Source organism: Delphinapterus leucas, chromosome 15 (genome assembly GCF_059928025.1).
Source record: "Delphinapterus leucas isolate spDelLeu-1000000601 "Yukka" chromosome 15, BTC_Dleu_Yukka2, whole genome shotgun sequence".
In the NCBI taxonomy this organism is placed as follows: domain Eukaryota; kingdom Metazoa; phylum Chordata; class Mammalia; order Artiodactyla; family Monodontidae; genus Delphinapterus; species Delphinapterus leucas.
The window spans coordinates 69,379,804-69,523,982 of NC_143143.1; the positions used below are offsets into that span (position 1 = coordinate 69,379,804).

The following is a 144,179-nucleotide window of genomic DNA, read 5'->3' on the forward strand; positions in this document are numbered from 1 at the left end:
GATCCACTCAGGCTAAGGGCTGTGGGAAGCTGAGAGCATCATATTTATGCAGGTGTGGGCATAAACCATCATGGCCCTTGTGCCCTGCACAGGCCAAAGCACAAGGTGGGCACTAATAATTAAGGGTCCCACAGTTGGTCTTGGACTGACCTCTGCCAGGATACAGTTCCCACAGATCAGTTATTTTGGTTACTTTTCTATCTCTTCCATCAGCATGAGCTCCTCATCTCAGGATCTTTCCTGCAGTTCCTTAATACTCTGAACAATGCTATATGGTAGATATGATTCTACCCATTTTACAGATGTGGAAACTGAGGTTCAGAATTTTTTTTTTACCCAAAACCATATAGATAGTAAATGCCATCATCATGATGAGACTTAGTTTCTTTGGCCCTAAGTTTCATACTTTTCTTATAATCCCCCAGTTAATCTATCATCCAGTCCATTTGACTAATTCAGACTCCCAAACCAGTGCTCTGGGGAGTCAAGGCCACATCCCTAGAGTATAGAGCAAAAAGGAGAATTGGAAAATACCCATCTCAGACATCCAAACCAGAATGTTTTGTGGGGGGAGGAGAATTCTTATTATCATCATGATTTACCCACACAAAATTAATAACTAGATTGTGCCAGATTTCTTCATTACCCTGAAGACATTTAGCTGTATCTGTACATAAGTGAAATTACAGCAAGTCTTAGCCAATCATCTTGTCTATAAGGATGAAGCAACTGTAACTTGTCCATGATCTATACCTCATTTTCATTCGTCAGATATTTATTGGGTACCAGTGATGTACCAAACCCTGTGCTAGACGTCAGGATGACATGGATGACTGAGACAGGCCCCACCCTTGGGAAATTCCTGGTCCAGAGAAGCCATGACATGCAGCTCCCAGGAGGAGGACACTGGGACAGGTGGAGGAAGGCGGGGAAACCATACAAGTCCAGGCAGACCAGTCATGACTGCAGTGAGGATGAAGGTAGCTACTTACTCTGAGGCTACCAAACAGAATAAAGGGAACTTCAAGGGCTTAGATGTCTCTTTTCTCTCCTCAGGGTCTGGGGTGACCACCAGTAAAATCTTCCCATAATAAGTAGCAATCCTCATGGGTGGGAGGCTAACCAAGATACTGGTCTTAACGGTGCATCATTTTGGCATCACTCCTCTGCTCCTTGCCAGAGACGGCACTTCTTCTATTTATCCCCCTATGATGATGTTCTCCCTGGGTTGGAATGACCCCATTCCCACCAAGGGTACACATTGGGCAACTCATCAAACAGGAGTCATTCCCCACTTAAGGCAAAGTCTTACAGCATCCTGCCTGGGGTCCTGGGGACTTGGGCAAAGGTTATTCTGAGGCTAGATTGGCTGACAGCCAAATGTCATCTCCTATTAACACTCCTCCTGGGCATCTGGAAGCTCACCTACCTCAGGATGAGTCCATTAATTTATTTAATCTACAAAAACCCAAATTAAAAAAATCGACCACAGATCTGATGTCCATATCCGAGAATCTTAGTGCTGGTGCACTGGAGTCTTTCCTTGCCCATTGGTCTCAGAAGGCACATTAGGGTCTCATGCAAATTAGGGTCCTTGCAGCTACCCTGGTGATGCCAGAAAGCTTCATATAGGCACACAGATGAGCACATCATCAAAACCTCTCAGGGGATTAATTGCTTTGACATCCAATAACTCCCTGAATGTTGAGCCATGGAGACACTGAGGAAATATGGTTGAGATGAAGTGAGCAGTGGAGATATTACCCTGATCCTTTAAGAGCTACACCCTTGTTAATTGGTTTACAGTGTATGATTAGCCATCACCACTCTGCTGCAATGGCAATTCAGAGGATTAGAACTCAACACCTACTTTTATTGCAGGACTCCATTGGTATAGATGGAAGAACAGAGTAATTGAAAGCTGTCAGCCCTACTAACCATTAGCTGGGCCTTGAGAGAGACAATAAATCCCCAAATAAGTGAGCTCTTGACAACAACCGCTGGTGTCAATAATTGGTGTCAATAATGGGGGGCCCTGAGCTGGGCCTTGGGAAGCAGATACGTCACATCAAGCTGGGGGAGACTGCAGCCACACTAGCAGGTCATCATAGTAAAGGGGCATGAAAAATGCAGGGAACCAAGAACTAGGAAAACACAAAAGAGAGGGCTGCAAGTTCTATGAAATCCGAAAGGCTTCAGAGAGGAGGTGACTTTTGAGGTGGGCTTTGAAGCATAAGTAGAAGATCATTGGATAAATGAGAAGAGAACCTTCAAAAAGGCAGCATGATGTAATGCCCACAGTCATGGACTGTGAAGTCAGACTTTGTGAGATTGTACATTAAGCCAGTTATTACCTTGGTGACTGAAAGATTCCTCTAACCTCTCTATGTCTCAGTTTCCCCATCTGCAAAATAGGATTGTTCTCATTGTTGAATTAGGCAGTGCGTGGCAAAGCACTTGACAGTGTCTGGGAACTGGCAGGTGTCCAAGAAACGTCAGCTATTGTAGTTATGTGCAGAAGGAGAAGCAAGTTGATGTGGCTTAGGGCTTTGGTACAAAATGAAGGATGGTAACTGCCCAGTTTAGGATTTGGGTGTTTATGCCATAATTGATGGGGAGAATCAAGTGTGGATTATATCACACTGGAATGGATTGGAGACCATGGGCTTGGATGCCAGCATACCAGAAAGGAGCCATTGGCTTGTAAACGAGGATGGAGAGAGGTAGGTGAGGGTAATTCTGAAGATCTGGTTTTGGTGACTGTGATGGTCAGTTTTATATGTCAGCTTGGCTAGGCTACAGTCCTCAGTTATTTAATCACACACTAATCTAGGAGTTGCTGTGAAGGCATTTTGTAGATGTGATTAAAGTCCATAATCAGTGGACTTTAAGGAGATTTTCCTGTATAACTGGGTGGGCCTGATTCAATCAGCTGAAGGACCTCAACAGCAGAGCTACGGTTTCCCTGAAGAAGAAATTCTGCTTGTGGACAAAAGCAATAGCTCATGCTCAAGAGTTCCAGCCTGCCCTGTGGATTTCGGACTTCCCAAGCCAGCCCTCACTGTCTCATCAGCCAACTCCTTATGATAAATCTTAATACGTATCTCCTACTAGTTCTGTTTCCCCAGTTAAAGCCTGACCTATATAGTAACTGTTTAAAAGTAGGGGGAAGGGGCTTCCCTGGTGGCACAGTGGTTGAGAGTCCGCCTGCCGATGCAGGGGACACGGGTTCGTGCCCCGGTCCGGGAGGATCCCACATGCCGCGGAACGGCTGAGCCCGTGAGCCATGGCCGCTGAGCCTGCGCGTCCGGAGCCTGTGCTCCGCAACGGGAGAGGCCACAACAGTGAGAGGCCTGCGTACCGCAAAAAAAAAAAGTAGGGGGAAAAGAAACCACATCAGTCCTAGAGATTCCTCACAAAGCCTTGGGCATACAGTTCCTGCCTCATCCTTGGGCCGAAGTCCATAAAAAATCTCCCTTTCATGGGGCTGCCTTTTCTGGACAAGGCGACATTCCTGCCTTAGCTGGCGACTCTATAGAGCAGAGACCACTGAAGTTCAGACTTATCAACTCTGACATATGGATTGTGCTCCCGGGTTGGGTTTTTTTGTTTTGTTCTGTTCCTACCATATATAGTTTTATACAGTTTCTTTTATGTTGGGCTGGCTCTTTGATCTCCCCAGGAAAAATTTCTCCCCCTTGGAGTTTCTTTTAATCTACAAAAATCACTGACCATTGCTGCGGACCAGAAAGTGTTCTCCAAAAAGACAGGCTAAGCAGAGTGAGTAAGTGTGGACACAGAGAGATAACAGAGGACAACAGTGCATTTCTCTGAGGCCCCTGCAATATGCGTAGGGAGCTTTCCGCAGGCCCTCCGAACCCTGTGTTCCAGGATGTGTGGTTAACGAACGGGGATGGGAGATACAGGCTCTGGTCCCCTGTGCCAGGCTTATCTCAGATACCTGCCGCTCTAAATCCTGGCAACAGCCTGGCCAGGTAAAGACCCTGATCTCTATTTAGCAACTGAGGAAACTGAGGCTCAGAGGGTGCCTAAGGTTGGGTTCCCTGAAATCAGAGTCTGAGACAAAGGTTCCTTTTATTCTGAGGCAATTGCAAACTTAAAGAAAAGTTGCAATAACAGTATAAGAAGCTCCTATATATCCTCCATCCAGACTTGCCAATTGTTACATGTTGCCCCCCCCTTCTCTCTCTTTCTCTTATGAATCATTCAAAAGTTACTTGGAGACATCATGCACCTTTACCACTACATACTTTGGTGTTTAAGTCCTAAGAACTAAGGCTTTCTTTTATATAATTATAGTACAGTTCTCAAAGTCATGGAACTGAATACTGTTACAATACTATGGCCTGCACGGTCCATATTCAAATCTGATCAGTTGTCTCAATAATGTCTTTTATAAGCTATTTAGTTTTCCTAGTTCAAGATCCCCTCTAGAATCATACATTGCACTGAATTATCATGTCTCTTTCGTTTCCTTTGAGTGGAAATCTTCTCAGTCTTTCTTTGTCTTTCTCAACCTTGACTTTTTTGAAGAGTATTGGCCAGGCATTTTGCAGAATATCCATCCATTTGGGTTTGTCTGAGGCAAAGATGGTTGAATATGTTCCCAGGAAGGAGTGGTGGGGCAGCGAGAAACAGAACAGGTTGGAGAAGAATCAGTAGGAATGTACTATTAGGCAAAGACCCCCAGAGGGTAACTCTGGCTCAATCCCACAGGGAAGCTCTGCAGACAGTATTGGGTAACACCTCAGAGCTGTGTCGACCGGGGAGCAAGCTACAGAATATATACCCCCTGCAACCAGCAGACAGTTTCAGCACCAGCTCTTCATGCACACAGGCTGAGAGAGGGGGTTCCTGCAGCCAGAGGGCACATGTGCTAGCTGTTGACTGGTGGGTACAAAAAACAGTAAAGGGATCTGAGGGAATAAATTTTGGTGTCCTGACAGTGTATGCTACAAAGGGCTTAACTTACCCAGAATCACACAGCTTATAAGGGACAGAGCTAGAATTCCAGCAAGTTCCATGCCATTGACCCAAGGTCAGTCCCTCCTCTGCAGAATTAAATCAACCAGGAGCCTTGGATAATCTTATGGCCCAAAGAAACAACAGGTCAAGCAACATTATTTTGCTGGAGAAATGCGATTTTTTTTTTTTTTTTAATTTTAAGCAGAGTCACACTGTCTCTGCATTTTGGATTGTATGTGGTTGGCTTTTATTTTCTTACCTTTTTTCCATTAAAGTATAGAAGGCGTGTGTGATAACTGATAAGAGAAATGACCAAGGTGCAGAACACTCATATTCCCACGAGATTTTCAGGTGACTGGATAGCACAGTGTCTGAGAGCTTAGGCCCTGGTGCCAGACTACTTGGGTCCAAGCCCTGACTATGCCAGTCACCAGTGGTGTATCACCTCTCAAAGTATCTGTTCAGCATCTGTAAGGGATAATAACAGTGCCAGTCCAGGAGGTTGGTTGAGAATTAGATGAGACAAAGTTTATAAAGCTCTTAACATAGTACCAACACGTGGTGAGTCCCCTATAAATGTTAACTGCTTTATTAATACCCTCGATTTACCCATAGGGTGTGGCAGTTCTGCCCTACCCTCATCTACTTCACCTTTATTCCCACGCCCCCCCCCCCAACATCAATCCCTGTTGAGCAGGGACTTGCTTCACACACAGTGGTTGCCTACGAAATGTTCTGGGAGGGGGTTGGTGAGAATGGTGAGAATATCCAATGACAGGTCAGCTGAAACAAAATTGGGGTCAGAGGGCTAAAACCCAGAAGACAAAGTTCTAAGGATTTAGAGAGGAGGGCTGGCCATACCCAAGACACCACCTCTTGCTCAGTCTTCATTCTCTTGATGGAAGGTCTACCAAGACATGCAAGGCCATGTGAAAAAGCACCAAAAGCCCCATGCAGATCATTTCTCCACATGTCACTCCACTTCTGAACACCTCTCAGTGCCCCCCATTGTCCTAGGACTAAAGAAGAAATTGCATGAAGGGTTTTCAAGTTTTTTCATGGGCTAATACCCACCTTCCTTTCCAATGTCATCTGCTGTCACCTCCATGTGCAATCACCAACCAACACATTCTCCTGTGAACTGTCCCTCCTGAGACACTTGCCTTTTCCTAAACATACCACACGTGTTCACACCTCGTGCCTTTGACCATGTTCACACCTCGTGCCTTTGACCGTGTTCCTTCTTTCCATAAGAAACTTCTCCACTGTGGTAGGCAGATTCTAAGATGACTCCCAATGGTCCCTTCTTCTGATATCCTTGCCCTTGTGTAATTTCCCTTTAAGTATGGACTGGACCAAGTGGCTTGCTTCTCCTGGTAAAAGCAATGGGATGACACCTCTGAGATTAGGTTACAGAAGACTCTGGCTTCTGTCTTATTCATCCCTTCTTACTCGCTTGTTCTGATGGAAGCCACCTTCCACATTTGGGAGAGGCCCATGTGGCAGGACTGATGGAGGCCTCCAGTCAACAGCCAGTGAGCCAGCCCAATGGTCCATGAGAACCTGAATCACACCAACATCCACATGAGTGAACTTGGAAAGGGATCCTTCCCTAGTTGAACCTTCAGATGAAACCTAAGAACCAGCCTTGTGAGAGATGCTGAACCAGAGACTCAGTTAATTTATGCACTGATTCCTGACCCACAGAAACCATTTCTGTGGGTCAGGCTGGTGACCCACACTGGTGACTGACATAGTCAGGGCTTGGACCCAGGTATCCTGGCACCAGGGCCCAAGCTCTCAGACACTGTGCTATCCAGTCACCTGAATATCTGGTGGATATATGAGTGTTCTGCACCTTGGTCATTTCTCTTATCAATTATCACACACTCCTTGTATACTTTAAAATAATGGCCATTCATGTATTAAGCATATACTGTGAGATAATAAATGTTTGGGGTTTTTTCCATATTGCATGAATATTCTCTGCTCCCCAGCTTTTTTTTTTTTTTTTTTTTTTTTTGGCGGTACGCGGGCCTCTCACTGTTGTGGCGTCTCCCGTTGCAGAGCACAGGCTCCGGACACGCAGGCTCAGCGGCCATGGCTCATGGGCCCAGCCACTCTGCGGCATGTGGGATCTTCCTGGACCAGGGCACGAACCCGTGTCCTCTGCATCGGCAGGCGGAATCTCAACCACTGCGCCACCAGGGAAGCCCTCCAGCTTTTAAAAAAAAAAAAAAAAACTTATTGGAGTGTAGTTGATTTACAATGTTGCATTAGTTTCAGAATGTACAGCAAAGTGAATCAGCTATACATGGATGGACCTAGAGTTGTCATACTGAGTGAAGCAAGTCAGACAGAAAAAGACAAATATCATATAATATCACTTATATGTGGAATCTTAAAAAAATGGTACAAATGAACTTATTTATGGAACAGAAATGTTTGGATTTTAAGACTCTAAGTTTGGAGGGTAATTTGTTACACAGCAATAGAACTAATGCATATAGTTCTATTAACCCTTTAACTTTAACTTTAACCCTTTAACCCTTTAACTTTAGTCATACTGAAGTATTACTTTTCCTAAAAGGTCTTCTGTGGCTTCCTGTCCTTAACCTTGGCTGGCCTAGGTGGCCATCCTGAGTGGTCCCACCGTGCCCTGTTTCCCCTATCACAGCTCCAAACACATTGCACTATAATTGCCCGGCAATTATTCAGCCTCTCCCTCTACAATGTGGGTCCTTTGGAGCCATGGACTGTGACATATTCACCTCCATAATCACAAAAATAAGCCCAGTGATTGACACCCAAAATCATCATCATCTTAATGTTTATTGAGCACTTACTGTATGCCAAGCTAATTCTGCTTTTCAAACTTTATCTCACTAAAGCCTCCAACTAAGCACCATTGATCCCATTTTACTGATGAAAAAACAGAGGTTCGGAAAGTTTACCCAAAAGTTAATATGTGGCAGAGTTGGAACTTGAACCCAAGCAGTATAGATCCCAAATTTTGGCTCTGTGTATAAAGTGCTTGTTGACTGAATGACCCACTGAAGATCTGCTGTGTGGTCATAGGATTGACACTGACCACAGACCCAATATGAATGGCCATTCATGTGTCTGCCACACAGAGGAGCGAGAGCCCCACAAAGTTTCAGAGATCAGTTAGAAGAAGCAAAGTCAAGACTGACAACAGCTGGGTTTGGATTTCCTGGAAAGCCTGGGCCAGAGGCCAAGACCAAATCCAGGGAGGAAAGCTGAGTGTCCAGGTTAGGGGCCAATAAGCCCAAGATGAGCTGCCCAGGGGTCACTGTCTCTGAACCAGGCAAGGCCATAGCAGGGGACCCAGGATGGAGGACAGCCATCTGAGAGATCCAGATTTCTGAAAGCTTGTGAGTATTTTTTCTTCCAATCAATTCCACTGATATTTATTGATATTTATTTGTGTGTCAGAGACTGTCTAGGGTGGGGCATACAGCAATAAATGCATAAGACAAAAATCCTTGTCTGGGTGGAGTTTACATTCTAGTGGGCATGGAGAGACAGACAGACAATTAGAAAAATGTATATTATAAAGAAGAAGGTTTGGGGCTTCCCTGGTGGCTCAGTGGTTAAGAATCGCCTGCCAGTGCAGGGGACAAGGGTTCGAGCCCTGGTCTGGAAAGATACCACATGCCGCAGAGCAACTAAGCCCTTGCACCACAACTACTGAAGCCCACGCGCCTAGCGCCCGTGCTCCACAACAAGAGAAGCTGCCACAGTTAGAAGCCTGCGCACAGCAACGAAAAGTAGCCCCCGCTCGCCGCAACTAGAGAAAGCCCGCGCACACAACGCAGCCAAAAATAAATATATAAAATAAATTTTTTTAAAAAACAAGAAGAAGGTTTTAAGTGCTAGGCAGAAGTAAAGCAAGAAAGGTGGGGAACATGGGGTGAGCGGAGATGTGGATGCATCTACTGGGAGAATTATTACATGTGGAAAATGTAAAGAGCTTGGCCTGAGGCATAGTAGCCATACAGTTAAGGTCAGTGTTATGATTCCCACTGTGAGAAAAGGGGGAAGTCTTAATTTGTCCTAACATTAGTTCAGCAACCTTTTAGGAGAGTTCTCTATCTTTGGCGTCAGGAGTCAATAAATCAAACTCATGGGTATTAACCCAGTTGGTTCCAGTTAAAACAGATTTCTAAGCAACCTGGGAGACTCTGGTGGGATCTGGGCAGTGACAAAAATCCAAGCAGGGCTTTGTCTCTGTGGGTATAAAGACCAGGAAGCAGGTGGATAGAAAGTTTAGAGTTCCACCTGACTAAGTCAGCAGGACACAAGCTGACAGCTGGGACTCTATGTGATGGCAGATCCAGACCCCAGGCTCTAATCCCATCAGGCAGGAGGTGTGTTGGTCAAGGGAGCAGAGACAGAAGCTGAGACATGAAGATGGTCAAACAGGTTGAGGCAGAGAATGTCAAGGGCTACCCATGGCCCCTCTGGGTGCCCATCAGCAACACAAGTGACTCCAGCCCATGTGCAGGCTCAGCTGAGACCTCTGACAGCTGCTGCCCTGGTCAGGGCAGATAGCAGCCTGCAGCTGGAGTTGCCAGTCCAGCTCCTGAATTCTTCCAACCATTCTGCAACATGCATCATTGGGTACTCTTAGCCTGAGGCTTTGCGTCATGGTCAAGTCTAGAGCCTAACCTCATCTTTCTCCAGCCTGGATCCATCCAACCATCAGGCCAACTCTATTGAACTCCACTTTGACCCTCTTTGATATGGTTTCAGAGGCACCTACGGGATGCCAGGTGTGTCTCAGAAGCACAGATTGGCTTTTCCCTACGCTGTCCCTTTCTTGTCCCCAGCAGTCTCCTGGGCTGACTTCTTTATGGGCACCTCCTAAGTGCCAGGCACTGTGATCATATAGCCCTAGAACACCTCTGCAAAGGACTGACATTATCAATTTTACAGATGAGGAAACTGGAGCTCCAAAACAATAATACTCATGAAGGAAGCATGCACTGAGGCTTGCAACCCATGCTCCCTCCATAAGCTCATGCAGCCTCCAGCCCATGTTTCTCAGCTGTAAAATGGATTCAGTAATGCTGATCTCATACAGTTGCCGTGAGATTTCAATGAGAATCCAAAAAGCCCTCAGCGCAGAACCTGGACACTGTAGTAGATGCTAGCTGGTGGTAGTAAGAGAAGTGGCATCATCTCTTAGCCCTCCTAAGAAATTCTGCTCATTGCCTTAAGGAGAAAAACAGGGCAGAAAGGAAATGGGTGTTGAGTACCCTTGGGAATGCTCAGTTTCTTCTCCTTAAGAGGGAAGCCGCTCTCCAGCTCCTGAGCCCTCGTGGCTCTGATCAGACAGGGGCTCATGGGTGAGAATCAAGGCTGCACACAAGCCCGGATCATTTGTTCGAGAATTAAAATCAGCCCATGTGGCCCTGCTATTAAATTCCCTGTGAGTGAACTGGTTAATGTGAGGTCTCGTGTGATAAGCCATTAATCTCTGTGTGTAATGCAAGTGCCGTACAACTTACTTCAACCCTAATCCCCCATGAGTTACAGCCTCTTCTATGATTCAAAAAACAAATCCATCACACCTCCCAGGCTCTCATCTATTTATTACTGCTTTTTAAATGCTGAGAGAGGGATAACCTGGAGGACGTTATTCATCCTTTCCCCAGCCCAGCTAACCTACACGGGCTGCAGGAAAATGGACTCTATCTACACCCTTCCTCGGGTCACAGACCAAGGTCAGTTGAATTCTGAGGATTAAAAGGAGCTGACAGTTTTGCATCCGTCCAGTAGGAAGGACCTTCCCTATTGCTAACCATAGGGGCTGAAAGCATAGTCCTGACAGAGTGGCAGGCCTGGACATCACTGACTTAAGTCTGGAAGGCTTGTCAGTGTGTCAGATTTAAATCAGAGCCACAAATTCTTTGACACTCTTCCCATTGAGAGGTAGGGCCTGGTTCCCTCTCCTTGGATCTGAGTGGGCTTGTGACTGTTTCAATCGATAGGGTATGGCGGACAAAAGGCAATGTGACTTCCAAAGCTTGTCATAAAAGACCATTCCATTTCCATCTCATTCTCTGGAACTCTGCGCTACCACGTAAGACATCATGCCAGAGTGGAAATGTGCCGCCCCAGCTGAGTCCAGCTTCCAGCCACCCCTGCCAAGGCACCAGATCCATGAATGAAGCCGGTCGTGGAATCCGACTCCCCAGTTTCCTGCCAGCCAAGTCCTCCAGCCCTTTGAGTCCTCCCTGTTGACCCAAATCCTACAAGGTGTATGCTACTGACACCACTTCACAGAAGAGCAAATGATGGTTCTGAAAGGCAAGACCACACAGCAAAGCAGGTGTCCACCCAGGGAATTGATTCCAAACCCCACGCGTGTTCCTCTGCTCACACTGACTGCTAAACAGCTTTACCTGAGTTCTGTGAGTCTTGCAATCACTTTGCCTGAACTTTTCCAGGTAGTTTAGGTATTTGGCTTTAACTGCCCGAGCATTTCAGCTATTTTGCCTGGCTTTCTTGGTATTTTAGCAGTTTTTACCTAAATCATCTGTTGAGATTTGCCCCTTGGCAGTGGGTACGGTCAGACCGTAAGGGCTGTAGCTTCTTGCCCAGAAGTTCAGGAGCTAGATGGGGGATGGACACTCCACGGGCCATGCCCACTGGAGAACGTCCTTAGGAGCCACCTGAGGCCAGGTGGGACCCCCCACAAGGTGGTCCAACGAGCCCTGGAGAGCTTAGCTCCTGCCTCCCCACTTCCCCACTTCTTGACTCCCAGACCCAAGCGATGGTCTACCGGGTTTCACTTCCTCAAACTCCCACAGGGAAATTTCTCAAATATGGGTTTTTGCAAAAACTAGTGGCTCTACAGTGTACAATTCCCACAAATAGAGGCCCTAGGAGGGGAAGTTGAGTAGGCAGCAACCTTCAAAGTGGAAGGGGAGACGGCGAGGCAGGAGCGTGGAAAGGTGGGGTGAAGATGGCGTGAACGCCAGCCATTAGATGGTACCGGCAGCCCGATTTAGACACGCCTCTCCCCTGATTAAAATTCTCTAATAGTGTTTTCCCATGCTGGGGGTAAAATTCCAAACTTCTTCCCCTTAGTTTAGCAGAGATTCTCAAGATGGATCCCCTGCAGGGTCCCACCCCTAGAGCTTCTGATTTAGTAGATCTGGGCTTTGGCTCGAGAGTGTGCATTTCTAACAAGTCTCCAGATGATGCTGCTGCTGCCAATGCAGGGGCCATACCTTGAGAACCACTGGGCTACAGTATCCAGTAGATTTTGTCTTATGCTCACCTTTTCTGACTCTGGTTAGAAACACCAATCTAACTCTGGTTCTCCGTACTCAAGCCACAAAGACCCCCACTGGGATCTGTAAGCCCACCAGGTGGTTTCTGGCTTTCAGAGTCATATCGCTCAGGATGTCCCTTTACCTGGTCCATCTCCACCAACATGGACCCCTTCTCATCCTCCAGGTCTGGCTAGTACCATCTCCTAAAACACCTCTTACTCAACACCCTCACTCCCAAGGATGCTCTCACTGTGTTGCCTTCTATCACTGTTTCCCATCTGTTTGCTTCTTAGCATCATCCAACATGCAGTGGGAATTTATGGCTCTGTTTATTTGTTGGACTATCTCTGTGAATGTGTGTGAGAGTTTTCTATCTCCACCTTTAGACTGCAGGCTCCTTCCAACCAGTCTCTGTCTTGATCACCCTGTAACCCTAGCACACAGCTCAGTGCTTGTCACATAGCAGGTGCTCAGAAAGTGTGTGTTAAACGGGTGCCTTGCCTGAAGTCACTCTTATGACAACCCTGTGAGAAAGGAAGTACTGAACCCATTTTACAGATGGTGAAACAGAGGCCCTAAGAGGTGAAGTCGCAGGTCCAACGTCAAACAGTTAGGTATTGAACCCAAGTCTGTGGACTCCCAAAGTCTTAACCAACACTGTCTGCATATCTTGGTGAGGGGAGAGGAGAAGAGGGCTACAGAAGGGAGATGGTCTGGCTGTGAGGTACTGAAGAACAAGAAGAGGCAGGCTGCAGGGGGCAGCTAGGGAGGCAGGCAGGAAGGTCAGCTGGGAGACCTGCCCTCCCTGTGGAGTTCAGGAAGCACTGCCCTAGAGCGCTGTGGGGTCGTTGTTGCAATTCTACCTCCAGACATGAAGGCAATCCCACCCCCACCCCCCATCAGACTCTCCTCTTCTAGTCTCTCATTGGTCTGGGCAGTAGGTGGAGCCGGCCAGGGACACTGGGAAGGGGCAGGGTTCAGGGCAAAGACCAGTTCAGGGCACAAATGGGGGATGGGTGGAGCAGAGGCAGGCTGGGAACAGGGACAGAAGAGGACATCACCACTGTCTCAATCTGTTCCCAAAAGGTTCCATGGTCAAAGGTCTTCAGCTCCGTGGCATGGGTTTCATTACTGGTTATGCAATGACCACCCCAAGTTTGCTACAGAGGGCTGGGGTACAGGGGTCAGGCCCCCTTTGGGACCGCAACCTGGCCTCATGCCCTCAGCTGTGTGTTGTCTGGGCAGCAGTTGTAAAATGCCAGGTAGTCTCCTGGAGACCCTGGAAGGAGGGAGGGAGGGAAGCATGGCCTCAGCCACTGGCCTCCCAGTCTGAGCAGCAGCCCACATGGGGGCAGGAATGGGAAAAATAGAGCCCCAGGGCGTGAACTTCAGGGAAAAGGAGGCCTCCCAGAGGGGAGAGACAGATGCACAGATAATCCCCAGAGCGCCCCCAGGAGGGTACGTGCTCCCAGAAAGCAATGCATCTCTCAGAAGCAGCATCCCCTCCACTCTTCCCTCTTGAGACCATTTGAGAAGCCAGGCCTGCTAACAAGGGCCCAGGGTCTGTGGCCTACAGGCAAAGAGGAGATTTGAAAAGACACCGCTCATCTTGTGCGTGCGCATGTGCGTGTGCATGTGCGCATGCTCACACGTGCACAGGTGTGCCTGTGTACAAGTACACATTCACAGAACAGGAGGAGGAGGAAGTGGAAGGTGGAGGATGGGACAAAAGTGCCACCCAGCTCAGGTTCAAGTAGACACCAACAGTGGCCAGTAAGGAGCAAAGACCAGTCCAAGTCTATCAGGAATCAACCCATTGATATTTATTGAACGTTACGTCGTGCCAAGTATTGTCTTGAGACCGCGGGACACAGTGGGAAACGGCACAGAGGTGAGGCTCTGCCTTCATGGAGCTTAAGGTGCGGGGGGGAATAGGTGATAAATGCATGTACGGATGAGTGTGATAAGGCGGATAAAGGGAAGGAACAGGGCACTGTGGGAATGTATTCCAGAGGATTCTTCCAATCTGGGGCATCAGGGTGACCTCCCTGAGAAAGTGCGATTTAAGAAGCCAGCTAAAGGATGAGTAGGAGGTGACTAGGAAAGCGGCAGGGATGCAGGGAAGAAGGGCTAAAGATTCTCAGATGGAGAGCAAAGAGCAAGAAAGAACAGGAGATGGCCCGAGACGGAGCCACGAGAAATTAGAAAGTCTCAGAGAAATCAGAGTAGTCATTCCGATGCGAAAGTGCACACTCAACCTACTTTAACAAAATGTTGCCTTAATTATATCTACCTTAATGGACAGATAAAAACAGTTTATGAGTAGTTCTGTAACTGCTTGTGTGAAAAGAGATGCTCCTTCGAGTTCTAAAACATGTTGTCCTGTAGACAATTGATGAGAAAGGAGATGGTTCTTCAAGTACTAAAACATGTCGTCCTAAAGAGCCGTCGCACTGTGGTGCCTTGTATTCATCATTCCTCATGGCTCCTGCAGAGGTGGACTTCACCCTCATTGTCCTGGATTGGAGACCAAAAAACTAGAAAGAGCTTTCACTCTGGATGTGAGTGAATCTACCATATAGTATAGAAACAGACAAAACTGGGTTCAAATCCCACTCCTGTCCCTCACAAGGTCTGCGACCTGGGGTGATTTCCTTACCCTCTCTAAGACTTAATCTTTAAAAGGGGGGGTTGATAATAGTGCCCACTTCACAGAGTTGTTACGAAAAAAGAAAGCTCAGATATGCAAGTACGTAGCACAGTGCCCGGCACATAGAAAACATTCAATACATGCTGAATGCCACGTGGACCCATCCATGTTGTGCTAATTTGCTACGACTGGCATAGCCAATTACCATGAACTTTGTGGCCTAAACAATACATATTTATTATCCTGTAGTTGTGGAGGTTAGAAGTCTGACAACGGGCTATAGTCAAGGTGTCTGCAGGGCTGTGTTCTTTCCTATGGAATCAAGGGGAGAATCCATTTTCCTGATTTTTCCAGCTTCTAGAAGCCACCCATATTCTTTGAATCATGGCCCTACTTTCATCTTCAAAGCCAGCAATGTTGCCTCTCTCTGATCATTCTTCCCTGGTCACATCTACCTCTGACGATAGCCACAAAAGTTTCTCCAATTTCAAGGACTCATGTGATGGCCTTTGGGCCCACTTGGATAATTCAGGATAATCTCCCCATCTCAAGGTCATTAACCTTAATCACATCTGCAAAGTCCCTTTTGTCTTGTAAGGTAACATATTCACAGGTTCCAAGGGTTAGGACACAGACCTCTTTAGAGGGTCATTTTTCTGCCTACCACGCATATATATGTTACCTGAATTTTTTTTTTGGTAAAAAATGAATGAGATGTTATTCCTCATAACCCGATACATCGACCCTTTTACTCTTCTTCTCTTCCTGTGTCCTTTCCCACCTTCTTGTACACTTTTACAAACGAGTTTCCCACAGTCTCAAGTATAAATCAATTGTACAGCTATTTGAGAGGCTTGGGAGCCCCCAGTCCCTCTGACTTTTGGAGGCTCCCTCATCCAACATCATGAAACCACATTAAAATATATCCATATCCTATACTGAGTACAATTTTTATATAACTATAGGAGTTGAGTTGGATTGAACTGGTTTCCATAATGATATGTTTTATATACATTTAATTAAACACTCATACTTTGCAATCCTCGTTACTTATTCAGATATGAGCTATTTTCATAGATTCCTTGAAAGTTGATAAACACTGTTCCTTAAAGACTCAGTGAATCAAAGGGCCCAAAAAGGAATGGATATTCCTCTAAGGCACAATAGTGGGGGAGTGAAGAAAAGAAGGAGAAATGGGAAGAAGGAAAGAGAAAGAAAGAAAAGGAAGATGGGAGGGAGGGAAGGGAAGGAAGGAAGGAAGGGAGGGAGGGAAGGAGGGAGGAAACTTGACTCCTTCTTGTATGAAAACACAATGACCCACTTTCTTTTCCAGTGTCAGGACCCATGGATCAACCATGAGTACAAGAACTTCTTATTCCTGTCAAGTAATTCCATTAAGAGTCATTTGTTTAATATTACTCAGCCATGAAAAAGAATGAAATTTTGCCATTTTTAACAACATCGATGGACCTGGAGGGTATTATGCTTAGTGAAATAAGTCAGACAGAGAAAGACAAATACTGTATGTTTTCACTTATATGTGAAATCTAAAAAATAAAACAAGTGAATGAATATAACAAAACAGAAACAAACGTAGATAGGAGAACACACTAGTGGTTATCAGTGGGGAGAGGTGTGGGGAAGACAGTGAAGCAGATTAGGAGGTACAGGCTACTAGGTATATAACTACTAGTTATATAAAATAAATAAGGTACGAGAATGTAACGTGCAGCACAGGGAATGGGGCCACTATTTTATAATAACTTTATCTGGAGTATAGTCTATAAAAATATCAAATCACTCTGTTGTACACCTGAAACTAATATAATGTTGTAAGTCAACTATACTTCAATAAGTAAAATCATATATTATAAATAAACAATATGTATTTATAGATGTATAAATATATAAAGAGTCATTTGTTTATTCATTTATTCAAAAAAATATTTGCTTTGCACCTGTTAAGGCCCATCCCCACACCAGGCCCTGGGAACACTATGTTGATAAAACTTGTCTCCCCCTCAAAGAACCCCTTGTCCCGCTGGGAGTAATCATGAACATGAGCTGGCATGTGTCACCTTTGCTTGAAAAAGCAGGACCAGACCCATTGTCCGGGAACCTATTGTCACAAAGAATGACTAGAGGTGTAGCAAGTCTTTAAGAGCCTCCAGAATGGTTCCTTTTGCACTTTTTGGTATAATTTATATCAGTGAAATGCATAGATTTTTAAGTAGACCAGTCTTTCCATTTTAACAGAAACCTGTAGAACTTTCCCATGACCCCAGAAAGCTCCCCTATGCCCTTTCCCAATAAATCCATCTTCTCCCAGAAGCTACCACAACTCTGATTTCTTTCCCCGTAAGTTAGTTTTGCGTGTTCTAGAGCTTCACGTCAATAGAATCACGCAGACGGACACTTTCGTGTCTGGCTTCTTTCCCTCAGCATGATTTTTTTGAGATTCACAGGCATTGTTGTGTGTATCACTGATCTATTTATTTTTATCACTGAGTTGTATTCCATTGTACAAATAAACCATAGCTTTTTTTCTATTCTCCTGTTGATGAAATATGTTGGGCTATTTCCAGTTTTAGGCTATTGTGATTAAAGCTGTTACAAACATTTTTTTTAATGTTTTACATTTTTTAACATTTCTCAAAAAATGAAATTACTAGGTCACTTAGTAGATGCACATTTAATTCTTTAATGTCAAACTATTTTCCAAATAGCTCTACCACTAATAATCTCACCTGTGATGTGTTGGTTGTTCTACATACTTACCAACATTTGGTCTTGCCTTCCCCATCCTTTTTTGCTCTAGACATTTAGGAAACCCAGCTCAGGACTCTATTTTTTTATCTTCAGTGGAAATGCTTGATCTAGAGAGCAAAGGATGTTTCAGGGAGCCTCTATACACCTCCAATTGTATTTAAAAGTATGTGTGTATTTTGGGATGTCCATGCTTCTGAGGGAAGAAAGCACAACTTTCTAAAGCCAAAGAAGCACTCCTCTAAGAAGAAGATTGACATTTGCAAAACAATTCTTAAGAAGCACTGGGGCTCAGATTCTAAGATGGGAACCAGACCTAGGATGCAATCCACAACCTGCCCCTCCAGGGTGGTGGAGGGGTGGTCACATCCTCCTAGCAGGGGCCCCTTTAGGGCCAGTCTGAAGTTTGTTCCATTAGGATTAAGGCTTGTTGAGACTGCAGGCAGACGACACACCTTCTCCCTCTCTGAAAGTCAGAAAGAGCCCCTCCCCAGTCACACCCATGGATATTCTTCCTCATGGTCCGACTGCCCTACAAAGGTGAACTATGACAAAACCGTCCTTTCCTCCAAGGATCTACATCCGCCAAATAGCATCCCCAGAAAATTTTAGTATCACACCCGGGCAATGACGTTGAAATTCACAAACACACTTTCATCCTCAAGGACCCCAAATACCCCCACAAAATAGACCCGCTAAGATCTTGGAAGCCCTATCTGGATAAAATCCCTCTCCCCTTTCCTGAAAGGGCCTACTTCTGCTCTAATACAGATGCCACTAGCTACGTGTGGCCATGGAGAACTTGAAATGTGGCTGGTCCAAACCAAGATGTGCTGAAAGTATGAAATACAAACTCTGGATTTTGAACACTTAAAATGAAAAAACAAATAAAATTAAATATCTCAATAATTTTTATTCTGATTACATGTTAAAATGATAATGTTTTGGATGATTGGTTTAAGTAGAATATAGTATTAAATTTAATTTCACCTGTTTCATTTCCAACATAACTACTAAAAAATTGAAAGTTGCACATATGGCTTATGTTATATTTCTATTGTATACTCAGGTCTAGTTTATTCTGCTCTGTATAAGTGTATCCCCCCAAATCCAGGCCATCTCTACGTGGCTACCATCACAACCTAGTAATGCAGACTCTTTGAGGTCCCCACAGCTGTAGGAACCCCTGCAGAACTTCCCACTGTCTTTAACACTGGGTTTGAAAGGAGTAACACCATTCCCTTTGGTCTGGCCAGATTCACAGGCCTGAGCTGACTGCTGTCTGTCCCCAGCCCCAAACTAACCCTGAGCCACAAAGAAGATGACAGGTTTGTACCCAAAATGATGACAAACTGGCCAGGATTCAGTGATGTAGCATCCACTGCTGAAACTAGTCACTTAAGAGCAAGAGTTGCCCAGCCAGTGTGGACAACTCTCCCTGTTTGCCCAGGAATGAGGGTCTTTCAGTTTTATAGACAAGACAGTCTCAGACAAACCAGAATGAGTCAGTGACCCTGGACCAACATATGCATGTGAGACTTGATTCTCAGGCTGACCTTCCCACCCACCAGCCAAGCCCCAGGATGTCTGAGGATGTGCAGCACAGATAGAAAAATTCCAGCAGCTGTAGGACTCACCTGCCACTGCCTCTTCTGAATCAGATGAAACCTGAAATTCTCAAACCACACTCTGGGGCAGCAGGAGAGAGTAGGGGAAGCCCTTTGGCTGTATTTGGGGATCAGCCTGCTTCCCTGCACTCCTGGGGGGCTGGGTCAGGGGTGGAGTCGCCCTGGCTCACTGCCTGTGCCTGGGGACTTGCCCACTCCCTCTCTTCAGCTGGGTCACCAGCCACCGGCTGTGCCCCCAGAGGGTACATCGTGGGTGGGTTTCCTTGGCTGGGGTCGAGGAAGGGGCTTTCTATCTGGAGTTCTGTTCATCAATCCCTCAGTCTCTTTTCAACACACATCAGTGTCTTCAACACTAAGTCATTCAGGAAGAGGAAGGGACAGAAACTCACACGCTTCTCTGCTTCCTTATGGATCTGGAGACTAGCAAGGCAGACATCCAGGTGAGGAGAACAGGCAGAGTTTTATTCATCCGTTCAGATATTCACTATGCAACTATGACACATCAGGCACTGAGAAAAGTCCTGGAAGTACAACGATGAACAAAGCCCCTGTCCTCATGATGCTTATAATCTAGTCAGGGAAACAAATGATAAAGGAGTCATTACAAAAAAAAAAAAAAAAAAAAACCTGATGAGTTATGGAAGGAGAAGTAGATCTGGATGCTATAAGAACATATATCCAGGACCTATCCCAGTCTGGGCAATCATGGTGGACTTCCCTGAGGAAGTGACCTTTACATCGAGATGCAAAAATGGGCAAGAGTTAACTTACACTTCACTCTATTTCTTGGACCCTCAAGGATGGGGACTCAGTGAGCAGACACAGCTAGGCTTCTGGAGGGGTCCCATGCTGGGTTTGATTTACTTCTTTCAACACACTCAGGCCTCAGAGCAGGGACTAGGCTGTCCTCAGTCAGGACTGACCTAATAGGAGACCCAGTCAGGATTGATCTAGGACTTGGGGGTGGGAATCCCTGTAGGAGGAACCCAGGGGCCCCAGGCATGGGTGAAGTAACCTTAGGAAGTAGCCTCAGGAAAGAACACAGATCTCAGGTTAACATTTGGGGCTGTAGAATCCAATCAACCTGAATTTGAATTTCCAGACCACCACTCACTATTCTTATATCACATCTCTGAGTATCAGTTTCTTTATCTGTAAAACGGGGGTAAAATAGCACAGATTTCATAGAGTTGTGTGAGAACCGTAAAGAGCAATACATGTGGAGAGCTTAGCGTGGTGTCTGGCACATATAGTAAGTAGTAGATAAAAAGTGAAATTTGTAGTTTTAAATTATTAGCGCTGCAGTTAAAAAAAAAAAAAAAAAGATACAAAGTGCCGTGAGAACCCAGTACCTCCTATCATTTATCATACGGTAACAATGATTTAAAAGAAACTCCAAAACTGGCAAAATGCCATACTGTGTCTCAAGGAAGAAATATTGGAGCCGAGCCTTGAAGGGTGGGTATCTGACTTGCAAAGATCAAGGAGAGGATTCCAGGCAGAGAAGGAGTATGAAGAAAGGCATGAAGACCGGGATGGGTGGGGTGCTTGTAGGAGCAGCCCCAGAGCACTGGAGGGGAGAGGAGCGGGCCCCAGGCTTGGGGGCTGGGCAGGGTGGCGTGGGAGGACCTGCAAGGCCATGCTAAGAAGTTTTAACTGCATCCTGCAGGCAATGGTCAGGCTAGTGGAGATCTTGGAGCTGGTCAATGATTTGTTGGGATTTGTGCAGGCAGAATGGAGGTTGCCTGGGAAAGAAAAACACAAGTCAAGGGACCAAAGAGGAGGGTGATGTCAGTGTCCAGAGTAAGAGTCGGCAAATTTTCTCTAAAAGGCCACCCCAAACACCCCCATCACCAGCACACCCAGTGCTATTTCTTGGCCCCATACCTTGGTATATGCTATTCCGTCTGCCTGGAATTTCAACAAACTTACCCTCCAAAATTAACCAAGTTATTCATTCATTTAACTTAAATTAAGCATTTACTCTGTGTGAAGTGCATAATCTCCACGCTCATGAAATTGACAACCTAATGCAAGAGTCGGCAAAACTTTTTCTTTAACGGGCTGGAACTAAATATTTTAGGCTCTGTGGGTCATAGGTTCTCAGTCACAAATACTCAACTTTGCCATGATAGAGCAAAATCACCCTAAAACACTATGTAAATGAATAAGCCTGGTGATGTTTCAATAAAACTTTATTTATAAAAGTAAGCAGGGGACCAGATTTGGCCCCAGGGTTGGTCAACCCCAACAGAAATATAATTCAAGCCACAAACATGAGCCATTACTTATTTAAATTACATACATAATTTAACATTTTCTACACATTTTGAAAAGTGAAAAGAAATGGGTGGGATTCATTTTGATATGTTTTATTTAGTCCAACCTATCAAAATATTACCATTTCCACATGCAATCAATATTAAAAAATATGCATGAGCTATTTCTCATTTTTTATACTAATCAATAGAATATTTTTTATACTAGAGCTTTGAAATCCGGTGTGCATTTTACACTTACAGCACCTTTTAATTCGAATCAGTCACATTTCTAGAGCTCAATAGTCACATGTAGCTGCTGGCCACCGTACTGCACAGCTCAGGCTTAGCAGAAGCAGAGGAAGGAAGGAAGAGAAGACAGGGAATATCTGACATCAAGTGAGGGCACGAATTCATTACAACCCCAATCCGGCTTGGCCGCCTGCTTGCTGGGTAATTTTGAATGTGGTTCTTTATCAATCTTGGTCTCTCTCAAGCTCAAAGTATCTGTCCCTAGGTTCCTGCCAGTTCGTTACATGGATGTTCTGGGATTCGGGGTTTGGTGGAAGGGGTCATCAATTTGGACTTTCTTTGCTAAAAAGCACCTTCAACAATACAACCATCTTGTGAAGGTCGGGATGACGCTCTTTGTGGCTACCCCACCACTCACCCCTCCTGGCATCTTGGAGGATGCTTGTCGGCTCTTGAGGGATATAAGGAGGGGAAGGAATAGGAAAGCCATCTCCCTAGCTCCCTGGGGTGGGGAGGTGTGTGCTCCCACCACACACACATGCACACACACAAGCACATACAGGAATCCAGCTGTTCCCTCCCCAACACTGAACCAGGGGTGAGAGCTGTGATCTCCAGCCTGTCAGGGATGAGAACGTGGGAACAGAAAGAGACAACCTGAGTCAGAGGATGAGTCAGAATGTTCTGGAGAGCTTCAGAAGGGAAGAGCAGGAGGGGTAGATGGTGGGGAAGGAAGCCAGGCCCCCAAGGCAGAGGGAGCATGGGCTGGTTTCCCAGTTATGGAGCCAGGGAAGAATGTCCTAGAAGGAGTGAGGTCTACTGCCTTGGCTGACCTGTGTCCTGAGGGAAGGCCGGGGCTGGGACGTGCAAAGTGGACGTGCATTAGGAGAAGGAAGTGGCCTTTTGGGGAGCCATGCAGGGAAGGATTCAAACAGGGGTGTATGGAGGCTTCTCTGAGCACACAAGATGCCTACAACGACTGTGCCCTGTGAAGGCTCAGTCCCAGACCCTCTCACTTGAGAAGCGTTTCCTGATGCCTGCCTTGCTAAGTGGGTGAGATGCTGCTAGTAACCCTTGCTGAACTGGGAAAACTGAGGAAGACGTGATGCTGGGTTTCCTATTTGACCCAGGCTGGGCCAATAGGGCAGGACCAGCTCCCCCATGGTGGAGCATAAGTCCCCTGCAGAGTGTACATCCACATGGCCCAGCTTAATTCAGGCACGTGATCAGTGCCGGGGACCAGTCATGCTACCACGTGGGGACACTCAGAGAGCTCGTCAAACCGTCAGATCCAGGCTGCAGACTTTTTAGAACCAGGTGGGAGGATGGGATGAGGATGCCCTTGGGAAGAGACAAGGTCAGAGGTGAGGGGCCAGCCTAGAATGATCCGCATCTGGAGCCCAAGCCCAGGTCACCACAGGGGCCTCTGGAGTGTCCCCACAGCATGACACTGGGTTTGACTTACCTCCTGGTTACACTCAGGCCTCAGCATAGGGACCAGCCTGGCCCTAACCAGGACTAATTCCAGGACTTGGGATGGGGGTCCTGAAGGAGAAACCGAGGGCCCAGGCATGGGTAGAGGGAGCCAAGTAGACACAAGTGGCTTCTCCAACCCATTCCCAATCTGCCCGTTCTCTGCTCACATCCCCCCATATAACTGATGCCTTCAATTTTTAATTTTTATTTCATATAAGTTATGTCATTGTACACTTACTTAATTTTTCATAATGGCTGTGTTAAACAACCAGCACACAAAACTGTCACTTCTTTTTTTTTTTTTTTTCTTGCGGTACGCGGGCCTCTCACTGTTGTGGCCTCTCCCATTGCGGAGCACAGGCTCCAGATGCGCAGGCTCAGCGGCCATGGCTCACGGGCCCAGCCACTCCGCCACATGTGGGATCCTCCCGGACTGGGGCACGAACCCGTGTCCCCTGCATCGGCAGGCGGACTCTCAACCACTGCGCCACCAGGGAAGCCCAACTCTCACATTTTTAACAGTCATCTCTCACAAGCTGTTATGAGTCAGCTCCAAAATCGCTGAAATACCTATGTTCTTTCCCTCCATACACCTTTCAAGATGTTCAATTACTTTTTCTCCTTGCTTGACTCTCTTTATGCTTGCCCTCTGGAACGTGGGTTCCGTGAGAGTGGAGGCTGTGACAGATTTATTTTCAGTTGTAACCTCAGAGCCCAGCTCCATGCCTAGCCCACGACAGAAATGCAATAAATATTTGTTGAATGAACGTATCCATGCATAAATGAATGGGCAAATGAGGTCAATGGATGTCACGGGGTTGGGCATCTCTGCTGTGGACTGAAGAGGGAACACTCAGCGACCCACGACAAATCCCACAAGGCTTATTGGGGTGCTCCTGACAGGGTGTGAGGAGAAGAACAGGCCCAGAGTTTCCAGATAGAAGCCAAGCTGTGGTAGCAGAGGTGAATCTGGAATCATTGCCGAAGGTTCTTGGGGTCTTGCAGGGATGGCCTCTGCTAGGGCTTTCCCCCCTCCCTCCAGCTCAGCTGGCCCAAAGGTGGGCGGGGCTTTCAGGTGCATGAGGAGATAGCAGTTGACCATCACAGCCGTGCCCGTGGAACTTTGCGTGGGGAGCTGAGTAGACCCATCTCATCCAGTGTCTCTGGAATCCCAGCTGTTCTTGACCTCCATGCAGGCAGCACCCTCCACCTAGGGAAGAGCAAGCACCCCAGGGGGAACAGTAGATTCAGCAAGCCTGGGCTCATAGGCTCTCCAGTGTGTGTCCCACCTCCTGTCAACCCCTCCAGCCTGGAAGCCTGCTGCCCTAACACACAGAAGACACTCGACTTCACAAGCCTGTCTGTAGAACCTGCACAGGGGGAGATGGCAGAAGATGCTTGCAGCATGAATAAGCCAATGAGTAAGGCGGCTTTCCAGCCGAGCAGTTGTGAATCAGAGGCATTTCCCACTCAGACCAGTGCCAGGCCTAGTACTGGGAAGGAGCACAGAGATGCCAGGCCAGCTCTACCCATAACTGCCATCCAGGGTAGGAGTTCAGAACTCAGCCCTAAAGGCAGCCAGCCTGGGGTCACAGCTCTGCCACTCTCTAGCTTGAGCTTACATTTCGTCATCTGTAAAATGGGAATAAATCATTAGAGCACCTACCTCTTAAGATGGCTGGGGGATTAAATGAAGTGATACAAATAAAGGGCTTGCAAATTTCCTGGACCAGCAAAAGAGCTCAACAGATTGATCTGCAATTTGTAAAACACTTCCCTAGCATTTTCCTTGTGCCAGGAATTGTCCTAAGCACCTTATAAATATTAACTCATTTAATATCATGCTTGCATTGAGGTCTTAACATTGTGCTATACTGCCTCCCACTGTGTTTTTTATTTTGTTTGATGGGTAGGTTTGGTTTGGTTTCGTTTTGGTTTTTGACATTGTTATTGTTACAAAATAAGTTTCTTCCTTTCTCTGGGCCTCGATATCTGTAACAGGACATTGGATTAAATGACCTCTAATCCAATGTTGCCATTTTTATCTATCTCTGATTTTCCATCTCTTGGTTGGCACCAGCAATTCAGACGTTTCTAAGTCCCAAGTGCATAATGGACTCTCAGTGCAGGGATCTGACAGGAGACCAGCCTCTGTTGCCAAGAGAATATGGGCATAGTGGCCACTTGGCTCAACTGCAGGGGTTGAGCCATTCTCAATCCCACCCACAGTGTGGATGGTGTCAACTCAGCTCTCACCTTCCTACATGAGTGAGTCCCAGGAGATCAGCATTTTGAGATGGAAATCCAACACCACCAACCCCATTCATCCTTCAGTCGGCAAGTATTCATTGAGTCCTGACTGTTCACCAAGGGCTGTACAATGGCTTTAGGAACAAGGCAGGGAACGAGACAGGAAGGTGGCTACCTTCATTGAGTTCAGTCTCCTGGAGGAAACAGAAAGTAAACGAGTCAACAAATAAATAAACCAGCTAATTTCACAAGGAAGCATCAAGGGCTAGGAAGAGTGTAAATTAAGCTAATAAGACAGACGGTGGCTGGGCGGGTTGGGAGGGTAGGCTCGTCTCTATAGGGGTGACTTAGGAACGGTGATGGGAGCCAACCATGGGATGAGCTGAGGGACGGTGGGATGGCCTATTAACGAAACAAATGTGTGGGGTTTTTTTTAATTGCACTATTGTGTAGCTGCTAGTAAATCATCTATTGTTAGGAAGCATGCACATCTTAGGCTTTTTTTAAACTTTTTTCCCCCCCAAAATAAATTCTGGTATGTTTTCTTATAAGGTAGGCATACCTCTATGGAACTGAAATAGTAATCTGTTATATTAACATATTCAGACATTTTTGTCAGAAAAAAAGGGAAAATGAACCACTTGGTGTATTTTCTTCCATTTTTAAGGAAAACTCAAGATCAATGTTCCTCTAGGGAGAAGCTCGAGTGGAGAGAAGAAATGGCTGAAGTAGGATTCTAGACGTTGACCCCAATTTAGGTCAATACCAACCTATGCAATCTGGGGTATTTCCTGTTTCTCTGTAAATAGGGTGTTGACCTCAATAAGCTTTATGAAAATGTTTTACTTCTAAAAAATTAATGCTAAACTAAATATAAATATTTTTTTTGCTCAAAAAAAATAAAAAGAAACAGGCCGGGGTGCCTGGAGTTCAGGAAGCAAGGTGGAGCATGGGTGCGGAGCTCAGCAAAGCAGCAGGGGCAGATCAGGTAACACCTGGCAAGTCCGCATAAGGAGCTTGGATTTTCTTCTAAGCATATTTGCCTGTACACAAGACCTGCTACCTAATTTGTGGGACCCAGTGCAAAATGCAAATAAAAGACCCTTGTTCGAAAACCACCAAGAGTTTCAAGATGGCAAGAACAGAGCATTGAACCAAGCATGGGGCCTTGCCCGTGGAGCCAGCCCTGTCTCTACGAAACTCTGTTGGCATTAACAAAGCTTTCTTTAATTTGACAAATATGTACTGAGGACCTCAAACAAACCAAGCACTGTGCCAGGCACTGGGAGTACAAGAAAGTGAATGATCTAAAGAAGAAAGCCACTTTGACCTTAATTTTTCCATTAGATTTTCTCCACACACATACAAAGCCAGAAGACTGCCCTATCTTCACATATTTGATGGTGCTGAGACCCACAAAGGTTCACACCATCCGTTGAATGGATTTGCCTTGATCCCTTAGTAATAATGGGGACAATTATTGCATAGCTGCCATGTGCCTGTGTGCAGACATCATTCCACTTAATCCCCCACCACTCACCACCTATTAACAGGAACCTTGCGAAGAAAGCAAGAGATGAGAAATCAGGCTCAAAGAAGAGAATTAACTTTTCCAGGTTCACACAGCTTACCGCTAAGTGAGGAAGCTGGGATTTGAACCAGTTCTGGTTGGATCCAGAGCCTTCCCTCTCTAGGTACACAATCCTTACTCACATACACTGTGTTCAGGTGATTGTTCAAACTAAAGATTCAGGTGCAACCTTCAATAACCTTGAGAGTACCTAATGTCTATTGACGGCTTACTGTGTGCCAAGCCCTACCCTAGCTCACCACGTAGATTTCCTCATTTTTTTTCTATAGACAATCCACTTGTGCATAGAGCACAATTTCCCCATTTTCCTGGTGGGGAGACTGAGATTCAGAAAGGTTAAGTAACTTGTCCGAGGTCTCCCAGCCACTGTGCTGTAAAACCGGGGGGTCTAGTCAAGCTGTGTGTCCCAGCGTCTGGGTCCCCGGCTCTGTTCTGCTGCTCTCCCTCCCTGCTAAGACCAAGACACAGTTCTTGCAGCTGTGGGACCCCTGGCCCTTGGTCAATTTCTTTTTGGAAAGTCAGAGTTCAGAAGTCCAAGGAGCCAAGCCCCAAGAGAAGGTCTGGGGGTTTGACCTGGTGTCAACATCAGGACTGAAGATTGCTTCATGCCCGGCCCAAGAGAAACAGGGAAGTCTGACTTCTCCCCTAACCATGGGAAAGAGCTCCTATTCTAAAAAAGGCAAAGCCAGAACCATGAGTGTGACATGTCAGGGTCCTTTCTCCACAGCCTCTCCCTTTGTCTTGGTCTTTTGGCCAATGGCGGGGGCTATCTTGAAAAGAGGAAGACTTGGTCACTCTTGGTTTTCTGACCAAGGATCTGAGGGACTTCCCTAAAGAAAAGTGCCAGGCAGGAAGAGTCTGGGGCCGGGCATGGCCTGGGGAGGCTTAGCCCCTGCTCTGTAGGGCAACCTTGCAGGGACCTTCAAGTCAGGACTGGCAGCCTCAATCTGGTATTACCCAGAAGCAAGCACTGGAAAGAGAGCAGGAGCCTATAGGGAGGCCTCTTGGGAGAGCCCCTTGCTCCCAAACCAACCACAGGAAATCCAGGCAGCCAGGGAAGTAGAGATCCAGGGGTCTGTATCAGGCCCAATTCTGCTCTGGTGTGGTAGACTCCAGTGTCAGGCAGACGTGTCTGGGAGAACTCAGCTGGAATCTTACAATACCACTCACTTGTGGGACCCGGGCAAGTCCACTAACCGCTTTGGGTCTACTAATCCCCATTTTCCTGAATTAAATAATATAACCTGTATTAAAGGACAGATACAGATAATAGGGAGATATAGTTCTTGGTCTCAGTGAAGTTGCAGAAGGAGAAAGGCAGATGAGAGAAGTAATGAGGGTTAAACCCAAGAGCAGAAGTGTAATACCACATCCTCCTGGATTTCCGAATCTGGGGTGTAAGTTTCAAAAAGAAAGAATTGCATGTCCTGTTATGCCACAATTCCCCATTCCAACATTCTTAATGTTGATTTGTCTAACATCTCTAGTGTGAGTCTATTTTGAGTCTTTGGATCACTAAAAATGTCTACCTATGCCCTTTACTAGGAAGCCTTCAAAATTCCTTAAGTTCCAGTCTTCTTTCTCCAAAACCCTGTAAGTCTCTTCCATTTTGGAGGGCAAAGGAAAAGACAGCCAATTTTCATGTTCTTTGTATGGAGTCTTTCTTCTCTTCCTTGATGCTGAGAGTCTAAAAGTAAATTATCCTTATAATTGAATATTTTGTATTTAAAACAGTGAGAACCCTTTTTATTTTTCCTTGGAATGTGAGTCCTTCCGTTTTGCATATTCAGTAAAGTTTTCTGAACATATTTTTTTAAAGCTATCACTTATTGAACATTTAGGGCCCCATTTAAAAAATTAACTTATATAATCCTTACAAAACCCTTATCAGAAAGTGATTAACGATTGTCATGGCTAAGAGTATTGGATGTGAAGTCAAGCTGTCTGGATTTCCATCCAGTCTCAGAGCCTTTCCAGCCGTGTGACCTTGGACATGGGACCCAGGCACTCGGAGCCTCAGTTTCTTCATCTGTAACATGGGGGCGGTAGGGGTACTCACCTCATTGTGGCTGAGAAGATTAGATGAGGTGAAACAAAACACTCACACTGCACCTGGCACATGCAGGGGCTCTACAAAGGTGACCTTTAGTGTGAATCTCCTTTTCCTTTAAAGGAAAATGGGACTTCAAGGAGTTGAGTAACTTGCCCCAAATCAAACAGCAAGAAGTGATAGAGAGGGGATTCCATCCACCTTTGTAAACCCAGAGTTTACACCTATAACCGTCAGAGTATAGAGCCTGTGCCCAGCATCTGCCTGGCATGGAGGAAGCTCTGAATCAGGAGAAATTCCTCTCATCAACCATCTAGCACAGGAAATAGAACAGATGCTAAAGGATGGCTTTAAGCATCTTTCCCTTCCAGGCCTTGGGATCAGCAAACTTAGCCTCTGTGCATTGACAAGGCTTAGTGGTCCAGAAGCCATACTAGCCGACAGGCTGACCCATACATGCCTGTCTACACGTTACCCTTTATCACTAATGTCATGTTCTTGAGATTTCTGCTCCCTCTGGTAAACAGAAAAAAAGTATATATATATATATATATATATATATACATACATACATACATATTTTATATATATATTTATATTTATATATAAAGTAATAGGTAGTCGATATATCTGAATATAATATGAATCCAGCTGGACACTTCTTCAGGCAGTGGTCTGGCAGCAACATCAGACAGAAAAGGATTGTAAAATTCAATCTAATTCTGAACCCCGGCAGTCCAAAAAGAAATCAGATACATATAATCATTGAAGTATTTTTCTTCTGAGCTCACAAGTACAGGATACTATAGAAGCACAGAGGAAGAAGTGAATAAACCACACAGACTGAAAGTAATCAGGGAAGGCTTCCTGGAGGAGTTAACATGGGTGCTGGATCTTGAAGGATGAATAGGAGTTGCCACATTAAAAAGAAAAAAATGAGACCCACGTCAACAGAGACAGAGGGGTCGAATGGGCATGGTGGAATGTAGTTAAGGGAGATACCAGCATTTACATCCTTACTTCTTCATTTGGTCAAGGAAATTAAAGAACGCCAACTAGAAGCCAGATCCTGTGCTGGCTGAGAAAGTAAAGCTTAATCTAACCTCCAGTAGCTCCCAATACAACCCGCGAGCAGATCATAACACACAGTGTGGGAGGAGTGACATGGCTGCTTCTGATGTGTGTAAGGAGAAGGGATTAAAACTGCAATGCAAATGCAAAAAAAGAGGAGGGATTTTTGAGCTCCATTTTTGAAGACAGAAAATGCAGGATCCTGTAACTCATTATATTTCAGGGACAAGGGAAAGGCAGAAATCTGAGAGATTGTCGGATTTCCAGCACAGAAGATCAAGAGGAAGGAATAAAAGACGAGAAGTATGCTTGAGAAGTTTAAAAAAAAACTCAGCTTTCGAATCAGCTTTCTAAATTTGTGAATCTAGGAAGCCTTTAGTCTAGAAACTCCTTGAGAGCCAGAATTAAGATTGCAGCATATAGAAGGCCCTGCATCTCCACTTAGAGGACCTAACACCATTCTGGGTATAACTAAGTGCTCAATGAGTTCTTGGTGACTTGACCTGTCCTACCCACGCTGTACTTGGATCCAACCTTTCTCTTCAACCCTGCAGAGCCGTCCAGAGTGTGGAAGGCCGGGTTTGCAAGCTGCCTTCTGCCAACCCCACCTGAGCTGTGACTCCGGGGTACCAGTACCAGAAGCTTCCATGCATCACGGAATGACAAAACCAATTCCCTTTACAAAAACCGAAACGCCCCAAGATTGAACGTGCAAATGCTTGTGCAGCTATAATCTCTGCAAACATCTGCTACCTTTGTGTGGCAAACGCAGCCCCTTTAAAACAGTGTCTTTGATTTCAAGGAAAGACAAATCAGGCCGCATGTTTTTGTTCTGAATGCATCTCATCATAGGAGGAAATTTTCGGCAGCTTGGAATTCTGAATGTATGAAAAATGCATTCTTTTTTTTAACAAGGAGTTCATGATGGAGAATCAACAAGATTCCTGAAAGAGATGCAGCCCGTTCTCTGTTCCTGTCCCTTTCCCATCCACTGCTTCATCTTTTCCTGGATTCTCCAAGGTCTGGCTCTGGAACAGGGTCTCATCTGTATCTCCATTTTCAGATCTGAGGTGGCAGCTTTTCTGGCCTAGCTGGGTTGGGTCAGGGCTGGCAGCAGCCTGAGTCACCTCTCTACTCAGAGTGAGCTACGGAATAAGGGCAGGGCTCTTCTCTCCTGGCATCCGACTTCACAGGGTGTGTTTGTAAATAATCAAACTGGAGACCTGTTTGCAGTGCAGAGTGTGTCTAAGACGTAGCCCTCACCTTCACGGCCCAGTCAGAAGGGGCTGCTGTCACTGTCCCCAAAGCAGCAGGTGTGGAGAAATAGACTCAGCGGTCCTGTGTTCAACTCCTCTCTTTACTGCCTTCTGGCTGGGTGATCCTGAGTGGATGTTTCAGACTTGCTGGATCTTAAGTTCACTGTCTATCAAAGGGACAATGGTAAAACCAACCTGCTGTCAGAAGCCAGTGAGTGAGACTGTGCACAGCTGACTTACAAACAGCAAAGGAACACTTAGATGGAGGGTGACCGACTGTCCCAATTTGTCTGGGACTGAAAGGTTTCCCAGGTTGTGGGATTTTCAGTGCTAAACCCAGAGGAGTACCAGAGTACAGAACAAACCAGGACCATTGATCACTCTATGTGTCTTCAAACACAGCACAACCCCAATGTGACAGGAATAAGGACCAAGGTCAGCAAAGAAGTGAAATGAATTTTCTGGAAAAGTGTACACTGATCACTGACTGATTCCTTAAAATATTCTGAGAGCTTTATGACAACGTTAAACAAAAGGCTTTCTTATTGTAATTTAGTCCCCCATCAACAGAGGGGAACTAAGAGAAATAAGCTTAGAGAAATGAGACTTACAGATTGCTTAATGGAAAGAAATACTCCAGTCACCCTTCTTAGTTTTGGAAAATACCCATGGTGGTTGCTATGGTGAACAACGGATGACAGATTAATTAGAGTCCCTCTGGGCATGGGACATTTGTCATCCATATAAGCACACAGAAGAAAGGCTTGAGAACCGTTGACCACCACCACCATCCTGGTCCAGGTCTCAGTACCTTTTCCTGTGGACGACTGCAACACACTCCTCTTCAGATCCCTTACTCTTACTCTTCTTGGCCTTCCAACAATCCATTTCCGACACAGCAACCAGAGTGATCTTTTTAGGTGACAAATCAAGGCAGATCATTCCCCTGCTTCAAATCCTTCAGTGCCTTCCCAATGAGCTCAGAACAAAATCTATCACAGGCTGCGTGACCCAGCCCCTGTGGCCCCCACAGTCTCATCTCCTATCACTCTCCCCTTGGCTCACTGAGCTGGCACCCTGGCCTCCTTTCTATTCCTGAAATATGCATCCTCAGGATATATGTGTGGATGCTTTCCCAGCTGCCTCCAAATTGCTACCCAGACTTTTGCATGGCTGGTTCATCCATCAGTCTCCCCTCAAATATCACTCTTCAGGTATGCCTTCCCTCATATGACTGACAATTACTTTGTTTGCATGTGTGTTTCCTTGATTTTTGCCTGTCTCCCCACCTGGAGGGCAATCTCCTTGAGACTCCCTCTGTCTTATTCTCCGTAGCTAAAACAGTAGACTCAATAAAAGTTGGTTAAATGGATCAGATAACAGATGAATGACATTATTAAAAATTATAAAAGAAGGATGTGTATTTATTTGATCAGAGGAAAGGTAGATGCCACCTCGGACTCAGTAGAACCCCTTCTACCACCTTCAGGTAGGTGAGGCAAACCTCTTCCAGCCCCAGGCTCAGAGGCTTCTCTCAAGGTCATATAGCCTCAGGATTTACCTGGAAGCCCTTTCAAGTTAGCACTTCATTTTATCTCCTTAACAGTAGTGACAAATAGAACCAGATTCACCTCTTATTAGGAGGACTATATTTTCTCATTCAAAAACCTTAATGTGAAAGACGAGAAACGCAAAAGCCTTGACTATGACCTGATCAAAACCTAGCAGCAACAGAGAAACTAAACTGAGTTTTAATTAGTTCCAGGATTGATTCTCTAGAGAACTTCAGAGTGAGAGGGGCACAAACATACATCTAACCACCCACTAGCATCCACACTCAGAGGTCCACAAGTTCTGAAGCTCATTGGGTCTAAGACCAGGTTCATTATCTGCCTCCATCCACCCACTCATCCTCACCCTCTGTCAGCATCCCTGGCCACCATGCTTCCAGTTGCCAAACCAGAAACCTGGAAATCTCCACTGACAACTCCCCTACCCTCAATCCCCGCATCCTACTGAGGCTACCTCCTAAGGATTCTGCTCTCCATCTCCACTACCCCATTGAGTCCAACCAACAATTACCTCCTGCTGGACAACCTCATTTTCTCCTCACTGGTCTCTCCACATCCACCCAGGCATCCTTCATCATCCCCATGGCAACCAGAACAATCTTTTCAGAAAATAAACCAAATTGTTCCCCACAGCTTCTGAAGTCCATTCTATGGCTTCCCACTTTGCTTAGAACAGAAGCCAAATCCTTAACTTAGCCTGCAAGGTCCCATGCTGTCAGCCACTACCAGCCTCTCCAGCCTGACTCATACCCCAAGGCCCTTCAACTTCCAAATTCTTACCCTATAGCCTTTGTTTAGTTCCGGCTCTCCGCAAAGACTTTGTACATGCTGTTCCCTTCGTCTGGAGCAACCACTGCCAACCACCTTCTATCCATCCTTCAGATCTCTACTCAGTTTTACTTCCTCAGGGAAATCTTTCTTGGTCATGCAATTTGGGTCAAGTCCTCAAAGAACTATCTTTTTCCTCCTGAGTACTTATGTAATTATGGATTCATAGATGTGACCATTAGGACTATCATCTCTACCTCTCATCAAACTGTAAACTCCAGATGGCAGGGACTTGTTTCTTTTTGTCCTGCATTGTGCCCTGGTGTTCAGTATAGTGCCTGGCTCAGAGCAGAAGCGCAAACCATTGAATGAATGAATGAATCAGGAATAGCTATCCTATGGATTTGGGCTTACCTTCCATGAGCTGGCCAAGGTCCCATGTTTAGCAATTCTCATGGGAGATGGGAGAACCGGATAAGCTACTTTACTAAAAGTAGAGGAAAAAAAACTGAGTCATCGAAAGATTCAGAACCCGATGCTGAAATCAGCCATCGTTTCCCTGTAACTTGCACGGATGCATTGTACTTTACATATTTCTGCACCAAGGAAGTGCATAACCCACTCCAAGTCTCTTCTAGATGGATGGCACATTTACTCTCTCTCTTTGGAAATCTTAGGTTGTATCTTGGGTTCCTTACAAATTAGTGGAAAGAGTGGGCAGCAAGGAGACGGAAAATAGGCTGTGTTTGCCATTGTCACTATGCCAAAGAAAAGAGACCTGCTAACATATAAAGGATGTCCCCAGCCACCCACTTTATTCATTATTCCTAAGAAAGAACACATACACATACACCCTCTCACTATGAGAAAGAAATGAAACCAACTTAACACCACTGGGTCAAATGGTCTTAAATTACCTATCAGTCAGCATATGTGCAATCAGCTTTTACCATGTGCCTGCTAGATACTGGGATCACAGCAGAGGACAATCCCTTAGACCCAGAGCCTGTCCTCATGCACTTACAGTGTGGGATTATGACTTTGAACAGGTACTCACACCGTGCTGCAACCAAAACTGAGAGGAAGGTATGGGGCCCGGGTGGCACAGGGAGGAGACACCTGACCTGGCCTTGGAGATGGGCAGAGACTCGCCAGAGGAACTGAGAGCAAAGCTGCACCACCATGACCCCTCTGAGCCTTGCCCTTCTCGTGCGTAAAATGGAGACAATAAGTCCCATCTCTCAGGGTGGTTTAGATTTAAAATAATAATAATGCTGGCTAACGTTTAGTGAGCACATATTCTGGTCCAGTCACTGGGCTAGGCCCATCTTATGCATTAGCTCATTAAATCTTCATCACAACTCTAGAAAGTGGACACTAATATTTTCCCAATTTTACCAATGGGTAAACTGAGGTTTAGGGAGGTTAGAACACCTACCTGTGCTCTGGTGACCCAGGTCTGCTTGGCGCCATACTTTGAGGCAGGGCACTCTGCCACCTCCCCAATATGACCATGAAAAGCGCTCAACCCAAAATAAACGATCAACGAATTTTGGTTCCCTTCCTCTACTTGTCCCCTCCTCCTCTTTCCTCCACAGAGGAAAAAACAACAACAACAATCCCAGAATTATGTGCATTTAGCTGGTTTCTCTGGATTCCACGAAACCAGTTTATAAATATAGTCTTTGAAAAGGCCTGGAAAGGGGAAACCAGAATATTGAGAGTTATTCCTACCTCAAGAACAATAAACTAAATTCCTGAGTCCATCTGTGGCCTCAACCCTCACCCAGGGGAGATCCTGGGGGAAAAAGCTCCAGGCTTTGCTGTCCTTGGGGTGGGAGGTTACTGAGTTCCTGGTTGCCAAAACATTCCAACGATGCAGTCCAAAAATTAGTCAGGCCCCCAAGGTGCTTGGAGCCAAACTTCACCGTGGTCTCCTGTGGCTTGCATTCTAGAAGATGTAGCTTCAGCTGCTGCTCTGCTGGTCCCTCTGGAGGACTTGGCACTATCCCATTCACCCATGCATCATCCCCATTGGCCTGGCTGCCCTCCCCTCTTTGACCTATGCCGTGTATTACAAGGTTAGACCTAATAGAAAATATATTTATTCACCCATTGGGCTTATTCATTCACTCATTATTGGGAGCCTGCTATGTGCTAGACCTGTGTTCATGCATTTGTCAACTTCCCATTGTACTGATATTCTAAGTATTTTTACAGATAAAGTCAGGAGAAGACCTGATTTCTGGCCAGTTGCCACATCTCTCACTTGGCTGTGAGCAAGTATATCCAGCTGTCAGCCAGCCTCCTCCCTGCACTTTATCCCAGAGCTGCAGAGGTCAGTATGGTGGGCCTGAGATGCTGAAGTTACTGGGATGGTGGCCGTAGCTTCCCTAGTCAGCTCAGCTGAGAACAATCAAAGTCAGCTCCCCAAGTCAATCCAAGGAACCATGGGAGACCCTGATGCCAGCAGGTAGGAGCTGAGCTTGCTTGTTCTCTTGCAATGGCAGCAAAACTTGGTGGTTGCTGGGCCTTAGAGAGCCCTGGGCTCCTCAGACACCTCTGAGAATTGGTCCCCAAGCCATAATCTTTGTCCTGACCTACATGTTCAGTTGGCCCAAGCTTTTGGTTTCCAACAAAGTAATCAAGTTCACAGGCTTTGGAGTCAGGCAAACTTGGGATCATAGCTTAGCTCTGTCACTTTGTAGTTTGGTGAATTGCTTTGTGCATCTATTCCATAGTTTCTCCATCTATAAAAGGGCAATGGTAATAATAGTAGTACCTTCTCATAGGGTTGGTTTGATGACTAAATGAGATAATGCATGTAGAGTGTTTAACCTAAAGTTTCTCAGCCTCAGCACTAGTGACATTTCAGGCTAGATTTATTTGTTGTGGGATATCCTGTGCATTGTAGGATATTTAGCAGAATTCCTAGCCTCCACCCACTAGATACCAGTAACACAACCCCTCTTTGGTTGTGACAGCTATCAGTAAGTATCCCTTTAGACATTGCCAAAAGCCCCTTGACATCATCCTTGTTGAGAACCATTGGTTTAACACAGTGCTTGGAAAATATACTTAATTAATATTTGCCATTATTATTACTGGCCACTGGAACCCAGTCTGCTTAGATGGTCTGTGGCCCTTGTCCGGATCTAGCCAGCCCCACAACCTGAGAGTTATTCCTAATCCCAGTTTTCTATGTACTAGCAGGACCCTGATTCAAGATATCTGGAATCATGGTGCTGTCAACAGCTGGACAATGCCTAGAAATGTGTCTGCTATGCCATACTGAATAGATAAGACCTATCCCTCTGAAAATATCACAAACAAAAGGAACTTGTGGGAAGTATAGAACTGAGAGAGGAGTTACACGAAGCAATTTGAGGCTAGAAAGGGAATGGAGATCAATGTTGAGAGGGCTCAAGAGCACTAGGATGATGATACCATTCAGCTATTGCAATAAGACATGAAAAGATATAGAGATGATGATACACTGTTAATTCTATCAACATGGGGCTTACAAACCCTTGATGGTAGACCTGTTCTAAGACAAAATGTGTTTATGGGTATAAAAATGCCTAGACCACTAGCCCACGACCTGTCACATTGTAGGCCCTCAATAAAGGTTGTCTAAAGCTGTCATTCAGTTTGACCTATTTTTTGGTCAGGGAGGATGATGGGTCAGACTGAATTGGCTCAGCATCCTAGAATGTCAGAGTTGGGAGGGATCATTGAGACAACCTGACCCAGCTCCTTAATTTTATGGAGAGAGGGGAAGAAGAGTGTACAAAGTCACACAGTGTGTAAATGACAAAAATTCGAAATGGAACTAGGTTTTCCAGACTCTACAGGTGAGTGCAATGCATATTGACATGCGTCTACTGACTTGCCCTGAGCCTAGCATTTAGTTTACCTGGTGTCAGACTCAGCTGCTGGAAGAGAAGTGATCGGGTGCGTTGGGATACATAGTCTTAGACCATCCCCTACCCTCTGGTCTTGGCACCCCTCAAACTGCCTCCTCTTGACTCTGTTCTCCTGTGCTCCTGGGCTTGCCTCCATTTTTATGCCTCTCTCTTCCCCTAACCTCCTCCCTGCAAAGCCTGGTCAAGCTTTATGAGTACCATCTAATCCCATGAGAGTACACAGGCATAATCTGACTCCTCATTATTTGACTGTCTCCTTCCTGGCAACAACTAACAACGAACTTGAGCACTTACTGTGTGATAAGAACCTTATATGCAACACCTGCCTGTACAATAATATTCATTACTACTATCTCCATTTTACAGATAAAGCAACAAAGGTTCAGAAAGTTTCAGGTGTGGGAAAGGAGAACTAGGGTGTTAACAAAAGAGCTAAAAGACTAACCAATTAAAGCACTAGTTGTGGGGAACACAACTGTCCTAGAGTAAAAAATAGAGATGGTTGAATTCCTGGATAGTGAACTAGTTAATCTGAAGGTCATAGGGAGATGGTGGCTGGTGAATGCTTCCTGAGAGCTAATCTAGAATAGTCTTTTTTATCCTTCATGTCTGGAAAATACAGATAAATTGAGGAATGGGTTGGCAGTGATGCTGGCGCTCCTGGTTAGTGGGAATCACAGCCAGGCAGCATCTCTCTGCTCTCTCAGCCCTCCTGAAGTTCATATCCCATTCTGAGGTCAGGCCTGTGCCATGGCCAGGCTCTTATTTTTCCTCACCAGGTCGCCAAATCACAGGCAGGGTAGGGATTACAGGACTCCGCTTGTCTTGACACTGGACCTCCAGGTCCTGACCCATTTCTGACTAACCCATCTATGGAGTCGTCCAAGTCTATGACTCACTTCCCACAGGGCTCTTACCCAGACAAGCCTCCCTGTGGACTTTCTCTGTGCTCTGGAGTTCCTGCAGCCTGCAGGCACCAGCACTGCCTGTTCTGGACAGCTCCACCCAGCCCAGCCCTCACCTGGGTGTTGTCCTGGACTCCACACTCTCCTTTCCTTTCTCACCCGAAGTCTTCCTGCCCTATCTGCTCTGGCCCACAAATGTGTCTCTCTCGCTTAGGCCTTTTTAATGGGTGTTCTCCCTGGCCCAATTTCTCCCCCTCTGATATACTCACTTCTCAAAAACGCACATTTGTTCATATCAGGTTGCCACTTAAACACCTGCTATGGATTCCCTTTTCCTCTAGGATAAAACCCAAGCCCTGCGGGTTGGGAGTCCCACCCTGCAGCTGAATCTATCGGTCTAGAATTTTTTCTGCCAGATGAGTCTAGAGAAGATGGAGTTACTTAAGCTAAACAACTAAGACTCCCCAGCATTTGGTCCCACACACAATAACACTTAGATCTTAGAATCTTCCATTTTAAAGGGACCTTAAATCAACTTCCCACTACCACAAACTCAATCGTTTCTTGACTGCTACCAATGACAGGGAGCTTACAACATTGTGAGGCAGCCAGTATTATTGTGTAAAGAGCTTTTTTTATCATAAGGTCCTAGGTGAGTTACTGTGCCAACGCCCTCACTACGAGGCAAGCTGGGAAGTTGCGCATGTGCCATCTTTAGTTTTATGGTGGAAGACAGACTCCACATCTCACCAAGGTCCATAAAGGGAAGAATTCCCCCCAAATTAGTCCAGAAGTTGGAAAGATGAAAAACAACAACAACTATCTACCCCACCAATCTAGGCAGCTTATTTTCAAGAGAAATAATGATATTTTAGAATCACCAGTTCTCAGTGAACGTATGATGGCTCCAAACTGATTCTCACTTCCTTTTCTAAGTGCACATAACCCCTTCACCATTTAAATAACCCTTTCTAGTTCATTGCCAGAGACTGATGTTAAGCCCATAAACTCTAGAACCCAGGTTTTGAGAATCAAGACAAGACATGCCCATCCCCAGTCTTCTGGCATCTCTCTCCCTCCACAGTTCTTCAAATAAGACTGACAGGGATTCCACAAAGACGTCTGCAAGTCCTTTCAGGACCCTGAGCTATAATTCATGTAGGATTGAGATTTGAATAAATTAAGAACAGAGAAGTGTGCTTTTCACCTCTCTCCTATCTTGAGTTTCCATCTTTCCAGATTAAAGGCTTTTGCCTTGATAAATTGAGAAGTTCTCTCAATTCTCTCTGATAACTGTCAACATGGTACCATCACCATCATGCTCTGGACTCTCCTTCCTCCCTACCATCTGTCTCCAAACAACAAAATAGAAACCCTCATTTTTATTTTCAGTGGTGTTTCAAAGGTCTTAGCTCCTCTCCAGTTTAGGCTTTCAGATAGAGTTCTCACAAACGTGGGTCATTTCTCCAGGTGTTTGGCTATGTACCCTTTCTAAGTATTTGTGTTTTTAAAACCCAAGCCCACAGGAGATGACACTATGGAGCCAAGCTGCTTCCAGTTCACCCATATTGGGATTATACAATGGAAGGAACATGGATGCTGGGCTCAGAGTCACAGGGACTTGAACTCCATCTATATCTCTCCCTAGCAGTGTGAGCTTTATCTCTAAAATTAGGGTAATACGAGCTATTCACTCTCATAGAGCTATACCACTGGGTATTTGTGTGGCAGCCCTTTGTGGACATGATTTTAGTGAATTTCTCTTGGGCATTTTCCCTTTGGAGAACATAGAGATTTGTCTGTCTGAACTCCTGCTATCACATCACTTAAAAACAACAGAAACTAACACATTGTAAATCAACTATACTTCAATTAAAAAAAAAAAGATGCACAGATATCCACCAAATTTGGAGAGTTCTTTGAGCTAGTCCAACAAAAAATATAGGCTATGTGGCGTGCATAATGTTCCCTGTGGGGAGCCAGGAACATTTCAAAAACTATATAAAGTTATCCTCCAGGATACAGCTACCCCTAGGGTGTATGGGGCCCTGAGCACATTGTTTTTGTGGAGGCTTGTCAAATAACCAATTTAATTTTTAAAATATATTATAAAACACATGGGTCCATGCAAGGCATAGTGAATTATCAATGAAGACTTAGAATAATGGATAAAGAAGAGGTAATTACGTACTGGTTTATTGTCCAATATTGCACATGAAGATTTTTCATAGGGTCCAGGCACTATCTCTTCCTGTTCAGGTCCAAGAACCACTTCTTTGTTTTCTTTATTGTCAAATGCACCATTTCTGGCTAGTTTTATGTCTCTCACCATGAGAAGAAAAGAGGAAATGCTATATTTACTTCCAATGATATGGCATTTCATAACCTACTCATTTGGAAACAATATATTACACCCTGTGCCTATGCAGTTCCCTAATAACATTTTTTAATGTCAGTTACATCATTACTCAATGATATCTCATCCATCGTGCCACCTATGAATACTGGCTTCCAACGACTCAAAGGTTGTACTGAATTTCATTGGTGAAGACCACAAATGCAAGTCTTAAACCAGAATATGCAGGAAAATGTGAATGATAATCCATTTTCCAGTTATGTCAAATTTACCATGTGGAACATTAGAAGCTACACATGGCAAAACACATCTTCCAATCATATCTGGAACTCTTTAAGTCATAATCACTGCCTCCCTAAAATGTGACCTCTTTCAATGTTGATGACACGATTGCCTTCCACTCATAGGTGCCAGTGGGGGGCACAGATGAGGTGCCCAGGGGAAAAGCAAGAAGAATGGTCCCATTCATCCGTCCCTTGCTCACATGGCCTAAGGCCGACTTGGAGGAGCACATCACACATCCTCAAGATAGGGCATTGGCAAGAAGGGCTCACTGGCCATCTCAAAAGCCCTCAGAGTAGATAGACATGGCCACCTCCGGAAGCTGTTCAGGGGATGAGGAAACTACCCTGGGTGCCAGCAGTGAGGGTTGCACAAAGGTAAGGGGAGCATGATTAGGTATGAGGCTTGAGAGGTCAACAGAGATCAAAGGTCAGCAGGGTCAAGTAGAAAAGTACCGGAAGGATGGACAAACCACACAGCAGGATCAACGTAAAGGCACAGACCTTTGAAAAAAGAAGGTGCATCCAGAAAACATCTGATGATCTCTTGTGACTGAATTTGTATGTCAGGCTAGGAGATTTGAACTTTATTCTGTAAATCATGAAGACTTAGTGTAGCATCTCAGGCAGGAGAGACATGGCCAAACTGAGGTTTTAGGAAAATCACTGTAGCATCAGAAGGAAAGTCAAGCTGGAAGAGAAGAAGGTAGATGGGTGAGAAACCAAATAGGATAATTAAAATAGTTATTTTAATTATCCAGCAGGAGGCAAAGAGAGTCAGAACTGAACTTGGGTAAGGAGTCATTGGGAAGGAGAGAACAGAGTGTACGCAAGACAGGTTTCAGGAGCCAGGCAGGTGGGTGTGATGATTGACAAATGCAGGAGTGAGGGTCAGGGAGGAGCCCAGGGTGACTCCCAGGCTCTAGCCACGGTGACTGGGTGGAGAACGGTGTCTTTCCTGAAACAGGGAATAATGGAGGAGAAGCAAGTTGGGCAGGAAAGAGGATCAATTCAGGCTGGGAGTTTTCAAGTTAAAGGAATGCAGAATTAGAAGAAAAGGTTCCCAAAAGACAGGGAACACCTTCAAAAGTCAGGAGTGAAGTCTGGCCTGGAGAGGCTCTTGGTCGAGTTGGAGTCCATAGAGAGGATCCTTAGAATGAGATGAGAACTCAGAAGAGAATCTGGGAAACACTGAAATGTAAGAAATTTTAATGGAGTAAAAATCAAAAGTTAAAATTCAGGACACCCAGGGATAAAAGTCAATCCTCCAAGTATTGGAAGCCACACCCGGTTCCTTGGCTGAGTTTTCTTCATCAGTTATTCATATATACCCACCCCTCTTCCCTCTTTCTTTTCCATTGATGAGTAAAAACACAACCTGCACCTCATCACATTTACAAAATTCCTGTACAAAATTTCTCTAGAGCCTAAGCTGCATGCTGCCTTGAGTCAACAAATCTGAACACAGCCAGTGGGTTTGCAGAAGGTTGACTTCAAGAACATGGTAGGATAACGCAATGGATTGATCGTGACCATTGATCAGTCACAGTTACCAGCCCTGCGGGGGGTGAGCCAAGACCTTAGACCCTTCCCCCCCACTTAGACAAATAAGGAAGGAAGGCCCTTAGATTTACTTTTGTCTTTCCCATTTCCAGATGGAGAGACTGAGGCCAACACATTGGAAAGATTTTACTCAAGGTCAGTTGTGAAACCAGTTGACCACATCAGTGTGACTCAATCTTCTCAACTGATTAAGATGTCTTAATGGGTGAAACATTTCCAAAGTTCCTCTGCCAATGCAGCCAGGTGCCACAGGCCTCTTTCAGAAACTAATGAATCTGCACTTCCTTCAGCTCGTTCAGAAGCTCCTGGGATGAGACACAATCCAGGGTATTTCTGAAGCACTCTTTTGACAATGTCACTCTCTGGGTGGAGAAAAGGTGAAAGTTATCACCCTCCATAGACTGTGATTGTCACATATCCCTCCCTCCTTGAGGCCACTAGGATCTGCATTTGTCCTGGGCAGGGTCTTTGGGGCCACTTAATGATCCTGAGAAGGAGACTCAACGAGGAAATCCAAACCTGTTTTGCAAAAGTGACCTTTCTTGAAACTAGGTTGTGTGGGATACTCCTCCCTGAAAATAGCTGTCCTTGGGTGGGCATTTTCACAGCTTCCTGTCTGACACCCCTGCCTCTGGTCTTACCCTACTTCAGACCTTACTCCACACAGCTTCAAGAGGGATCTTTCTGGAGCACACTTTTGACAATGTCACTCTCTGCTTGAGAACTCCCAGGGCTCTCTCCCACCTACAAGCAGCCTGAGAAAGTATTCAAGACCCTGGTCCTAGTATAACCTTCAGCCTGTCCACCTATTACTTCTCCCAGGTTCCCCAGAGTTCTGCCCCTTTGGAAGTCTTGCAGTTCTTTAAATACACCAGGTATTTTTATGCCCCAGAGCCTTTGCACATGCTTCCTGGAATTCCATGTTTCTTGTTAACCATTTTAAAAATTCCTATTCTTATTAATTTAAATATTTTGTAACTACATTTTAAATTCCTCTAAAATGGTGACTGTTGTCTTACCTTGCTATCCCCAGCACATAATTCAGCATTTGTCAACATGGTGGAATGAATGTCTACGGGCTAATCAGACTACTTGCCAGAGTCAGAAAGAAGAGGAAGGCTGAGAGTAAATAATGCAGGATCAGCTTCCACATGAGTGTGGGAGAGGGGAACAGCTAAAAACCTGACCATGAAGTACCATAGTGGCCATGTTTCAACTCAAACCTTACTCAGGAAGTTACTCTCCCTACCAGAAAGGTAGCAGGCTAGAACCATCCCCTTCATTTCTTCCTCAAAACAACTCTAATCATGGCTGGACCACAGGGAGTTTAGAAGCCCTAGTTATGGATCATAGGTATAACTCTGGTCCATTTAATAAAAAGCCAGAGCAGGCATTTCTAGAGTATACAAGAGGTAGCAGAGCTCCTTAGGAATATTTAGGAATATCACTGATGGTCCACAGAGTAAACTTTAGGCAAGAACATAAGCAGAAGCTGAGAATTTTCTGCCAACAAATGGTAACATTGAGGTCAGACATGTGTGAGCAAGCACAATATACCTTCAGAAGGAATCGGAAGAAGTGTCTCTGTGAAGAACCAGACATAACCTGTTCTCTTGTCTGCTTCCAAGTTTTCACCAGGTGCCTAGTGAGAGTAGAATGGGAGCTTACATGGAACTCCATTGAACATCATGACCAGGTGATCCTACACTGGTGTCCTCAAGTTACCCATATAGGTTTTTCATTCTAGCATGTGCACTTAGTATTCTCTGCTAAAATTTTGGTTGTCTTCTTAAAGTTCTAACTCGCAGAGTCTCATTACTACTTAAGATAACCTGAGCTGGGTACCTCCAACTCAGGCAAGAAAGCATGGTTTGGATGCCCATACAGGGCATGCATTCACTTAACAAGTATTTATTGATCACCTACCTTGTGTCCGATACCAGAGGTATAATAATAAACAAGAGAGCCTATGCTCTTGGGGTTGATAGTCTAATGGGAGAGGGGATACTGACAGGCAACCAGGACTTGGAATGCAGTGCACTCTGTGTGGGATGGAGAAGCAGAGGAGGCCACAGAGACACAGAGAAGAGGCATCTGATTTGACCAGTGGGGTCAGGGAAGACCTCCTGGAGGAATGACACCTGTGTTGAGATGTCCCATTAGATGTCCCATTAGACAATAAAGGAGGGAAATGGAAAATGGAAACATCTTCCTGACAGAATGAGCTATGGAAAACTCATGTGCAAAGACCCAGAGGTGAGAGAGGAGGACATGTTCTCATGAGCGGAACATGAGGAGAGCAGGACAAGTCCAAGTGTGGGCACAGCCTGGTTCAACCTCTCTACGCCTGCTACCAAGGAAGAGACCAGCAAGTTAGGGGCAGAGCCTAAGGCTTCAGTTGCATCATTCTCGCTTCAGTTACAGGTTTGGAGATTCAGCTTCACCAAGGCTGGAGGGCCAAGGTGGCCCTTGAAGCCCCAAGCTCAGCAACTCAGAGCTCTTCCAGCCTTCATCACACAGGGAAGGAAGTCCAGCCCTGAGCAGAAACCTTTCCTGTCCCTCTCCTTTGCCCTCCTTACTTCTATCTAGCACAGTGGTCACCAGCAAGAGGGCTGCCATTTCAGAACTGGATCCTGGGGTAGGAGTAGGGGTAGGGGAGGAAGACCCAAACTCCTGCCCAATTCCGTGGGGAAGCTATTTGTCACCAGATGGCCCAAAGAAGAGACAACTGGCTGCATTTCAGTCACAGACTGTGGGCTCTGTAGACACAGTATAGGTCTGGGCAGGTGCTCAAGAGAGCTTTCTGAGAGAGATTACACCTCCCAACAGCTAAGAGTCCTCTCCTCAGGGAGGCGTGACATGTATACCCTGAGTTGGGAGGAGGGCAAAGCTGCTTAACAATATTTTATAGTTTACAAACGTTTTGATGTTCACCAAGCATTTATGCTCCAGGCTTCTGCCAGGTACCTTTTTTTTTTTTTTTTTTAGATTTTTACTTTATTTTATTCTTTGACAGTTTCAGTGTGCATTTTATAAATTGTTGGCTATATTCTCCATGTTGTACAATATTTATCATGAGGTTGGTTCTTCACAACAGCCCCACAGGTTAGGCAGTATATCCCCCATTTATCAGATGAGAATACTGAGGCCCAGGGAGGTGTAAGAAGCTTACTCAAAATCTCCTTCCTAAGTGACCAAAAGAAAATCTGAACCCTGGCCCTGTGCTTCCTCTCACTCTCATCCTCACATTAGCTCATGTAATCATCCCTGGAGCCCTGGTAAGATTGGCAAAATTAATAGGTTCGGCAGAAGAAAGTGAGGCTTGGATGGGTGGCAGAAGGTATCAAAAACATGTGTTTGGGACAGATAAGGTTAGAACAGTCAGCACATTTTCTGAGGCAGCTCCCCCCAACTGCACACTACCTCCCATAATCTCTTCCTGACGTTTTAATGAAAAATAAACGTCCCCCCACCTCTGCCCTGTTCACTAGGCCAGATCAGGCAATTATGCAGTATTTGTGCGGGAGGCTTGGTTCTGAGAGACTGGGTCAGCAGTGAGGAATAATAGCCGTGAGGAAACCCAGCTGGCCCATCGGGGCCTTCCCAGGCCCCCTCAGGCCCCTCTCCCACTGCCCTTTCCACTCTGAAGTCTGCTCACCGCACCCGGAACTGACTGTCCTATGCCTCCCCGGAAAAGGCAAAATCCACCAGCATGCCCTTGGCTCCAGCACTAAGAATTTTACATGCTTTCCAACCAAACTCTAACCCAAGGCCATACAGCATAATGGTTAAGGGCACAAGAACTGGAGAGACACTGACCTTCACCAACGCACTAACTCTGTGAGCTTGGACAAGTGACTCCATCTCTCAGAGCCCTGGTGTTGTGTTCTGTAAAATGGGATGACGGTAGCACCCAGCTGCCAGGGGTAAATGAGATAAACCATGTAAGGAGAGGGTACAAGGGCCAGGTACAGGATAAGAACTCGAAAGACAGTAGTTGTTTGACACTCTTTTTTGCTTTTTATTGAAGTGTGATGAACATATAAAAATGCATCTATCATAAGAGCATAAATCACTGGTTTTCACAAAACAAACACCTCCATGAAACCAGCATCCAAGTCCAGAAACAGAAGACACCCACCCTCATCCTTTCTGGTCACTATTGCTCCCCAAGAGTAACCCCAAATCCTACTTCTAACAGCCTGGATCAGTTTTGTTACTCTTATTCAATGTGTGCCAGGATCTGGGGTAAGTCTTTTAGATGTTAGCCTTCACAACAGTCCTCTGATGGAGGTATATTCACATTATCCCCATGTCCTCAATGAAGAAATGGAGAAGATTCTAAGGAATCTGCAAAAATGCTGGTAGGACTGAGTTTCACAAGGTCACAACATAAAAGATCAAAATAAAGAAATCAATTCCATTCCTATATACTAGCAACAAACAATTGGTAAGTGAAACTGAAAATACCATTTACAAAATACTGAGACATAGATTTTAAAATCTTGAAATACTTAGGGGTAACTCTAATAAAATATGTACAAGAACTGTACAGTCAGCATGGCAAAAAATTGCTGAGAGAAAATAAAGACAAGTAAATGAGAAGATACACTGTCTTCATGGATTAGAAGACTCAGCATTGTTAAGATGAAAATTTATAATCTGAAAGCAATCCCAATCAAAATCCCAGCAGACTTTTTTTTAAATTGACAAACTCATTCTAAAATTTATGTGAAAATGCAAAGGGCCTAAAAGAGCCAAAATAATTTTGCAGGGAACATTTTGGAGGACATACGTAACCTTATTTCAAGACTTACTATGAAGCTACCGTGATCCAGGCAGTGTGGTATCAGAATAAGGATAGAAATAGATCGATGAAACACAACGGAGAGTCCAGAAATAAACCTATGTGTATATATATGGTCACTTGATTTTTGACAGATATGCTCAGGTCATCCAATGAGAAAAGGATAATATTTTCCACAAATAATGCTGGTATAACTGGACATGCATAGTGAAAAAGAATAGATAAATAAATAAAAAGAAGAATCTTGGCCCCTGCCTTAAATCACACCTAAAATTAACTAAAAAAATTGATCACAAAGACAAATACTGTATGATATCACTTATATGTGGAATCTAAAAAATACAACAAGCTAGTGACTATAACAAAAACGAAGCAGACGCACAGATATAAAGAACAAACTAGTGGTTACCAGCTGGGAGAGGGAGGGGGGAGGGGTAATATAGGAAAAGAGGGATGGGAGGCACAGACTATTGGGTACAAGATAGACTCAAGGATATATTGTACAACACGGGGAATATAGTCAATATTTTGTAATAACTGTAAGTGGAAAATAAACTTTTAAAATTGTATAAAATTTTTTTAATTTAAAAAAAAATAAAAATTTTTAAAAAATGATCACAGACCTAACTGTAAAAGCTAAAACTATAACAGATCTATAAGAAACAAAAGAAAATCTTTGCAACATTGGGAAAGGCAAATATTTCTTACATAAGGCCTAAAAAACTTGACCCATTTTAAAAATGATAAATTGGATTTCATCAAAATTTAAGATATCTTCTCTTTGAAAGGCACCATTAAGATAACCAAAGAAACTACATGCTGGAAAAAAATATCCATAACACATATGTCTGAAATAGGATTTGCATCCAGATATTTAAAGAATTCTTACAACTCGATAGTAAGGAAACAGCCCCCAATTTTTTAAATGGGCAACACATTTCACGAGAGAAGATAAACAAATAACCAATGTGGACATGAAAAGATTATTAGTCTTCAGGGAATACAAGTTAACAGTAAAATGAGATAATATTAACCAAGTAGAAGTCTAAAGTTCAAAAGACTGACAACACCAAGTATTGACAAAGAGCTAGAGCAGCTGGAACTCCCCCACACTGCTAGTGAGAATGTAAAACAGTCCAGTCGCTTTGGAAAATTCTGGCAGTTTCTCAGAAAGTTAAACATACACTTACCATATAACCCAGCAATCTCACTTCTAGGTAATTACCCAGGAGAAATGACAACATACGTCCCTACAAACACCTGTGTATAAACATTCAGAGCAGCTATATTTATGTTGACCAAACACTAGAAACAGCTCAAATTCCAATCAATGGTGAACAGATACATGTGCTATGGGCTAGTCCATACCATGCCATCATACTCAGAAGTAAAAACGAACAAAATACTGATCATGCCACAGCATGGATAAATCTCAAAAACACTTGCTAAGAAAAATGACCCATAGGGCTTCCCTGGTGGTGCAGTGGTTGAGAATCTGCCTGCCGATGCAGGGGACACGGGTTAGAGCCCCGGTCCGGGAAGATCCCACATGCCGCGGAGCAACTAGGCCCGTGAGCCACAACTACTGAGCCTGCGCGTCTGGAGCCCGTGCTCCGCAACAAGAGAGGCCACGATAGTGACAGGCCCGCGCACCGCGATGAAGAGCGGCCCCCATTTGCCACAACTAGAGAAAGCCCTTGCACAGAAACGAAGACCCAACACAGCAAAATTAAATAAATTAATTAATAAACTCCTACCCCCAACATCTTCTTTAAAAAAAAAATAAAATATATAAAAAAGAAAAATGACCCAGAACAAAAAAGAATAAATACTGTATGATTTTATTTATAAATTCTAGAAAGGATAAATTTAATCTAAAGTGATAAAAAGCAGATCAGTGGCTCTCTGGAGCCAGAGGTGGGAGATCTGTGTGACTAGGAAGAGGTACAAGGAAACTTCTGGGGTTGATGAAAATGCTCTGGATGTTGGTAGTGGTGGTGGTCAACGGGTAGAGTGATTTCTCAGAACTCATTAGACTGGACACTTAAAATGGGTGCATTTTATGATAATTATATGTTAATTATCACTAACGTGATTTTTGTAAATAAGCAAAGGATGGAAGCTGTTGGTTTTATTATTATTACTCACTATGTCTTAAAAACTATGCCAAGCCCTTTATGTGTATCATCTCATTTAATCCTCTCAACAGCCATCTGATATATATACACTCACAGTGCGCCATTTCATAGAGGAGAAATCAGAGGCTCATGAAAGGACATGGAGTAACATGGCCAAAGGTTTCACTACTAATAAGTAATCCAGGATTAGACCTCGAGTAATTTCAGTCAGTGAGTGTACTGCCTCCAAAACACAGAGGAAGTCCGCTTTGTACACCTAAGTAATTCTCACTCAGTTAATGGTTGTAACGGTTCGGGTGCTGCCATTTGCAGAGGTGATAATTAAAGTCCACCCCTGGGAATGTCAGGGTCACAGGCATGTGAGCATGTGGAGCATCTCTAACTTGAAGGACAGCTCAAGAGTGTTGGGACCCCAGTCAGATGGGACAAATCTCAACACAGACCTCAGCAAAGAACTCAGAAGCTGAGTTGAAGAAAAGGCTCACACATAGATTAAAGCACTGAAGTCGTGAGCATCGCGGGACTCCCACAACAGGCCTGGAACCCCAAGTAACAAGAAAAACTCTAAGCAAACCCCACCCAGGGTGGGACTGAGGTTCCAAATGCACTTCCCGTACTGGTCAGCAAGAATCAAGGATTAGGCAGGACTTGGCAGGGCGGGATGAGATGTCCTAGTGAGCCTGGGCTGACCAGCGGGGCTGTCCCAACCCCAATCTGAGACAGGTCACTCCTGGCGGAATGGAAATTTCGCCTGTACATGGCTCCCTCTGACCTCAGACTCTCCTCTTGTTAACATCGGAAAGTTTATCTTTGGAAATTTCCCTGCTTCTCTGACCCTGCCATTGCGGAGGGTGAGATAACACCCTGTAATCGTGACTTTGGTCCTGAAACGATTATTCATCCTTTTCCACTTAAGGTTGGTGGCCCATGCTCACCGGTGACCAACTCTCCCCCTAATCCCTCTCCCCACACTTTTTCTCATGGTTCATTGCCTTCTGGCTTTTGTTGGATGCAATTGCATCAGGCTAGGGGGGAAGAGGGACAGGGGGAGGGCTTTGAGTATTGGGCCCCAGCTCAAGAATTAAGAACTGGATGAGAGGGAGGAGAAATGAAAAGACTTTTTTCTTCAAAGCCTTAGGAGCTTCATGAGAGGATCTTCTCAATAGATTACCGTTTGTATGGGCAGTACCCAGAGCTGCTGAATCCAGAGGTGTGGACGGCAGTGGTGAGATTTCTGGCACAGTGGAGGAGATATTTGAAAACCCTCACTTAAATTGTCCCTACATAAGCCACAGGTATGCCCCGTATGTACCCTCAGTCAACAGGCTCTTGCCTGCCCTCCTCTGGGACTCTAAGTTATGTTGGATCCACAGGAGGAGTTACCATACCATCCTCCCAACGTCACTGAGAAACTGTCATTCAATGGCTGTCATGGTTTCAGAGAATGAGGCTGAAGAAGTATACAAAGGACAGATCATCAAGGACCACACTGAGTAGCTGAAGTGCTAGGACAGTGAGGTGCCATAGAAGGACACTGACCAGACGGTGTCAGAACTATGCTTTAGAGGAAAATGCTCCAACAGCCAGAGTGAGGATTGACCAGGATGAGACGGGTATGAGATCATGAGGTGGGTCTGAGGCATCAGCGGGGATGGTAGAGGGCGCAAGACAGATTCCTATACTAAGAAGTTTGCAAATTTTTTTGTGTGGCTGTCCATCGCCTTTTTAACAGCCTCTGGCAATTGGGGGAAATACGACATAATAAGTTCCTGTCTCCAAGGTAGAAATCAGAACTCAAATCATTTCTAGACTCCCTCGTCACAATGCCACAAACACATGACCAGCCTTCAACAATCAGATATTCCAGTTGGGAAGTGGCCTGTGTGATGATGGACTCTGCTTGGAGCTCACTTGCAGTTTTGCCGGCATAGGAAACAGCAAAGGCACTCAGCTTTCAGGGCAGCATGGTTGCCCAGTCAAGCTGCCAGCCAGAAGCAACACCGGGGCTGGTAAGAGCAGTGGTTTGTAATAAAGCTGGATTTCTGGTATCTAGCATTCAGTGGCAGCTTCAATGGCGGCAGTCTCACCATTGAGCCAGATTGGCAATGTGGTTTTCGATGTTCTTAGAAGCTGGTCCTCAAGCCAGTTTCTCCATCTTGCCCACCATTTCTGGGAGCTTCTCAATATATTTTCTTCCTAGTTATGTATTCTGTCATTTGCAACTAAGAAGCAGAGACAATTCTTAGACATTTAGGAGTAATATTAGGAGGATTTAGTGAGCGAGTGGCTCAACAAATTGTACAGTGACTGACACATAGTAGACACTTAGTAAATACTTGAAGTTCTTATTGAGTAAATAGAGAAAAGGAAGGAAGGAAGGAAGGAAGGAAGGAAGGGAGGAAGGGAGGGAGGGAGGGAGGGAGGGAGGGAGGAGGGATAAACTGTGTATGTAGTACAAGAAATGAAAGAGTGTAGGATGACCCACAGATTTCTTTTTTTTTTAACATCTTTATTGGAGTATAATTGCTTTACATTGCTGTGTTAGTTTCTGCTGTATAACAAAGTGAATCAGCTATACGTACACATATATCTCCATATCTCCTCCCTCTTGCGTCTCCCTCTCACCCTCCCTATCCCATCCTTCTAGGTGGACACAAAACACCAAGCTGATCTCCCTGTGCTATGCGGCTGCTTCCCACTAGCTAGCTATTTTACATTTGGTAGTGTATATATGTCCGTGCCACTCTCTCACTTCGTCCCAGCTTACCCTTCCCCCTCCCTGTGTCCTCAAATCCATTCTCTTCGTCTGCATCTTTATTCTTGTCCTGCCCCTAGGTTCTTCAGAACCTTTTTTTTCTTTTTTAGATTCCAGATATATGTGTTAGCATACAGTATTTGTTTTTCTCTTTCTTACTTCACTCTATATGACAGTCTCTAGGTCAATCCACCTCACTACAAATAACTCAAATTCGTTTCTTTTTATGGCTGAGTAATATTCCATTGTATATATATGCCACATCTTCTTTATCTATTCATCTGTCATTGGACACTTAGGTTGCTTCCATGTCCTGGCTATTGTAAATAGAGCTGCAGTGGACATTTTGGTACATGACTTTTTGAATTATGGTTTTCTCAGGGTATATGCCCAGTAGTGGGATTGCTGGGTCATATGGTAGTTCTATTTTTAGTTTTTTAAGGAACTTCCATACTGTTCTCCATAGTGGCTGTATCAATTTACATTCCCACCAACAGTGCAAGAGGGTTCCCTTTTCTCCACACCATCTCCAGCATTTATTGTTTCTAGATTTTTTGATGATGGCCATTCTGACCAGTGTTAGGTGATACCTCACTGTAGTTTTGGTTTGCATTTCTCTAATAATTAGTGATGTTGAGCATACTTTCATGTGTTTGTTGGCAATCTGTATATCTTCTTTGGAGAAATGTCTATTTAGGTCTTCTGCCCATTTTTGGATTGGGTTGTTTGTTTTTCTGATATTGAGCTGCTTGTAAATTTTGGAGATTAATCCTCTGTCAGTTGCTTCCTTTGCAAATATTTTCTCCCATTCTGAGGGTTGACTTTTCGTCTTGGTTATGTTTTCCTTTGTTATGCAAAAGCTTTTAAGTTTCATTAGGTCCCATTTGTTTATTTTAGTTTTTATTTCCATTTCTCTAGGAGGTGGGTCAAAAAAGATCTTGCTGTGATTTATGTCATAGAGTGTTCTGCCTATGTTTTCCTCTAAGAGTTTTATAGTGTCTGGTCTTATATTTAGGTCTTTAAGCCATTTTGAGTTTATTTTTGTGTATGGTGTTAGGATCCACAGATTTCTGACTCAGACAGCTTTGTGGATAGCAGTGCCATCTTTGAGACATGGGAGAGAGAAGATGGTAGGGGTTTAAAGAGAAGACGGTAAGTCAAGTTTGGGAGTGTTGGGTTGAGTTTCCCCTGGTACAATCCAACTACAGATGTTCAGCAGCTCGTCGGATACTTAGGTCCAGAGTTCAAGAAGAAGCTCGGGGCAGCAGACGATGATTTGGGGATGATCAGGACAGAGTGACGAGTATTGCAAGTGGAAGAAACAACCTACTGAAAAGACGAAAGAGCAAAAGATGGAATCCTGAAGGATACCAGCATCTATAGATGACGTGAGGAAGAGTTGCTCACAAAAGAGACTGAGAAAAACCGCCAGAAGTTCAAAGAAAACCAGAACCTGCTCTTTAGAGCTGAGCCTTGTGGACCGAGATGCAATCAAAGACCAGCCAGCTGTGGAAAAACCCAGGCAAAAACAGGAAATCTTTCTGCTTTTGCTTCCACAGTGTTTGTGCCAAAACACCTTCCCAACCTCCTTGCTGTCAACAGTCATAGGCAATTGACCTATGGACCCACTCACTTCTGGCGTGGGCTAAACAATGTGCAAGGCCATTTACATTTGTTGTCTATTTTTGTGGGGGGTTTTTTGTGGTACGCGGGCTTCTCACTGTTGTGGTCTCTCCCTTTGCGGAGCACAGGCTCCGGACGCGCAGGCTCAGCGGCCATGGCTCACGGGCCCAGCCACTCTGCGGCATGTGGGATCTTCCCGGACCGGGGCACGAACCCGCGTCTCCTGCATCGGCAGGTGGACTCCCAACCACTGCGCCACCAGGGAAGCCCTGCTGTCTGTTTAATCCTCTCGGTTACGCTGTGAGTGAATTGTTATATTCACCCCATTCATCTGATGAAGAAACTGAGATTCAAAGAAATAATGTCATGTGCCCAACTTCCCACGGGACTGGTTATGAGAATTTGCTCAGCAAGAGATTGTGAGACTCTGAACAAGGGTGGAGAAAGGAAGCATGAAAAAGAGCAATCTCTTTGCTTTGTAAGAAACCGAGGCCTAGAGCTGTTACTTGCCTGAGGTCACATGGCTAGTGACTGGATCTAATCTCTGGTAGCTGCCTTCAGAAACCAATGGTGATAATGATGACGATGATGGTGATGATGACTGTATTAATAATAACAATAATTGCTGCTACATTTACAAGGCACCTATTATGTCCACAAACCAGGGTTTCATGCTTTATCTCACTTCATCTTCATGACAACCCGATGAGGTAGGGGTTATCATGAACCCCCTTTGACTGTGGGTGTAAAGGGGCTCAAAGTGCCACCATAAGCAGTGATAATCGTTCGACTAGGGCTTGGGGCTGGAAGTGAACATGCAGGATGGGACAGAGGGACAGGCTGCCGAGCACAGTGGATGCTGGTTCCTCAGACCCAGAAGCAGCCTCAGGGAACAGACAGGCCAACCCCAGTAAGGGAGACATTCTGTCCAGACAAACCGCAGAAGCGTCTGGGTCACTGCTGTCTCCTGCCCTCTGTGAGCTTGTAGCAGGTTGTGCAGACCTCGGGGATGAGATGAGCAAAGCTGAGCCCTCCTGTCCCGAATGCTGGCAGGGACACTGTCCTGTGTGCCATGGGGCTCATTGCTCCAGGTATGCCCAGACCCAAGACCTTGAAATGAGCTGGCCGTGAGTCTCCAGGTTGGGGCAATGGGCAGAAAAGGATCCCCAAATGGCAGACCCTGGAGGGAACTTCAACAACATCATAAGGGTTCTGTCCTTAGGCTTTTTTTAGTCTTTCTTCCAGAACTAGGACCACCTGGGCAGTTTATTATATCTGCAACAATATTTCAGTAATCCTAGCAAAGGTACTTGACTTGGTGAGGATCCTCAGTGCCTAGTAATATTGATTGATCGCTTACTATGTGATAAGCAAGGTGCCATGAACCTGACTTCATTATGTCCTTTAATGTTCACTACAACCCTATGAAACCAGCTCTGTTATTATCTCCATTTTACAGATGAGGAAACCGAGGCTCCAACAGGTGAAGGGACTTACTCAAGGTCACATAATTAAAATGTGGCAGAGCTAGGATTTGACTGGAATTCATGCTCATAACTTTCCCACTACAATGCCTTGTTGGACAAATGAGTGAATACATGTATGTGTTTTCATGTGTGTGTGTGTGTGTGTGTGTGTGTGTAAAGGTGACCTAATTTGGTGGAGACAATTGAGAATCTTGGGCTTTCAGCTTAATTTTGCTGTATGAAGGCTGTGTGACCTTGGTGAAGGAACTTCACATCTCTGAGCCTCAATTTTCTCATCACTTTTTCCAAATATCCAGTTATGGGAAGAGGAGGACAAAAAGTGACTCTGAAATAACAGATATGAATGCAATAAAAATACAACATGTGTGGGTGTATGTACAGACACGTATGTGTGTGTATATCTGTGAATGTGGCAGTTTCCTAGGCAGGGTTGTGAATGTGTGTGCACATGAGTCAGAACTCACATGTGCTTCCTCTCTGGCCCTGCTTATACACTAGGGGTACAGGAAAGGTATCCAGAGCTCACTCATCACACCTGTCTGCCTGCCACCCTTATAAACCTTTCTTTCCTAGAAGATGGCAGCTGCCTCCCAGCTGCTGAAGTCTGGGCTATGACATGAGCGGGAGCTAAAGGCTGCTTCCAAACTAAAACCACCACCTGCGTGTGTGCTCAGCCCCACGCCCTGCCCACTTGCCTCCCCTTAAGCCAAAGCTATTCCCTGGGAGATCTCCCTTAACCTGGGTAAGTGGGCCAGTTCTGACCCCCTAAAGAAAAGGGAACCTCAGACAATATGGAGGGGTTGGGGGAAGAGGGGACCTGCTCCAGGTCTCAATATCTGCTCTTATACTCCCAGTATCCTAAGTAAATGCACCCTCCACGAAGATGGGGACCTGGGCTCGTCCACATAGAGTTGATGCTCCATAAATATATGTTAAAGACCTCAACTAAGTTCATGTGAACCTCAAGAATTTTGACTTAGGCAAGTAGCAGCTTCTTTGTAATCATCAGTGATTCTATTTTAATAAAGTCCAGTGATCAGCAAAAAATTCTTTTTAAAAAGGGTCACTTTTGTAAGCCCCATTTTACACATAAGAGAACTGAAAAAGTTAAGTAACTTACACAAGGTCATACAACATGTAAGGAACCAAGACAACATTCTGACTCAGTCTATCCAACGCCAAAGCCTGTGCTTGTCCCACTGTGCCCAAAAAGGTATCAATCTTAAGGCACCAGGTCAAGTCAAAGGTGAGACAGCTGGAGTTTCCCAACCCACCCTGACAAGGAGCCTTAGCCAGGGAGACTGGGCAAGAGGGGCTGAGACCATGGCCAGGGAGGGCAACTACTCGGAGACGAGCTTAGCAGTACTCTGAGGGGCACAGTCCTGCCTGCATCCTCAGTTTTCTCATCTGTAAACTGGTCTAGCACACCACATCTCTCACAGCTGGCAGAGACTGGAGGAGTGTTCCAGGTGGAACACTACAAGATATAGCCAGAGTATGGGGTGTGTGTTAGGGGGTGGGGCGGTGTGACAAGGTTGGAGATGAAAGTCTGTTGAATAGCAGGTGGCAAAGCTGGATAGGAAGGTAGGACCAGATCCTGAGGGTCTGGGGAAGCCTTCTGTTTAGTTTCCCAAACTAGGTGGCTTAAAACAACAGAAATTTATTCTCTCCCAGTTCTAGAGGCCAGAAATCCAAAATCAGTTTCACTGGGCTAATACCAAGGTGTCAGCAGGGCTGCCCTTCCTGCAGGGGCTCCAGAGGAGAATCTGCCCCTTGCCTCTTCCAGCTTCTCATGGCTACTGGCATTCCTTGATTTCAGCCGCATCACTCCAATGTCTGCCTGCATGGTCACATTGCTTCTCCTCTTTCATCTGTGTCCTTTTCTTCTGTTTGTGTCTAAAATCTCCCTCTTATAAGAAAGATGTTTTAAAAAAGTAAATACATAAATAAAATGATATCATGGAGATAAGTAATTTTAAATAAAAGAACATATATGATGGTATATAGAGCCCATCAGGATAATCCAGGATAACCTCTCCATCTCAAGATCCTTGACTGAATCACATTTACAAAGACTCTTTTGAAAAAAAAAGTTGGCGGGGAGGTGACATTTACAGGTTTCAGGGACTAGGACTTGATATCTTTGGGAAACATTTAACTAAGTTTATATTTTATCATGGTGGCAATACGGGAAATTGGAAGCTTTCAGGTGGCAGAGTGCCATGACGAGATTTCATTGCAAACATAAATGTGGATTTCTCTCCTATATCCTGTGGGAAGTCCAACTCCATGCACAAGATTTCTGAAAAGTCCCAGAGGCTTACAATCTTTGGTCACTGCCGGCTCCCTAGTCCCCTGGATTCACTTTCTCAGTTGTATGATCCCCTACACTCCTACTCAAATGTGGAGTTAAATCTTTCTTCCTGATCTTCACACACACAGAAAACACTCGCTGATACAAGACAGTAGTGTGTGCTAATGACTTTACTGAAGATTTTCAGTGTCAGAGGGAGTTTATAACACACAATGCAAACAATTTTAAATTAAGTGTTAAATATTGGGTCGGCCAAAAAGTTCATTCGGGTTTTTCCATTAGATGTTACCCAAAAACCTGAACGAACCTTTTGGCCAACCCAGTACCTTGTTCTTATATGTCTTTAAGACACTCTGGCCACCAGGTCTCTTATTGGCCACCTTTTTCTCAGACCTTCTCTTTAACCTCCTGCCACGTGCCCAGTCCTGTATCTCTCCACTCTTTTTCTTATTACTTCTCTTTTCCCTACAACATCCCATCTCCAAATTTCTGTAACATCTAAGGCTGAACAGTTAAGATATGTCTTACCCACATATCCAGGTGAAGTATTATTTTTCTATGCAAGGGTAACTCCACCCACAAAAAGATCTCTAAAACCTGCAGTTAAAATAAGAATTTTTCATCCTACTGCTCATATGCATGAAAGCATATTATAGGTAAATATACTTAGAGGGACATCATATATGTAAATAGACACACACACACATGGTCCAAAAGTCACAGCTCAGTTCCAACTTGAAAGAAGGATGTTCTAATGTCATCACTACAACCAACTACCTGTCTGGTTTCAGCTGTGGTTGGCAGTAAGTAATTACCATTCACCAGGATGGCCACGCCAGTGCTTCACCATGGATCCCAACAGACTTCTTCAAAGCAGGAGCCTCAGCTTTGGTGTAATTACCTATGCCCTGCACACCAGTTGCCTGGGTGTGATGTCAGGCCCTCCACATTGTTTATTTTAATTAAAAGAGAAATTGCAGGTCTTAGGTGCTTGTAATTACAGCCTGTGTGCTAAATTGACTGAGGCCCCTAATTCACCTGAAATATGTCTACCTGGATGGAGATGTAAGTTTGGACTTGAATGGTACAAGGCTTTGCATTGATTCTGAAAAGAGAACAAGGGAAGAGCTGGCAGAGACTAAGATAGGGCAGTTCTCCTCCTAAAACAGCCACATGGTGGCCTGTACATGCTAGATCACATAGTGGGCTCAATTTCATTTCATTTCTAAAGAGATCTATTAGCACAGGACACAGTCAACAAAAGTGTATTGATTACACCTGAAAATCAATTAATGGAGTATACTGTATCAATAGAATAAAAAAAGAAAAAAACTCACACGATCACCTCAATAGATGCAGAAAAAACATTTGACAAAATTCAGCATGGTTTCCTCATAAAAACACTCAGCACACTAGGAATAGAAGGGAACTTCCTCAACCTGATAAGGGGCATCTATGAAAAACCCACAGCTAACATCATACTTAGTGATGAAAAACTGAATGCTTCCCCGCTAAGGTCAGGAACAAAGCAAGGATGTCCACTCTCACCACTTCTATTCAACATTGTACTGCAAGTTCCAGCCAGAGCAATTAGGAAAGAAAAAGAAATAAAAACATCTAGATTAGAAAGGAAAAAGTAAAACAACTTTCTTCTTTGGTGACATGATCCTAAGGAATCCACTTAAAAACTATTAGAATTAACAAATTAATTCAGCAAGGTGGCAGAATTTTAAAAGATCAATATACAAAAATCAATTGTATTTCTATACACTTACAATGAACAACCCAAAAATAAAACTAAGAATATTCAATTCACAATAACATCAAAAAGACTAAAACACTTAAGAATGAATTTAACAAAAAACATGCAAACTTATACTCTGAAAACTATAAAACATTGTTGAAAAAAATGAAAGAAGACCTATGAAATTGGAAAAACATCCCATGTTCATGGATTAAAAGACTTAATATTGTTAAGATGGCAATATTCCCCAATTTGATCCACAAATTCAAAGCAATTCCTATAGAATTCCAGTTGGCTTCTTTATAGAAACTGACAAACTGATTCTAAAGTCCATATGTAATTGCAACGTGCTCAGAATAGCCAAAAAAATTTTAAAGAAAATATTGGTGGACTCACATTTCCCAATTTCAAAACTTAACTACAAAGCAACAATAATCAAGGCAGTGTAGTACTAGCATAGGATAGACATACAAACCAATGAAATAGAATTCTAATTTTACTGAGAATCCAAAAACAAATCCATGTGTCTATGGTCAACTGATTTCTGACAAGGGTACCAAGACCATTCAATGAGGACAAATAGTCTTTTCAACAAGGGATGCTGAGAGAACTGCATAGTTACAAGCAAAAGAATGAAGTTGGACCCTTACTTCATAATGCAAACAAAAATTAACTCAAAATAAATCAAAGGCTTAAATATAAGTACTAACACTGATAAAAACCAGGAGAAAATATAGTGCTCTATATTCATTACCTTGGACTCGGCAATGGAATCTTAGAAATGACAACAAAAGCACAAGCAACAAAAGAAAAAATACATAAATTGGACTTCATGGAAATTAGAAAATTTTGTGCTTCAAAAGACACTGTCAAGAAAGTGGAAAGAGGGGGTTTCCCTGGTGGCACAGTTGTTAAGAATCTGCCTGCCAATGCAGGGGACACAGGCTCGAGCCCTGGTCCAGGAAGATCCCACATGCCACGGAGCAGCTAATCCCTAAGCCCATGTGCCACAACTACTGAAGCCCACGTGCCTAGATCCCATGCTCCATCAACAAGAGAAGCCACCACAATGAGAAGCCCATGCACCACAACAAAGACCCAATGCAGCCAAAACTAAATAAATAAATTTATTAAAAAAAAAAAAGTAAGTGGAAAAACAACCCACAGAATGGGAGCAAATATTTGCAAATCATATTATCTGATAAGGGACTTGTACTAGCACATAAAAGAACCCTTACAACCCAATAAAAAAATACAAATAACACAATTTAAAAATGAGCAGAATGATCTGTATAGGCCTTTCTCCAAAAAAGATACATAAATATGGCCAATAAGCGTATGAAAATGTGCTCAACATCATTAATCATCAGGGAAATGCAAAAAAAAACCGCAATGAGGTATCACTTCACGCCTACTAGAATAACCTAGATATCAACAAAAGTCAGAAAACAAACCATCAGTGTTAAAGCTGTGGAGAAACTGGGATTTAAATTGGAACTTTCATACTCTGCTGGTGTGAATGTAAAATGGTGCAATCACTTTGGAAAACAACTTAAAAGTTCTGCAAAAACTTAGACAGTTACCATATGACCCAGCAATTCAACACTTAGGTATATAAATCGAGAGAACTGAATACATATTCCCATGCAAAAACAAAAAAACTTTACACAAATATTTATAGCAGAATTATTCATAATAATCAAAAGGTGGCAACAACCCAAATATCCATCGATGAGTGATGGATAAACAAAATGTAGTATATCCATACAATGGAATATTATTCAGCGATAATAAAGAATGAAATACTGATATATGCTACAACATGAAGGCGCTTTGAAAACATTATGGTTAAGTGAAAGAAGCCAGTCACAAAAGACCATATATTATATCAGTCCGTTTATAGATAATAGTCAGGATAGGCAAATCTATAGAGACAGAAAGTAGATTAGTGGTTGTTCAGGATTGGGGGAGGTGGGGGATAAGTAAGTGACAGTTAAAGGGTGCAGGGTTCCTTTTTAAGGTGATAAAAATATTCTAAAATTGACTGTAATTGTGGCTGCACATATCTGTGAATATATCAATATTTTTTAAATTGCATGGTATGTGAATTATACCTCACAAAGTTTTTTTTTAAGTATATTGAATACCTACGATGTGCCAGGCTATACCAAGTGCCAAAATAAAAGCTAGTTCAAATCTGTGACCTGAGTGTCTCTTTTGTTTATTATTCTTCAATTTTTAGAAAATTAAGAAAAAAGCATAGGAAAAAAACCCAGAAATCATCCATAATCATACCATCTAGTGACAGCTAATATTTATATGTTCATACATTTTCTCTCTTTTACATGCAGAAATATTTTAATGTATTAAGTACCATTTCAACCATCTTAGAGATATTTACATAACAGACTCTAAAGCGCTTACCAACCAACTTAAGGAATAAACGTTTTGGTTTTTTTGGGTTTTTTGCAGTACGCGGGCCTCTCACTGTTGTGGCCTCTTCCTTTTCGGCGCACAGGCTCCGGACGCACAGGCTCGGCGGCCATGTCTCACGGGCCCAGCCGCTCCGCGGCATGTGGGATCTTCCTGGACCGGGGCACGAACCCGTGTCCCCTGCATCAGCAGGCAGACTCTCAACCACTGCGCCACCAGGGAAGCCCGGAATAAACGTTATTGATAAAACACCAACAACATGCATGCTCACCACAGAATCACCCTTAAGAGCAAAACAAGGAAAACAAATTTAACAAAATTATCTCAAAAAGCCTTTTCTATGTTTGTGAATGTAAAAAAAATTGTATCTTTCAGTTTTTATGCAAATTTTTCAGTAATAATGATATTTTTGCAACTATATTGTCTTTTTTAGAGAATTTTTATTTATAACAGACTATTTTTAGAGCAGTTTTAGATCACTGCAAAATTGAGCAGAATACTGTCTTTACTACCCTGACGACATTTAACATTGTCGGTCTTTTTAATTTAGACCTTCTGAAGGATGTATAGGGGTATCATATTGTGGTTTTCATTTGAATTTCCATGATGACTAATGATATTCAACACCTTGATATTCAGCACCTAATGGTATTCAGCACCTTCAACCACTTTAGCAAATTATTCGTGCAGATCTTACAATCATTTTTCTTTAGGTTTTTCCTTGTTTTCCCATATTGATTTGAAAGACTTTTGTATCTATTATGGATAGTAACACTTTCTCGCATATTTATTGCAAGTGTTTTTCCAATTTTGACATTTTTCTTTTTCTGTTGCTTATAATATTTTTGAAGACCTAGAAATTCTCTTTTTTAAATGGCCAAATACAGTTTTCTTATCCTTTGGATTTCCTCATTGCTCTTGGGCTAAGAATGTCTTTTGCCATCTGAAAATCACCATCTAAAAACATGATTCTAGTTTTAATACAGGCAATCCTAACTTTTCACAAAGCTGTGTTAAGTAAAATTTACATATTTTATAACCATCCAAAGCAAGAATTGCCTGCATTAAAAAAAATTCACTCTTTAATCCACCTACAATTTAATTTGAGAGATGATGTGAGCTAAAGTTCTAACTTGATTTCATTACAACATTTATTGAAAAATTCATCCCTCTCCAAATAATTAACAACATTTCTTTTATCTTCTGTTAAGCTCGCCGGTATCCTATTATGTAATTCAATACTATCCCTTCTATTTCATGGAATTATATTTTTGTTGTTGCATAATGCCATATTGTTTCAACTACTATACATATAAAATACGTTAATAATTAATGATATTATTACTTCTGTTTTCTTGCCAGGGGAGAGGGTGTTTGTTTTGCCTGATGTAATTCAGAATCACTTTGAAAATCAAAATTCCAAATGATGCTAAATGTATGAATTAATGGGAAGACTAACATCTTTGCAAAATAATCTTTCCAACTAGGTAGATGATTGTCTTCCATGTATTCTTTTATTTCATATTTCTCAGTTAAAATTTGCAGATTTGGATTTTAATTTTTTCCAACATTTTATAAAACATTTCAAGTACACAAAAAACTTGAAAGAACTTTATAGTGAGCACTTGTATAGTCTCTACCATTAACACTTTTCTTGCCTTATCACATCCCTGTCCATCTATCCATCCATCAATCCATTTTGATTGTTTTGATGCACTTTAAATTAAATTGCATACATCAGTACCTATCCCCCTAAGTATTTCAGAATGTATATCATAAACTAGAGTTCAATATTTGTTTACAGGGCTTTTTTATGGAGTAAAATTTATATATAATGAAAGGCACAAATCTTAACCATACATTTGCTGAGTTTTGACAAACACATACATCTATGTACTCAAACTTCTATCAAGATATTGACATTAGGGTTTCCCTGGTGGCGCAGTGGTTGAGAATCTGCCTGCCAATGCAGGGGACACGCGTTCGAGCCCTGGTCTGGGAAGATCTACATGCCGCGGAGCAACTAGGCCCGTGAGCCACAATTACTGAGCCTGCGAGTCTGGAGCCTGTGCTCCACAACAAGAGAGGCCACGATGGTGAGAGGCCTGCGCACCGTGATGAAGAGTGGCCCCCACTTGCCGCAACTAGAGAAAGCCCTTGCACAGAAATGAAGACCCAACACAGCCAAAAATAAATAAATAAAAAATAAAAATAAAGAAAGGAATTCCCTTAAAAAAAAAAAGATATTGACATTACATCATCCCAGAAAATTCCCGCGTGCCCTTCCCTGTCAATGCCCATCTCCCTGCAGAGTCAATCACTGTTATGATTTTTTTCCACCATAAATTAGCTTTGTCTTTTTTAGAATTACATACAAATGAAATCATACAGTATTTACTTGTGTATGGCTTCTTTCACAGGACAAATGATTTTGAGATACATCCACATTTGCCCCTCTTTATTGCTGAGTAGTATTCCATTAACTGAATATACCATAATTTGTTTATCCATTCTCCTACTGATGGAACCTTGGCTGTTTCCAATTTTTGACTATTTTTAATGATGCTGTTAGGGACATTCTTGTACAAAATTTTCATGGACATATATTCTCCATTTCCTTGGATAATTACCTGGGAGTATACTTGCTGGCTCACAGGGTATGTGAGGTCACAGGGCATATATGTGTTTAGATTTATGAAAAACTGTCAGGTTTTCCCAAACTCCCACCAAGAGTGTATGAGAATTCCAGTTGTTCCACATTCCTGACGACATTTAAGATTGTCGGTCTTTTTAATTTAGACCTTCTGAAGGATGTATAGGGGTATCATATTGTGGTTTTCATTTGAATTTCCCTGATGGCTAATGATATTCAGCACCTTGTCTATTTTCATTGCCATGTGTGTATCTTCTTTTGAGAAATGCCTACCCAATTGTTTTGTCCATTTTATTGGGTTTTATTCTTTTATTATTGAATTGTAGTTCTTTGAAATCTTGGATACCAGTTCTTTTTCTTTTCTTTTTATGTTTTCCTAATATTTTCCCTCAGCTTGCAGACTGCCTACTTGTTTTTTTTAACAGTGTCTGTTTATAAGCAGAAATTTTCAAACTTTGATAAAATCTAACTTATCAGTTTTTCTTTTATGAGTCTTAAGAAACTTTGCCTATCTCTAAGTCATGAAGATACTCTTCTATGTTTTCTACTGAAAGCTTTCTGGTTTTGTACATTATATGGAGTTGAAATTTAGTCCTTTTCTTTTCCATATGAATAACCAGCTATTCAGCATCATTAGTTGGAAGACTTTCCTTTCTGCACTGAATTGCCTTGGTGCCTCTGTGAAAATTAGTTGACCAGTTGAGTCTGCTTCTAAGCTCTGTGTTCTGTTCCACTGATCAATTTGTCCATCTTTATGCCAATACCACACTCTTGCTTACCATAGTTTAAAAATGAGTCTTGAAGTCAGATAATCGAAATCTTCCAGTTTTGCTCTTCTTTATCAAGGTAGCTTTTTATATTCTTGGTGTTTTGCATTTCTATATAAATATTAATTTCTGCAAAAGACTTTCTGGAATTTCTACTGTGATTGTGTTGAATCTGTTGGTCAATTTGGGAAGAATTAACGTCTTAACAACATTGACCCTTCCTATCCATAAATTCCCGCTAATTTTGTTTTTTTTTAATTACTCTCAGCAATGTTTTAGAGTTTTCAGTGTAGGTAAAGGTCTTGCACATGTTCTGTTAGATTTAATCCTCAGCAACTTTTTGTTTGTTTTTGATGCTCTGAAAAAAGATTTTTAAATTTCACCAAATATTTGTTGTTGGTATATCAATAATAAAATTGATTTTTGTATATTAACCTTGAATTCTGTGAGTTTGCTAAACTTGCTTATTAGTTCTAGTAGTTGTTTGGTAAATTTCCTAGGATTCTCCACATAGTCATGACACCTGAAAGTAGATATAATTTTATCTTCTTTTCATATCTGCCTGCAATTTAGGAATGGCAAGACAGGACATCCTTGCCTTATTCCCAGTCTTAGTGAGAAAGTGTTCAATATTTCACCTGTAAGTATGATTTTTGCTACAGTTTTTTTAATAAATAGCCTTTATCAGATTGAGAAATTTACCTTTTATTCCTAGATTGATCAATTTTTATCATGGATAGATTTCATCTTTGTCACATGCCTTTTCTCCTTGGTGTATTTTTCTTCTTAATTCTGTAAATGTGGTGGATTACACTGTTGGAATTTCAAATGTTAAACCAACTTTGCATTTCTGGAATAAACCCTACACGGTCCTGATGTGTTATCCTTTTTATACATTGCTAGATTTGATTTGCTAATATTTTGTTAAGGATTTTTAAACCTACGTTATGTGGATTTTAGTCAATAATTCTATTTTTCTCTCTCTCTTTTTAGAATGTCTGTCAGATTTTCATATGATGATTTCATAAATGACTATCACAAAAGGAATTTGGAAGCATTTCCTCCTCTATTTTCTAAAAGAGGTAATGTCAGATTAGTTTTATTCCATCCTTAAATACTGAAATAATTCACCAGTGAAAATATGTAAGCCTGGAATTTTCTTTGAGGGAAGTTTTTTTTAACTTCTTTAGCCCTATATTAATAGAGAATTTGGTATTTGTTTATTTGTGTGTTTGGGGAAGGGATTCATTTTAAAATCTGTTATTCATTTTTTTTTCCAGTCTTTTATCTAATAGAACTCTACTCTACTGAGGTGGAATCTTCTCCAACTTCCTCTGCTTTAATCTCTGACATTCAAAACCGACAGAATACAGAACACATGAAAATCTATAGTCTCCCACAGGCTCTGTAACTCAGTCTCTCTTTGTTTCTATCCTCATCCACATAACTTTGCCTATAGTGTCTATTCCTGCCAGTATCGGTGTACTATAGCCCAAACTTTTAGCCTATCATTTCATAAAAAACATAATCTCCAAAAAATTTAGGGAGGGTGGCAAGACTTGGCTGCCTTAAGCAATACTCACAGACTTGAGAGGTATTTGTGCAATGTTTTAATTGCTACAGATGTTGTGCCTCTGAGCCAGTGCAAAGAGGGGGATAGGGAAAGAGTGTCTCCACTTTTATGATGGTGGGGCTGTGCTGTTTCTATGTCTTCCTTAGAGAGATTAATTGGAAAGCAAGAGAGGCCGGGCCAGGGGCAGCTATAGCTAGCCAGGTACCATTTTGAGCTGGAAGTTATCCAGCTGATTTCTTTGAGAACCTGAAATGCTTTGCTCTACAGACACAGTGCTGCTGGTGCTGAGGAAGTGACTGGCATAGTTTATTTTTCCCTTCTTTCTGCTGACCCTCTACCCCAGTAATTGCCTAAGTATCTCCACCTGCCTTGATTGTTTTTTGGGAGAAAATGGTCGTGTCCACAATTCAAATGGAAACCAGATGAGCATGCCCCTCAACCACATCAGGAATGAGGGCTTCCCTTCAAGAATCAGAAAGGGTAGACAACTATGGCCTCATGGCTCCAAAGTGGTCCTTAACTCAGCTGAACTCTTGGTTACTCCAAAGTTTTTATGATATCTGGAAACACCAGGCCATCCGAACTCACGCAATTTTCTTTCGTTCATGTGTCCCAACTATCATCAAATTAAAACTGGGGTATGAGGTGTCTACGAGGAGAAGCATTTTCCCATAACCGCTACAAATAATATGCAAGTATCTGTGTACTTAGCTACTGACACAGTGGTTTAACAAGGGTGATTTCAAAAATCAAAAAGAACTGTACCCTAAGAAGGCCCAATCCTGAGGATCCTTGATAGTTAACAATGTTTCAGAATTCCCATTCAGTCAATAAGTCCATTCATTCATTCATTCAATGAATTAAGCACATATCCATTGAGTTAATGACTTCTATGTCCCAGGTTTTGCTCCAAGTTTCTAGTTATGTACCAAATCCACAAAAATGTGAGCTCCTCACCTAGAATGTAAGCTCCATGAGGACAGGGCTTTGCCTGTCTTGATCACTATGGTATCCTCAGCATACAGAACAAAGCCTTATACTTAGAAGATGCTCAATTAATATGGATTGGGTTCTTTGAATGAATGAATTGACTGGTTCAATTGAGCTCCCAAAACAGAGGTCATCTGCAGCCACTTATTGGAGTCACATCTGCTCTGATGGTGCAGATACACTGTTCAAAGAAAGTAAACACCAACTTGCCCAAAGGACCTTTTTCAGTCATAGCTATTGAAAACCTTAAGAATTCTGTCTGCTATTGGAATGTTTAGCTCTGACAAATGGAATTCCTTAAGAGGAGAGACTACTTGATTTAGTCCATTCTTGGCCCCAGAATCCAGATTGAATTAATTAGACCCAGCAAAGATAGGTATTCAAATACTGTTGACTCCCTCCAGTGTGTGTGTTTTTCCACACTACCAAGAAATTCTCCAACACCAGCTGGGTGTCCTATAATTCAACTCAATTCTGACACTGTTTGCCAGGAGATAGTGTCAGATCCCACAGGTTAAAGGCTCTGTCTTACAAGACTGCCCACACACACACACTTCAGATGTCAATTCCAAGTTCCGGTTGTCACCTGTGCTTCTGACCAACCAACTACAGATCAGAGGTTTCTATGCCCCCCTCCTTGGGTTCAATTAATTTGCTAAAGCAGCTCACAAAACTCAGAGGAACATTTTACTTACTATATTACTGGTTTATTATAAAAGGCTATAACTCAGGAATGGCCAGATAAAAGAGATGCATAACGCAAGGAATGGGGAAAGGGGCACAGAGCTTCCATGCCCTCTTCCCAGCAAGCCATTCTCCCAGCACTTTGACATGTTAACCAAGCAGGAAGCTCTCTGAACCCAATTCTTTTGGGTTTTTATGGAGGCTTTATTACATAGGCATGACTGATTAAATCATTGGTCATTGGCAAATAATTCAATCTCCAGCTCCTCTCCCCTCCCCAGAGGTCAGAGGGGTGGTAGTGAAAGTTCCAGCCCTCTAATCATACAGTTGGTTCCCCTGGCAACCAGCCCCCATCTTTAGGTGCTTTCCAAAAGTCACTTCATTAACATGAACTTAGGTGTGGTTGAAATGAGTTTGTTATAAATATCAAGACATTTTTATCACTCTTATCACTTAAGAATTCCAAGGGTCTTAGGAGATCTGTGCCAGAACCTGGGATGAAGACCAAATATATATTTCTTATTATAAATCACAATATCACACTCCCTTACCTCCTTTCCTGTCTCTTCTGGGTGAATGTGACTTTTTGGTGGATACCAAAAGGAGTAAGGAGATAAAGCAAAAGTGTGCCACAGTTGGTTGGGACTATAGCTAGTTTTCCAGAATCACCAAGAAAATGACCTCCACCTTCTTTAGGTCCAGTTTTTTTTTTTTTTTCTGAAATGGTGCTTTCAAGTAGGAAATGTGAGACAACAGTGGGGCCCTACAAATGCTTGGTTTATTTCCTCTTGTACAACCACATCAACAGAAGAAACTGGTGTAAGGTCTATGAGGATGAGCTCACTACTGTACCCCCAGTGCACTCAAAAAATTGGAGTGAATGAACAACAGTTATGAACAGTACCTAAGACACAGGCTCAATGGTCCCCTTATAAATCCACGGTTGAGCCGCTCTCCACAAGGTCTCAATTCTTGACGTGGAGTAAACTTTTCTAAGCCCCACTTTAGTTTTTCTCCCTCTCTTGTGGTCACCAGAGTCAAAACTACAGTTTTTTGCTCTTTACTAAGTCTGCATCTTCATGCACCTTGTCCACCAGGGTATGATCACTTTGCTCACCAAGTCGTGTCCATCTATTTCTTCCAACTAAATACAACTTTTTTTTAAAAAAAAGCGTGCTTGAACTATCTGCCTTTCCCTCTTGGTCACAGCTGATTGAAACAGAAGTCAACACCTGACTCAAAGCAGGCCAACCCCATCTGTCTCCCAGGACTGGGAATTGCAGCACACGCTAGACTGGTCACTGGAAGGGAAGACATCTTGAGGAGCTGGAGATCAGCCAATGTGTGGCCAGAGAAGCAGAAAATGCTGGCCTGCAGAAAGAAAAAGGGAAGAGGTACAGACCCTGAAGCAGAAGTGAGAGACGAACGAGAGGGCTCCCAGGTCCCAGAATGCTCCATATATGGTGGCAGTCCCTCCCTGAGGCCAGGCTGCAGCCTGTAAAACAGCCCTGGGCCCTCATAATCAATCATCCAATCTTGACAGCTTAAGCTCCTATAATTGGGTTTCTGTCATTGGCAACTTAAGAACACAAACATCAGTGGAACAGTCTTATGGTACAGAGCTGGACTGGCGTGCTTGGTCCTTTCCCGTCATTGGCTGAGAGCTTTCCGTATACTAGGTAATATGCTATGCACCCTATGGTATATAGAGCTATATAGTTGTAAACTATACCAGAACTATATTACAAAGCCGGAAAGAGTACACGCTATCGCTATTGCTCTTATTTTACAGATGAAGCCCAGAGAGTGAAAGTAGCATTCACAGTCATACAGTCAGCAACTGACAGAGCAGGATTAGAAAGCAGGCCTGTCTGATGCCCGACACCACACTCTCAACCACAGAGCCACAGCACGTTCATAGACACCCTTAGGGAAAGTGCTGGGGCAGCTGAGAGGTCTGAGGATAACTACCTGATGCCCTGAGTCTCTGCTTTTTGCAGCTGCTGAGTTCCCTCCATGAGATGAGTTCTCTGCTCCCAGCACAATGGAAAGTGTAGCAAGTCAACTTCAAGGGGCCTTGCAGAGGGGACGGCGTAGGTAGCATGGTGGGTCCCCCGCCCAGGGTAGCCCTTCAAGGTCACAGAAACGTTCACCTGTACAAGTTGGGAACAAGCGGTGGAGAACAGGCTGGGATGAACAGACCTGCACTGGGTCAGAGAGGCATTAGGTTCAAACTTGGCAGAGACAGTCATCCAAGAGACATATGAGATACAGCCTGTGGTCAAGGACTGGGGGATGAAGCCATATAGCAATGTATTGTGGTCTCTGGATTTCCAAGTGAGTTAGCAGAGGCATGTGGTTGAGGGGGTGACGGGCAGAAAAGCTTTCTCTGGAGGCACAGAAACATTCTGAATCTGATGCTTACCGTCTAATGCCAGGGGGGCAACTAACGGCCAAAATGCCCAAATAGCTTAGTCCTGTGAAGAACAACTAAACCAGCTATTAGAATTGTTAAAGTCGAGGCAAAGACAAAATTTCCAGGAATGATATTCCCAAGCAGACTTGCTGAATTTTTTTGAATTGTTTACAATGATCATGTATTATCAGGAAAAAAACACCTTTTTTTTTTAAAGAGTGATGTACAGAAAGGAAGGGATTATCTACCCCTGTGATGTCTAATATGGTAGCCACATGTGACTAATAAGTACTTGAAATGTAACAAATCCAAATTAATATGTGCTATAAATGTAATATGCACACCAAACTCCAAAAACTTCTATGAAAAAAAGGAATGTAATGTATTTTACTAATAATGTTTCATATAGATTTCATATTAAAATGATCAGATTTTAGATTAGATTTAGATTTTAGGTTAAATAAAATATATTCCTAAAATTAATTTTACCACTTTTTTAACTTTTTTAATGTTGCTACTAGAAAATTTAAAATTACGTATGTGATTCACAGTGTGTTTCTGTTTGACAGTTCTGCTCTAGACGATTAAAACGTGGCACAGAGGGGAAAGCTCTTAGGCATGTATATTAGTTTGCTAGGGCTGCATAACAAAGTATACACATGGGGTTAATTAAACAACAGAAACTTATTTTCTCACTGTTTTGGAGGCTAGTTGTCCAAGATCAAGGTGTTGGCAGGGTTGGTTCCTTCTGAAGCCTCTCTCTTTGGCTTGTAGATGGCTGTCTTCTTCCTGTATCCTCACATGGTCTTCCCTCTGTGTGTCTGTGTCGTAATCTCCTCTTCGTATAAAGACACCAGTCATATTGAATTAGGGCCTCCCCTAATGACCTCATTAATTACCTCTTTAAAGACCCTATCTCCGTTACATTCTGAGGTGCTAGGGGTTAGGGTTGCAACATACGAATTTGGGGGGTGGGTGCGGGGGACACAGTTCAGCCCACAACAGCATGACACTGTCCTGGGCTTGAAATTTGTGTTCAAGTTTCACTTGCTAGCTGTATGGTATTCATCAAGGATGCCCCACCTCTCTTTACCTGAGATTTCTTAGCTTTCAAAAAGGGATAATTCAGGGAATGCCCCGGTGGTCTTGTGGTTAGGACTTCACGCTTCCACTGCGGGGGGCACAGGTTCGATCCCTGGTCAGGGAATTAAGATCCTGCATGCTGCACAGCACAGCCAAAAAAAAAAGGGATGATTCATTCATTTCACAAATATTCTTTGAGTTCCTCCCATGTGATGAAGAGTGTTGGAAACTTGAATACAACACACTTGAACACAACACGAGTACACCAGACCTGGGGACTCTGGTGCGGGAAAAGTGACAGTTAAAGAGACAGTAACCCATGATGGCCCTGTGGTTGGAGAAAGCTGTGAGAACACCAAGGAGGTGTCTGACCCCAACGGAGCACTGAGGGAAGCCCCCAGGGGACAGGATATTTCAACTGAGATCTGAAAGATGAGGAGTTAGCCAGGTATAAATAGGATGGAAGTGTGAATTCCTTTGCAAAAACCCAGAGATGAGACACAGCTGACCCATCCATAGACAGTTAGGAGGGCAGCTTGAACCAGAACAAAAAGCTTCTGTTTAGGGATTTGGGCCTTATCCCAGGAACAATGGGGAGCCATTGAGGAGTCTAGGTAGAGGAGGGACACAGGCTCATTTATGAGCTCCCTCTGGGTACAGAATGGATTGGAGAAGTCATGTGTGAGCTAGGGGCCAGCTAGAGGCAGACAGCCAGGTGAGCAGTGGCAGAGGAATGGAGAAAAGTGGATGCCCTTAAGCACTATGCTTTCAATAAACATTTACTGAGAACCTTCCATTTACCATACAGTCTCTATGCCCCAGAGATTCTACAGAGAGCAAGGCAGACAAGGTCCCTACTTTAACAAGCTCACAGTTTAGTGGGGTCCACAGACATCATCCAAATAACCACCCAAAGAAATGTAAAGGGTGTTTCAGCCCGTTTAATAAGTAACCCTACCAGAATTACAGATCGAGTTAAGAGTGTGCTGAGATCCATAAAATGTAGGCATTGATTTTGCAGAAGTAGGCAAGGGAATAGCAAGTGTCAAGTCCTGCAGTTGAAGACTCCGTGGAGAGCTCTCAAAATGGAAAGGTCTGGGTGGCTAGAGTATAGGGTGTAATAGAGTATATATAGGGTGTATAGAGTATAGGGTTACAGAGGTAGGATTACAGAGGTAGGATCAGTGGGACCTGGGGCCTGATTAGAAGTGAGAGGAAGGAAGAGGAGTGGCCAAGGATCACGTCAGATTGCCAGCCTGGGCCACCAGGAACCTCGTGGTTCCATGTACTGGGAGTGAACACCCACAAAGAGGGGCAGGCTGGGAGGGTGAGAGAGCAGGTTGGGGTTAGTCGGGGATGAGTTGACTTGAGGTGACCGTTGAGACATCAGCTAGAGTCTAGTCACTAGACAGTTGTAAGAATTAATTAAATCTATGTGTAAGGCAACCAGCACATGGTGTGCACTCAATAAATGGTAGCAACAATTCTTTTTCTTCATATTATGAATCAGATATGGTAGATCACACTTTGCACTAAAACTCCAATGATAATGTAATTTGTTATCCAAACCAAGGTACTTTTGAGAGTCAAAGGAGACACTATTCATGATTACACTGAGACTGTTCCTGGGCAAACTGGGATATCTGGTCACTTCAAGCATAACTCAAGTGCTCCTAGGGAAAGGGTGCTCCAAAGCCTACAGAGGAACAACAGGGGCCCTGAGGGGCTCAGGCCAGACTCCAGGGAAGAAATAAAGACCAGTTCTTACTTGTCTTCCGGTTCCACCTGCTGGCCCTGCCCCTCCTACAGCGGCCGTGTGGAGGTAGAGTTTTCTTTGAATGATTAGCAAAGAGCAGACTTGGACCCAGGCGTGTTGTGAAGGCAGGGCTGTAGGGACCCGGCAACATCCTGAGCCTGGGCCAGTACCAACTCTGTCTGCCTGCAAGGGGGCAGAGGGACTGCTCTGTTCTTCCAGGATCTGCACTGCTCAGCGGGACCAAAGAGACACACAGGCACATTTGCTGTGTTTCGCATGAGACTTTTGTCTTTCCTGTTGAATCAAATGACAGCTGTACCGGCTGAAACTAGGATTCAGTTCCCTACCCACAAAATCCACACGCAAATGTTTCATACATATACACACACACACACACGCACACACATATGTATGTATTTTTTCCAATTCTAAGACCTTTTTGGAATACTGAGCACATGCGGTTTTATCTAGAGAGAAACTTAACCCCTAATAACAAAATCAAGAACTTTAGAACAACTTAAAATTCTTTTTTTAATTATTCAATGTATTTGAAAGAAAAATAAAAAGCAAAAACAGGTCACCCATTTCTCCCACCCCTAGTTATTTATTTGTTTATTTATTTATTTATTTGATGCTCCATGTAAGTGAGATCACATGGTATTTGTCTTTGTCTGACTTATTTCACTTAGCATAATGTGCTAGAGGTTCATCCATGTTGTTGTGAATGGCAGGATTTTATTCTTTTTTGTGGCTGAATAGTATTCCACTGTATACATATACCACAACATTTTTACCCATTCGTCTATTTACTGATGGACACTTAGGTTGTTTCCATGTTTTTGCTATTGTAAATAATGCTGCAATGAACATGGGGGTGCAGATATCTTTACAAGTTAGTGTTTTCATTTTCTTCAGATAAATACCCAGAGGTAGAATTGCTGGAGCATATGGTAGTTCAAAATTTTTTTAATTTTTAATTTCTTGAGGAAGCTCCATTCTGATTTCCATAGTGGCTGCACCGATTTACATGCCCACCAACAGTGCAAAGGGTCCCCTTTTCTCCACATCCTCACTAACACTTGTTATCACTAATTTTTTTGATAACAGTTGTTCTAAAAGGTGTGAGGTGATATATCATAAAGGTTTATTCACTGTTTCTCCTGATTAACAAAAAACTATCTGGTTGGGTTTTCTTTAAGAGTTTTCTCAAAAACAGATATGGACCAAAACAAAACAAACAAACAAACAGCTTTAATCTCAGCACTCAGAAATAACTACTAATAATGTTTCACTTTCAGTCTTTTTTCTATGCATAGTTTTAAGTAAATTGGGATCATACTGAACAATGGCTTGTATTGTACTTTTTCTGCTTAATATTTTATCATGAGCATTTGCTCAAGTTATTAGGTGTCTATAATCTCAAATTTTTTAAATAAATTTATTTATTTATTATTTATTTTTGGCTGTGTTGGGTCTTCGTTACGCGCAGGCTTTCTTTAGTTGCGGCGAGTGGGGACGACTCTTCGTTGTGGTGCGTGGGCTTCTCATTGCAGTGCCTTCTCTTGTTTTGGAGCACGGGCTCTAGGCGTGTTGGCTACAGTAGTTGTGGCTCTCAGGCTCAGTAGCTGTGGCTCGCGGGCTCTAGAGCGCAGGCTCAGTAGTTGTGGCGCACGGGCTTAGTTGCTCCGTGGCATGTGGGATCTTCCCTGACCAGGGCTTGAACTCATGTCCCCTGCATTGGCAGGCAGATTCTTAACCACTGCGCCACCAGGGAAGTCCTATAATCTCAATTTTAAGGGCTGCATTTTTCTATTTTTGTACCAGTATAGATTAACCAATCCACTTTCAAGATATATTGTTTCTAATTTCCCACTATTCATACAGTGCCATAATGAATAACCTTGAATATAAGTCTTTATATTATTTACCTCTCTGATATTTCCTTAGCATAAATTCTGAGACTTGGAATTAATTGGGCAAAGAATATGTACCTTTTAAGATGTTTCCTATCTGTTGACAAATTCAGGAAGTTTAGACTCCTACCAAGAGTATTAAAATTTCATTTTTTTTCCATATCCTGTAAGAACTAGGTACTACATTCTTTAATATTTGTCAATTTGATGGGTGAAAATGGTTTCTTCTTATTTAATTCAGATTGTTTCCACTATTTCAATAAGTATTTAAATTATTTCCCCCAAAAAAATTATTTATAAAAGAATAGGGTCCTTGCACCCTGCTGTCTGGATAGTTTGAAATGCTCGAAAAGCCCTTTGGAGTTTTGATTCTTCGCGACAAACTTGAGACTACAGTTCCATAGAGTTTTTCTATCACATCTCAGTTGGCTTATGTCACTTTCATATATGTAATCCTTTAAGTCTGGCAAATCTATATTAGTTTCCTAGGGCTGCCACACAACTTACCACTAACTTGGTGGCTTAAAAACAACAGAAATTTCTTCTCTCACAGTTTTGGAGGCCACAAGTCTGAAATCAAGATGCTCGCAGGACTGTGCTCCCCCCAGAGGCTCCAGCAGAGAATCTGTCCTTGGCTCTCCCAGCTCCTGGTTTCTTAGCTGGTGGCAGTATCACAATCTCTGCCTCTGTCTTCACACAGCCTTCTTTCCTGTGTCTCTCCATGTCTTCTTTTCTGTCTCTTATAAGGACATCTGTCATTGGATTGAGTGTTCATCCAAATCCAGGATGTTCTCACCTCAGAATCCCTACCTTAATTATATCTGAAAAGACCCTATTTCCAAATATGGTCATAGTCACAAGTTCTGGGGATTACGGCTTGGACATATCTTTTGGGGGGATATCTTTTGGGGGGACACCATTCCAGAGGAGGGCTCTAGCTCAGAGCCTCCTTTGAGGTTCCTCACATGACGGGTTCACTCTAGTCCTGTTGGGAGGACAGTGAGTGTCCCATCCCCGATAAATCTGGTGAGAAACCAAAGAGAAATGGCTACAGCAGAAGACGGAATTGTTTGTTTTGAAGAGATGAAGATGAGTTTCACTTTCACTTTTTTTTCCCCGCATTTTCATTCCACATTTGTTGCTCTGAAAAAGGCAACCTGCTGACTTAGGGTGAGTCCAGGCCAGAGAGGAGTGGGTGTCACATGTTGGTCAACACAGCTCCCACATCAAAATCTCTATCAGAAACCTCAGACTCTAGAGGGAGAGATGGACACAAATAAATCAATTCCAATATAAGACAATACGATGAGCATTCATGAGAAATATAAGCCAAATGCTTCCTAAGGCAGAGAAAGTTCTGGAAGACTCTACAAGGAAGGAGGCATTTGACCTGGAAAATGACAGATCAGCCAGAATCCTCCAAGTGAGTCAGGAGGGAAGGGCATTCCAGGCAGAGGGAACAGAGTGTTCAAGGCATGGACTCAGGCGTGTACATGGGATTTTTATTGTCCTGGAGGGGCCTTCTCCCATACCCAGAGGGTGGGTGCAGCAGCAGGGCTGGATCTGGTGTATCCAAATTGCGACATCTTATTTAAGATAAAAAAATACAAAATTGTGAATAACAGAAAATGACATGCAATGCTGAGCCATCTCACCCCAGTAAGAGGCAGATATCAAAGGGCACTTAGTGCATGAGTCCATTTATAGAAAGTTCTAGAACAATCAAAATCTAGAGTGATAATAAGAAGATTAATGGCTACCTGGGGCAGGAACATGCAGGGAAGTTGACATAATGAGGAGGAGGGAAAAGTTTAGGGGTGACAGAAATGTTCTATAGCTCGATGGTGGAGGCGGTGATTATAAGGGTGGGTACATTTGTCAAAACTGACAAACTATGCCCTTAGGTGTGTGCCTTTCATTGTGTATAAGTTATATCTCAATAAATATGATTTTTTAAATAAACAAATTAATTAAAATTTAGGCACAAAATTCATTTAGAAGAGAAATCACAACTAATTACAACTTTTAAAAAGCTGACAAATATCACAGACATTGCCACATCCAGAAAAACGGCCATATTGTGCATTAATTAACCACCTGACGTACATCTATAATACTTTTTCCCTATGCACTTTGGCTTCATTCTCTTTGCCTCTGCACGTGTCACTAATATCACAACAATTTTTTAATATCAATGGTTGATCAAATTTTTTTTATTATTGAGGGGACTTCTCTGGAGGTCCAGGGGTTAAGAGTTCGCCTTCTGGGCTTCCCTGGTAGTGCAGTGGTTGAGAGTCCGCCTGCCGATGCAGGGGACACAGGTTCGTGCCCCGGTCCGGGAAGATCCCACATGCTGTGGAGCAGCTAGGCCCGTGAGCCCTGGCCGCTGAGCCAGCACGTCCGGAGCCTGTGCTCAGCAACGGGAGAGGCCACAACAGTGAGAGGCCCGCGTACCACAGAAAAATAAATAAATAAAAGAGTTCGTCTTCCAATGCAGGGGATGCAGGTTTGATCCCTGGTTGGGGAGCTAAGATCCTACACGCTTCTCGGCCAAAAAACCAAAACATAAAACAGAAGCAATAATGTAACAAATTCAATAAAGGCTTTAAAAATGGTCCACATCAAAAAAAAATCTTTAAAAAAAAGTTTTCTATTATTGATAATTTAGAAAATGTCTCTCTGTTTCATAACTGTTAACATCCTCTCTGTTTTCAGGGTTGTTCCAAAACTTGGCAAGGTCTTTATCAAGTTTTTTCACATTTGAGTTCTGAGACTTGTGAGAATTTTCCACGGATTAGCTTCTGGCTCTGTATATTTCAAACTCGGTTTCTCCTCCATACTTTGGATGCCACAGGACACGTTCACGTCATGACACAACCTCTGGTCCCAAAGCTTCATGTCACAACACATCACATGTCATATGTGAATCGGCACAATAGGTGGTTCAAGTTTCCCTGGAGGAGATTTCCACACCGGAATGACTGGCCATTACTCAACTATACATAGAAGATACTGCAAGTCACATAACTATAAACTTCTAAGTGAATCCCCAGCTCACTCTTAGCCAGGTCCCCAGAGCTGCTCTTACAGTAAGAGATGGAGGGATAGTACAGAAGTCAGAGAGAAAAGAGAGTAGCCTTAACTTATTTTAGTTAAAATATCTTACTTTTGTAAATTTTATAGAAACATATGACCCTGGGAACAAATCACTAAGACCACCAAAACTCCAGGCTTACATCATTCCTACTTAGCAAACCCAGAGGAAAGAGAGAATATCTCTACATCAAAACTGAGGGAAGAGCTCGGGCTGGCTTGGCACATGTGGCCAGGGATGGTTGGATTCTGTCCCTGGCAACTCCACCACAACTCCAAGGAGGGAAGGACAGGTGATAGTCTCAAAAGAAGAGGTGAAAGCAGGCAAAACAGAGATGATAGACACCACTTCACAAGGGTTATCAAGGTGAAGACCAACCAATGGGTCTTCACCTCCCAACAACACAATTTCCATTTCAAGGCTCACGTCCCATCCACGAGATGCAGGTTTCCTGCAGGCCTCCGACCGTGAGAGTCTGTCACCCACCCACACTCCAAGGCAGACTGCCACCTGCCTCCTATGAGAGGCAACCTGGCTCCAAGGCCCAGGCTGCAGCTGCAGGCACCGAGTCAGGCACTGGGTGATCTTGGGCCTGGGAGGTTGCTGAGTCAAAGGGCCTCAGGCTGAGGCTTGGGCTATAAAGCCCTGTTCCTTTCACATGGGTAGTAGAGGAGGATTCGGAGGCGGGCAGGGCAGCTGTGGGCGTCCACTAATTGGAGATGATGAAAGAAAGTCCAGGGGAAATTCAGGTGCCAAATGCCTCTCCTAGAGGTGCGTTTAAAATGTCTGGTAATTGAGCAACCCCAATAGCAGGCATCCCTGTGGAGTTTCTCAACAGAGGCCGCCCTGGATTAAGTTCCCCCACCAGAGGGAAAATCCCAAGCCATCCACATCAGTGTCTGTCTCCACGGCTTCCAACCCACAGACTCAGGCAACTTTCTTTACCACTCTGAGCCTCAATTTTCTGATTCATAAAATAGAAATCATAAATTTTATCTGGAATAAGAAGATCCTGAATATAGGTCTATTTGGGTTTTTCTTTTCTTAAGTCGGATTTGGTAAATTAATTGTACCAAACTCTTTCAAAATGATTTCCAATATCTCAGTATAAAATTATTCACATATTATCTTGTTACGGGTGTTGTCTGTCTGCTGTATAGGTAGTCAGGCTCTTTTTTTCATTTCTTGCTTTTTCAGAGAGTCAGCTTTTGACAGGTTGATCTCCCTAATGTTTCCTATATTATTAACCTTTGCACTCATTTTGTTACTTCCTTCCTCTGTTACTAAACTTTTTTGGGTTTGATCTATTATTCTTTTCCTATCTTCTTAAGTTCATGCTAGCTAAGCATTCAAGGCTAGAAATGTCACTCCAAATATTGCTTTAGATACATTCTACAAGTTTTGATATGTAGAATTTTTATTACTATTCATTTATAAATCTTAATTATATTACATGCTTTATGGTTTCTCATTTGAGCCATGACTTATTTAGAAATGGGTTTTTAAATTTCAAATATATATATACTTTTTTTAAGCTACCCTACTCACCATTGTATTTTCATTGTTTACACAGCAGAATACCTAGCATATAATAAATGATCAAAGATTATTGGGAGGCAAAAAGGAAGAGAGAAAAGAAAGGAAGAAGAGAGGAAAAGAATGAAGGATGGGGGCTTCCCTGGTGGCGCAGTGGTTGAGAATCTGCCTGCTAATGCAGGGGACACGGGTTCAAGCCCTGGTCTGGGAGGATCCCACATGCCGCAGAGCAACTAGGCCCATGAGCCACAACTACTGAGCCTGCGCATCTGGAGCCCGTGCTCCGCAACAAGAGAGGCTGCGATAGTGAAAGGCCCACGAACCGCAATGAAGAGTAACCCCCGCTTGCCACAACTAGAGAAAGCCCTCGCACAGAAACGAAGACCCAACACCAACACAGCAAAAATAAATTAATTAATTAATAAACTCCTACCCCCAACATCTAAAAAAAAAAAAAAAATGAAGGATAGAGGGAGGGAGGTCATAGATTGACCCTAATCGGTTTGACCAAGAATTTACCAGGGACAGTTCTGCCATCAGGATGAATGTTCAGATGGTTAGATGTAAAAAGAGGAGAATAAATAGCACATGCCCCCAGTCCCAAGCCTGAACGTCTCAAAGGAATTTTGGGAATATCTGAGTCACAGAAGTCCCTCTGTGACTTCTCCTCCACATTTGCCAGCCAGGGTCCCATCACTAGCTGGAAGAATACAGGGCAGCCAGAACTTCCCAGCCATCCCCGGGACACTCACTCAGAGGCAGCAGCATGGAGAGTAAAGGAAGAGCCTGCGTGATTGGAGCAGAGTTTGGGAAGAAGTCCGCAGGTCAGGTCTATGGCAAGTTCCTTGCTGGCTGTGGAACTGACTGCCTTCCTTCTGTGTCTCTTTTAAACAGATTTCTTGTACCCTAAGAAGGCTCAACAGCCAAGGAACTGAACACAGTCTTTAACCTCCATTTCCTGGCAGTAGAATGAGACTGGTAGCCAGTAGTCAGCCAGGCTGATCACACACAGTGTGCCCCCCACCCGATGGCATGCTCTGTCCTACACCATCTTCAGTGCTCCCAACAACCCTCACCCCTGAGCTGGTCAACTGCCCATCTGGTCTCAGATGTACTTTGTACCCTTACCCTGCTCTGCTCTGGGAACTACCCTCCCCAGTGTCCCCCGTCCTCTGGTTTCCCATAGTTTCAACCAATGAGAAGCACCAGAGGAAGATTGGAGGAGAGAAACCAAGTATGTCTCTCCCTTTCTCTCTGCTCCCTGCAGCATCTCTGGCCGAGATTACATGTTCTCCATGGCAACCCCTCCCACTGGGCATAAATCTCCATGGTTTTAGCTTCTGCTGATGGCCTTGCTCTTGGGATCTAATAGCAATACCTTCTCCCATTGCTCCTCCAGCCCTAAGGGTGGTAACAGCTTCCTGCTCTTCCTTAAATCTGGAGTGTGTCTCAGCTTCTTCAGTCACCTGTGTGACCAATTCCCTTTATTAAATTCCCTCTGTTTTGAAAGACCTAGTGCAATCCTCACTTCCTGACTGGAAACGGACTAATACAAACTGACTTAATAGATGAACCCTGAGGTGACATTCAGAGACGTTAAGGAAGAAAGTATGAAAATTCCAGTACAGAAAACATCAGCACAGAGCCTGGGATCAGGTCTAACTCTGACAATTGCTTGCTCTGAGATCTTCTGAGCCTGTTTTCCCGTTTGCAAATGTGGGTGGTGAAAGATGGTTACAACAACTGTATAGAACTGTTGTGAAGATGAAATCAGGTAATATCTCTAATATTTCAACTAAGCAGAAAGACTGGCATGTGGTCACATGACTAAAAAGTGGCAGAACTGGGATCCAAATTTCCTGTTCTGTGCTCGCTGCCCTGTGCCAAGTAGCTTGAATCAAGTTGTTCGTGAATTGCATTCCCACAAAAGGGCTTCCTGTGGACCTTGTGGAATGGATCATGGAACTGACCTCCTGCTTCTCCACTAGATAATTGCAGATGGCCCTCAAGCTGGTTTGCCCTTCCCAAACGCGTAAGGGGCCAGACCCCAGGCATGGCTGCAGAATGCAATGCATTCTCTTGGACCTCCAGCAGCCAGGAAAGGTGACAGAGACCTCAACACATGGTCCTAGGTCCCCATGCCCAGGAGCCACCAGGATCAGCCCAGAGCTATAATTAAGTGACCCTTGAAGGCAGCCCTGCCAGTATGAAGACAACATCCTCACCCCTAACCCCAGGGAGCCAGGTCTCTAATTCCCCTTGTTAGGACCAGCTTAGCCTCTCACCAAAGAGGAAAAGACTGCAGCCTGTGAGCATAGACTCTTGAATCCTGCCCTGGATTTATTTGGATCTGATCCTTCAGGCCCAAGGACTCTGAGTTTGATGTGTAATGAGTCTGACCTTCACTTCCCTCCTCTCGAAAAATACTTCCCAGCCCATCAGGGTTGAATCCCCTACCCTCCACCATCAGTTTCAGGAATGAACTTCTGGGATCCCCCGGAGACTTGAACCAAGAAGGAAGGTTGTACTGATGCAATTCTCACTCATCTACAGCCAGGACCTCCTGGAGAACACCTGCAGTAGCTGCCCCTCAATGCATCCCCATATGGAGCCTCCTGGATGGTTTGCTCCACGGGTGCAGATCCCAAGAAGCAAGAGTCTCAGCTTTGCTTATGGTCACTAATGTGATCATTCATTCACCAAAACCATCATGAGTTCCAACAGCACGTGCCCTGTAGACAGGAGAAACTCGAACCCACACCCCCATAGGGGGTTACCCATGCTGAAAAACGAAGCAGGAGGAAGTCTATCCCTTTATGAGCTGAGTTTTCATTATTTCATGGCATTTCATTATTCCTAAAATCACATCCTCTTAAGTAATATAGAAATGCTATTAGAAAGCTAATAATCTCCCTTAACCTTCAGAAGCACCCCTGTCTTCATAGCCTCGTATCGTCTTATGTACTTTTTTACTATATTTATAAAACATATATAGGGCTCGAGGTTTGGGGAAATGGGTTGTTTTATTCTATTTTCCATTTTTGTTTTGTTTTACAAATTTATTGTATCAATTACTTGCCAAATTGCTTTTCCCAGGCAACAGACCCCAGATTACACTCCAGATCATTCCATGTATATCTGATTCTTTCCAATTGCTGTATCATACACAAAAGCACAACATATTCAACCATTTCCCTGTTAATGAAAGGAAAGTATACTTTTACAGGGTTAAGCCACTGATATGTGGGAGTTTGTTTCTTATAACAGTCAGCATTACTGCAACCCAGTAGCTCTACAAGTGTGGTTACCAGACCAACCAGCAGCAGTACCTGGGATATTGCTTAGAAATGAGCAATTTTGGCCCAGTCCCAGACCTATTTTATCAGAAACTCTGGCAGGGATGGAGGGGTGGAGGTGTCCCAGCAATCTGTGTCTTAACACGCCCTACCAGTGATTAGGACACACGTTCAAGTTTGAGACCCGCTGCTCTAACTTACACCACTTACACTATGTCGTTCATAGCCCACAAAGATCAGGTCTGTTTACCTAGCCACGAAACAGTTGCAGCTGGGTGCCAGCTTCTCTGCTGAAAGTGTTTTCTCAGTGTGAGAATCCGAGAAGTTTCTACATATGCAAAGTTAGATGAAAGCAAGCTACACAGCTGCCCATTAATTAATTAACCCATCCATTCAGTCTTTGAGGATGTACTGAAGTCACAGTCACAGCCATAAGCAAACATACACCCCTGTCAAACACATTCAAAAATGTGTAACAAGCAAATGTTCCCCAAATGGGCTGGATGCCTGATGTGATTCTTCCTTAGGTGCAAAGAGATTGAAATTGATGAGTTCTGGCTGCAAAAGGCCAACCCTCTGGAACGTGCAGATGTGGGAGTAATAACAGTGCCGAAAGAATGTGGAAAGTGGAGGCAGAGAGAACCAGGCTGGTATCCTGTTCCCGCCACTCCTCAGCCCTCTTGGAATCTCAGTTTGCGCATCTCTAAAACTGGGGGGGGGGGGGGGGGGAGGAGGCAATAAAACCCACCTGCGGGGCTGTTGATCCAAACCATACTTTGTAGCTCCCCAAGAAAAGCTTGCGATTCAGTCTACTGTCCAACACTAGTGACAGTCGAGAGAATGAAAAATTGAGGGAGGAATTAATGTTATCTCCTCAGGATGCCATTTTGCTGCACTGTGTTCATTTCAACAACGATAGCACGTGTCACCGCTCTGCTCTGCAAGAGGCCCGGGGGGGGGGGGGGGGAGGCGAGGGTGGGGCAAGGTGGGTGGCAAGGCGAGGGTGGGGGGCAGTGAGGGTGGCAATGGGGGAGGTCCTGAGTCTGGCTCTCCTTTCAGGACTTACAAATAAAAGGTGCTAGATTAGGGCAGGATGTTTCAAACTTGAATGTGCATCAGAATCCCCTGGGGAGCTCGTTAAAACACAGATGGCTGGGTTTCACCTGAGAGTTTTCAGATTGAGTGGATCTAAAGTGGCACCTGAGAGTGGGCATTTCTAACTCGCGCCCAGGGGATGCTGGTGCTGCTGGTCCAGGGACCACACTCTGAGAACCACTGGTACCATAATCACTGTGTTAAGGGTAATGCCAAGTGCTGTAACAAACGCCAAAATGTCAATGGCTTATCACAGTAATGTTCATTTCCCATTTGGGTAACTGTTCACTCAATCCAGGTGCTCCTCCTGGTTGCTGAGAGTGGGGGACTCTGCTACACTTGGTCACATATTGAACGCTCTGCCTTCCAAGATCACATGGCTTGTTGACATCCTCCTCACCCCCCAATAGATGGGGAAATCAGTGGAGAAGCTCTACCTTCTTCTTGGCCAGAAAAAGATGCACATCATTTCCATGCACATGTCATTGGCAAGGACTTGTCACTCAGCCCCACCTCATGCAAAAGAACCTGGGAAATATATTTCTTGGATGGGCAGTTGCTTCTCCATAGCAATCCACTTCTTCCTAGGCTGTGTAAGGGAAGGACAAGCTTTCTGTCTGTCACTGTCACTGCTGTGCCTGACAAGTTCTTTCCCACCTCCTAGCCTCTGGGAAGTGGGTTAGCCCAGCCACAGCCCCAAGCCAGATTCCCAGAGCTGAAAATCTACTACCAACAGAGTACACCATGGCAGCAGCGGGAGAAGGGAAGCAGAGTCTACGGAGAGATGGATACCGTGACCCCGCCCCTCATAGATCCCTTCTCAATGACACAGGCATAAGCTCACCAATGTCTCAACTCCCTGTTCCGTCCTCTCAGGGTGCGGCATGATACAGCAGAACCATGGACTTGCTGTAGTCAGATGGAAGAGCCATCACTTACCAGTTGTGTGAACTTGGGTCCCTGTGATCCTGGCATTTATTGAGCACCTACTATATGCCAGCCTTATGTAAACTCCACTACTCCCAGTCACTTTCCATATGGATGAATGACCCCCATGTCCAGCAGTACATTAGAATCATTTGGAGAATTTTTCAAAACATGGAAAGCAAAAGTATTTATTTTAAAATATGACATTTACTGTAAAGTTCTAAATCACTTGGCGACCAAGGAAGCCATCTTCAGGCCCAAAATGCATGCTAGGTAATTCAAAAGAGAAAAGATATTGAGGTCAATATATCGTGGTGGTGGGGCTGCTGTGGCGTATTTGTACTGAGTGAATTTAGCTCAACTGGAATTATGTTTCCCAGAATTCCTTTCGCTGCATAATTAGATTGGGCCCCAAAAGGCATTTTACATGAGATTTGGAAGGCAGAAGGGAAGCAGCAGCAGCCAGATTCTGTTTAGGCTCAGAAGGTCAGCACTGGTCCTCTGGGCTGTCGGGGTGCATGCAAGTAGTTGCTGATCTGCAGTCTCACCGGGGTGATACGGGGCAGCACCTGGACAGAAGCTCCTCTCACCAGCTCTCCTCCCCTGCTTCCCCACCTCTTGGGCCAGGAGCATGTTGAGCTCTGGGATACAGGACATCAGCTTCTCCAGCAGGGCATGCACATCATCAAAGCTGGAGACTATGAGGGGTTGAGAGATGGGCATGGATCCACAAGTCCTTGTGTGGTCCAGCTCAGATTCTGTTTGTCCTTGCCCTCCAGCTAATGTCTGTCTTTCTTTCTCAACTGCTGGCCCTGTTCACTTCAAGCCCAGACACAGATGCAATGGCTTCCCAGAAACTGTTTAACCAGCTCCCATCACCGTGTGGGACCAAATCCTCAAAATCAAGCCCTTGTTTGACATAGAAAACAAACTTATGGTTACCAAAGGGGAGGGGAATAAATTAGGAGTTTGGGATTAGCAGATACAAACTACTATATATAAAAAAGATTAACAACAGGGTCCTACTGTACAGCACAGGGAAGTATATTCAATATCTTGCAATAACCTATAATGAAAAAGAACGCAGTAAGTCACCTACATAGGAACCTTCAATTTGCAAACTTTCAAAGATGCGAACATACGTTCACATGTCCAGTCACATAAGTTAGTTCACACGTCTGGCATACATTGTCACGTGCGTGCATCCTCTACAAGTGTTTGTGCTTTTGTGTCCTTTACTGCACAGTACTGTATAGAGTGCAGTAGCACAGTGTCTTTATTTCAAGCCCAGGATGTCCAGGTGCAAGCATAAAAGCAGCGGTGATGTTGCGGTACTGTACTTTTCAAGGTACTGGACTGTAAGATTAAAACTGTGTTCTTTATTTTTTGTGTTTGTTTCTTATGTATTATTTGTGTGAAAAGTAGTATAAACCTATTACAGTACAGTACTATATAGCCAGTTGTGTTAGTTGGGTACCTAGGCTAACTTTGTGGGACTCACAAACAAGGTGGACTTATGAATCACTTTGCTGTACACCAGGAGCTAACACAACATTGTAAATCAACTCTACTTCAATAAAAAAAAATTTAAAGAATATAAAAATAAGCCCTTTTTTACTTCACTCTTAGTTGTTTTGCTTCTCTTCTTGAACCTTGACTGATAGAAGTGTTTTGTTTCAGCATTCTCATTTAATTTTCACAACAACCGCATTAGGAAGGCCCCATTTTAGATATGATAAAAGTGGGGATCAGAGACGCTGAGATATTTGTCCAAGATCCCACAGCCAGGGACAGAAGAGGGGGGCTAGGACTTGAACCCTGACCTCTCAAACTCCAAAGTGCTTTTCACCATTATTTCTCCTAAGAAGAAAACCGGGTCCCATGAGATTGGCAACACTGAGTTCTCACCTGTGTCTGTGCCAGGATCCTGCCCTCCCTGCCCCACATTGCTTCAGGAGAAGGGTCTTCCTTGGTCAGAGCCTGTAGTCTGGATGGAGAATGACCGATGTCTTCCCTTCCTTTTTGCCCCCCCCCAGCTCTAGCCAGAGATCCCTGTAGGTTAATTATACTTTTAGCATAAATCAATAAAAGGAGGAAAAATGATTTCTTGGAAGATTCTAAACAGAACTCAAGGCCCAGGAGAAAACCTCCCTTGAAACTGTTCTGCTTTCGTGTAAAAAAGACACGTGTTGGTAAGAGAGACGGTGCTGCTTTGGGAACAGCTCCTGGTTGTGAAGTGTAGAGGCCTGGCCGCCAGACAGAAACAGAAAGGCAGGCAGGACAGGAGGCAGAAATGGAAACAGATCAAAATGAAGAAAATGACAGAGGGGAAACCAACAGAAGCAGTGAAGAGAAGCAGCGAAGAGACAGAAAGGGAAAGCAAGGGAAGGAGCCATAAAAAGAGAAACCGGAGAAAGAGCCAGAGACAGAAAAAACAGAAAATAAATAGAATGGGAGAAACTGGAATAGAGGAAATAATAAAGGAAGGAGGAAAAGAATTAGGAGATATGGGGATGTATGTATATGTATAGCTGATTCACTTCGTTATACAGCAGAAACTAACACACCATTGTAAAGCAATTATACTCCAATAAAGATGTTTAAAAAAAAAAAGTGAGAAGAGAAGAAAAAGAGACAGTCAGAGAGACAGAGAAACAAGAGGGAAAGGGAGAGAGATGCCTGTCAAGTTCGTACCAAGCGAACATCTTCTTCCTGGCCCCAGGTTCTTTGGGGGAGACTAGGATGGGACCAAGACAGCCAGTGGGGAAGGGAGGTTCCTTGGAGCACTGGGCCTGGCACTCTGGACACTGGCCACATTTGACACACCACTGAACAACAGACTTCTGCCTCTGAGTCAGCTCCTTTCTTCAGAGCCTCGCCTGCCCCACCTCTTGGGCTAATATTCCAGAGATAATTACAGAAAGCCTGCCCGACTGGGGTTTTATGAGCCTAGAATGAGCCTGGCTGCTGGAGGGGGAGGGCAGACCTGTGGGGGAGGATGGCCACAGCCACTCACTGAGCCGGGCACCGAAAGTTTCTGCCCTGGAATGGACTCTCAAACACCCACAGACAAATGGTGTCTGAAGCCAGAGAGATAAAGGGAGGTCTATCGGCACTGAAGCCTGGGTCACAAAGCCAACTCCTCCATCGTTTAGACAACTTTTACCCTCCCACCAGCCCCTCTTTCTACCAACCCTTCCATCTTTCCACTGAATGTTTCACCCATCTGCCATCTTTCCGTCTCGTTGACAATGCTTCTGCCCATCTGCCAATATCTGACATCTCCTCTACTTACCCACTATCCCCCACATACCTACTTTCACCCATCTGTCGAACCATCCATCCATCAAAAGCTCCATGATTCAGCCCACTCCCCATTCATCCATCAGCTGTTCCACCCAGCTGCCAACCCCTCTTCCATCCACCCACCCTCCCTTATCAACCAATGTGTTCGCCTCTCTACCAATTCCTTCACCCTCCACAAAACCTTCAGTCACCACCATTTCTTCTACCCATCTGCCAACCCTTCATCCATGACTCAGCCTGTGTATCTACCAACCCCATCTCATATTACCTCCACCCACGCGCCACTCTCCATTTATCTTCCAAACACTTCCATCCATCCACCCACCAACCCCTCCACCCATCTGCCAACTTCTCCATACATTTGCCAGCCCCTCCCCCTTCCTCCAACTCCCTACCTTCTAGCCCATCTATCACTTTGCAAATCCTCCATTAATTCACCAAAATCTCCAACCCACCCCTATCCATCCCCACACCCACACATCAACTCTTCCATTCATTGGCCACCCCTCCCTCCATCTAGACATACAACTCCCTGTCCAATCCGCCAATACCTATCCCCATCCATCTATCCATCCATCTAGCAACTCTTCCATTAGTACATAAACCACTTCCTGCAATGCTTACTCCTTCACTCACCAAGCCCTCAACACTTCAGCTACCTCTCAATGTACCCATTGACTTCACAAAGGCCTCAACCCAGCCCTCGGGGTGGTTCAGTGAAAAGAAACTGGATTAGCAGGCCATGCAGACCTGGGATATAATCTCAGTTTGGCACACACTGGCAACATAGCTCAGTGCAGTGCTCCCACTGCCTAGGAGGAGCCTTGGGAGGGTCCCCAAAGCCATTAAGGAAGCTGGACAGAGCAGAAAGGGGAGTAGGGGAAAGGTCTTCTCACCTCTGTTAGGGACACTGATAAAGTAAATTATAGCCATCTCCATACCCTCCCAGCTAACTGGACAGCACAAAGGAAACCTCACCCCATTGATTTCTGCCCTGGCCTGTCCTGTCCATCTTGATGGGGCACATCCAGGCCACAGTCCCCTCCTCCACCTGGGCCCTGGGGTTCTGAACTAGCTCCAAAGACTCTGAATAGGCAAATCCATGTTGGTCCAGGTCCTGGGGTTGCAGATGGCCTCTACACCACAGTGACCCACTCAGTCCTACATGGTCCCATCCACTCTCTTAAGTACAAACAAATCTCTTGATGACTTATGGACCAGGGCAGACCCAGGCAGATAGACTGCAGATAACACAGAGAAAGGAAAACTACATCAAACCTAGATATAGGCTATGGAATCAGTAAGACCTATGTTTGTATCCTTCTTGTTACACTTCTTAGCTGTATGATCTTCCCAGGTCACTTAACCTCTCTGAGCCACAGTGTCCTCATTTGTAAAATGAGGGTCCAAAGATTCCCACCTAGTGCATAAGATTTGATTAAATATATGTACACGTCAGGATGGGACCTGACACACAGTACACCCGCATCAGAGATCAGGTTGCCTAGCCTTCACTTGGACTGGCCCTGGGGGCTGAGGCCTGGGCTTCTGGGTACAGAAGGGAAAACAGGACATGTTTCCACCCCTATTCCAGGCTGCCTGTGCCACAAAGCCAAAGCCTTCCCCTTAGAGCCCCCGGGATCAGCATTTCCACTGGAAAACCTCTGTTTTCAGGGAATCTTACATGCCTGGAAAATTTTGCTGTGGGGTGAAACTTGGTCAGAGACAGAACAAGTTTCCTTTGCAAATCCCGGCCCTCTCTTTTGGCGTGTGCTGGCCTCTCGCTGCAACGCGAGCTGCAAGTTTCTGTGACTTGGGTGTCTAAAGTAGAGTTCAGCGAGTGATCAGTCTAATTGCTTTTGATATCTAGAAAAGCTAATAATTCTTGGCACTAGTATAATAATAATAAAAATAATGACCCTTTATATGTAAGGAGCGTGTTTCATCTGAGGATCACAAAGCCTCTACAAACATTAATTAATCCTCACAACTCACATGTGAAGTGGGTGTAATTAGCCCATTTGATGGCTGGATGAATTGAGGCATGGTTGGGGTAAAGGATGTGGCAATAATCACAACCTGCATCTACGGCCAAGACAGGGACGGCTCCGAAGATTCTGGAAGCTCACTCAGAGCTCCTCAAGCTCCCTGGTAGGATCCTTCTGCCTGTCCCATGAGCCAAAGCTCCCTCTTGACTAACCACAGAGAAAAGCAGAATGCCAGGGCTGCCTCTGGCTGGGTGGCCTTGAGCTAGCCCCTTTCCCTCTCTGAGCCTTTATTTCATTGCCCATAAGCCAAGACGATTGGGCTCCATGTAGCCTCACAGCCCCAGTATCCATCCCCAGGCTTGTCATCCTGTTTCTGACTTCACTGGCAAGTTTTCCAGGCCTTGAAGCCACCAACAAAGACCCAGGTTCAGCTAACATCCCTTAGCAGCTGGGTTGCCAGATTTAGCAAATAAAAATACAGGACACCCAGCTAGATCTGAATTTCAGAAAAACAACAAATCATGTATTAGTATAAGTATGTCCCATGCTTATTCTAAAACATGATTGGTTATTTACCTGAAATTCACACTTAACTGGGCATCCCAGATTTTATCTGGCAACCCTGCTTATTAGCCACTCTGTACTAGGCACGGGCTGGATGTGCTCATGTCACTGATCTCATGTGATCCTTAGCCTAGCCCTGGGAAGCAGACACTTCTATTCCCTGGAACTTCTGCCGACAGCCCCAGCTATTCCTTAGTGCCCAGAAAACAAAGTCCAGACCCCTTGATGGAATCCCTTTCAGGCCCTGCAAATCCTGCCCCCAAACTTCTCAAGCTTCATGTGGACCACACTGGTGCCCATCACATGAACATTTAGGCTGGATTTACTTAGCTGGGCCCTCCACCCAGCATCCTATCTGGCCTCTCTCTGGTTTCCAGACTTTACCTCTGCTACTTCCTCCACCTGACCTGCTATTCCTCCATCTTCTGGAAAAGGTCTACACATCTACAGGATTCCACTCAATGTCACCTCCTCAGAGAAGCCTTCCTTCCCCAAAGAGTTCCTTTGCTTTAATTTCTTGGCCCCAATCTTCCAACAAGCAGAAGTCTAGGACCAGATGGCTTCACAGGTGAATTCTATCAAACATTTAGATAAGAGCTAACACCCATCCTTCTCAAACTCTTCCAAAAAATTGCAGAGGAAGGAACACTCCCAAACTCATTCTATGAGGCCACCATCACCCTGATACCAAAACCAGACAAAGATACTACAAAAAAAGAAAATTACAGACAAATATCACTCATGAATATAGATGCAAAACTCCTCAACAAAATACTAGCAAACAGAATCCAACAACACATTAAAAGGATCATACATCATGATCAAGTGGGATTTATCCCAGGGATGCAAGGATTCTTCAATATACACAAATCAATCAATGTGATACACCATAATAACAAATTGAAGAAAAACCATATGATCATCTCAATACACGCAGAAAAAGCTTTTGATAAAATTCAAAACCGATTTATGATAAAAACTCTCCAGAAAGTGGGCATAGAGGGAACCTACCTCAACATAATAAAGGCCATATACGACAAACCCACAGCAAACATCATTCTCAATCGTGAAAAAGTGAAAGCATTTCCTCTAAGATCAGGGACAAGACAAGGATGTCCACTCTCACCACTATTACTCAACATAGTTTTGGAAGTCCTAGCCATGGCAATCAGAGAGGAAAAAGAAATAAAAGGGATACAAATTGGAAAAGAAGAAGTAAAACTGTCACTGTTTGCAGATGACATGATACTGTACATAGAGAATCCTAAAGATGCCACCAGAAAACTACTAGAGCTAATCAATGAATCTGGTAAAGTTTCAGGATACAAAATTAATGCACAGAAATCTCTTGCATTCCTATACACTAATGGTGAAATATCTGAAAGAGAAATTAAGGAAACACTCCCATTTACCATTGCAACAAAAAGAGTAAAATACCTAGGAATAAACCTACCTAGGGAGACAAAAGACCTGTATGCAGAAAACTAAGACACTGATGAAAGAAATTAAAGATGATACCAACAGATGGAGAGATAGACCATGTTCTTGGATTGGAAGAATCAATATTGTGAAAATGACTATACAACCCAAAGCAATCTACAGATTCAATGCAATCCCTATCAAATTACCAATGACATTTTTTACAGAACTAGAACAAAAAATCTTAAAATTTGTATGGAGACACAAAAAACCCTGAATGACAAAAGCAGTCTTGAGGGAAAAAAACGGAGCTGGAGGAATCAGACTCCCTGACTTCAGACTATACTACAAAGCTACAGTAATCAAGACAATATGGTACTGGCACAAAAACAGAAATATAGATCAATGGAACAAGATAGAAAGCCCAGAGATAAACCCATGTACCTATGGTCAACTAATCCATGACAAAGGAGGCAAGGATATACAATGAAGAAAAGACAGTCTCTTCAATAAGTGGTGCTGGGAAAACTGGACAGCTACATGTAAAAGAATAAAATTAGAACACTCCCTAACACCATACACAAAAATAAACTCAAAATGGATTAGAGACCTAAATGTAAAGTCAGACACTATCAAACTCTTAGAGGAAAACCTAGGAAGAACACTCTTTGACATAAATCACAGCAAGATCTTTTTTGATCCACCTCTTAGAGAAATGGAAAGAAAAACAAAAATAAACAAACAGTGCCTAATGAAACTTAAAAGCTTTTGCACAGCAAAGGAAACCATAAACAAGACAAAAAGACAACTCTCAGAATGGGAGAAAATATTTGCAAATGAATCAACAGACAAAGGATTAATCTCCAAAATATATAAACAGCTCATGCAGCTCAATATTAAAGAAACATACAACCCATTCCAAAAATGGGCAGAAGACCTAAACAGACATTTCTCCAAAGAAGACATACAGATGTCCAAGAAGCACATGAAAAGCTGTTCAACATCACTAATTATTAGAGAAATGCAAATCAAAACTACAATGAGATATCACCTCACACCAGTTAGAATGGGCTTCATCAGAAAATCTACAAACAACAAATGCTGGAGAGGGTGTGGAGAAAAGGGAACCCTCTTGCACTTTTGGTGGGAATGTAAATTGATACAGCCACTATGGAGAACAGTGTGGAGGTTCCTTAAAAAACTAAAAATAGAATTACCATATGACCCAGCAATCCCACTACTGGGCATATAACCAGAGAAAACCATAATTCAAAAAGACAGATGCACCACAATGTTCATTGCAGCTCTATTTACAATAGCCAGGTCATGGAAGCAACCTAAATGCCCGTTGACAGACAAATGGATAAAGAAGATGTGATACATATATACTATGGAATATTACTCAGCCATAAAAAGGAACGAAATTGGGTCATGTGTAGAGACGTGGATGGATCTAGAGACTGTCGTACAGAGTGAAGTAAGTCAGAAAGAGAAAAACAAATATTGTATATTAACGCATACATGTGGAACCTAGAAAAATGGCACAGATTAACTGGTTTGCAGGGCAGAAATTGAGACACAGGTGTAGAGAACAAACGTATGGACACCAAGGGGGGAAGCGGTGGGGGCGGGGTGTGTGTGTGTGATGAACTGGGAGGTTGGGATTGACATGTATACACTGATGTGTATAAAATGGATGACTAATAAGAACCTGCTGTATTAAAAAATAAATAAAATTTTAAAATTAAAAAAAAAATCTCTTGGCCCCCACAGTCACCAGTGTGTGTGTGTGTGTGTGTGTGTGTGTGTGTGTGTGTGTGTGTGTGCGCGCGCTCCATCCACACCACGCACCACATCAGCAGCACACCCCTTGCTGGTTCTTGGCCCAAACCTTGGCATACCCTATTCCCTCTGCCTGGAATTCCAACAAACTTACCCTCCAAAACTGACCAAGTCATTCATTCATTGAACTAATATTTATTAAACACTTACTATGTGTCAAGTTTATAGTCCCCACCCTCAGGAAATTGACAGTCTAGTACACAGGTCAGCAAACTTTTTCTATAAAGGTTCAGATAGTAAATATTTTCGGTCTTGTGGCCCACAGGGTCTGTGTCACAAGGACTCACTGCTGATGTAGCACAAAAGCAGCCACGGAAAATACATAACCGAACAGGCGTGGCTGTGTTCCAATAAAACTTTACTTACAAAAACAGGCAGCAGGCCGCATTTGGTCCACAGGCCGTAATCTGTCAACTCCTGGTCTAATGTTAGAAACAGACATTGAAGAAATATTACACAAATGCCTAATCTATAATTAACAAACCTTCTTAAATGCTGTGAAGGCCAAGATTCTGCCCCAGCTCCTCCTTCCCTGTGAGGCCCTATGTCAGAGGCCCTTGCTCTCTGCTCCCCAAGCCCGAGTGTGGACTGAACGTCAGCGATCATTCTGAGCAGAGACACCTCCCCTTTCCAATCCAGAGGCTTTTGACCCATCACTGATGCTGCACCTAATCCTGGTTGAGGTCCCCCTCGCTGGCACTAGATGCACCAGGGCTGTCATGGCCCCATCTGGCTGCCAGGCCTAAGCCCCAGCCCCAGGAGAAGGCAAGCTCTGCTTGCCCCTCACCCATAAAGACGCTCCTTTTGCCACTCCTTCCAACTGCCCAGCTCTGATTAACAACCCAGGCTGAGCAGGCCTGGGGATGTTACTGAACAGAGAGTACCCATGCTCGTGTATTTGCTTGAGAAGGATTGCATTTATTGGCCAGGAGGAAACACAAAACCCTCTCCTGAGACCCCAGGCCATAGGAAGGGCTAGATGTTTCCAGCATCACAGCTTTTTATCCCCTCCCTCTGTTGCTTCATCCTACTGGGCTGCAGGATGGTTTCTCAGGACACCCACACACATAGGCACTGACATCTTGTCCTCTATGCATCATACACGTGCATCTGGCACACGGGCTCCCACCCACCTTAGGCAGATGCATTATAAGAACGCACACGGGCACACAAATCCCTGCTTCACATCTATGCCAAGAGCACGCATGTCCAGGCAGACAAACTTGGGCACAGACACAGACACTCTAGAGACACACAATCCCTGAAGTTTTGCCTCACACCTACACATGCACACACGCATATACTTGGGTGTGCATGCACACACCTGCATGCACTATACGCATGTGCGCATTCATGCTCTACACGTGTGTGGACATAAACTATATACACGTGCCCACACGCATAGACAGCACGTGTGTGCACGCACGCATACACTCTACTCCTATATACTGTGAAATCCAGCCCCACCGTGTGTCTTGCTGGAGGAACTGGCCATGAAAATCCCAGCTTTGGCATCTCTGGGCTGCCAGCTCTGTCTGGGTTCCTGCTGGCAGCCTCAGCTCTGAAGCAGGCCACAGAAAGTTGCCATTTCCCTGGCTGCCAAATTCCAGCCACCTCTGACCCCCAGAGAGAGAGAGAGAGACTCCTCCCACTTCCCAAGCTGGAGAACCGTGTACCCACCGCTGCGGCCGGCGTGTGTTGCAAGCAGATAGAGCGGGGCCTGGTGTCCATGCTGCTGCAGTCAAGGCAGCTTCCTTGGCCTCCCCTGGGGGTCAGGGCCTGGCACGCTGGGGCTTCCAGGGAGGGAACCTTGGGCTGAGCCCAAGGTCAGAATGTCCCTGTTATCTGAAGGACGCTGACAACTTTCCTGCTCTGCTTCCCAACACACCCAGCAGCCTTGAGGGACTCACGACCCTGGCAGCCAATGCCCCCTGCTCCTTTATCTCTTCCTGAGCAATCTCTCTCCAGTCTCTGCCGCCTTCCTGGTGGGGACTGGTGGCACAGCTGGCAGTGACAGAGGCAGGGATTCAGAAGCTGGTGAACCAATTCCCAGCCTCTCTGTTGAACTGGGCAACAGGATTTGGGACACGGCACCCCCTCCCCCGCCCAGTGGTGTCCTCACATTGAACAATTCATTCATTCATCAAAAGTGCACGCACCGAGGCTGTGCCTGGTGCTGGGGATCCCAGGGCGAACAGACGCAGGTCACCGATCTCACTGTGGGCATAAAAACCAGGGTGCTAAGTGAACCCACTCACATAGGCTGCTGCAGTCAGGAAGGCTTCACAGAGGAAGTGACATTGGACTGGAGTCCAGAAGGCCAAAAAGGAGCGTGTGTGAAAGAGCAAGCTAAGCAAAGCCAACGGCAAGTGCAAAGGGCCAAAGAAGCTGGGCATGATGCATAATGGGTGCTCTAGAAATGTCGGTTGGCTGAATGAATGAAGCAAGGAAGGAAGGAAGGAAGGAATGAGGACTCACTGGAGGCTCTCAGGGAGGGACGTGACGTCGACTCATTGATAAGGAATACTTCCCACTCTTGCTGGGGACCACCAGGACTCCACCTCTCCCTGGAGGGCGTTTTTGCAGAGGATGGATGGGTTATCATCTCCCAGGAGTTCACTGGCCCCATGGACTTTCTGTATCTTGTGCCCACACACCTACATATAGACCCAGATGAATCACAGGGCTGCAGATGCACCTGTGCGCATGTACGGCAACCACAGATGTGCAACCACATGTGGGCCACGTCCACGAGTCTGAGAAAGAGAACAGTAGCAAACACTCATTACACTTCCCCATGGGCCAGGTGGCCAGGCACCATTCTAGCTTCTCTGCATTTATTAATTCAGTTAACTCAGCCCCCTAAGGTAGAAATTGTTACAATCCCCATTTTTGCAGATAAAGAAACAAAGGCATAGTGATGGGAGTCATTTGTCCAGTTATCTAATTGGTAAGTAGCAAGGCTGGGATTTGAACCAAGCCACCTGATCCCAGGGTCCAGGCTTGTAATCACCAAAGCAAAGCGGTCCCAACCTCCCTCCCTCCCCACTCCTTCCACACTCCACCCATCCACATTGTAGTCCAGCTACACCAAACTCCCCAGGATCCCTCAAACACACAATTCCCTGCCACACGCATCTCTTGGGCACATTTCCACCCATCTTTCTCTATGGTATGTACCACCTTATGAAATCTGTTTTTATTGTTTCTTTGCCAAACATCGGTGAAGCACAGACTCTGGTCCAGGCTTTAGGCTAAGCATCTTATGTACATTCTCTTAGTCAATCCTTACTAAAACCTAATGAAGGTTTTATTATTGTTAGCCCCATTTCTCAGATGGGTAAACTGAGGCACAGAGTGGTTAGGTTACATGTCCAAGGACACAGAGTGACAGAACTTGGAAGAGACTCAAACTATCTTGACTCATGAGCTTCAACTGTTAATCTCATCTTGGACCGCTTTCCACTCAGTTTTCGCTTCTGTAACTGAAAGTTTGAGGGGGGAAGAGGTAAAGAAGGGAAGGAGGAAGAGGAAGAGGAGAGAAGCAGCAGGAAATCAACAGGCAAAGCTATCGGCCACGATGCATCCTGTGTTTGGGTGGGATGGGTAGCGAGACTTGAAAACTTTCTGCCCACATTTACTTCTGAATAGTTTGGAAATATTTGAAAATATGGAAAAGTTGAAAGAACTGTGCCATGAACATCCATAAACACACCACCTAAACTTGGCAATGAGCGTTTCCCTGTACTTGCTTGCTCTCACCCGCCATCAGCCACTTAAAGTGGCAGGCACTGGCAGATTTTTCAGATCGGAAGAGGTGATCAAGGCTGAGCTTGTTTGGGAAAACCACAATAGGTAACCCAGTTACGGGGGTTTTACTGAACCAAAAAGCCCATGTGCAGTCCATGTGGACACACACAGGTGTGCATGTATGCAAAAGTGCATCCACCGGCCACATGTGTGCACACACACACTCACACACACACACAAAGGAACAGGACACAGAGGATGAGGACAGCCCTGGAATTTGGAAAAGGGCCAGGGACCACCTCAAGTGGTCATTCAGCCACTCCTTCCTACCTGCCATCCCCAGGGAGGCCACCAGGAGCCCTGAGCTCAGGGCCAGGCTGCGGGGGTGGGGTGTTTCCTTAATTGGCCCGCTTGTCCTTCACCAGCAGAGGAAACAGCCCCTGGCTGCAGCCTCCAAATGACAGGAAACACCACGAGAGCTACTCCGGCAGTAATTACTACTTTGAGAAAGGAGGGGAAAAAAAGCTGAGGGGGAAACAGTTCCAACTAAATAATCTGCTCATTGGGGGATGGGAGGATGTTTCACGGAAAAGACATTTTGAAAAGGCTTCAATCAATCTGACAAGCAATTATCTGCTTAGCTGCTGGTACAAATCCCCCAGTGAGGACCGGTGCCCCTCCCAGGAAAACAAGAGCCCCAGACCGACATTCAGCCCCGCAATACCCATCCCACCCCTAGCAGCCAGAAGGGTGACCGAGGAGGCTGCGATCATGCCTGGGAAATCTCAGGCTCTGGGGGCACCAGTGGCCACAGGGGAGTGGCTGCCTGATTCTTTCCCACCACCTTTCACACCCATGTGTGTACACACACACACACACAGTGTGACAGCATGCCCTGCCCCATGTGTTATAGACTAAGCCTGTTTCAAATAATCTCTCCTTCCCCAGGCAACTGTAAGCATTCTCACATTTCATTCATTCATTCAACAAACATTTTCTTGAAAAGGACATTCGCTAGGACTTCCAATGAGAAGGATGAGGGGGGACACCCATGGCCTTCTGAATACAGCTGGGGAAGATAGTCATGGTCACCTGCTCCGTGGCTCCCAACCCAGTTTGGGGAAGCAGCACAGAGGACTGGAGAGAGCCTCCCTGGGAAAGAGCAGGAGAGCTGAATTCAGACTTAAGTATGAAAAGTAGGTGTGGGGGGGGCCCCCTCTGGAGCCCTGGGAAGCCAGGCTGAGGACGTCTCTTTTCTCCTCTGCCTGCCCCAGCCTCAGTCTCCTCCTCCAGCAGCCCCATCTCCCAGGTCCTGGCCCGAGCTCTTGCTCAGAGAATCATGGAATTTCTCTCTAATACAAGCCACGCAGGACAGAGAACAGGAAGGTTTGGCTTCCCTGACAGGGAGGGGTCCTGCCCTTGCCCTGCAGTTCTGAGCAGAGGCCAGCAATGAACCCCCAGCAGCACAGAGTAGGGGCCTCACCAGCTAATCCCCAATCCCCACTGCCCTGCACACCTCCTGACACAGTGCTTCTCTGTCTCTCACATACCCACATACACACACACACACACACACACACACACACACGCACTCACAGAGAAGACAAGAAACCTCAGGCCTGGTAAAGGCCCTGAAAGGGAAAGAAATAACCACCGACTGTCCTGCCCCAAGGCCAGTGGAACACCTGCCAAGGACAGAGTCACAGTCAGCACCGAGGAAGGAAGTCAGGATGCCAGAAGCCTGGACAGAAGTGGCCAGAGGAGCCCCAGAGTCAAAGCTGAAAGCGTGAGAGCAGACACCGACAGGAGCAGTGTGAGGACGGGCAGAGCCCTGGCCCGCAGGGAGCTGGGGCCACATACCTGGTGGAAGCACAGCGCCCCCATAGAGCAACGGCAACAGTGCGCGGGGCCCTGAACCCCGTGGGCGGGCTCTCCCTTAACCCCGACCACCGCCACTACTTGCGAGGTATGAAGACTCTTACCCGTCAGGACATTTGGCAGCTGGAAAGACAGAGTTCAGACAGGTGGAGAGACTTGCCCACACGCAGAGTCACTAGCAGAAGGGTCGGAATTTCAACCCAAGTCTTGCTGGCTCTAACATCCCCGCTGTTGACCACTCTGTGATGTAACACGGAGCAAAGGCACAATACATGCCAGCTCTTCTCATTTCTTTAGCGTCCGCCTTGAAGCCCAAGGAAGGTCACGTTGGGGAAGCCTCGTGTCCTGATGGGGAAGCCAGGCAGCACGCGCATGAAAGTCGGACTCTGGATACAGATCGAGAGCCAAGTGCCACGTCCGGCCTGGTGGGCCCCTCACACAGAGCTTAGAACAGAAGGACGAATTCCAGCTTCGACATCGGTGGGCCAGAATCTGCCGGCCAGACACTCAGGCTCTGCCCAGAACTGGGTGGAGAGGCAGATGCCGAGAGAAAAGAGGCTGCTGCCTGGAAGGGGGTTGAGTACACCCCACCCAGACACATGGGCCCTTGCTGCGCCCACCACCTTCACAGCAGCCGCTCCCCACACTCTGGGATACGCGGGACGTGTGATCTCCCAAGGCCATCCACAGGGAGAGGAGCACGTGGTCAGATGGGGCAAAGTGATGCCGTTTGCCCGGCCCTGGAAGGAGGCTCTCCCAGGACATCTCATTTTGCCTTCGACGTTGGGCAAGATTTCTCTGATGCACTGGCGGGCCCGCACATTGCTCACTGTGTCCCCATGAGGACACACCCTCGTGTTTTATGGCTAGAACAACTCAGGTACAAGATCAGCCCCAAGTTAAACCCAACCCCATCTCCCAGCTGCACTGCACAAAAGCAGAAACTCCCCACTTGCAACAGAGCCGGGGCAGACATCCAACCATCCATCCATCCACCTATCCATCCATTTCAGCAGCATGTACTACCACCTACCCATGCCCAGCCCTGTGCCAGGTATTGGAGGTGCAGGGACAAATAAGTCACTATTCCTTCCCCTTCAGAGCTCAAGGTCCAGAGGTGGAGGCCAGGAAGGTGATGCCATTAGGAGGTGCTGCCTAGCACAGAACTGGGTTCAGATCCCAGCCCTGTTCCTTCCCAGCAATGAGACCTTAGCAAATTATTGTCCTCAGCAAGCCTCAGCCTCCTCCCATTGGAATGGGGACAGTCGGTGTCTCCTTTTGTTATTGGGGGCAATCACACGGGGAAATGCTTGTAAAGTGCGGGCACTGTGCTGGGCCCACTGAGACGTTCAGAGTGTAAGCTGGTGTCGTTCATGATGACCTTCTGTGAAATGGGTATTACAATGCTCAGCCTATCTGCCTTTACAATGGAGTCACACCAAATATGATAACGCATGGGGAGAGTGTCTTGTAAATGGCCAACTGTTGATTTTATCACTCACTCTTGAGGCAAATGTTCCTTGAGTGATGTGCCCAGGCAGGTACTGGGGAGGGATGAGGGAGGCACGGGTGTGGCCACAGATCTTAGCAGCATCTGAGGAGGATCAACCTGTGAACAGATCAATCAAGACCTGGTGTGATAAGAACAGTAATAAAAGCTTCTGTGGAGGAGGGCAAAGGAGTGTGTCATTAGCAGACAGCAGAGGTCAAAGCAGGCTTCCTGGCGAAAGGGGAGCAGCAGTGGTGCTGCAAGGATGAATGGGCACAGAGGCTTCTCACGTCTGAGCGACGAGCTTGTTCTCCAGTTAGAGAATCAGCACACCTTGGGTGCCATAACAGGGGTGACCCAGATAGGTTTTGCTCGTTACCCATTAAGGGTGTAGAAGCTCTGAGGGCAGAACTTCAAGAAGCCTGGAGGCAGCTGGACTGGAGGTCAGCCTTCAAACCAGAAGGAGGACAAGCTGTCCAAGGGAAGCCTTGTACCCATGACCAAGAAGACGGAACCATGCTCACTAAAGAGCGATGAAGACACCAGCCCGGCCAGGAGGTCAGCAAAGGGGGCAGGATGTGTTCCTGGGTTCCTTGTCGTCCCTCAGTCCACAGTGGCATCTTCTGCCAGCCTCGGTTGGTGGAGCCAAGATTGGAACCTGGGTCCGGCTGTTCACGGCTCTGATTTTCAGACCCACCAGGGATGCTCAGTTCTGGGCTGGGTTATGAGCCTCTGATAGGGGGTGGCTAACCTAACCACCACGTGGCCCTGCCTCAGATATTCCCAACTGGTCTATTCCTGCACCCCCTGCAAACTCCTCTCCCGTGGAAGGCTTCCACAACAGTCCTTTCCTGCTCTCTGTAGAAACCAAACTCCGCCCACCTGCTCTAAACCACACCCTCCTCCCCAGCCCCACAGGCATCCTGTCACCACCCCCGCCAAGTCCCCAAACCACTTATGGCTGTCACTAGGACCTAATGCAAAGTCACAGGGGAAGCCCTTGGCTGTCAGCCACCCCGGGAAGCCACATTAGCAACTTCATTAATCAGGGTCAGGTTTGCACTTCTATTGTCTGCTGTAATCATTTGTTTATTTCAACTTTGGCGGCAGCCCCAGTGTATTACAATTATTACTGTCTGGCATGGGATAGAATAGACTTGCCTTTCACAGGCACACAGGAATGCCAATCTTGCATTTTGTAGCAAAGGACTCATTCAGTACCACCAAAAATATCGGATAATGTTAAAAAATATATATATATATATAAATTCTTTAAAACAGGGGCTTCCCTGGTGGCGCAGTGGTTAAGAATCCGCCTGCCAATGCAGGGGACATGGGTTCAAGCCCTGGTCCAGGAAGATCCCACATGCCGCGGAGCAGCTAAGCCCGTGCGCCACAACTACTGAGCCTGTGCTCTAGAGCCCGTGCTCCGCAACAAGAGAAGCCACCGCAATAAGCCCACGAACCGCAACGAAGAGTAGCCCCCGCTCACCGCAACTAGAGAAAGCCTGCGCAGCAACAAAGACCCAACGCAGACAAAAATTTAAATTAAAAATAAATTAATTAATTTTTAAAAAATTCTTTAAAACACATTATATATACACCTTTGAATCCACAATCAAAGAAAAGAAAAAGAAGTAACAGTTTATCTCATAGCAAACAAAATTATAAACAATAATACCTAATGATGAAGTTACCCTGAAACTGCTAAACAGGCCAACTTTGCTGGAGGCAAAGTAAATTAGAACAGCCTTTATGGAAAGTAAATTGGAAAATATGTATCACAAACCACAAAAATGTTCCTATCCTGAGACTTACTGATTCCACTTCTGGGAATTTATCCTAAGGAAATGAGACAAATAAAGAGAAACACTCTGTGGAAAAAGAAAAGTGTTCATTAAAGCATTATTTGGAATAGGGGAAAATTGAAAGTAAAATTCAACAATAACCAGCAGCAATTTGATGAAATGATAGGTAACCATTAATATGATAATCTAAAAGGCTGGTGCAGCAGGCAAAGGCACTTTAAATGATAACAGTAAGTGGGAAAGCAGTGTTCACATTTCAAGTTTATGATCAAGGTCAGTATGTACAAACTGGATTAACATAAAAGTCACTGCACTTACAACGCTAGGCTGGTAGCCTTACGGGAAGTTTTTTTTTTTTTCCCTTGTTTTCTAAATTTCCAGTTGGATTGTGTATTTGTTTTATAGTTTCTTTTAACTGGAGCTAACAAATGATCATGCTTCACAAAAGAACCACAAACAGAGCTTAATTAGACAGTGCAGCTTTCATAAGACCCTTGGCCTGTCTGCGCCTCATTTCCATATTCCTTAAAATTATCTGCCCCGTAAATGTCATGTGGGTGGTGGACAGACCTGAGGAGGCTTTTTAAGGCTTTGAATCAAGTCCTGCAAGGAAGAATGGGTTTGTCCAAAATACTGGTTAATGGTTGTGGAGCACTTAATACCCATGCAAGACAGCCCTGAGGCTTGGATGCACTGGAGGCTTGACCCAGAACAACTGAGTTGAGCCGAGCTCAAATCCAGGTCCCTTTGTTGTTGTCGTGTTTCTCAAACCATGTTGATGATTTTTCTCAAACGGATATATTTTAAAGGAAGCTGATTCATTAGAAGAAGTTGGAAGTTGTGGCTTGAAGAGAACTCAAGGTGGCCCATTCAGTCTTCCCAGGAGGCCTTGGAAGGGAATGTAGTCTCAAGGGGTGGCTGGCTTAGCTTGAAAGAGGACCGGCAAGACCAGTGGCTGCAAAACCAATTGGGTCCAAGCCTTCCAAAAGGAGTCATCCACTTTACCAAGAATGTACCTCGACAACCACAGAGACAGGCCCCAAAGAAGAAAAAAGGGCCAGGGGAGCCCCCAGTTGGCTCCCAGTGATGTCATGCCCCCACCCAGAATGCCCATAAAAGTGGCCTGCTCTGGGGCAATTTTATGGGGGCCCTGGTGTCTGCACCTTCCCTCCCTGGCAGCCAGGTGGGCGTGACAGCTCCCGTTGGAACCCCACCCATCCCCCCACATGTCCCAGCCTCCCTGCCCTGGGCCTCTTGCAGCCTATAATTACACGCAGTGCCTGGCTTTATGGGCTCCTGGAAATGGGGGACCAGGCGGCAAGAGGAAGTCCCTTGAAAGGGACCCGGGAATCTTCCCAGCAGGACTTCTTCCTCCTGAGGGGCTTAGAGAGAAGACCCCCGCAGAAGACCCTGATGCCCAGGCCTCTGCAGAGACCCTCCCAACTCCCAGGTTCTCCACCTGGCCCCATCAGCATGCACGTCCCCTGCCAACAATCCTTCAGCTGCTCCCTAAGGCTCTTAGAACAAAATACAAATTGCTCCCTGTGGCTGCCAAGTATCTGCGTGGTCCATGGTCTGCCTCGTCTCTCACAAACCCCCTGCCCCACTCCACAGGCCGGCTGCAACAACTTCCCCACCATCACTCCCATACATACTACACCCTCGCTTGCCTCTGAGCCACCTCAAATGCTAGTCCCTCTGTCTGGAACACTTATCCCTCCCTCTCTCTCTGATCACTCCCCTTTAGCTGTCTAACTCCCACTTACCCCTGAGGTCTCAATTTAGATTTCTCTTCCCTCAGGGATCTTTTCTGGACCTCTGTCCCAGCTGGGTGAGGTGTCCTTCTTCTGGACTCACAGCATCCTCCAGGTTTGTCCCATGACTTAGCCAGTGGGGTCCCCCCAGAAGCAGATGCTACAACAAAGATTCAAGTGCAAGATCTTGAGAAAGAAAATCGGAGCTGGAGGAATCAGGCTCCCTGACTTCAGACTATACTACAAAGCTACAGTAATCAAGGCAGCATGGTACTGGCACAAAAACAGAAATATAGATCAATGGAACAGGATAGAACGCCCAAAGATAAACCCATGCATATATGGTCACCTTATCTTTGATAAAGGAGGCAAGAATATACAGTGGAGAAAAGACAGCATCTTCAATAAGTGGTGCTGGGAAAACTGGACAGCTACATGTAAAAGAATGAAATTAGAACACTCCCTAACACCATACAGAAAAATAAACTCAAAATGGATTAGAGACCTAAATGTAAGACCAGACACTATAAAACTTTTAGAGAAAAACATAGGCAGAACACTCTATGACATAAATCACAGCAAGATCCTTTTTGACCCACCTCCTAGAGAAATGGAAATAAAAACAAAAATAAACAAATGGGACCTAATGAAACTTCAAATCTTTTGCACAGCAAAGGAAACCATAAACAATACGAAAAGACAACCCTCAGAATGGGAGAAAATATTTGCAAATGAAGCAACCGACAAAGGATTAATCTCCAAAATTTACAAGCAGCTCATGCAGCTCAATATCAAAAAAACAAACAACCCAATCCAAAAATGGGCAGAAGACATAAATAGACATTTCTCCAAAGAAGATATACAGATTGCCAACAAACACATGAAAGAATGCTCAACATCATTAATCATTAGAGAAATGCAAATCAAAGCTACAATGAGATATCATCTCACACCAGTCAGAATGGCCATCATCAAAAAATCTAGAAACAATAAATGCTGGAGAGGGTGTGGAGAAAAGGGAACCCTCTTGCACTGTTAGTGGGAATGTGAATTGATACAGCCACTATGGAGAACAGTATGGAAGTTCCTTAAAAAACTAAAAATAGAACTACCATATGACCCAGCAATCCCACTGCTGGGCATACACTCTGAGAAAACCATAATTCAAAAGGAGTCATGTACCAAAATGTTCACTGCAGCTCTATTTACAATAGCCAGGACACGGAAACAACCTAAGTGTCCATCGACAGATGAATGGATAAAGAAGATATGGCACATATATACAGTGGAATATTATTCAGCCATAAAAAGAAACGAAATTGGGTTATTTGTAGTGAGGTGGATGGACCTAGAGACTGTCATACAGAGTGAAGTAAGTCAGGAAGAGAAAAACAAATACTGTATGCTAACACATATATATGGAATCTAAAAAAATGGTCATGAAGAACCTAGGGGCAAGATGGGAATAAAGGTGCAGACCTACTAGAGAATGGACTTGAGGACATGGGGAGGGGGAAGGGTAAGCTGGGACAAAGTGAGAGAGTGGCATGGACATATATACACTACCAAACGTAAAACAGATAGCTAGTGGGAAGCAGCCGCATAGCACAGGGAGACCAGCTCAGTGCTTTGTGACCACCTAGAGGGTTGGGATAGAGAGGGTGGGAGGGAGATGCAAGAGGGAAGAGATATGGGGACATATGTATATGTATATGTATACCTGACTCACTTTGTCATAAAGCAGAAACTAACACACTATTGTAAAGCAATTATACTCTAATAAAGATGTTAAAATAAAATAAAAAAAGATTCAAGTGCAGGTAGTTTATCTGGGAGCTGATGCCAGCATCTGCTGACAGAGAAGGGGGAAGTGAGACAGGGAAAGGAAGGCAGCCAACAAAGGGTGTGTATCAGGCAAGTTACCACAGTGGGCAACTGGGAGTTAATTCTGCTGAGAGCCCTGGGCTTCCGTGCAGAGCACACCTATGAGTTATCTCAACCTTAGCTCGGGAAGGAGCTGGGGTATTAATCCACCAGTCCCATCAGTCACTGATCGGGGGCTACTCCGATGGACATCAGTTATCTGGCCTGCCATAAGCATGGTGGGCTCAAGCAGCCAGAGAAATTTTCCTGGAAGTCAGGTGGTGAGTACTATGATGCTGAGATCCGAAGGCATGTAAGCCCACACTGGTGTGCACTTACCCCATCACAGCCCCACCACCTTGCACTGCGGTTGCATCTTGCCCGCTCTCTCCTGGACAAGACCACAAACTTCATGCAAGCAGGCATTGCACCTGTTTTGCTTGTGGTGTATTCCCAGGGGCCAGCACAGTACTTATCACAAAAGCATATTTGGTGAATCAAAATCGTGCCCTACCTTGGGTGGGTCCCCAAGCCCACCAGTGATTCAGGGGTCTCATCAACAGTGTCCTCAGTTTTCCGGCCGGGAAACCCAAAGATCCAGGAGGCAAAGCCACAAGAAGAAACCTGGAACACCTTTCATTATTATCAGCATTGGAAAAAGACTCCAAGGGTCAATCTTATACCTCTGTCGGATCCTTAGGCGAGGACAGCAGTGAGCAAAATCGGGTGCCTGTGTTCAAATCCCAGCTCTACCAATTACTGTGTGGCCTTGGGCAAGCTGCTTAACATCTCTGTGCTTCAGTTTCCTCAACTATAGTAACCCCATAAGCTCTGCACAATTATTAGCATTATTACAAGGTTCATATGAAACAATGTACATAAGATGCTTGGTCATCATTAAAATAATTCTTACCTCCTTAGCAAACAAGAGGCTGCCTGGATCCAAAAATTGATTCTTACCAAGCAGCCCTAATCCTAAACCTTGCAGGTCCTCTGATACAAGCACTGACTCTAGCACTGTGCTAGAGCCATTATGTTCTCCAATACCCCACCCACTACAGGCCTGACTTCAGCTGTACTTCTAGAGCTACATGGTTTGAATACTCCCGGTGACAGGAGGCTCAGTACTTCACAGGGGAACCTGATGGGTTTTCAGACAGCTCTGAATGGCTAATATTGGGCCAAGTTCTGCCTCGCAGTGAGCATGAAATTCTCTTTGCCTACAACAGTGTCTTGGAGATTTGAGGGAGTCATCTCTGCCCCATGAGTTTTCTCTCTCCCATAGTAAGGAAAGCATTCCCCCCACCCCACCCCAAAACATAGCTTTAGGGTCCTACGCCTTCAAAGTCTCTCTCCTTCCCTCCCCTGGATGGACTCCCCTGGATGGACTCCAGTGCCTCGGAATTCAATGAGAACCACCCATGGGGGTGATCGAATTGCACAGAAGGCAACCCGTCTCTGCCATGCTCAGGACCCTTTGCTTCCATTCCTGCAGGTGGGGTTGCATTAGTATTTTGGCAGCTCACACCCCATGTGGCCGTGGGCAAACCACTTGGCTTCTCTGAGTCTCCGTTTCTACCTATAAAGTGCAGACAATGCACATACCCACCTCATAAAGCGATCAGGGTGATTCAGTGGGATTATACAAATAGCACCTAACACAGTACTGCAGAAGCATTAAGTAGTATCAGGAGTCGGCTAGAAGCCATAGCTATGCCTTGTTCACACCGGTTCTTATTAAACTGGGTTTTCCCCATCTTTGGTCATCCCAGTGAGGTCAGCAAGCTGTCAGACTTTCACCAAATCATTGGTAAATATATTGGCTGAGATCAGCCAAAGGAGATTCTGCCTAGAGTGTTGTGAGCCCACGGATCCCCATTCTGTGGGAATGTTCCACACCCAGCTGCCTCCCTCCCTCTCCCCTCCCCTGTCCACCAGATGCAGATGCTCCAAGAGCTGTCAGCTCTGTCCGCACTCACGTCTGTATCTCCAGATCCTTGAGGAGCTACTGGCCCAAGAACATAAGTTAAATTCACCCCTATTCATAGATGGCTGAAAGCAGGGAAGACAGGTCATGAGGTATTATTCTTACTCTCATTGTACACGTGAGAGCATTAGTGATAACAAAAGGTAGCACCGTGCATCGGACCCTTCCCTATTCCTCCCTAAATCCTCACTACAGCACCGGCCTGATGGGGTGCTATTACATCCACTGTTCAGGTAACTGCAAACTCAGGGAGACCAAGGCTCAGGTAAGTTAAGTGACTACCTCAAGACCCCAGAGATACCAAGTGCCGGCACCAGGATCTGAACTCAGGCCTATGCAGCTACAAGCCCCTTTCCTCCTCTACCTGGCAGGTTTTAAAATGCTTTTCCAACACTAACTGTTGTGTGGGAGATGTATTTGGTAATCCAGTTCACCATCTGCCCATGGGCCTGACCCCAAAAGTCTACAATGACATAAACCACTCATTGTGGTTTTAAAACATGGCCATAAGTTCTCTGACGCTACTCCCATTGAGATGTGGGGTCTATACTCCCTCCCCTTGAACCGGGGGGATTTGTGACGGCTTTGACCAGTACAATATGGCAGGAGTGAACAGGCATGACTTATGATGCTTTGTGACTTCTTAGGCTATGTCATAACACACCATGACAGTCCTACCTGAGCCCAGCCTCCAGCCAACCCAGCCCAGGCACCAGACATGGGAGGGAAGATGCCATCTTGGAAGTGGATCCCCAGCCCTGGCCATTGGAGTCATCCCAGCTGAGGCCCCAGACATCTTGGCGCAGAGAAGAGCTGTCCCCGCTCTGCCCTTCCAGAATTCCTGACCCACAGAAGCTGCAAGCAGACAGAAAGGGTTGCTGTTCCACACCAGTTGGTTTGTGATGGCTTCTTCTGTGGCAGTAGATAATCAGAACACCATCTGACAATGGGCCCTCCTTTCTCAGTGCTCTGAACTTGTCAATGGAAAGGCACATCATTTTCAAAGTCAGAAGCTCCAAGTAGACCCTGTGGAAAGTCATGTCTGGCCTGGGTGTTTGGACTGAGTCAGAGGCCAGGCTTGCCAGAGACCTGGACTTCAGCATCCTGAGGATTTGGGGGCCCATCCTTTCATAGTCGCTATCGCATGGCTGATTGTGCCAGGGATAGGGATACAGTGACCAAAAAAACAATGGATGCAGGCTCTGCCCTCAGGAGCTCACAGTCCAGTGGGGGAGACTGATGTCAGAAAGCAATTTTAAGCTAGAAATGGAGATGTATAACATTAGGGGCATCTAACCACGTCTGGCAATGGAAGCGGGGAAGACCTAAAAATGTGATCATCTAAGGGCTGATCAACAGTTCACTGTCCATCCGAAGGGAAGAAGGAGAGCAAACTACAGGCAAAGATAACAGCCCATGGGGAGGCCAGGGTTGAGAGCACTCAGGGCATTTCAAGGGCATACACAACAGAGGGCCAGTGGCAGGAGCAAAGGTCCTGGGGCAGATGGTGAAAGAGATGCTGGACAGGGCTGCAGGGGCTGACTGGCAGAATCACCAAACTGCTGGACCATGACCCACCCTCCTTCTTGGATCTCCTTGACTGAGCTGCCCTCTGACAGTCCCTTCTCCATTTCTGTATCCACCTCCTCATTCTCCCCTCATCACCGCAACGTGAGCCTTCCTCCTCTCAAAACATCAGTAGCGAGCTTCCCTGGTGACGCAGTGGTTGAGAGTCCGCCTGCCGATGCAGGGGACACGGGTTCGTGCCCCGGTCCGGGAAGATCCCACATGCCGTGGAGCGGCTGGGCCCGTGAGCCATGGCTGCTGAGCCTGCGTGTCCGGAGCCTGTGCTCTGCAACGGGAGAGGCCACAACAGTGAGATGCCCGCGTACCACAAAAAAAAAAAAAAAAAAAAACATTAGCTCTCAGCTGCCCACACACTTTTCTGATAACCTCCAAATTTTAAGATGCACCATATGAAAGGGCAATATTCGACTGTGTTTGACTTTAAAAAATACCCAGCAACTTCAATTATTCAGCTTAATGTTAAGCCGTCACCCCTTTCAAGATACCTTCTGCAGAGTCCCCACTCAGCAAAGCTAGTCTTAACACTCATTATTTTCTGTGGTTCTTAGTTTTAAAATAATTTTGCCAATAGGAAATTATATCATAATTTCAAATAAAATTATATAATATGCACGTTTTGAATTCCACCTTGCCCCTCCATCTGCCCCTCTGGACATGGTGACACCCATCTCCCAGACGTGAGACTCACCGGTCTGCTTTGGAGTGGGTGTTCTCCCTCCCTGTCAACTCTTTGGACTCTATTTCTTTGGGACAAGGGACACATAATGCGGGAGGCCCCCCCAAGAGCATGAGAAGCCCTAGAGGGACTTGAGAAAGTTGGCAGGTTGGGGAGTTTGCAACTCAAGATAAAATGAGTTTGGAGGTGATTCCAGAAATTGCTGAGGCAACATGATGGGTACATAAGAAATGTGTGCAGAATCTAAATCTGAAAAGCTCAAAGGTTCTTCTCCGGCCCCAAAGCCAAGAATTTGATAGCAAAATAAAGGGACTAAAAGGGTTCCAAGCCTTGCTTCTCCTATGAGCCAGCCAAACCCTGGTACAAATAGGGAAACAGAGACAAGAAGGGATGGGCACCAGATCATGCCTTGAGGTTGCGGTGGGAGTGAGAACCCAGGTGTCCAGGTCTCCTTGTGCTTCTCCTCCTCTGTGGAATGGGGGTGGGTGTCCCGAATGACTGGCTGGCCTTGTCCAGACCTGAGGCCAAACGCTGTTTGCATGCACTGTGTTTGCTCAAGGGGGCGGATGATGGCCATCTGGTCACATGTCGGTTACTGGAGTGTGAATGACCAGACAGAGGCACAGGAGCGGAGGGTGGGATGGGGGATGATTCTGTAATCTGCCCTGCATCACTACCCCCAGAGGTTCCAAGAAACTGGGTGAAAGTGTACCATGTCTTGGGCCTCGGCCACTTCGGGTCAGAGGTTGGGCATGTCCTGCCCCAGGGCAACACACACCCTCCCGGAGCTGAGAATCCTGAGTTGCTGGCACTCTTGCTTATCCCTAGCACCTGCCCACTCAAAGGTGGAGGGTGGTCCTGGACCTAGGAAGAGACTGTGAGGTCAGGCCAGGCCAGATCTGACTGTGTGTGTGTGTCTGTGTGTGTGTCTGTGTGTGTGTGTCTGTGTGTGTGTGAGAGAGAGAGAGAGCACCACAGAGATGGGCACAAAGACCAGCTCCGCCATGCTCAGTACCAGCCAACATTTATTGGCACCTCCTCTGTGCCTGAGGGAAGAGAAAGTAAATGGGAACCATCCCCCACCCTGAAAAGGAACTCAGAGTCCAGCAAGGAAGCAGGAGCCTGGGGAAACGTACGAATGAGCCCCTGCCAGGCCCCAGTTCCTGCTGTGCCTTCCAGTTTAATCTACCCAACACTGAGGAAGGGGGTGTTACCCACATTGCAGCTGAGGAAACCGAGGCTTGGGAAGGATAATGGGCACATGTACAGGGTTCCACGGGCGGCCAGCACTGATCTGCTATTGCTCACCATTTAAGTGACTGGCACATAAGAGGCAGATGCCCAGTAAATCTTTGTTGAGTGAGTGAATGAGTGAAATGTCAGAGGCAAGATTAGAACCCAGGTCTGCCTCCTCCAAAGACCCGGATTCTCCTTGATTTGCAGAAATATAGCCGTCAACGCAAAGCAGTGTGGGAAATACAATGTCAGACACTGCCGGGCGGATGGGGTGGCACAAAGAGCTAGGACATTTGATTGAGGTTTTGAAATGTAAATAGGAGTTTTCTAGACTGACCATTCATTCCCCCAAATATTTAATAAGCACCTATTATGGACCTGGCATTCTTTTAGGAACTTAGGATCCATCAATGAAGGATATAAGATTTCTGCCCTGTGAGACTTTATATACATTCAACAGGATCAGAGGAAGAGGGCATCTCAGACAGAGGGAACAGCACACAGGTAGAAGCAAAGAGGTATATCTTGCGGATGCAGAAGAAGGGGTTCACTATATATATGCATGTGTGTGTGTGTATATGTATATATATATATATATATACATATACACACACACACACACACACACACACACACACACACACACACACACGGTGTTTTTTTCCTACTTTAAGCCATGAATACCACCGTGGAAAATCTGGGACTTCAGAGGTTGTTAGTGTCATTTAAGAGAAAAGAAATTATGTTTCCTTATTATTCATCTTTTCATATTTTATATTGATTTTGGTAATTGAAAAATATTTATTTCTACGTTTAAAACTGAAATCTTTATGCCAGGTACCCAGGCTCCAGCACGGATGGTTAAGTTGCTTATAAAATATGTGACATGTTTTAATTTCTTTAAATCAATCAATCAATCATTCGTGACGTCTCTGGCAGGGATAAGATAGAAAACAGGCTTCTATTTTATTAGGAAGCTGAGGTTGTCAACATTTCAAATGAGAGGTTGCCTGACCCCTTTTCTGCAGATTGTTGGGGAAAAGTTAAAGTAGACAACTCCAGGGTTGAATTTGGATATGGCTCTGGGGAGGAGGGGGGAGCAATGGGGATCTTGGGTCAACCCACTGGGGTATGGGGATATGGGTGGAGCAAAGGGTAGGGCAGCTCCCCCTGAAATGAACAAAAATTGAGGTGATAACACGTGACTTCTGCTGGGTCCAGGTAGTTCTACCTGGCCAGCTCAGGAGGAGAATTCCAAGAATCCAGTGGCAAATAAGGAAGTAGAAGTGAAGGAGCGCTTTGGCAGGAACCATAAGGGTCTCTGTAAGCCAGGAACAGGGAGTCAAGTGATGGGGATACAGACATGGGTGGGGTAGGGACCACAATCTGCAGAGACTGAGGAACAGGTAGGGGCTGGATGATTAGGGTGCCCAGTACAGAGCCTGAGTCATGGCAGGCACTCAGCAAATATGTATTAAGTGCATAGCCTTGAATACCAGGCTGATTGCCTTTTTTTTTTTTTTTGATAGTTTTGATAGGTTGGATGCTTTTTATGTGCTCAGAGGTAACCTTGCTAAAGGCCTCTCCTTCCTTCCTTCCTTCCTTCCTTCTTTCATTATCTCATTTTACAGATGAGGAAACTGGGGCTCAGAGAGGCTAGTGGCTTAGCCAGGGTCACAGAGCAGGCAAGTGCTAGAATCAGGGCTTGAACCCAGTTCCCTGTGGGTCCACACCTAAGTCCTTTGTCTCTTGGGACTTTGTCCTGCAGAGAAGGAAGTGCAAAGACCGGGCTGCATCATGACTTTCATGGGACCTAGGAACTGTCACTTCCATGGGCTCCGACCTCCACAAAAATATATTTAAAATTGTAATGCGTGACTGCGTTGGTATAAAGAAAAATATAATCCAGGCTGAACGATATCCACTCTTTTTCTTCTGACTTTAAAGAAATGAAAATATTTCCATGGGCCCCTAAGAGTATCCTGAGCAGTAGCACAGGTCCCATTGAGCCTGCAGGAAAAGTCAGAAAAGTAGGCCCTGGGCACGCTGTCTGTGGGTCCCCTTCCAAACTAACCGAAGCCACTCTTTAGGGTGTAGCCCAGTGGGTCAGGGGGGTATCCCATGGCACAGGCCAGACCCCTCCAGGTCATCCCCCTGGGCGGTGACTCTCCTCCTGGAAGCATTTTCGCCTCTTCAGCTACACCGTCAGAGAGGAGAAAGGCCCAGTTGCCCCAGGACTCAGGCCAATTTTGTGCACACAGAGAAACAGTAGGAAAATCCAGGCTGCCCCAGGTCCAGCCCCAGCCCTGCCTGTCCTCATCTCTGGAGGAGGAGAGATGCTTGGGCTGCCCTCTGCCCTTTGCCCTCACCCTGGGCTTCCCAGAGCTACCTCCCTGGGAGGAGCTGGGGCCACATGGGTGACCTTTGGCATCTCTGATCTCTGTCTTCCCTCCCTCCTCTCCCCACCCTCATCACTCAAGAACTGCTGGAAAAGGGCAGAGGGCACAGGCAGGTGGGATGGTGGGACCTACCCCCAGTCTAGCCTCCCTGAGCCTGCCCGTCCCCCTCCTCTCATCCTGGGCTCCGGGATACCCCACCTCAGCCTCCTGCAGCCTCAGTATGTCTTATGTAGAAATCAAAACCACCCTTCCTAGGCTTCCTGAGAATCCCCCATACCAGCCCCAGACGTTAGATTTCTGAAAGAAAACAGGAATAATTTTCAACTGTTTTGTGTGCCAGGCTCTGTGCTAAACACTGTAACTCTTCAATGCTCATAACAACTCCACGGAGTAGATACTATCTTTGCCTGGTTAGGGAGCAATACTGGTTAAGAGACTAGCTCAGGGTCACATGGCAGTAAGTGGCCAGGTCAGGATTCAAACCTGCCTGGCTGGCTCCAGAGTCTGCTTGCTCCAAGCACCAGGCCCCTGCTGCTTCTCAAAAATAATTCTTCCATGCCTCCCAGTTCCCAATTCCCGAGCCTGACTCTTAAGACTCTCCTCACCTAGCCCTGGCCAAACGCCTATAACACCCACCCACCCCCCCCCCGCCACCACTGCCCCCACGTGGCATCAGGCACATTCCAGCCATCCAGAACCACTGATGATTCTTCAAATTCCCACCTATTTCATCCTCTCATGCTCTCAGCTTGGAATATTCCCGATGGAAGAATTTCTCTAGTGGATTGAACGTGAAGTTTTGACACTCTGACCTGGGTCTGAGTCCTACCTCCGCGCCCCTGGGTCCAACTGTGTGAACTTGGGCAAGTCACTGTATCTCTCTGAACACACTGATTTCCTTAATCATAAAATTGGAGCCATAAAGCCTATCTTGTACTCTTCATGAGAATTCACTGAGAAAGGACAGGAGGAGAGACAAGGACAGGGTGGCAATTCAGTGGGTATTCTCTCTACTGGCCTCCACCATCATTACCTACCCCCATTTGTTCATCCTTCAAACCTCAGCTCAAACATCACCTCCTCTGAGATGCCCTCCGGGAGTTTCTCAGACAAGCAGGCAGAGTGCTGCCCCCTAGGCTGAGAGCTCTGGGAGGGTCGGGGTCTCCTCTGTACCCTGACCCAAAACACAAGGTTGACTGTGTTGTTGGAAGGAGAGAAGGAAGGAAGAGGGAGAATTAAACGGGCAAGAAGAAAGCGGCTGGAGATTGATGATGGGATTGGAGGTTAATAATGGGAAATAACTTAGATCTTAGTTATTTTAGTAATTAGATCCAAAGTGGCTGAGAGCAGAAAGAGGGGCGTCTGCTTTGTCAGATTACCCAGTAACCCAGCTGTGTAGACGGCCTCATCAATTCTCAGGGTGCAACTGCACCTACACCCTCCCTGTAAGCACCTCAGACTGAATTAGAGCCCCCAACACCCCTCACTGGCCTGAGTAGGGCCAAAAGGAAGCAGAGTCAGGCTGGACCCTCACCTGGTGGGCTTCCCGCTATTTTGGGGGAGATTCTCAAAGTGGTTTTCCATCCTGATTAAATACCAGACCTTGAACTAGATAGAGAATCGGATCTGGTCCTTCCTCTGGGACTTGGAGTGGGGAGTGAGGGGAGGGAAATGAGGAAATCTGCTGGCTAAGCCTGGAGTGAGCAGAGACGGAGCCTCACCCCTCTCCTCTCACCCCCCATCCCCTCATTCCCAGCCCCGTTCTATCTCCATGCCCCCCTCACTCACACCCTCTTCCTCTCCATCCCAGCCCCAATCCCACCTCTTCCCCACTCTCTCCCATCCCCCCAAGCCCCCCTTCCCCCATTCCCACCCTCCTCCAGGTCTCCATCCCATCCCAGAGAGCCAGAGTAATAACAACCTCCAAACCAGCCCGACAGGTTCCAGTGGACCCAGCCCTGCCCCAGAGGCAGGTAAGGAGGTGGGGCTGTGAACCCCCAGCTGCTGGCTGCCTGAAAACACCAATTATCTCTGTGGTCCCCAGCCAGCCTGGCTTGGTGACCCTGGGGGGCTGTGGGGAGGGGGTGGGGGTGGGCAGGGGAGGATGCCCTGGGTTCGGGAGACTGCATTTCCAGACCCGGAAGTCTAGGATCACTCCCACGAAGGATGCAGCCTCTACTGAGAGCTGACAGGTCTGAAGAATCCTGCCAAGCCAGACACACTGACTCACGTTTAATTACACATGGAACCCATCATCTGGTTGAAACGAGTGAAGTTTCACAAAAAGAGATGTGAAATTAAGGGGAGGGGGTGATTAGCAACTTTTTTTTCTTATGAATACGTTGTTCGAAGCTTTGACAGGAACCATCCGTGAAAATCTTCCTTTGGAGCCAGGGTTTCTGAACTCAGCTTTCTCCACCCGGTCCTCTCATGCACCCTGGGGCCGATGAGGCTGGGCAGAGCCACGTGAAGTGCTTGTGTGATTTTCTGTGAAAATGTGACGGGATGTATGTGGTGAGCAGATGAACATGACTCAGATGGCCAGAGTTTAAATCCCCGCTCCACCTCTTAGCTGAGTGACCCTGGGAGAATTATTCAGTCTCTCCGCATCGCAATGTCTCTATCTATAAAATGGACTAAGGGATGGCAGGTTGATTGCAGTGTTTGCTGTTGTTACGACCATCAGTATCAGCATGAATAGTATTATCATTACGTTTCTGATTACTTAGCACCGTGCCTGGAGTCATAAACCATACTCAATCCAAGTAGCATTGACTGTGTGTGTGCATGTGTGGGATACAACAAAGGAAGGGCCCTGTGGATGAGTAAGTGGATTTTCCTGGATAAATGGTGGTTCTATATTATAGTTTTAATTGCAATTCTATAGATTGGAAGTTTGACGTGGTCGCATTGGGTTAAAATCAAGCTGTCTGCAGGGGGCTCTCGGAGAGGATTGGTTTCCTTGCCTTTTCTGGCTTGGAGAGGCTGCCTACACTCCTTGGTTCACAGCCCTTGCCTCCTTCTTCCAAGCCAGCAATGTTGTGTCTCTCCAACCCTGCTTCACACCACATCTCTCTCTGCACACAAGTAGGAAATGTTCTCCACCTTTAAGAATATTGTGATGACATTTGCCCCACCCGAGAATCTAGGGTGACCTCTCCATCTCAAGGTCACAAACTCTAATCATAAAGGCAAAGTCCATTTTGCCACGGTAAGATAACACATTCACATGTTCCAGGGATTAGTACAGGGACATCTCTGGGAGGCCATTATTCTGCCTCCACAAATGGGAAAAGGCCGTCCTAGCTCTACATTTGTGGCAGTCGAATCCATCAGTAAGCATCTCTCTTCGGCATCTGTCCTGGAGCTCAGGACACTGGAAGAGTCTGGAGGTGGCCAGACTGGCAATGGACAAGCTACAGCCTCCAAGTTCAAGAGCATTCCAGCATAAATTCCCCGGTCTCATCTGGCCAGGTTTGGGTAGCTCCTCCCATATCTGAAAGGGGCAGAGAGGTGCTGATCAGACTCGGCCACTGACCCTCTGTGTGTCTGTGGGGACATCGCTATCTGGCTGAGCCTCAAAGTTTCCTCATCTGGTGGAGGACATCTCATTCTGAGAACTACACTCAATGACCCGTGTGTGTGTAGGAACGTGGGCAAGTGTGTTAATATATGAGCATGAAGGTGGGAATCAGTGGGTAAGAGAGTGCTTCCCCTGCACGAAGAACAGAGCCCCGTGCTCTTTCCCACGGGCCGGGCACCTGCAACCCAAGTTCCTCCGAAGGCCAAAGCCATTGCATCCACAGACCCCACGGTTCTGGGAGCCTGACCACAATGAGCTTCCCCAAGCAGGACCTTTCTTTGAAGTCTCCTTTTTGACACATTCTGTTCCAGAGGCTGTCCACTGCTGCTTTATTATAAAGAACAATGTTTCAAGCTACAGATCTTTGGAATATGGTGCAACTGTTTAAAAGTGTGAGGTCAGACTCTGTACAGACAAGATGTCCAAAACATGTTGTTAAGCAAAAGGAAAAAGTTTCATAACACTGGGTGTAGGTTGGACCCATTTTTGTTTAAAACAAAGTGTCCATCTTGCCAAGTTTCAGAATCACAATGCTTTTGAGGCACAAGACGGGAAGTGGGGGGATGTAAGACTCTAGGGAGAAGTCAGGCTTGTGTCACCGTCCTGTAAAAACATTCAAATTCCAGTTTTCAAAGTGGGTAGTCAGACTTTGGCCTCTGGAGCCTTTGAAAGGGTGTGTGTGTGTGTGTGTGTGTGTGTGTGTGTGTGTCTGTGTATATGGTGTGGGGGGGGAGGTTTATAAATTCATGATGGCTTTGTAGTGAGACAGAAGGATTTCTTTCCTTTTTTTCTGTTTACATTGTTCCTTTCCTTAATTTTTTTTACAGCAAGCTTCTACAGGTATCCCGAAAGTCTTAGTACAGTTTTAAACTTAAAAACTAGGATTTCCCTAATTATAAAACATAGAGGTGGGCTTCCCTGGTGGCGCAGTGGTTGGGAGTCCGCCTGCCGTTGCAGGGGACACAGGTTTGTGCCCCGGTCCTGGAAGATCCCACGTGCCACGGAGCGGCTGGGCCCGTGAGCCATGGCCACTGAGCCTGCACGTCCGGAGCCTGTGCTCCACAACGGGAGAGGTCACAACAGTGAGAGACCCGTGTACCGCCAAAAGAAAACAAAAAAACACAGAGGTCAAGAAGCCAATATATAATACAGTATGTGTGTAAAAATGGCACCCCAGGAAAATCAGCAATGTTCGTCCCATGGATTCTAACACCACTGGCTACGTGATGATGACACCGACCAAGGGCGGCCTGGAATCCATGCAGCCTCCAGACCCAGGGGTGAGCAGGCCTGCTTGGATGGGCTTCAGGGAAGATCAGCAGGGTCTCGAGTTGAGACACAGGATGCCTTGTACACTGGAACACGCGCACACACACACATACACACTCATGCAGGGTTCTGTGGACCGATCTCTCACGGTGTGTACTTTTCGTTCTCAGTGAGCACCAGTCTAAGAGATGACAGATCTGGCTTCCACAGCTGACTCTGCCCCTTGCCAGCCGAGTAGCCTTGGATGTGCCATTTTTACTCTCTGAACTTTGACGCCTCCATCTGCCAAACAGGATAAAATATGATGCATGCAGATTGCCTGATACGTGGTAGTTATTTAATAAACCAGGTTGCTAAGGGAGCGAGGCTCAGAGTCTGTCCCTCATCCCTGGGCTCCAGCCAGGTAGGAGTATGTCATCAGAAGCAGGCTGGCCGCCTGAAGAGAGCAGAGTCCACTGACCTGATAAGGCCCAACCTCACTCTGCCCCACACAGAGCAGCCTCTGTCCTCTGATCACCTGCAACTGACTAGTTCTAGGACACGTGCTACATGATCCCATAGCCCCAAGGCTCAGGAGGTCCTCACTGCCTGCCTGTGGGGGGAGAAGCAAGATATTCCCATTTTGCAGATGGGAAAAATAAGGCTCAGAGAGGCTATGTAACTTCTATCCACACATCGGCTTTCATTCATTTATTCATTTGATGTTTAAATGAGATGCTAATGAGGACCAGGCACTGTGTGAGGCTCAGGGCAGGAGGAGGCAGCAGTAAACCCAGACCTGCAATGTCTGTGTTGTCACAGAATCAGAACCAGCTTCACAGGCATGTGACCCCTGTAGTCACACAGGACCCCACAGCTAGAAAGGGCCACGCTTGCTTTAATGCTCTATTGCCATCTTAAACTTCTCCATAATTTTTAAACAAAAGGCCCTGTATCTTCATTTCGCACTGGGCCCTGAAAATTATGAAACTGATGGAATTAAGAGGGTCACGAACCCAAATAAACAGCTCCCAGTAGATGGATGTGGGGGAAGGGAACCTGGGCACACCTTGGAGAGGAGGGGGCTGGCAATAGTGGTGGGGTGCCTGATCCAGTCGAGAGATTTAGTGTGGCCTTCCTAAAGGACTAACGTTTTGGCTGAAACCTGAAGAATGAGTAGAAATTGGCCTGCTAAGGAGGTGGAAAATGAGATGAAAACGCAGTTTTACTGTAAAATGGAGATAGCGATCCTGACTCCCCAGGACCGACCATTACAAGGTTTCATTCAGTTCATTCATTCATCCATTCATTCATCCATTCATTCAGTCAATATATTTCAAGCACCTACTATGTAGCAAGCACCGTACTATGTATGGACCAACATAACAGCGGAGGACAAAATACACCATGCCTATGACCCATGTGTCCTGGCTGGGGGATGGATGTTAAAACAACTGGTCACACAGACAAGTATTTATCCACTCCTAGGATTTGTGCTGGAAGACGTACAGGGGCCTGAGGGGCACACGATGGAGGCTGAGCAGGGCTCAGGGGCAGAGTTGTCAGCCCCATCCAGGGCCAGGCGCAGAGGAGGCCCTGGCAGAAGGCGGGCTGGTGGAGCCTGGCTTGCATTCTGTTAGCAACGGGCTGTCTCAGCGGGGAGCTGAGGGCCCTTGCTCATTCCAGGAGTCCACATGCCAGCAGCCGCCTGGCTGTGCCTTGGTCGCAGGGGCAGTGAGTGTACCTTGGGAGGAGCTAGCCCATGGCAGGAAGAGGTCAGGAGAGCAATAAGAAGCTTAATTAAAGGGAAACAGCTTTCAGACAGAGGGAGGGAGGGAGCCTAGCCTTACGGACAGGAACTGTGGGCCTGGTAATTCCATCGCATACGTTAGTCCATTTTCAGAGCCCTTGAAGACAGGTGCCCCATGTCACAGTAGGAAACTAAGTCTCAGACAGGCTAAGCAGCCATCCAAGTTCACACGTGAAGTTAGGACCAGAATGCAGTCTCCTGACTCGCAGAGCAGACTCTGCTACTTCGACTCATCTCTCCCCGACCAAAAATCTGTCTGGGTATTTGATCGTCCACCAGAGAAATTTCTCTCCAGCCCCAGGGCCAACAATGCTTATGTTTCCTTGAGAAGCACCATGGGTCTTAAAGGTGGTCATTTTTGGGCTTCCCTGGTGGCGCAGTGGTTGAGAGTCCGCCTGCCGATGCAGGGGACACGGGTTCGTGCCCCGGTCTGGGAAGATCCCACCGGCTGGGCCCGTGAGCCATGGCCACTGAGCCTGCGTGTCCGGAGCCTGTGCTCCGCAACGGGAGAGGCCACAACAGTGAGAGGCCCACGTACCAAAAAAAAAAAAAAGGTGGTCTTTTTGGCCTCTTCCCATTGGCCACCAGGAAGCCCAGAGGCAACTCTGTGGCCCATCTCAACATGGACTTTATGCCACATGTGAGCCAGAATGTCACTTCCGGTTCACTCTCACTCTTTCACCCTGCTTTTATGTTCGGCCGCCTCTTTTTCACTGATTTGTAGTAGTCCGGCTCACTCTATTATACCCAGCTTCATAGAGCCATATTAATCCTCTTCAGCTCTCTCTATATGCCAATTTCATCCTTCCCTCTCTGCAGAGAGCCCTTCTCCAGCACCTCAGTCACAAGGACCAGCTGAAGCTGCCCCGACTCTCCTTCCCCACCCTTTCCCCCCTTCCCAGCTCCCACCACACTCTGACCAGCACCCCAGAATCCAAACTCTAATTTCTGGGAAACTGATGCTTCTTGGCCCAACTGGGATCAAATGTCCACTCTTAGTTCAAGCAGCTGTGTCCCTGGGCTCCATGACACAGCAGTGATATGGCGGCAGGATTCCATCACTGCAGGGTGATCCCCAAACTCCTCATCCTGGAATTCAAGCCCCTTCGGACCTGTGTACAGACCCCGGGTCAAACCCTAGCTCAGCCACCTAGAAGGAGGACTTGGGCACAAACCCCAGTCCCTCACAAGCTGCCACCTGGGAGCACAGACTCACAACCACTCAGAGTTACTGTAGGATGACACGGGAGTCAGAGAGGTTGGGGGTGCAGAAGTGCTGAGCACAGAGTGTTTGTTGAGTGAATGAGGGGGATTTATGCCTGAAGATCAGCAGGCTTTCATTCGCTTACCCACACACACTCCACTCCCAAGTGCCGTGCAGTGGCCCCTGTACCTGCTCCCGACTCTCTCAGTTCCTAGGGACACCAGAAAGGGCACGGTGAGCAGCCCCTGACCTCCGGCTCTGTAACCTGTGTCCAGTAGGTAGAGGCGGTGAGCTCACAAACACAGCACGTGCAGAGGGCTGGGTCTCAACAGACCTTGGGCTCAGGGCCCACCCATCCTTGTTCTCTCCCCCAAGGGGAAGGCACCCTGTCCCTGCTTCCAGAAGGCCCTATTGGGGAGCAGTTCTGAGCCCTCTGGTCCATCTGTTATGACCATCTCCTGTCCCCTGGGATCCCCCAGGACTGGGAGGGGGCTGGAGGGGAAGGCAGAAAGGGCCATATTTTCTGGTGAGAACCTGCGCCGTGCAGCTCGCTGCACTTACTGCCTTATGTGCACTTTCTCGTTCACTCCTCATGTCTCCTTCACTGCCCCGCCAGATGAATATGATTATAGCCATGTTGCAAATGAGGGACGTGAGGCTCAGAAAGATTACCTGGCCTCCCCAGGCCACCCAGTGTGGTGGAGCCAGAGTTTCAGGTCAGAACTGGCACTCTGCAGAAGCTGGGGTCTTGACAATGTGGCTGAGAGAAGCCCCTGCCTGGGTTGTGGGAAGAAGGCTATAGCCCTTGCTCTCCTGAGCGCTGAATCGGAGGCCCTTTATAAGGAGGCAAATGTGGACAACAGTCAGCTGTTCAGGGCCCGGGAGGCTGGGCCAGCCAGGCTCTTGCACCCCTCCTGGCTGGGGAGGAGCAAGGTGTCATTATTAGGAAGCCGACTGGGGTGTGGAGGGCTAGCTCTCACCCACCACCCAGAGTGCCTTGGGAGGGACAGGCTGTAGCTGACAGCGCTTTGTGAGCAGAGGGACCAAGACAGCGGGGCAAGACTTGAACTTGGGGCCACGTGCTATCCTAGATGATGCATGGAGACTTCACCAGGCCTTCGCTATGGTCTGAGCATGGACTAACCGCCTTAGAGCTCCCCTCACCAACAGACTTTCCTCTAGAAGAGCAAGTGGATACCAACAGTGGCTAACAAGGTAATGATCACCATGGTGAAGATGGAGTTGGAGATGAAGCCGGTGATGGTCACCATGGAGATCACGACTGTGATAATAACAGCACCTAACACACAGAGAGCTCCATGTATCCACCAGGCACTGACTGTTCTAAGCACCTTGGACACAGCAACCCTGTGAGACAGGTACAAATATTATCATCCTCATTTTTACAGATGAAGAAACTAAGGGAGCCGTTAAGTGACTTGTCCAAAACCACACGGCTAGAACATGTTGGAACTGACGTTCCAGTTGGAAGGCAGAGTCTACACTCCTGCCTTCAACATTACCCAAGTTAGATGTATAATACAGTGAAAATAGCGATCACTCTTTACTGAGAAGCTATGCATGAAGGACCATGTTAAGCACCTTACACGCACATCTAACTTAATTCTCATGAGAGCTTTAACTCCTCAACATTATTATAGTTCCGTTCAGCTGATATAAAATCTAAAACCTTGGGCTTCCCTGGTGGCGCAGTTGTTGAGAGTCCGCCTGCCGATGCAGGGGACACGGGTTCGTGCCCCGGTCCGGGAAGATCCCACATACCGTGGAGCGGCTGGGCCCATGAGCCATGGCCGCTGGTGTGTCCAGAGCCTGTGCTCCGCAACAGGAGAGGGCGCAGCAGTGGGAGGCCCATGTACCGCAAAAAAAAAAAAAAAAAAAAAAATCTGAAACTTTGCAGTGGAAGTAATGTCTCTCATATCACAGGGCCAGCAAGTGCAGAGGTGACCGTCAAACCCAGGCAGCCTGACTCTGGGTCCCCCATCTTAACCACAAAGGCACACTGTTTTTCTGTGGTTGTGTACACACGTGCACACACACCCTTCCAGGGGCCCTTGTGCCCACACACGCATGTGTACCAGGACACACTCACCACACAGGCTCACATAAAATACGGCTACCAAAAACTGGCTGTGTTGTCACCAAGTGAGGGACCCAAGCCCTCAGCCTAAAGACTCAATATGTTCTCTCCAAAATGTGCTTCCCAAGGCGGAAGGCAAGCATGCATTGCGACCATGCCAGAAAAATGCTGTCTAGCACTGTGAGTCAAGGCTCCCTGGGCTCTGAGCATCTGGAAAAAGCTGGTTGGGGGTGAGACTATTCGCACTCAGGGCTGAAACTCCAGCTTATTTCCCACAGTACGTTCAAGGCTGTAAATCCCACTTCCCAGGAGCTCCTGCTGGGGTTTGCACACTGCCTTCCAGTGCCTTCCTTGCGAATCAATTTCCATGCAAATTGACCCTGAGATCCTGGCCAGAGGATGGGACCGGTTAGACCTGCTTGACAGTCTCCCAGCTGCAATGTGGGAGTCTGGCTTGCAGCTAAATCTAATCCTTCCAGGTTACTTCTAGGAGTGTTTCCTGAGCTACTGCCTCCTACCTGAAAGGCTGGACCCTTTCAGAAAGACACTGCTGGGGACCAGAGATGGCTCAGATCCAGCCCTCTCTCCAGAACTTCCATCATCCGAGGGAGACTCTGACCTGCCCAGCCACGCCCTCCCAGAAATCACACCACCCACCAGCCATCACTGACAGGCCATATCACATCAGATCTCCCCTGAATCCAGAAGAAGTGGGCAAGATGCTCCCCATTTTACCAAGAGACAACTGAGGCTCAGAGAGGTGAAGTCGGAACCTAAGTCCCCACAGCCAGTAAGAGGAGGGGCTGGGATTACACCCGGGTCTACCTGACTCTACAAGCTGAATTCCGTCTAGACCCCCACTCCACCTCCAGTAAGGATGTCGGAAAAAAATCCCAGCACTGCCACTTACTAGCTGTGCATCCTTGAACAAGTTGCTTAACCTATGTGTGACCTAGAAGCAATTGAAGAAGGAGGTGATCTAAAGAGGGGAGGACTGTGGGTGACAAAGGACTTCATGGGGAAACACACCTCCAAGGTGTGGAGGCTGGAGAGCCCAGGGCCAGTTCTGTGGTCAATTTAGCCCGAGCACAGGATGCCGAGTGAGGAACAAGGGCTCCCAGTGCTGGGCCCTAAAGGCCAGGCTAAAGAATTTGGAACGTGCCCAGGAGGCGAAGGGGAGCCATCAATGGTTTCTTGACTAGTTGACTAGTTGCCAATATCTCAGAAAAATTAATTTACAGGCAATGACATATACACATTACTATATAGAGAGAACTAATAAGAACCTACTGTATATAACACAGGGAACTCTACTCAATACTCTGCAATGAGTTATATGGGAATAGAATCCAAAAAAGTGGATATACATATATGTATAAATGATTCACTTTGCTGTACAGCAGAAACTAACGCAACATTGTAAACCAATTATACTCCAATAAAAATTAATTTTAAAAATTGGATTACAAAAAAAATTTTTTTAATTAAAAAAATAATGGTAAGATCCCTCCTCATCACAAGAAAAAAAAATTTTTGTAAGCAGGGATGGTTATGGATGTTAGCTAGACTTACCGTGGTGGCCATTTCACAATATACACAAATGTCAAATCATTATGTTGTATACCTGAAACTAATATAAAGTTATATGTCAATTATATCTCAAAAAAAATTTTAAAGCAATGTCCGCAGTGGAGCACAAATAGCTCAAGAGAGGGTGCAGGGTGGTCTGGGGGTGGCAGGCATACTCTTCCCAGAGTCAAGTCTCCACTGCATATAATCCCAGAAGCATTTTTCAACCAGTCCCAAATTCTACCTCACCTATCATCCAATCCTCAGTCTCAGAAGAGTATAATAGTTGAAAATAAAGACTCTGAATTCAGACAGCCTGGGTTTGAATCCCAGCACTGCCACTTACTAGTTGTGCATCTTTGAGCAAGTTACTCAACCCCTCTGATTCCATTTCGTCATCCAGAAGATGGAGATAATATTATTCCCCTGTGTCATAAGGTTGTTGTGAGGGTTATGTGAGTTAACTGTTGTAAAACACTTAACAGTGCCAGGCACATGGAAAGTGTCTGTCAAATAAGGATCTTCCAGGCCACAGCCCCTGACCATCAAAGATAAAAATAGGATGAATCTGACATGGTGTGTTCTTAGTGATCCCATTCTGGGCCCTAATAATCACCAATTCCTTTGCTACCTACAAGCCATCCTTTGAATAACATGCCCTGGAAGGTTCCCACGAACCAACTTTAGGCTCATAGGTTCTGCAGAATGAATCTATCACATATCAATAATTTCATAAGTTTCAACCTAATGCTTCTACTTTTCGAGAGCAGGACTTCAGGGCACTTCCTGGTCTTCTGGTCACTCTTCTCCATCATGCCAACAGAGAGAGGAAGGTGCCACCCAAGAGAACACAACAGAGTCATTCTTTTTAGAGATCTCAAGCAAGAGAAAGGTTTTCTAGATACAAGATGCCTATAATCCAATTCATATATAACTTTCCTACTATATAAAAGTATAAAACCCAGAGAAAATTCGCTCTCTGTTGACCTTGAAGGAGACAGACGCTGGACAGGCCGACAGGCAGGCAAATATGGGTTCCCTTTAGAGGTCATCTGAAGGCCAGGACAGACTCTTCCCAGGGGCCACTGCACTTTGCTTCTGACCTTTGACCTTCCCCAAATTGCCTCAGAATCTGGGCTCAGCGTCTTGTACTGCCAAAGCCACTGTTTAGATGGAACTGCAATTTGGAAAGTTGCTCTCTTCCAGGGCAAAGACAAACCAATGACTTGTTGATTTTGCCAACAGGACAGTGACATGTTCACAGGTAAGTTTTTGAAAGAGGGCCCAGGCAGTCTTGGAGGAGTAGGGTGGGGCCTGGAAGACGAGTTTATTAAGGCTCTAGGAATTAACCAGAAAAGAAGCGGGGACATTCCAGACTAAAGGTGTGGTGATGGAAAAAGCCAGAAACGGGGGATATAAATGCAGATTTGGCCCCAAGAAATCAGCTTATTTTTCAAGAACTAAAACAATAAGTTGGAAGAGTTCACTGGCCACGTGGTATTAACAGGCACCCAGAGACACATTCTCTCCCAGCTCTGCTTGGAGACAAGATGCCCCTGACTCTATTTACCCAGCTGTGAGATGGGCAGAATGGCTGATTCCTTCCAATGTGAGGTAAAGAGCCAAACGGCTAGGGAGTCGGGTGGGGGGCTGCTCACAGATGTGCCTAGATTTCCCAGACTGGATTATCCAGAAGAAATGTCCTCCGGGAACCGCAGGAACCTCGTCTTTGGTCTGCTTTTAGAGAGCCCCTTCCTGCATCAATGAAACACAAAGCAGGAGCTTTTGAGGAAGGTTGATTTTGACTGGAGGACACTGAATGCAATCTTTTCTGGATGTTTACAAAGTGTGTTTACCAAGCAGCCTGCTCTCCAAACCCTAGCAATCGCTTAAAACAAGAGAGCTGTTGATTTGTGTAGTGTTTTTTCTTAAAAAAATCATCACAAATGTTGGATTCAGAGACATTATTTCTTTTTAAAAATAACTTGTCAGGGGACAAAGTATTTAGGAGGCTTTCTTCTCAGCTCAGAAAGCAACTGGGAGGAGGAGGCTTTTTTTCTGCGTGAGATTAGAGCGAGGGACTGGATAAACTGGGGGAGGGAGGGCAGTCAGCAACGGGTGGGAAACTGGCTACCTCCCTGCCCTCAGCATCCTGACAAGACCCTTCTCTGATCCCCCCACCCTGCCTTTTTCTCTTCAAAGACCCACCAAGAATTTAGGGGGAAACAATAAGATTAAGCTCTGCTCTGGCCCCCTCCCCAAATCCCCCTCCCCTTCTGTCCCACCCCAGCGCTCCCCGACCTGCCTCTCCTATCAGATGTCAGCCTTTCTCCTCACGGACACCAAAATGTATCCCAAAGTGCACCACTGACATATACAAGATTTTGGAGCATGATTACACAACCTTTAAAAAAATTTTTTTAGCAGTATGTATTTTAAGGAGTATCAAAAAACTAGATACATGAGAGACAGATAGATAGATAACTGATAGGTGATTGATAGATGAATAAATACATAGATTGGATGGATACATATATAATTCATAGACAGGTAGATGACTGATAGATGAATAGATTCATAGATTGGATGGATAGATAAACAGATAGATAATTGATAGGCACATAGATGATTGATAGATGAATAGATACATAGATTGGATGGATAGATAGATAGATGGTTGATAAATGAACAGATATATAGATTGGCTGGATAGATAGATAGACAGGTAAATACAGATAGCCAGGACCTTAAACCCGTGCTTTCACAGCTATTGCCCCTTTCCTCTTTAAATACATTTTACTTAACACTTATTCATTCAGCCCATTATTGGGTTATTGAGGTCCTACAGTGCCAGGCACCACTCATCTTGCTTAGGAGCATCAGTGAACAAAACAGCCATCAGACAGTGACCTCACAGAGCTTATTTGCCAGAAAATAAGCAATAAATGAAGAGGTAATCCAGTGTCCTAAGGTGATTAGTGCTACGGGGCAAAAACAAAAAAAGAAACGGTAGAGCAGAATAAGGCAGGTCAGGAGTGCCCAGGCAGGAGGAAGGGAGCCGGTTGCCATATCAAGTAGGGAGGTCAGGATAAACTTGATCAAGGAGGTGAAATGGGAGCAAGGACTTAAAGGAGGTGAGGGAGTTTACCACAGTTTTGTTTTTTGGGGGGATTTTGGGGGTGGTTTTTTGCGGTACACGGGCCTCTCACTGTTGTGGCCTCTCCCTTTGCGGAGCACAGGCTCCGGACGCGCAGGCCAGCAGCCATGGCTCACGGGCCCAGCCGCTCCGTGGCATGTGGGATCCTCCCGGACCGGGGCACGAACCCGCGTCCCCTGCATCGGCAGGCAGACTCTCATCCACTGCGCCACAAGGGAAGCCCTTTACCACAGTTTTATCTGGGGGAACAGTGGTTCAGGCTGAGGGAAGAGCTCAAGCAAATGCTCTAAGCAAGGAGGGTAACCAGCAAGTTCCAGAAACACCAGGCAGTCAGTGTGGCAGGAATAGTGAACAAGGTGAGAAAGTAAAAGAGAAAATCAGGGAGGAGACAAAGATCCTGATCACTTATTTTAAAATTAAGACTAAAAGAAATTTAGACCTAGAATGTTCTTCGCCTACCCACTTGACTTGGATAACTCCTACCCAGGCTCCGGATCTTCATTCAAACATCACTTCCTCCAGGAAGCCCTCCCTGACCACTCTTTTCCCAGTCTGTGTCAGCTTCTTTGTTGTACATAGGCTCTCAGAGGGCTCGGTTTCTTTCCTCCATAACGGTTGTCTCCTTTTGAAATTATACCCTGGTTAGTGTAACATCTAATTGCATCTCTCTCTCTCTCTCTCCTCTCTCTCTCTCTCTCTCTCTCTCTCTTTCTCTCCTTCTAGACTGTAAACTGCATGAGGATTTGTTTGCTGGGATTGTCTCTGGTTTTGCCCATTGCTGTATTGCCAACACCTAGCACAGTGCCTGGCATCGGGAAGACACAACAAATATTTGCTCTATGATTGAATGAATGCTTTGAGATGGCAGGATTGGAGGCAGAATATTCACTGAACTCAGGGTTATAGCGGCTACGGCACACTGCCATTCAGCAGGCTCCTGGGACCCAAAATTTAGTAGGTGAACTCAACCCCAGAAGCTGGAGTCCCTGCTGCAGTGAACCTGGATCAGCCCAGGACCCCCAGCCCTCTCTTGCACCTACCTGCTCTCCAAGGCCCTCCGGGATAACTTCTCTCTTCACTGGAGAGGACAAGGCTCAGATATTCACAAAAAGCCTCGCCCTTACCTCCCCCCACCCCAACCCTACACTTGCAGTAGCAGCAGTGTTCAAATGCTTCCTTTTGCTGCTCACTGAAGAATCCTCGGAGTGGGGACCGACCTTGGCACATCTGCTGGGATGCCTGGTGAGGCGGGGAGAGGGCCGTGTGCTCCAGCACGTATATGGCTGCCCTCATGGAACAAGTCCAGGATCACACAGCCCTGGATCTGACAGGTACCACACAGCAGCTGCGTGATTTACAGCGGCTTGCAGGGAGAGGTTTCGTCTCCCACTTTGAGAGCTTGAGTGCTTCGTATAAATATTTATGGGAGTCTGGGCCTCCATTAACCCCACCAGTGCCACATTTCACTTGTGACATGGTGCTTGTGTGTGAATGAATATGAAGGCCAGTGTTCAACATACAACGTGTGTGTTTGTGTATGTGACCCACGTGCATTTTGTGAGGGTGTATATACGTATGCAATCAATTGTATTTCAGTGCGAGTATAAATCCAAATGGGCATGTGCATAATATTGCACATTCCATGCACACCGTGTAAATGGCTGTGTATGAGCATTTGGACATGCATGCACACGGGCATGGATACACACCTGTGGATCCATGTGCAATGTACATGCATGTGTGTGTGCAAGTGACTCTGAGAGTGCATGTATGGCAAATAAGCACACGTGGATTCTGCGTTTAAGTGTGTGTGCACCTATGTGCCTGCCTCTGTGTATGTAAACATGAGTTACACACGTGTTTCTGCAGGTTCCTGCTTAAGAGTGTAAGCACATCTCTGTACGGGTCCAAAGCTCCAATATCATACTGGAAACAGCTTTTGTTCATCTATGAGTAATTCCATTAAAATTGCCTCACCTAGAGGCTACTTCTTCTATAAACACTTGCTCTGATCATTACGATACATTTTTTGGAAAGTTCAGTTGAGAACAGATAAAAGGTGAAAGGACTCTAATTACAGACAGCACCAATGTCCCAAGCCTAACAATGCCAGGTGGGCCTCCCCCCAACACACACATACACACACACACACACACACACACACACACACACACATACACATAACCACCCTGCTGGCTCCTCCATGAGAGTCTGAAATGAGCAACAGACCTGCATTGTCCCTCTGACCCCCTTGTGCTCTTTGTCCTGCTGCATCTCCAAGGTCCCATTCCCCATCTCCGTGCCTGGGCAGGGAGCCTTGTGGCTGGAGAGCATTACATATGCCCCCAAGAAAGTGACTGCCCTCTGCAAAGGGAATTAAAAAGGAAACTGTCCCCCAAAAGGGCTATTTCCCACCAGTCCATACTTTTCCTCAAGCTCTACCCCCCTCCCAAGTGTTTCAGATAAGGGGTAGTGGACTTATGGGGTTTGGTGGCAAAAATACAAATTTTGGCATCAGATAGGTGGGGATTCAAGTCCTAGACCCTGCACTGGGTGACCCTGGGTAAGAGAAGACCACTCGGGGCCTACTTGTCCATTCCTGACCGGCATGGGTACTAGCAGCCCGCACTCAGAGAGTTAAGTGAAATGTCGTAATGGGATTAACCTCGTGATCTGGTCAGACCTTGTATACACTGCGATCTGCTTGCTCCTGTCCGTGGAAATGGACATGTACAGGCTCGGATTCCCAGGACACAAAGGAGGGCAGATGCCGAGTCCTGCACTGAGAAGCGCAGCCCTTTGCTGTCCCCAGACCAGCCCAGGCCCATGGGCTCTCCTCAGTAGGACACAGATGGAAGTAACCTTGGCAGGGTCAGGGCAGTGAAAGTGACAGATCAGAAGAAACAAAGGGACTTGAAAGTAAGCTCAGGACAGCTTCGTTTCCTGACTTCTGATGGAGTCACAGGCCAGGCTCAATGTCCACCTTACCATCCCTGGCTCCGAAATGGACACCCTCTATCTTCCCACCCTGTCTATTTACTGGACGAAATGTAAGTCCTGATAAAAGCCCCCAAGCTCCAAAAAGGAAAACACAACAATATAAACAATGGATTTGTGGGCTTCAGCTCTCTTCTCACGCTGCAACTGGCTTCTTCCAAAAGTTGCAGGCCTCCTCGCACTGCCTCTGTGGCAGCCCCTCCAGCCTAGAGGACATCATCTTTTTTTTGATGCCAATAAAAAGGAATGTGTAATGAGTGGCTATTTTACATGAAAGTGCCTTCATATGCAAAGAATGCAGAGACGCAGCTAAAACCAAGTTTTGCTTTGGAACAAATCGTTATTAATAAGGTAGGTTGTTTTTCAAACTGGAGCAGCAACTTCTCTGATATACTTAATTTCCTCCAGCTGAGAACAGTTAGCTCTGATGTTCTTATCTAAATGCATCTTTTAAGATAATATGTGCAGGACAAGGGAGAAGGGTACAAGATATTAAGAACACGTGTAAGGCACGGAAAATGCATGTAGCACATGGTGAAGACACACAAGGCACAGAGAATGTGAGCTCTCCAGGTGAAAGGGGTGCTCTCCAGGGTCTGGGCACCTTGCTCCAGGGGCAAGAAGTGTAGAAATGATGAAATTCCAGCAGCAGAAGTATCTGCCTTCCCCAAGAGGAGGCTAGTCCTCTGAGCCTGGTAAGTACCAGCCTGGGACGGTTCATGGTGGCTGCTTCCTCAAACCAGGTACACCCTGCACGTGGGACTCTCCCTTCATGGAAAGCTGGCATGTCTCCCCCAAGTACTGTGCTGGGCACAAGCTCCGGAGCAGCTTTTCTACCCTGACTGAATTCTTTCAGGAAAGCTGCTGCTGCAGAAGACACTGTCTACAGGATGCGCCATGTGAGGACTTTTATTTTGGTGGGGGGAGGAGGGGCAGAGCAAACCTCTAATCCTCCCGTCCTTACATAACAAATCCAAACACTGCTATCTCAGGGTTGTGAGGCCAGGCGGGCGGACAGAGGGCTGTAGAGGGAAGGGTTACGCAAGACGCCAGTGCTGGGTTTTCCTTTCTGAAAACAGAAGGGCTCAGAAGCGGGTTTTGCATCTGAAAGCCTGCAAGGGAACTAGACTCTAAACCCAGCTGTTTCCCAGGCCTGGAGAGAAGGAACTTGAGGAGTGGGGATGGGTGGCTGAGGGTTTTGCCGGCTGTGGCAGAAGCTGCATCTCTACGTCACAGAAAAAGTGAAACGACCATCTTGGGTTACCTGGCGTGGTTATTGGCAGCTCCCACTGTGAGGCCCCTGGGTAGGCACAGCTGGAGTGGGCAGGCAGGTGGGCACCTCTGACAGGGGAGGGGGTTGTCCTGCCACAGAAATGCCCAGAGACCCTGGACTGAAGGAAGCCTGGCTGTGCGGAAAGAAGGGTCTGGGTGTAGGACCCAGCCCCAGCTCCCCAGGGACCCCGTTCACGGAGAGTGGAGACCGACCGGTCCCCTCTGGCACCAGCGAGGACCTTGCTCCGGGTCCATTCCCAACCAGCCCTGCCGCTGGGGGAAGCATGAGGAGGGGAAAGGGAGGATAGCGGAATCTGGCCGGCGGGAGCCCAGAACAGCTGGCCAGGGCTCCGGCGCTGCGCGGTGGCTCTAGGGACGCCAGACTCTCATCTCCATCTCTCTACTCCTCCCCACACTTACCCGGCACCTCAGAGCCCGCTCTCAAAGCCCTCTCTGCCAGTCCGCGCCGGAATAAAAGGCAGAAGAGAAAGGAAAAAAAAAGGGGGGGTGGGAACCAGAGGGAGAAAGTTTTCTGAAATGATGAGTTTCCCAAAGGAAGAGCTGAGGAAAGGGAAATGGCAAAGAAAGAAAGGACGCGAGCAGACTGGAGAGTGGAGCTGATGGCGCCTTCCCCGACCGGTCCAGCCAGCACAGCCTCCCGCGCGCCCATGAGGTTCCGGGGTCGCAAGCGGGGTCCTGCGCTCGCGACCGGACTGGGGCCTCCCCAGCCCGGGTCGCGGGCTGCAGCGGAGCCACAGTCTCGAGGCCCGTGTGTCTGTCTCGCCATGCGCTCCCAAGGGCAGGCGCCAGCCTGTCTGCGTGGGACCCGTGCTGGCGTGCAGCACACCCGACGTGGGGACGATTTTTTCCCCCGGCTCACGGAGGGTCGCGAGGAGCCCGTGGGTGGCGGGGAGTGGTGGGAACCGAAAGGAGCCTCCGGCCTGCAAGGCGCCGCCGGGGTGGGACGAACCCAAGGACCTCGGGCCCCCTGTCGCTTTCCGGAGCTTCTGGGCGCCGGGTCTGCGGCGAGGCGGCGGGCAGGGATGTGGCCGGAACTTGCTTGCTGGAGGTCCCGGCCTCCTCCGAAGGCCCTGCTCTCATCTGCGTGCGCCCGGGCCGGTTGGTGCTCCAATGGTGGGTTGCGCAGGGACTAACAGTGCCTGAGAGGGCATCAGTGTGGAGGCAGGATGTGGATGTCTGTGTATCTGTGTGTCAGTGTGTCACTAGGACTGAGTCATGGGATTGTCAGCTTCTCAGAGATGCAAATGGTCACTCTGAACCGGCCTGAGCCACCGTGTCATTCAGGATGCAGCGTGATGATGTCGGTCACTGGACTGTGTGTGTGTCTCTGTGCTCTGGGGAAGGAGGAACAACGCTTTGGAGTTTGCGACCCTTCCCAGCCCAGAGGCTTTTCTGGCGGAGTCCAGGTGACTCTAGAGGTGGAGGATGCCAGTCGGCTTGGGATGATTCCAAAGGGAGTCAAGTCTCCACCGCATGGAGTCCCGATGGTCTCCCTTGGTCCCCCGAGCCACGCCTCCGGATTTCTTCCAGAGCGCCACCCGCCAGACCTTTTTTGCCCCAAAGGGGATACACCGTTCACGTGGGCACGCTTTTACCCCTTCTGTGCATGTGCACTTGCACACGCAGTTACCCAGCTATCATACCCCCTTGCTCCTTCCACCGTGCACGCACCGGTAGAGTCACCCCACAGCCAGACTCAGCTTCCATCCTATTCCCAGATCGCAGCCAAAGCCCTCCCTGCCAGGTACCTCTCCGGGTTGGTGAAATGAACTGGGCCTTGGAATTTAATTGAAGCTAGAATCTCTGACTTCTCTCCTCCCAGACAACACCAAAGTTCTGCTAAATGTAAATTACTCTGGTATTATTTGCATCCCTACTGTCGGGATTTTCCCCCCTCTTTGCCATACCCTGACCACCAATCCCAGGCCTCCAGGGACCTAGGCCAAGATCTATTGCCGTTAGTTTCACCGTCCCCTTTCTTCTCCTTGGCTGTTTCCAACTCTAGTTCCTGGCTGGGGTTCTACTGCTTGGGTTTCCTGCATCTCCCCATTCAGGTCCTGAAATTCCACGTTAGGAATTCCGGGCCAGGGAGCCCGAGGGCTGGAAAGCTGAGTCTCCCAGACTGCAGATACTAGGTCTGAGTAGATCAGAAACCCCTTGGAACCTGCCATTGCCAAAGAAGCAGAGAATTCTTCCAGAGGTGGTGGGAGGGGGCGGTCCCCACCCAGAGTTCTAGATGGGATTCCGAGAAGGCTGAGAGGGGTTTGGAGGAACCTAGACAGACGACGTTGCCTCCTCTAAGAGTCTGGGAAAGGAAAGGTTCTGGGACCACCTCCCTGTCGAGGACATATGGGCAGAGCTGCCGCACCAGAACAATGCCCCAACCCCCTACGACCCCAGATTTGTGGAGTCATTGAGATCCCAGTCCAATGGTGCAGTGCCCTTCCTTGGGGCTGAGGGCTCCAGGCTTGAGTGGCAGCAAACGGTTTGCACGGATGGGCTTCCTGTCTGAAGGGTCTTACACCCCAGGACCTCGTGCTGGACCTGCTTTCACAAGCTCTGTGGGAGAGGGGGCTAGGCCTCCACTCAGAGCTGGCATTCTAGGGCAATTCTGGTTGCTCCCAGCAGGTGCTCCAAGCAGGAGGGCCAGAATGGCAGGGCCCACGAGCCTGATTGCCAGAAACACCCTGCTTCCCCATCAGGGTGGCAGCTCTCAGCTTCCTGGGTTCAGCCAACCTCAGAGCCAGCAGGCTAGCAGAGCAGTCGTGATGCCCAAGCCTGAACGCTCCGCCAAAGTGGCGTGTGCCCCCCTCTCCGCTCATCAACCGGCTCTTGACCGGTGTCCGTACCTAGAGTGAGAAGCAGAAGACATGTTTGACGCTCAGGTACACACACACACACACACACACACACACACACACACTCAAACACTCAAGGGAGAGCTTTGCCCAGATTTGTCTGTTTCCCCACTGGCCGGGGGAAGGGTGAGGGTGCCGCCCAAACTGGGGTGATACTTGAAGAGGCAAGAGAAGAAAAGACAGGCGAATGCGGAATCCTGTAAATAAACACCATTTCCATGGTTTTAATAAGCAAAATAGGAAACCATTTTAATAACCAAAAAACAGAAACCAGTCTGAATAAAACTACAATAGGCTAGGTTTTAATATTTTCATATCATAAGCAGGGTTTGAAATTGATCCCTTATTGTACATGAAATAAAAACAATTTCTGTTGAGGCAAATTTGATTTCAACACAGTTGAATCCGTAAAAACCGAAGCTCGTTTCTGATGCAGGACAAATATCCACAATATTTAAAACTGCAAGCACCATGCGGTTCATACAATCTTGTTATTACTGTTAATTTATCAACTAATACAAACTCAAAAATGCATCCGGCCAGCAGCGCCAGCAATTTCAAATGAGAACTAAAAAATACGCTTTCATTTTGGTATTTTTGTCAGTGCAACTTAAATCCTCTTACTGACCTGCAGGGGAAAAAAAAGTAATAATAAAGAAAAAACACCCAGATCTTCCCTATAACTACTATACAACTGAAGGGGGCGGGGGTAACACCACCAATAACTCTCCCGCTCTCTCAAAAGCAGGGAAAGAAACACACATAACATATTGGTCTAAAGAACGCACTTGAAAGTTGCAAAATTACTTGCCAATGTTTGGGTTTCTGGTACTTTCTGAGTGTGCTGATTGGTTCAACATAAGTTCAGGTCACCGTTGGGCAGTCTGGGCTGGTGAAGCCGGTCACCCGAGGAGCATTTCGGCCCCAGCAATTAGTGCGGGCCTGGAGAGTTTCGTGGGGACCCTGGGGTGATTCTGGTTGCAACAAAAAGCAAACAAGTTCTGTTTTCCTTTCCTATCTTGTCAGGGGTGTCAACGTAGCCCTAAAACCAGGTGATGTGAGGACACTCCCCCGGCCTCCAGGGTGTGAAACTCTGCAGCTGCCCTGCCCTGGTACTAGGGAGCTGGGACCCCAGTCCTCTTTCTCCCAACAAAAACAAAATTGAAAACTAGAACGGGAGGAAAAGAGGACCGAAAGGGGGCAGGGGAGGGGGAGAAAACATGCAATTTCCAAGGGTGCCCCAAGACAGAGTTGTTTTCTGATGCAAATGCCCAGAAGTTTGTTTTTTTGTTTTTTTTTTTTTGTTTTTTTTTACTTACAAAAAAATGCCATAATAATAAACCCAAACAAAGACACTCAGCTTGCTGCCAGGTTCTCTTAAGCGGTTTGGCGGGGCGGGTATTTACAAGCCTACAGCTCATAGACTGAAACCCGACAAGCAGCCGCCGGAGTCTCCGAACTGCGATCCCTTCTCACCCAAAGAAACAAGGGGGTTATGATCCATGATCAACAACATGCTAAAGTTAAACAAGAAAATGGTACAAAATAGAAATTATTACCATACATGTCCAGCATGCAGGATTAATATTTTTAATGCAGATTTTCTTATTTTTTCTATATAATCGAGCAGGCAATAAAACTGATGAGATTTGCGCGCAGAACGTCCTAACTGAGGCCCGCGTCTCGGGGCTGAGAGCCAGTGTTCTCCGGACCCTGGACAGACAGGTCCGTCTGTCCTTCCTTCCTTCGCTCAGCCTCGCGCCTGCCGGGACGCCAGGTTCCCTCTCCTTTCCTCTCCTCGCTGCTCTCTTGCTGGACTGGATTACGCTCCGGGCCGCGAGGAAGCGGCCCCGGCTTAACGCGCAAAGTTCAGGAAGCCAGGAGTCTCCAGACGGCCTTGGCGACTCCTCGCGACTATGCCTTGCCGCCCTCCAGCCTGGAGAAAAGTTGCTCTGGGACTTCCCACCCCCTCGCCTCCCTCTGGCTCTGCTCGAGTCTAGGAGGCGCCGCTGGCGCTCACCGCTCTCGCCTTGGCCAAGGTCCCCTGCCTGCCCGCGCGCCCTCCCGTCGCCCGCGTCCCGCGCGCCCTTCCTCCCTCTCCCTCAAGTCAAACAGGTCATGGCTGGGGCCGTGGCAGGGACAGGGTCCGGGGGAGTCCGGGGCTGGGGACACGGGACGGGGAGTCCGGGCCGGGGCAAGGGCGGGGGCCGGGAGCGGCCACGACTCACAGAAAGAACTCGGGAGAGGAGGGGCTGTCGCTGGTGGAGCCCGCCTCCCTGAAGCCGGAGTTGGCGAGTTTCTCGCACTTGACCTTGTAGGCGTCTCTTTCGCGGGCCAGCCGGGACACCTCCTGCTTAAGCTGCTCCACCTGCTGAATGAGCTGCGTCTTCTCATTCTCCAGGTGGTGTTTCTGCTGGACGCGTTTATACCTGCACGACTGGGCGTAGCCCCGGTTCTTCAGGGTCCGCCGCTTCTGCTTCAGGCGGATCACCTCGTCCTTGGTGAAGCCCCGCAGGTGGCGGTTCAGCTCGCGCACGGACATGGACACGAGCTGGTCGTCGGAGAAGCGGTCCTCCACGCTGCTGCTACCACCAGCCGCCGTCGCCGCGGCCGCCGCGTGCGGCCCAGGCCCGGAGTGGCTGGTGGGCAGCTGCTGCGCGGGGCTGGCCGCGCTGGACGGCGGCGGCGACGCTTGGTGATGATGGTGATGGTGCGGGTGCGCGTGTGGGCCCAGCTCGTCGTGCGCCACGCCGGCGCCCGGGTACGCGTGGTGCGGGTGTGGGTGGTGGTGGTGATGGTGGTGGTGCGCGCCGCGGAAGCCGTCGAAGCTCTGCAACGGCTGTGGCACTGGGTGCGAGCCTATGAGCGCCTCCACTGCGTCCTCGGGCGTCAGGTTGAGCGCCTCGGGGTTCATCTGCTGGTAGTTGCTCGCCATCCAGTACAGGTCCTCGAGGTGGGTCTTCTGTTCGGTTGGGCTGAAGCTGGGCGACGAGGGCACCGAGCTGCACGGCGTGCTGAGCGGTGTGGACGACACCGAGCCGGCTGGCTGCAGGCGCGTGCAGGGCCGTCCCGGGCGGTCCGCGCGCCCCAGCGGCTCCTTCTTTACGTCGAACTTGAGCAGGTCGAAGTCGTTGACGTACTCCATGGCCAGCGGGCTGGTGGGCAACTCGGGCCCCATGCTCAGCTCCGCGGCCATCGCTCACGCGAGGCGCAGCCGCCGCCGCCGCTCGGGAAACTTTGCAGCCGGCCGGGGCGCGCCGAGCCGGGAGCGGGGGCGAAGAGCGGCGAGCCCGGGAGGTGGGGAGCGGAGGGCGCAGCGGGCCGGGGCCGCCGGCCAAGCCTTTGTCTGGGGACGCGGCGGCGCGCGGGAGAGTCCCGAGGCTGCCTGCGCCGCCCCAGAGCTCGGGGCTGTGGCCGAGCCGGGGCCAGGCCGAGCCGGGAGGGGTGGAGAAGCGAGCGGGGCGCGCGGCCGGGTCGAGGGGTGGCGCCGGGCGAGCGCCCGCCGCTCGCTCTCTAGCTCTCTTGCTCTTTGGCTCTCTCGGTCTCAGCCGCTCGCAGCCCAGCGGTGCAGCTGTGCGGGATCCGGCGCAGCCGCTGCCTTTTATCGCCTCCCTGATGTCACCGGGGCGCGGGGGCCCGGGCAGCCCGGCGCGCTGGCCAATGGCTGTACGGGCCCCGCGGACCGGCGGCGCAGGGCGGGGCGCGCCTGACAGCTCCTCCGCCCCCCGTGTCAGCTGACTGGCGGCTCGAGCAGCCGGAGAGCCGCCGAGGCCTGGCGGAGGGCTGGAGCAGAGAGGGACAGCCGGCCCGGGCCCAGCCCCCCACCCCCTCGGTGTCCCGGCCCCCGCCCGCTCGCCTTCGGTGCCAGCCCCCCCGCCTCCACCACCATAGGCTGGGCCGCTTCGTCCACCCCTTCGCTCTCTCTCCTCCCTCTTTACCCTTGGCTCCCCCAACCCCAGTCCGTGTCACCCCAGGAGGCTCAGAATGAGCGCCGGGAGGACACCTCTCGGGTCCATTGTTCCCAAGCGTCCCCCGCCCAGTGGGGGACGCTCCGTGTGCAGCGCGGCCGCGGGCCGTGTGTGTGCTGTGCGTGGCTGTGTTTTTGCAGGGCTGAGCATGTTTGTGTGTTGGGGGGCAGGGTTGGGGCTCGAAGAGTTGTGTTCAAATCCAACTCAGCCTCAGAGGACACTCCTCGGGCCAAGCGGGAGCCGTCCCCCTCCTGGCGGGTGTGGTGGCCGAGACAGGACTCGGCGGGCCCCGCCGCTCCCCGCACACCCCACCCACAAATGCAATAGATGAAGGGAGTGGGGAAGGAATCGGCCCAAAGGCTCTGAAGCCCTCTCCCCAGCCAAACGCAGTGAACCCTGAGTTCTCCGAGGTTGGGGGCTGAGGCCAGCCCAGGACGGTGCTCCGGGTGGCTCTTGGCTGCTGGGAAACCAGCCCTGTTTTTGTTTGAACGTTTTGTAACGATTAAGCAGATCCTGGCGTCAGCCAGCCGAGGAGAGGCTCAAACAGGCATAAAGTGCGACCCCAAGTGGCCACTGTGCGCAAAGGCGCGCAGAATCGCGAGGCCCGCAACTGGAAGTCTCGGCCGACGACTCGGACCCATCTGGGTCTTCCCAACTCGCCCAACCCAAGCCGGCCCGGAACGCAGGCTGTGTGTGCACCGGAGCCCAAGACAGATTCCCCTAGAGCCACGTACAGGCTCTCGGGTCGGTCCTCGGACTCAGCCGCGAGTTCCACGCTGATCTCCCCCCCATGAAACTCCGCGCCCCTGCTCCGGGGATCGGGGGGCGGAGGGGCTGGGAGGGGTGCTCGGCGGCGGCTCCCTGCTCGAGAAGATCCTAGGCCGAGTTAGGCGGATGGCCGAAAGCGGAAACGCCACAGCGAGGGGCCCCAGGGCTGTCAGATGAGAAACCTCCCCCGAGCGCAGACGGGGACCCCTGAGCGCACCGCACTACGGCATCCAGACAGTGCTTGGGCGCTGCGCACCTTCCGTATCGGGTACAGGATGGCCCGAAATAAGAGCTCCCTAGACCCCGGCCCGGGCGCAGAAACCGGATAAATCGCAAATTCGCTGTACCCGGAGACCCGACCCGCCTCCCGCGTCGCCTTCTGCTCTTCAGCTTTGGGCGCGAGCAGCGAAAAGCAGAAGAAGCGCGCACTGGGTGAGTGTGTCCAGCCGCTGCCTGTACGGGACCAGCACGACTGACGCAGCGCGTAGGGGTCAGGTGGGCCCACTAATGCGGACGCAGCCAGATTTTTTTTTCAAGTGTTAGAAGGTAAAATATTTTCCTCCAATTAATTTTGAAAACTGTCTTCTCTTGCGCCCTCGGTAAGGCTCGAGTGAGGTATGATATTGGGCCGCCTATTTTTAATAAAATGAATATATTTGAACTAAAATTTGGACTGAAAGGTTTGGATCAGCAACTGTAGTGCTGGAAGAGCCCGTCTTCAACCCTCTGCGAGAAGCGTGCTCTCCGCAGAAAGGATCAGGCTGTCTCCAGGGGAGCTTCCCGGGCGGGCCATGCCGCCGCCCCGCCCCTGCTCGGAGCTGGGCGCTGCGGACCAGCACCCTGCCTGTCCCTGCCGCGTTCTCACGCAGCCAGAGCGTACTCGGATCGCAGCTCAGCAGGGGAACGTTCCGAGGCTACGCTGGGTCGGCCGTCTCGGTTCTATGCAGACTATGGCTGAGGCTACAGGCGGCCAGGTCCGGACAAACGCACTGGCCTCTCCCGGTGACGCTGAACCCCAGCCGCCAGCGCCCTCCTTCCCGTGGACACTGTGGCCTTCTGCGAGTGCAGGGAGGCGGCCGGGCCGGTCTGTGCCCTCACTGTGTCCCCTCTGGTCTGTCTGACCCTTGATGTCGTGGACCAAACCTGAGTCTCGGGAGTGTGGCCCATCGAGGCCCTAGGGTTCCTTCAGCCCCAGCTCTGAGGGTTCTAGCCTCCTGCTCCCCTGCGGGCATCCTGCGGCGGTCTCAGAGTCTCTAGCACTCGGGCTTTGTCTGGGCGGCCGCGTTCCTCTTTGTCCCTGTGCCTCTGTCTCGGGTTTCGGATACTCCCTTCCCCTGGGCTCTGACTGAGGCTCTGACTGTCCATCCTTAGGTCCACCTTCCCCAATAACCTGTTTCTTTGCCGCCCTCCCAGCCTAGCCAGTCCCTCTTCTACCCACCCTACCCATAACCACCTCCAACAAAAACTGTTGGAAACTGGGTAAAAGTGAAGCAGACGCTCAGGTTGCTCCGGAATGAAAGCCGCTGCAGAGCAACCGACCTCACAGTGGGGCCCGGCCTCGCCTTCCTGGCTGCTGCTGCGCTCGGCCGCGCGGTCGCGGCGTCCCAAACCCCTTGGCATCCCTCTCCCGCCTGCGGACGCCGGCGTCTCCTTTCCGAGCCTGGGGGCTGTAAAGGTCAGAGTGCCGGGCTCCCGGTCGACGCGTACCCGGAGGCTACACGCCATCCCTCAAAGACTAGTGGGGTAATGGATGGGGGGAAGAAAAGAGAAGGGCTGGTGGGAGAAGTGGAGAGTCGAGGAAGAGAAGTGGAAAGGAAGGAGGCCAGGAGACACAGGAGTAGTACCCCAAGCCTCTTCTGAAGGGAAGCTAAGGAGGACTGGTGGCGGCCAGAGACCTCTTCTGAACAGTTTGTTGTCTCTAACCTCCCAAACTCTAATTTGAATTTTTCACCCCTTCTCCCTACCCACCCCAGGTTGAGCCAGAGGCGATGCGTCTGAGCGCACCACCTTGGGATTCTTCAGCTACCGTTGGTGATCAAGGAGATGTCCGAGCTACAGCGGAGCCTCGGGGCACCCCGTGTGGAA

The 144,179-nt window shown here is 46.5% G+C and overlaps 1 protein-coding gene and 1 long non-coding RNA gene across 2 annotated transcripts; both read right to left on the reverse strand.

The window, feature by feature from the left end:
• Positions 1–18,647: 18,647 nt before the first annotated feature.
• On the reverse strand, positions 18,648–101,753 carry LOC149747495 (uncharacterized). Its single transcript, XR_016387919.1, has 3 exons — positions 100,847–101,753; positions 25,580–25,767; positions 18,648–24,533 (listed from the first exon to the last, which is right to left on the reverse strand). It is a non-coding gene; the product is annotated as an uncharacterized LOC149747495 (long non-coding RNA).
• Positions 101,754–137,553: 35,800 nt separating this feature from the next.
• Positions 137,554–140,955, reverse strand: MAFB (MAF bZIP transcription factor B). Its single transcript, XM_022592408.3, has one exon. It carries the CDS (start codon positions 140,552–140,554, stop codon positions 139,583–139,585), a length of 972 nt encoding a protein of 323 aa, XP_022448116.2. The 5' UTR covers positions 140,555–140,955; the 3' UTR covers positions 137,554–139,582.
• Between the last annotated feature and the right edge of the window lie 3,224 nt (positions 140,956–144,179).

Bases quoted from the DNA above. Each gene is read 5' to 3' on its own strand.
- MAFB (XM_022592408.3), bottom strand. From the start codon at position 140,554: ATGGCCGCGGAGCTGAGCATGGGGCCCGAGTTGCCCACCAGCCCGCTG.